The sequence below is a fragment of the Ranitomeya variabilis genome, chromosome 1, assembly GCF_051348905.1.
Source record: "Ranitomeya variabilis isolate aRanVar5 chromosome 1, aRanVar5.hap1, whole genome shotgun sequence".
NCBI classification, from domain to species: Eukaryota; Metazoa; Chordata; class Amphibia; order Anura; family Dendrobatidae; genus Ranitomeya; species Ranitomeya variabilis.
The window spans coordinates 32,646,438-32,754,599 of record NC_135232.1 but is presented as its reverse complement, the minus strand read 5'-3'; the positions used below and the strand labels follow the sequence as shown (position 1 = coordinate 32,754,599).

General features: G+C 45.1%; 1 protein-coding gene across 1 annotated transcript; it reads left to right on the top strand.

Moving 5' to 3' along the window:
• The first annotated feature begins 11,247 nt into the window (after positions 1-11,247).
• LOC143804137 (class I histocompatibility antigen, F10 alpha chain-like) lies at positions 11,248-105,851 on the top strand. The gene is made up of 8 exons (XM_077281923.1): positions 11,248-11,308; positions 21,657-21,917; positions 41,747-42,025; positions 58,895-59,164; positions 65,332-65,430; positions 78,894-78,923; positions 81,145-81,190; positions 104,672-105,851. Exons 1-7 carry the CDS (start codon positions 11,263-11,265, stop codon positions 81,186-81,188), a joined length of 1,029 nt encoding a protein of 342 aa, XP_077138038.1. The 5' UTR covers positions 11,248-11,262; the 3' UTR covers positions 81,189-81,190; positions 104,672-105,851.
• The last annotated feature ends 2,311 nt before the right edge of the window (positions 105,852-108,162 follow it).

The following is a 108,162-nucleotide window of genomic DNA, read 5'->3' as shown; positions in this document are numbered from 1 at the left end:
TGCAGTATATAACACAGCCCACGTAGTATCTAACACAGCCCACGTAGTATCTAACAGCCCACGTAGTATATAGCAATGTGGCCACCATATTCCTGTTTAAAAATTAATGAAAAAATAGTTATATACTCACCTTCCACGGCCCCCGGATCCAGGCCAGGCGTTGAGCGATGCTCCTCACGACACTCCGGTCCCAAGAATGCATTGCGGTCTCTTGAGATGATGACGTGCTGTCTCGCGAGACCGCTATGTCATCATCTCGCGAGACCGCAATGCATTCTTTGAACCGGAGCGTCGCGAGGAGCGGGAAAGGCGCCGGAAGGTGAGTATATAATGATTATTTTATTTTTTTTAAATTATTTTTAACATTAGATCTTTTTACTATTGATGTTGCATAGGCAGCATCAATAGTAAAAAGTTGGTCACACAGGGTTAATAGCAGCGTTAACGGACTGTGTTACACCATGGCATAACGCAGTGTAGCGCAGCAATTAATCCTGTGTGAGTGCTAACTGGAGGGGAGTATGGAGGGGGCACTGACAGAGAGTAGGAAGGGGCGAATTCACTGCCGGACTGTGCCCGTAGCTGATTTGCGGGATGCGGGATTTCCATGACAGACAAACAGACGGAAATGACCCTTAGACGATTATTTAGATATATATATATATACAGTACAGACCAAAAGCTTGGACACACCTTCTCATTTAAAGATTTGTCTGTATTTTCATGACTATGAAAATTGTACATTCACACTGAAGGCAGCAAAACTATGAATTAACACATGTGACTGCCGGTGACTACTTTTTGAAGCTCATCAAGAGAATGCCAAGAGTGTGCAAAGCAGTCATCAAAGCAAAAGGTGGCTACTTTGAAGAACCTAGAATATAAGACATAATTTCAGTTGATTCACACTTTTTTGTTAAGTACCGTATATACTTGAGTATAAGCCGACCCCACAATTTTGCCAGAAAATACTGGGAAAACTTAATGACTCGAGTATAAGCCTAGGGGGGGAAATGCAGCAGTTACCGGTATATGTCAAAAGAAAATAGATACCAATAAAAGTAAAATTAATTGAGACATCAGTAGGTTAAGTGTTTTTGAATATCCATATTGAATCAGGAGCCCTATATAATGCTCCATAAAGTTTATGATGGCCCCATAAGATGCTCCATATTAAAATATGCCCCATATAATCCTGCATAAAGGTTAATAATGGCCCCATAAGATGCTCCATAGACACATTTGCCCAATATAATGCTGCACAAACCTTGATTATGGCCCCATAAGATGCTCCATACAGACACTTGCCCCATATAATGCTCCACAAACGTTAATTATGGCCCCATAAGATGCTCCCTAAAAATATTTGCCCCATATAGTGCTGAACAAACGTTATGGCCCCGTAAGATACTCCATACAGACATTTGCCCTATATAGTGCTGCACAAACGTTGATTATGGCCCCATAATATGCTCCTTACAGACACTTGCCCCATATAGTGCTGCACAAACGTTATGGCCCCATACAGACACTTGCCCCATATAGTGCTGCACAAACGTTATGGCCCCATAAGATGCTCCATACAGACACTTGCCCCATTTGCTGTTGCTGCGATAAAAAAAAAAATCACATACTCACCTCTCCGTCGCTCAGGCCCCCGGCATTTTCAATATTCACCTGACTTCGTTCCGGCGCTGCTCCATCTTCAGCGTCTTCTGCACTGACGTTCAGGCAGAGGGCGCACATTAACCACGTCACCGCGCCCTCTGACCTGAGCGTCACTGCAGAAGACGCTGAAGACGGAGCGGCGCCCGGAACGAGGAGCAGGTGAATATCGCGCAGCGCTCCCCTCCCCGTTATACTCACCTGCTCCTGGCGCGGTCCCTACACATCTGTTCCCTGGCGCTGCAGCTTCTTCCTGTACTGAGCGGTCACCGTTACCGCTCATTACAGTAATGAATATGCAGCTCCACCCCTATGGGAGGTGGAGCCGCATATTTATTACTGTAATGAGCGGTACCATGTGACCGCTCTGTACAGGAAGAAGCTGGGGCGCCGGGAAGCAGGGACCTGCAGGGACCGCGCCAGGAGCAGGTGAGTATAATTAGACAGGGGGGCTCCCCAGGTGAGTATAATTAGGGGGAGTGGGGGGCTCCCCCTCCCCTGCCCACCTCTGGGTATGACTCGAGTATAAGCCGAGAGGGGGACTTTCAGCCGAAAAAAATGGGCTGAAAATCTCGGCTTATACTCGAGTATATACGGTATATAATTCCACATGTGTTAATTCATAGTTTTGATGCCTTCATTGTGAATGTACAATTTTCATAGTCAAGAAAATACAGAAAAATCTTTAAATGAGAAGGTGTGTCCAAACTTTTGGTCTGTACTGTATGTCAGTGAGACACATATATATATTTCATACAGAGCTAGATAGCAGAAAAGCCGGTAATTCAATTGCCGGCTTTTGCTATCTCCTTATCAAACCCGACAGGATATGAGACATAGTTACATACAGTAAACCATTTCATATCCCTTCTTTTTTTACATATTCCACACTACTAATGTTAGAAGTGTCTGTGTGCAAAATTTCAGGGCTCTAGGTGTTAAAATAAAGGGTTAAATTACGGAAAAAACTGGCGTGGGCTCCCGTGCAATTTTCTCCGCCAGAGTGGTAAAGCCAGTGACTGAGGGCAGATATTAATAGCCTAGAGAGGAACCATGGTTATTGGCCCTCCCCTGGCTAAAAACATCTGCCCCCAGCCACCCCAGAAAAGGCACATCTGTAAGATGTCTATTCTGGCACTTAGCCACTCTCTTCCCACTCCACTGTAGCGGTGGGATATGGGGTAATAAAGGGTTAATGTCACCTTGCTAATGTAAGGTGACATTAAGCCAGGTTAATAATGGAGAGATGTCAATAAGACACCTATCCATTATTAATCCAATAAGAGTAAAGGGTTAATAATACACACACACACATTATGAATAAAGTATTTTAATGAAATAAATACACACATGGTGTTTTAATATCTTTATTGTACGCTCAATCCACCTGAAGACCCTCGATCTGTAATAAAAATAAAATAAAAAGCAACAATATCCCATACCTGTCCGGCGTACCGTCATGTCCCAAGATGTAAATCCATCTGAAGCGGGTAAATAATTTTACAACCAGGAGCCTGCTAATGCAGCTGTTGCTCCTGCCTGTAAAAACTAGGGAATGAATGGAATGCAGGGGAACCTAGCATCGTACACTTGCGGTGCTGCGGCCCGGCTGGCATAAACTCATATGAACTCTAGCGTGGGAATTTTTCTGAATATTTTCTCACGCTAGAGTTCATATGAGTTTATGCCACCAGGTGGCGTAGCACCGCAAGTCTACGAAGCTATGTTCCCCTGCATTCCATTCATTCCCCAGTTTTTACAACCAGAAGGACAGCTGCATTAGCAGGCTCCTGGTTGTAAATTTATTTGTATCCTGTACATACATGTCTATCTTGTACATACGCGTGTATCCTGTACATACGTGTATCCTGTACATACGCGTGTATCCTGTACATACGCGTGTATCCTGTACATACGCGTGTATCCTGTACATACATGTGTATCCTGTACATACGCGTGTATCCTCTACATACGTGTGTATCCTCTACATACATGTGTATGCTGTATATACGTGTATCCTGTACATACATGTGTATCCTGTATATACGTGTGTATCCTGTACATACATTATGTATCCTGTACATACGCGTGTATCCTGTACATATGCGTGTATCCTGTACATACGCGTGCATCCTGTACATATGCGTGTATCCTCTACATACATGTGTATCCTGTACATACGCGTGTATCCTGTACATATGTGTATCCTGTACATATGTGTGTATCCTGTACATACATGTGTGTCCTGTACATACATGTGTATCCTGTAAATACATGTGTATCCTGTACATACGTGTATGTTACAGTCTGTTTAGAAAGGATCGTAAAAATCGGAGAGGAGGAGGGGTTTGTCTCTATGTAAAGTCTTGTCTAAAGTCCACTTTAAGGGAGGATATTAGCGAAGGTAATGAGGATGTCGAGTCCATATGGGTCGAAATTCATGGAGGGAAAAATGGTAACAAAATTCTCATTGGAGTCTGTTACAAACCCCCAAATATAACAGAAATCATGGAAAGTCTACTTCTAAAGCAGATAGATGAAGCTGCAACCCATAATGAGGTCCTGGTTATGAGGACTTTAACTACCCGGATATTAACTGGGAAACAGAAACCTGTGAAACCCATAAAGGCAACAGGTTTCTGCTAATAACCAAGAAAAATTATCTTTCACAATTGGTGCAGAATCCAACCAGAGGAGCAGCACTTTTAGACCTAATACTATCTAATAGACCTGACAGAATAACAAATCTGCAGGTGGTCGGGCATCTAGGAAATAGCGACCACAATATTGTACAGTTTCACCTGTCTTTCACTAGGGGGACTTGTCAGGGAGTCACAAAAACACTGAACTTTAGGAAGGCAAAGTTTGACCAGCTTAGAGATGCCCTTAATCTGGTAGACTGGGACAATATCCTCAGAAATAAGAATACAGATAATAAATGGAAAATGTTTAAGAACATCCTAAATAGGCACTGTAAGCGGTTTATACCTTGTGGGAATAAAAGGACTAGAAATAGGAAAAACCCAATGTGGCTAAACAAAGAAGTAAGACAGTCAATTAACAGTAAAAAGAAAGCATTTGCACTACTAAAGCAGGCTGGCACCATTGAAGCTCTAAAAAACTATAGGGAGAAAAATACTTTATCTAAAAAACTAATTAAAGCTGCCAAAAAGGAAACAGAGAAGCACATTGCTAAGGAGAGCAAAACTAATCCCAAACTGTTCTTCAACTATATCAATAGTAAAAGAATAAAAACTGAAAATGTAGGCCCCTTAAAAAATAGTGAGGAAAGAATGGTTGTAGATGACGAGGAAAAGGCTAACATATTAAACACCTTCTTCTCCACGGTATTCACGGTGGAAAATGAAATGCTAGGTGAAATCCCAAGAAACAATGAAAACCCTATATTAAGGGTCACCAATCTAACCCAAGAAGAGGTGCGAAACCGGCTAAATAAGATTAAAATAGATAAATCTCTGGGTCCGGATGGCATACACCCACGAGTACTAAGAGAACTAAGTAATGTAATAGATAAACCATTATTTCTTCTTTTTAGGGACTCTATAGCGACGGGGTCTGTTCCGCAGGACTGGCGCATAGCAAATGTGGTGCCTATATTCAAAAAGGGCTCTAAAAGTGAACCTGGAAATTATAGGCCAGTAAGTCTAACCTCTACTGTTGGTAAAATATTTGAAGGGTTTCTGAAGGATGTTATTCTGGATTATCTCAATGAGAATAACTGTTTAACTCCATATCAGCATGGGTTTATGAGAAATCGCTCATGTCAAACCAATCTAATCAGTTTTTATGAAGAGGTAAGCTATAGGCTAGACCACGGTGAGTCATTGGACGTGGTATATCTCGATTTTTCCAAAGCGTTTGATACCGTGCCGCACAAGAGGTTGGTACACAAAATGAGAATGCTTGGTCTGGGGGAAAATGTGTGTAAATGGGTTAGTAACTGGCTTAGTGATAGGAAGCAGAGGGTGGTTATAAATGGTATAGTCTCTAACTGGGTCGCTGTGACCAGTGGGGTACCGCAGGGGTCGGTATTGGGACCTGTTCTCTTCAACATATTCATTAATGATCTGGTAGAAGGTTTACACAGTAAAATATTGATATTTGCAGATGATACAAAACTATGTAAAGCAGTTAATACAAGAGAAGATAGTATTCTGCTACAGATGGATCTGGATAAGTTGGAAACTTGGGCTGAAAGGTGGCAGATGAGGTTTAACAATGATAAATGTAAGGTTATACACATGGGAAGAAGGAATCAATATCACCATTACACACTGAACGGGAAACCACTGGGTAAATCTGACAGGGAGAAGGACTTGGGGATCCTAGTTAATGATAAACTTACCTGGAGCAGCCAGTGCCAGGCAGCAGCTGCCAAGGCAAACAGGATCATGGGGTGCATTAAAAGAGGTCTGGATACACATGATGAGAGCATTATACTGCCTCTGTACAAATCCCTAGTTAGACCGCACATGGAGTACTGTGTCCAGTTTTGGGCACCGGTGCTCAGGAAGGATATAATGGAACTAGAGAGAGTACAAAGGAGGGCAACAAAGTTAATAAAGGGGATGGGAGAACTACAATACCCAGATAGATTAGCGAAATTAGGATTATTTAGTCTAGAAAAAAGACGACTGAGGGGCGATCTAATAACCATGTATAAGTATATAAGGGGACAATACAAATATCTCGCTGAGGATCTGTTTATACCAAGGAAGGTGACGGGCACAAGGGGGCATTCTTTGCGTCTGGAGGAGAGAAGGTTTTTCCACCAACATAGAAGAGGATTCTTTACTGTTAGGGCAGTGAGAATCTGGAATTGCTTGCCTGAGGAGGTGGTGATGGCGAACTCAGTCGAGGGGTTCAAGAGAGGCCTGGATGTCTTCCTGGAGCAGAACAATATTGTATCATACAATTAATAGGTTCTGTAGAAGGATGTAGATCTGGGGATTTATTATGATGGAATATAGGAATATAGGCTGAACTGGATGGACAAATGTCTTTTTTCGGCCTTACTAACTATGTTACTATGTTACTATCATCTACATACATGTGTATCCTGTACATACATGTGTATCTTGTACATACGTGTGTATCATTTACATACATGTGTTTCCTGTACATACGTGTGTATCCTGTATATACCTGTGTATCCTGTACATACATGTGTATCATCTACTGTACATACATGTGTACCCTGTACATATGTGTGTGTCATCTACATACATGTGTATCCTGTACATACAGTGCCTTGCGAAAGTATTCGGCCCCCTGGAACTTTTCAACCTTTTCCGACATATCATGCTTCAAACATAAAGATACCAAATGTAAATTTTTGGTGAAGAATCAACAAGAAGTGGAACACAATTGTGAAGTTGTATATAATTTTATATCTGCGCTAGATTCAGGCCATGTGCACACGTTCAGGATTTTTCGCGGTTTTTTCGTGTTTTTTCGCTATAAAAACGTGATAAAAACGCGAAAAAAACGTTAACCTATGCTTTTTTTGTGCAAATGTTGCGATTTTTTCCGCGAAAAAATCGCATCGCGGAAAAAAAAGCAACATGTTCATTAAAAATGCGGAATTGCGGGGATTCCGCACACCTAGGAGTCCATTGATCTGCTTACTTCCCGCACGGGGCTGTGCACACCATGCGGGAAGTAAGCAGATTATGTGCGGTTGGTACCCAGGGTGGAGGAGAGGAGACTCTCCTCCACGGACTGGGCACCATATAAGTGGTAAAAAAAAAAGAATTAAAATAAAAAATAGTCATATACTCACCTTCGATGTCTTCCCGCCTCTCAGGTGCATGCTGCCGCTTCGGTTCCTGTAGCTGGTGTGCGGTGAAGGACCTGCGATGACGTCACGGTCCTGTGATTGGTCGAGACCGGTCATGTGACCGCTCACGTGACCGCGACGTCATGGAAGGTCCTGCGCGCACACACCATCTATACGGAACGGACGCCGCTGAGGTCTGCAGGTGAGTATAAGCATTTTTTTAATTATTTTTAAACATTCTATCTTTTACTATAGATGCTGCATAAGCAGCATCTATAGTAAAAAGTTGGTCACACTTGTCAAACAGTATGTTTGACAAGTGTGACCAACCTGTCAGTCAGTTTTCCAAGCGATGCTACAGATCGCTTGGAAAACTTTAGCATTCTGCAAGCTAATTACGCTTGCAGAATGCTAAAAAAAAACGCGAAAAAAACGGAAAAAAAACGCAAAAAAAAAATATGCGGATTTCTTGCAGAAAATTTCCGGTTTTCTTCAGGAAATTTCTGCAAGAAATCCGGACGTGTGCACATACCCTCAATCCCTCTCTTGTTGTGTGGACAAGTAGCGAAAAACACTTACTTTATAGTCAGTAATGGTGATCTAATCGTGTAAAAGGATAATGGACAAGAGAGCGTGCTTAGCTTATTCAGTCCCCTGCTGCTGCAGTAAAAAATATATAAAAGAAATATAATAAATATATATATATGTATCTATTAAAAACATGAAAGTATCACGTGGGGATCATAAAACACCCGCTTCCGATGTGACTGAAGTGAATTTACCTGATGCGCCTAGGTGTATGATTCACTATCTTCTGACCTACTAATACGGATTTTTGGAATGGCAACATCAAATGATCAGAAGTGTTGCCTTGCAATGTAAGGACTGTAGGCGCTGCCCGGGCCGGCGGCAGAACACCCCGAAGTCGTTACCAGCGTGCAGTAAATAGACGTCTATTCCAAAACGCGTAGGAATTGGTCCACCACACTCTCCTTAGCCAGTCACGTGAGCAATCACGTGACCGTGACGTCACGCAAGGTCCTGTACCTACAGCGAACCAAGCGGCTACACAATGCAGCGTTCATTTACTCCACGCTATATATATTTTTTACTGCAGCTGCAGGGGACTGAATAGGCTAAGCACGCTCTCTTGTCCATTATCCTTTTACATGATTAGATCACCATTACTGACTATAAAGTACCGTATATACTCGAGTATAAGCCGACCCGAGTTTGAGCAGACCCCCTAATTTAACCACAAAAAACTGGAAAAACGTAATGACTCGAGTATAAGCCTAGGGTGGGAAATGCAGCAGCTACCGGTATATGTCAAAAGTAAAAATAGATACCAATAAAAGTAAAATTAATTGAGACATCAGTAGGTTAGGTGTTTTTGAATATCCATATTGAATCAGGAGCCCCATATAATGCTCCATAAAGTTTATGATGGCCCCATAAGATGCTCCATATTAAAATATGCCCCATATAATCCTGCATAAAGGTTAATAATGGCCCAATAAGATGCTCCATACAGACATTTGCCCAATATAATGCTGCACAAATGTTAATTATGGCCCCATAAGATGCTCCATACAGACACTTGCCCCATATAGCACTGCACAAACGTTGATTATGGCCCCATACAGACACTTGCCCCATATAGTGCTGCACAAACATTATGGCCCCATAAGATGCTCCATACAGACACTTGCCCCATTTGCTGTTGCTGCGATAAAAAAAAAAATCACATACTCACCTCTCCGTCGCTCAGGCCCCCGGCACTTTCATTATTCACCTGACTTCGTTCCGGCACTGCTCCGTCTTCAGCGTTTTCTGCACTGACGTTCAGGCAGAGGGCGCACACTAACCACGTCATCGCGCCCTCTGACCTGAGCGTCACTGCAGAAGACGCTGAAGACGGAGCGGCGCCCGGAACGAGGAGCAGGTGAATATCGCGCAGCGCTCCCCTCCCCGTTATACTCACCTGCTCCCGGCACGGTGCAGTCCCTGCTTCCCCGGTGCCGCAGCTTCTTTCTGTACTGAGCGGTCACCGTTACCGCTCATTACAGTAATGAATATGCGGCTCCACCGCTATGGGAGGTGGAGCCGTCATATTCATTACTGTAATGAGCAGTGCCATGTGACCGCTCAGTACAGGAAGAAACTGGGGCGCTGGGGAGCCAGGGACCTGCAGGGACCGCGCCAGGAGTAGGTGAGTATAATTAGACAGCCCCCGCTCCCCCTCCCCTGCGTATAACTCGAGTATAAGCCGAGAGGGGGACTTTCAGCCCAAAGAAATGGGCTGAAAATCTCGGCTTATAGTCGAGTATATGTGGTAAGTGTTTTTCGCTACTCGTCCACACAACAAGGGAGGGATTGAATCTAGCGCAGATATAAAATGATATACATTATTTATAGACAGCGATACAGAAGAGTGATACTGTGTCACTATCTGCTGCAAGAACCTCGGTGCTGCAAGCGCCACTGGTATTCAATTAACAATTATGAAGTTGAACGAAATTTATTGGTTATTTTAAATTTTTGTGGAAATTCAAAAACTGAAAAGTGGGGCGTGCAATATTATTCGGATACGATCGTATGCTGGAAGATAGTAAGGAAGGCATTCGGCCTTACCTTCCAGATCTCTAAACATATGCCACTATTTAGTCACCCGGAATTTTCCCAAGGAACAGAAATCAAAAGAGCGATAGGACAAGCAGGCGATAACATGAAGAAAGCAGGGGATATTATGCATACAGACAGGGCCGCCATCAGGGCATTACTTTCCTGACTGGCGTATGGGGCCCGGTGGCAGAGGGGGCCCGCATCGGGCCCCGTCTCTTCTGCTCATCGGGCCCGGGCCCCAGCGGCAGGCGGCTTCTATCCGTAACTGAACCTGCATCCGAGACGCAGGTTCAGTTACTCTATTGCAGCCTTGCGGGCCCGTGTGAGCCCGCACTGCAATGGTTAAAGCCACTAGCCAATCGGAGGCTGGCAGCTGACGTCAGTGCACATCGCCGGTGTATGACGTCATTCTCCAGCAAGTGCGCGTTGAAACGCCGGGAGGGATCTTCGCTTCGCCGCAGGAGCGCTGCCAGGTAAGAAGAAAGGTTTTTTTATTTTTTTAACTGAAAGCGGCAAGCCGCAATGTGGACCATGTGTCTCCATCCAGCCCGGCACAGAAGGGAGACAGGGGGCAGAATGGAGACAAGGGGGCAGAATGAGACAAGGGGGCAAAATGGAGACAAGGGGGCAGAATGGAGACAAGGGGGCAGAATGGAGACAAGGGGGCAGAATGGAGACAGATCGGGCAGGAATATGGGGCAGGATGGAGGCAGATGGGGCAGGATCATGGGACAGATGGGGCAGGATGGAGAGATGGTGTAGGATCATGGGGTAGGATGGATACGATGGAGACAGATGGGGCAGGATCATGGGACAGATGGGGAGATCATATGGGGCAGGATGGGACATCACATGGGGGCAGGATAGGACAACATATGGCTGGAGCCAGGAATGAGACACACAGGGGCAAGGAAGGGGAATATTGTTACCATAGGGGCTAATTAAGGGATATTATTACTGCAGTGATGTATTTATTTTATTTTTTGAGGATGCTGTTTTAAATGGGGGTGGGGCGGTCCTGTTACTGTGCAGACCAACACTGTCGTTTTTTTTCTTCATCTGTTGTAGTTTAGAAAAAATAAATAATGTGTTCTGCAAGCGGTGCTCTAGATAATTGTTATTTCCTGCAGAGACGAGCCCTGGCTGGATGAAGTGACAGCGGTCTGTGCTGGATGAAGATTAAAAGCGAAGATGAAGGACTTCACCTAGACGTCACTGGTGAGTCAGTGTGTTACACTAATGCTATACACTGTATACTATATACAGTGGTCCTGTGTACAATGTCACCAGTGATCACTGAATTACCTTTACATTATACACTATATACAGAGCACCAGTGTATAATGTCACTGGTGATCACTGTATTACCTGTACACAGACACTGCACACTAAGTACAGATCTCCTGTGAATACTGGCACTTATGGTGAGATTAGTATTGTGGGCTTTTTTATTACTGATCAGTATTGTAGTATTCAGTCACTATGTGGTGGTAATATGTTGTCCGGCCATGGTGAGGCGGTATTTGTTCCTTATATGTGCTATTATTTGGTCACTATGTGGTGGTAATATGTGGCGGTAGTAGGTGGTCTGGTCACGGTGTGGTGGTATTTGTCCCCTGTATGTGGTATTATTGGTGATCATATGGTGGTAATATGTGGTCTGGTCATGGTGTGGTGGTATTTGTCCCCTGTATGTGGTATTGGTCATTTTAAAAATTGAAAAATAAATAAAAATATACCTAAATTGTATTGGATACTTTAACAAATGTTTAATAGGTTAGAGTAGGGTAGGGCCCGACCTTGTCGTGGTGGCGGCTTTAAAAATCTTTGAGGCTGTGTGCACACGTAGCAGATTTTTTTGCGTTTTTTTCGCGGTTTTTCGCTATAAAAACGCTATAAAACCGCGAAAAAAACCGCTAACATTAAGCATCCTATGTGACAGAATGCAATCCGCATTTTTTGTGCACATGCTGCATTTTTTTCCTGAGCGGAATCGCATTCCAGAAAAAAACGCAGCATGTTCATTAAAATTGCGGAATCACGGCGATTCTGCACACATAGGAGTGCATTGATCCGCTTACTTCCCGCACGGGGCTGTGCACACCATGCGGGAAGTAAGCAGATCATGTGCGGTTGGTACCCAGGGTGGAGGAGAGGAGACTCTCCTCCACGGACTGGGCACCATATAAGTGGTAAAAAAAAAAAGAATTAAAATAAAAAATAGCGATATACTCACCCTCTGGCGGCCCGACCTTCTCAGCGTCTTCCGAGGTGTGTGTGAAGGACCTGTGATGACGTCCGGTCACATGACCGCGGTCACGTGACCGCTACGTCAATGGAAGGTCCTGAACACACAGCATTAGGAACGGACGCCGCTGAGGTCTGCAGGTGAGTATAACCTTTTTTTTATTTTTTTAATTATTTTTAACATTGTATCTTTTACTATAGATGCGGCATAGGCTGCATCTATAGTAAAAAGTTGGTCACACTTGTCAAACACTATGTTTGACAAGTGTGACCAACCTGTCAGTCAGTTTTCCAAGCGATGCTACAGATCGCTTGGAAAACTCTAGCATTCTGCAAGCTAATTACGCTTGCAAAACGCTAGTTTTCTGCGGGTATATGCATGCAAATTCTGCATGCGATATACCCGCGGCAGGAGGCGCAGAATTGCCGCGGAAATTTCCGCGGCAATTCTGCTACGTGTGAACTCAGCCTGACTGTGGACAGTTCAAGAGGTGGAGGCGGGGCGGAGTCTCAAGGGGGCCCTGAAAATTTTGCCAGTATGGGGCCCCAAAATTCCTAGTGGCAGCCCTGCATACAGACGTTAAACGATGGCTGAGCCCACAAGAAACCATGGACAAATTCCATATAAAAAGCAGACACTTCCTACAGGTCATGCAGGTCCATTCTTTCTGCTTTTCTAGACTTTGTAGGCTGTTTAATGAAGTGGAACTACATATTCTAGATAATAGAGTGGGTATGAACACTCCGAATGCGAGCATATCCTCCATATACAACACTGTAAGACAAATTCCTGAAGTTAAAGCAGAACAAGCTGTTTAAGACTTGGGAGAAATGGACCGGGGATAAGGATATCGCAGAGACAACTCTACAGGGGTGGGAACAGGTAAAATCCATTTTATGTGAAAGATGGAGGGAAACCTGTATTAAGCTGATGCATACAGCATTATATGGTTTCAATATCCCGTCCTCTCCTAGATTCCCCGACAGGATTACAGCGTGCCCTAAGTGCGGAACACCTTCAACGAATCTCTGGCACGGGGTGTGGGAATGCAGGGCAGTTACAGAGTACTGGAAACAGGGAGGGGAGCAGGTTCCATCGTGCTGGGGAATCCATCTCCCACAAAGGCCACAAACCCCCGGAGACACCACTCACAGGAGTTAAAGCAAAGATCCCTAAAAACATCCCCACATTCTTAGTTGTAGCCTTACGTGGTTTATTTGGCGAAAGGCTTAAACCAAACGCCCCATCGATGGTGATGATAATAGCCCAGATGAAACACTTACTGGGAATTGGATTACCGTATATACTCAAGTATAAGCCGACCCGAGTATAAGCCGACCCCCCTAATATTGCCACAAAAAACTGGGAAAACTTAATGACTCGAGTATAAGCCTAGGGTGGAAAATGCAGCAGCTACTGGTAAATTTCAAAAATAAAAATAGATACCAATAAAAGTAAAATTAATTGAGACATCAGTAGGTTGTGTTTTTGAATATCCATATTGAATCAGGAGCCCCATATAATGCTCCATAAAGTTCATGATGGGCCCCATAAGATGCTCCATATTAAAATATGACCCATATAATGCTGCACAAATGTTGATTATGACCCCATAAGATGCTCCATAGAGATATTTGCCCCATATAATGCTGCACATGGCCCCATAAGATGCTCCATACAGATATTTTCCCCATTTGCTGTTGCTGCGATTAAAAATATAAAAAATCACATACTCACCTCTCAGGCCCCCGGCACTTGCTATACTCACTTTTCCTGTTCCACCGCCGACCGCCGCTGTGTCTTCCACCTCCTCTGCAACGACTTTCAGGCAGAGGGCGGCGCGACACTAATCACGTCATCGCGCCCTCTGACCTGAGCGTCACTGCAGAGGATGCGGAAGACACAGCGGCGCCGATTGTGGAACGAGGGACAGGTGAATATCGCGCACTGCCCCCGTTATACTCCCCTGCTCCTGGTGCGGTCCCTGCACGTCTGTTCCCCGGCGTCGGCAGCTTCTTCCTGTAGTGAGCGGTCACATGGTACCGCTCATTACAGTAATGAATATGCGGCTCCACCCCTATGGGAGTGGAGTCCATATTCATTACTGTAATGAGCGGTACCATGTGACCGCTCACTACAGGAAGAAGCTGCTGGTGCCCGGATAACCAGGGATGTGCAGGGACCGTGCCAGGAGCAGGTGAATATTATTACACAGCTACGCTCCCCCTCCCCTGCCGACAGGGCCGGACTGGCCATCGGGCACTTCTGGCAAATGCCAGAAGGGCCGGTGCCAGTAGTGGGCCGCTCGATCCGCCTCCCCCCCGCCCCCGCATTCAACTATACCGGCGTATAGACGCCGGTACAGTTGAATTCAATGATGGAGGAGAGCGTCTACAGACGCTCCTCTCCCATCATTCCCCGCTCTGCCTCTGACACTGCGGGTGCGCGATGACGTCATATCATCGCGCACCTGCTGTGTCCCGGGCAGACTGCAGCTGCTGAGACAGGAGCAGGAACCAGGAAGCAACGCTGGGCACGAGGAGAGGTGAGGAGAGGTTTTTTTTTTTTCTGGACTGTGGGGCCATTCTCGGAGGAGGTGAGGGGAGGGGGTGGAGGAAGAGAAGAAATGTGGGCTGTGCTCTGTGCTGTATACTACTGTGCTATATATAGTTCTCTGTGGGCTGTGCTCTGTGCTGTATACTACTGTGCTATATATAGTTCTCTGTGGGCTGTGCTCTGTGCTGTATACTACTGTGCTATATATAGTACTCTGTGGGCTGTGCTCTGTGCTGTATACTACTGTGCTATATATAGTACTCTGTGGCTGTGCTCTGTGCTGTATACTACTGTGCTATATATAGTACTCTGTGGGCTGTGCTCTGTGCTGTATACTACTGTGCTATATATAGTACTCTGTGGGCTGTGCTCTGTGCTGTATACTACTGTGCTATATATAGTTCTCTGTGGGCTGTGCTCTGTGCTGTATACTACTGTGCTATATATAGTACTCTGTGGCTGTGCTCTGTGCTGTATACTACTGTGCTATATATAGTACTCTGTGGGCTGTGCTCTATACTACTGTGCTATATATAGTACTCTGTGGCTGTGCTCTGTGCTGTATACTACTGTGGGCTGTATATAGTTCTCTGTGGGCTGTGCTCTGTGCTGTATACCACTGTGGGCTGTATATAGTTCTCTGTGGGCTGTGCTCTGTGCTGTATACTACTGTGGGCTGTATATAGTTCTCTGTGGGCTGTGCTCTGTGCTGTATACTACTGTGGGCTGTATATAGTTCTCTGTGGGCTGTGCTCTGTGTTGTATACTACTGTGCTATATATAGTTCTCTGTGGGCTGTGCTCTGTGTTGTATACTACTGTGCTATATATAGTTCTCTGTGGGCTGTGCTCTGTGCTGTATACTACTGTGCTATATATAGTACTCTGTGGCTGTGCTCTGTGCTGTATACTACTGTGGGCTGTATATAGTTCTCTGTGGGCTGTGCTCTGTGCTGTATACTACTGTGGGCTGTATATAGTTATCTGTGGGCTGTGCTCTGTGTTGTATACTACTGTGGGCTGTATATAGTTCTCTGTGGGCTGTGCTGTATACTACTGTGCTATATATAGTTCTCTGTGGGCTGTGCTCTGTGCTGTATACTACTGTGCTATATATAGTACTCTGTGGCTGTGCTCTGTGCTGTATACTACTGTGCTATATATAGTACTCTGTGGCTGTGCTCTGTGCTGTATACTACTGTGGGCTGTATATAGTTCTCTGTGGGCTGTGCTCTGTGCTGTATACCACTGTGGGCTGTATATAGTTCTCTGTGGGCTGTGCTCTGTGCTGTATACTACTGTGGGCTGTATATAGTTCTCTGTGGGCTGTGCTCTGTGCTGTATACTACTGTGGGCTGTATATAGTTCTCTGTGGGCTGTGCTCTGTGCTGTATACCACTGTGGGCTGTATATAGTACTCTGTGGGCTGTGCTCTGTGCTGTATACTACTGTGCTATATATAGTACTCTGTGGCTGTGCTCTGTGCTGTATACTACTGTGGGCTGTATATAGTTCTCTGTGGGCTGTGCTCTGTGCTGTATACCACTGTGGGCTGTATATAGTTCTCTGTGGGCTGTGCTCTGTGCTGTATACTACTGTGGGCTGTATATAGTTCTCTGTGGGCTGTGCTCTGTGCTGTATACTACTGTGGGCTGTATATAGTACTCTGTGGGCTGTGCTCTGTGCTGTATACTACTGTGCTATATATAGTACTCTGTGGGCTGTGCTCTGTGCTGTATACCACTGTGGGCTGTATATAGTTCTCTGTGGGCTGTGCTCTGTGCTGTATACCACTATGGGCTGTATATAGTTCTCTGTGGGCTGTGCTCTGTGCTGTATACCACTGTGGGCTGTATATAGTTCTCTGTGGGCTGTGCTCTGTGCTGTATACTACTGTGGGCTGTATATAGTTCTCTGTGGGCTGTGCTCTGTGCTGTATACCACTGTGGGCTGTATATAGTTCTCTGTGGGCTGTGCTCTGTGCTGTATACTACTGTGGGCTGTATATAGTTCTCTGTGGGCTGTGCTCTGTGCTGTATACTACTGTGCTATATATAGTACTCTGTGGGCTGTGCTCTGTGCTGTATACCACTGTGGGCTGTATATAGTTCTCTGTGGGCTGTGCTCTGTGCTGTATACCACTGTGGGCTGTATATAGTTCTCTGTGGGCTGTGCTCTGTGCTGTATACCACTGTGGGCTGTATATAGTTCTCTGTGGGCTGTGCTGTATACTACTGTGGGCTGTATATAGTTCTCTGTGGGCTGTGCTCTGTGCTGTATACCACTGTGGGCTGTATATAGTTCTCTGTGGGCTGTGCTCTGTGCTGTATACCACTGTGGGCTGTATATAGTTCTCTGTGGGCTGTGCTATGTGCTGTATACCACTGTGGGCTGTATATAGTTCTCTGTGGGCTGTGCTCTGTGCTGTATACCACTGTGGGCTGTATATAGTTCTCTGTGGGCTGTGCTCTGTGCTGTATACCACTGTGGGCTGTATATAGTTCTCTGTGGGCTGTGCTCTGTGCTGTATACCACTGTGGGCTGTATATAGTTCTCTGTGGGCTGTGCTCTGTGCTGTATACTACTGTGGGCTGTATATAGTTCTCTGTGGGCTGTGCTCTGTGCTGTATACCACTGTGGGCTGTATATAGTTCTCTGTGGGCTGTGCTCTGTGCTGTATACCACTGTGGGCTGTATATAGTTCTCTGTGGGCTGTGCTCTGTGCTGTATACCACTGTGGGCTGTATATAGTTCTCTGTGGGCTGTGCTCTGTGCTGTATACCACTGTGGGCTGTATATAGTTCTCTGTGGGCTGTGCTCTGTGCTGTATACCACTGTGGGCTGTATATAGTTCTCTGTGGGCTGTGCTATGTGCTGTATACCACTGTGGGCTGTATATAGTTCTCTGTGGGCTGTGCTCTGTGCTGTATACCACTGTGGGCTGTATATAGTTCTCTGTGGGCTGTGCTCTGTGCTGTATACCACTGTGGGCTGTATATAGTTCTCTGTGGGCTGTGCTCTGTGCTGTATACTACTGTGGGCTGTATATAGTTCTCTGTGGGCTGTGCTCTGTGCTGTATACTACTGTGCTATATATAGTACTCTGGCTGTGCTCTGTGCTGTATACCACTGTGGGCTGTATATAGTTCTCTGTGGGCTGTGCTCTGTGCTGTATACTACTGTGGGCTGTATATAGTTCTCTGTGGGCTGTGCTCTGTGCTGTATACCACTGTGGGCTGTATATAGTTCTCTGTGGGCTGTGCTCTGTGCTGTATACTACTGTGGGCTGTATATAGTTCTCTGTGGGCTGTGCTCTGTGCTGTATACCACTGTGGACAGTATATAGTTCTCTGTGGGCTGTGCTCTGTGCTGTATACTACTGTGGGCTGTATATAGTTCTCTGTGGGCTGTGCTCTGTGCTGTATACTACTGTGCTATATATAGTACTCTGGCTGTGCTCTGTGCTGTATACTACTGTGGGCTGTATATAGTTCTCTGTGGGCTGTGCTCTGTGCTGTATACTACTGTGGGCTGTATATAGTTCTCTGTGGGCTGTGCTCTGTGCTGTATACTACTGTGGGCTGTATATAGTTCTCTGTGGGCTGTGCTCTGTGCTGTATACTACTGTGGGCTGTATATAGTTCTCTGTGGGCTGTGCTGTATACTACTGTGGGCTGTATATAGTTCTCTGTGGGCTGTGCTCTGTGCTGTATACCACTGTGGGCTGTATATAGTTCTCTGTGGGCTGTGCTCTGTGCTGTATACCACTGTGGGCTGTATATAGTTCTCTGTGGGCTGTGCTCTGTGCTGTATACCACTGTGGGCTGTATATAGTTCTCTGTGGGCTGTGCTCTGTGCTGTATACCACTGTGGGCTGTATATAGTTCTCTGTGGGCTGTGCTCTGTGCTGTATACTACTGTGGGCTGTATATAGTTCTCTGTGGGCTGTGCTCTGTGCTGTATACTACTGTGGGCTGTATATAGTTCTCTGGGCTGTGCTCTGTGCTGTATACTACTGTGGGCTGTATATAGTTCTCTGGGCTGTGCTCTGTGCTGTATACCACTGTGGGCTGTATATAGTTCTCTGTGGGCTGTGCTCTGTGCTGTATACTACTGTGGGCTGTATATAGTTCTCTGTGGGCTGTGTTCTGTGCTGTATACTACTGTGTGCTATGTGCTATATATAGTACACTGTGGGCTGTGCTGTATGTAGTACTCTCTGGGCTGTGCTGTATATAGTACTCTGTGGGCTGTGCTGTATATATTGCTCTGTGGGCTGTGCTGTATATAGTACTCTGTGGGCTGTGCTGTATATAGTACTCTGTGGGCTGTGCTGTATATAGTACTCTGTGGGCTGTGCTGTATATAGTACTCTGTGGGCTGTGCTGTATGTAGTACACTGTGGGCTGTGCTGTATGTAGTACTCTGTGGGCTGTGCTTTATATAGTACTCTGGGCTGTTCTGTATATAGTACTCTGGGCTGTGCTGTATATACTTCTCTGTGGGCTGTGCTGTATATACTTCTCTGTGGGCTGTGCTGTATATACTTCTCTGTGGGCTGTGCTGTATATAGTTCTCTGTGGGCTGTGCTGTATATAGTTCTCTGTGGGCTGTGCTGTATATAGTTCTCTGTGGGCTGTGCTGTATATAGTTCTCTGTGGGCTGTGCTGTATATATTACTCTGTGGGCTGTGCTGTATATATTACTCTGTGGGCTGTGCTGTATATATTACTTTGTGGGCTGTGCTGTATATATTACTTTGTGGGCTGTGCTGTATATATTACTTTGTGGGCTGTGCTGTATATATTACTTTTTGGGCTGTGCTGTATATATTACTCTGTGGGCTGTGCTGTATACTACTGTGTGGACTGTGCTGTATACTTCTACGTGGGCTGTGCTGTATACTACTGTGTGGTCTGTGCTGTATACTACTGTGTGGTCTGTGCTGAATACTGCTCTGTGGGCTGTGTTATCTACTACACGGGCTGTGCTATAGTATGCAGGCTGTGCTGTATACTATGCGGTTTGTGCTATATAATATGCGGGCTTTGCTATATACTATGGGGAGTATATTATATTCTATACTATGGGGGGCTGCATTATATTCTATGGGGGGCTACATTATATATTATGGGGAGGTGGGCTGTATTATATTCTATGGGGGTTACATACTCTGGGGTGGCTGCATTATACTCTGGGGTGGCTGCATTATACTCTGTGGTTGGTGTATTATACTCTGGGGTGGCTGCATTATACTATATGTGGGCTGCATGATACTGTATCGAGGACTATGGGGAATACGTTATACTATATGAAGAACTATGGGGTGCATTATACTATGGGAAGTGAATTGTACTACATGGATGACTGTGGCGGTGCATTATACTATATGGAGCACTATGAGGAGTGTATTATGCTATATGGAGGACTATGAGGAGTGTATTATACTATGTTGAGGACTGAGCAGTGTATTTTAATATATGGAGGACTATAGGGAGTGTATTATACTATATGGAGGACTATGGAGCACATTATAATATATGGAGGACTATGGGGTGTATTTTACTAAACAAGTAAAATGCTGCATATTCAGATTGTTTTTGCTGGAACAAAAAGCCTTGTTGTCAGCAGCACATTGCCAGTGTAAACTGTAGATGTGCTGCTGAAAACATGATACTGTATGGTGATCTGTTAGTGATCTATTAGTGATCGTTCTGTCCCATCATTATTCCTCAGCTGGTGGAAAGAGGCCGGGAAACAAGCGTTGAACAACTTCCGTATTGTCGATCAAACTCATTTAGCGGCCTGAACTCAGCGCACGTAAATACAACAGAAAGGCTTCTGTGTGATGTGGAATATGTTAGCTTTTGGGGCCCCATTTTAAACTTTGCCTAGGGCCCCACTTTGCCTAAAACCGGCCCTGCCTACAAGTGTACAAAGATATTATACAGTCACCATGTGACAAGTGGGCCTGTGTAACTTCAAATGCCAGGGCTGAATTTTAGTCCCAGTCCAGCCCTGCCTGCCGACCCCTGGGAATGACACGAGTATAAGCTGAGAGGGGCAATTTCAGCCTAAAAAAATGGGCTGAAATTCTCCGCTTATACTCGAGTTTATACGGTAATAGAGGCAGAAAGGAGTAAAGAAAAATCTGCAGGGAAAGTATTTCCGCTGTGGAAAACGTTTATTGGTTTCCACTATAGTCCCCATGAAATATCGAGAATGACTTGTCCCTTCCGCCACACAGAATTCTTCTGTCTGGAGGATCTGAGCGGGACGTTGGGGGTCTTGGGAACCATTCCAAGTGTACAATGTCTATTAAAGATACAACATATATTACTGTAGAACGACACTCTGGACAATGCAAAATACAGTAAAAGAGATTCTCTTCCTTCCCCTATTCCCCTTCTATGTGGTCAGTCTGTCCTTTCTTTCTCTTACTGTTTCCCCAAAATTTGTGTTACCAGGCACTGACGGAGATCGATCTATGTATCTATATACTATTGTAAAAAAGTTATGCGGATCTGTTGTTTAAGAAGTAAGATTTGTATATGTACTTTTGGTAATTTACAGTGTCATTGCTGATGCTATATCCTATCCTATGTTACGTTATCCTATCTGATGTTATGTTAAAAAAAAAATCAATAAAAATGATGTTTAATGAAAAAAAAATAAATTTGTTATTATCCTGTACATACGTTGTGTCTCCTCCTGTGACTGCAGTGTCCTGTGTGTGACATGTAACACTCTGTGTCTCTCTCAGACAGTCACTCTCTGCGGTATTATTACACGGGGGTCTCAGCTCCGGGGTCCGGGCTGCCGGAGTTCTCATCAGTTGGATATGTGGATGATCGGGAGATTATGAATTATAACTCAGAGAGCGGCAGATACCGACCCAAGGTCCAGTGGATGGAGAAAATGGAGGATGGATACTGGGAGAGGAATACACAGATCGCTAAAGGGAATGAGGCGACATTCAGACATAGTGTGAGGACAGCGATGGTGCGATTCAACCAGAGCGGAGGTGAGAAATATACTGTATACACAATATACACACTACACTGTATACACACTACACACACTACACTGTATACACAATATACACACTACACTGTATACACAATATACACACTACACTGTATACACTATATACACACTACACTGTATACACTATATACACACTACACTGTATACACTATATACACACTACACTGTATACACTATATACACACTACTGTATACACTATATATACACTACACTGTATACACAATATACACACTACACTGTATACACTATATACACACTACACTGTATACACTATATACACACTACACTGTATACACAATATACACACTACACTGTATACACTATATACACACTACACTGTATACACTATATACACACTACACTGTATACACAATATACACACTACACTGTATACACAATATACACACTACACTGTATACACTATATACACACTACACTGTATACACTATATACACACTACACTGTATACACTATATACACACTACACTGTATACACTATATACACACTACACTGTATACACTATATACACACTACTGTATACACTATATATACACTACACTGTATACACAATATACACACTACACTGTATACACTATATACACACTACACTGTATACACTATATACACACTACACTGTATACACAATATACACACTACACTGTATACACTATATACACACTACACTGTATACACTATATACACACTACACTGTATACACTATATACACACTACACTGTATACACAATATACACACTACACTGTATACACTATATACACACTACACTGTATACACTATATACACACTACACTGTATACACAATATACACACTACACTGTATACACTATATACACACTACACTGTATACACAATATACACACTACACTGTATACACTATATACACACTACACTGTATACACTATATACACACTACACTGTATACACTATATACACACTACACTGTATACACTATATACACACTACACTGTATACACTATATACACACTACACTGTATATGCCTTCCCACAGGACGCAGGAGCGCTATCCCCCATCCACTAAGGGTACTAAGCCTACATGTCCACCAGCAAGACGCAGATGCGCCGCTGTTACCCCTCTACAAGGCTTTATCCAGAACTGGCAAATCCATTAAACCACATACAACTTAACAGCAATTTAAAGCTGATACATTGGCACCTGCAAAAAAGGTTGTCTCCAGTGACATACCAACTTTCTATTTGAATCGCGTATGCAAACAGCAGCAAGACGCTGATACACCGCTGCTATTCCTCAGCAAGGTCATACTCAGAGAAAAATCAACTATCAGGCCATACTTGGTATCAAAAAGACTGTACCTGCCCCTTGACACTACAGGGATAACATCCTCATTACCATAAGAGCCACTCATAAATCCTGGATTAAGTGCGACTTTAGAGTAAGGGTACCGTCACACAGTGCCATTTTCATCGCTACGACGGCACGATTCGTGACGTTGCAGCGTCATATGATTATCGCTCCAGCGTCGTAGACTGCGGTCACACGTTGCAATACACGGCGCTGGAGCGATAATTTCATGACGTATTTGCGATGTAGAAGCCGTTGGTTACTGTGCGCACATCGTATACAACCTGTGTCACACGATGCAATCATGCCGCCACAGTGGGACACTAGACGACGAAAGAAAGTTTCAAACGATCTGCTACGACGTACGATTCTCAGCGGGGATCCGGATCGCAGTAGCGTGTCAGACACAACGATATCGTAAATGCATCGCTGGAACGTCACGAATCGTGCCGTCGTAGCGATGCAAATGGCACTGTGTGACGGTACCCTTAGACCCGGGAGGGTCGAAACGTCAATCACTCAGTCGCTTATACTGCCTACTATTTGATCTGTCACATTTGATTTTCTGTTTTTCACTTGAATAAATTAGCAAATTTCAAAAAATCCTTTTGTTTCTAAGATATTCCACACAGGGAGTGCGGTGGATTTCAATAATACACTATATACACACTACACTGTATACACTATATACACACTACACTGTATACACTATATACACACACTACACTGTATACACTATATACACACTACACTGTATACACTATATACACACTACACTGTATACACAATATACACACTACACTGTATACACAATATACACACTACACTGTATACACTATATACACACTACACTGTATACACACACTACACTGTATACACTATATACACACTACACTGTATACACTATATACACACTACACTGTATACACTATATACACACACTACACTGTATACACTATATACACACTACACTGTATACACTATATACACACTACACTGTATACACAATATACACACTACACTGTATACACAATATACACACTACACTGTATACACTATATACACACTACACTGTATACACTATATACACACTACACTGTATACACAATATACACACTACACTGTATACACAATATACACACTACACTGTATACACAATATACACACTACACTGTATACACAATATACACACTACACTGTATACACTATATACACACTACACTGTATACACTATATACACACTACACTGTATACACAATATACACACTACACTGTATACACTATATACACACTACACTGTATACACTATATACACACTACACTATATACACACACTACACTGTATACACACTACACTGTATACACACAATATACACACTACACTGTATACACTATATACACACTACACTGTATACACACTACACTGTATACACTATATACACACTACACTGTATACACAATATACACACTACACTGTATACACACTACACTGTATACACTATATACACACTACACTGTATACACTATATACACACTACACTGTATACACTATATACACACTACACTGTATACACACTACACTGTATACACTATATACACACTACACTGTATACAATATACAATACACTGTATACACTATATACACACTACACTGTATACACTATATACACACTACACTGTATACACACTACACTGTATACACTATACACTATATACACACACTACACTGTATACACACTACACTGTATACACAATATACACACTACACTGTATACACTAGGGGTGGATTAAGGGTAGCCAGGGCCCCGGGCAGTTCAGACACTGTGGCCCCCCCCCCCGGTCAAGTGACAGGGGTCATGTGATGGGGGTCATGTGACGGGGGTCATGTTATACCCGAACCAGATTATTCCAGAAAAATGGCCGGGCCCTACTCTACTGTAACCTATTAAATATTTGTTAAAATCTGCAATACAATTTAGGTATATTTTGACCAATAATATCACATACAAGGAACAAATACCACTGCACCATGTCAAGACCACAAATTACAACCACAGTGATCAAATAATATCACATACAAGGAACAAATACCACTGCACCATGTCAAGACCACAAATGACAACCACAGTGATCGAATAATATCACATACAAGGAACAAATACCACTGCACCATGTCAAGACCACAAATTACAACCACAGTGATCGAATAATATCACATACAAGGAACAAATACCACCGCACCATGTCAAGACCACATATTACCACCACTTGGTGACCAAATAGCACATTCAAGGGACAAATACCACAACACCATTTCCAGACCACATATTACCACCACATAGTGACTGAATACTACAATACTGATCAGTAATAATAATAAAAAAAACACAATACTATCACCATAAGTGCCAGTATTCACAGTAGATCTGTACTTAGTATGCAGTGTCTGTGTAGAGGTAATACAGTGATCACTGGTGACATTGTACACAGGAGCTCTGTATATAGTATACAGTGTATAGTGTCAGTGTATAGGTAACACTGACTCACCAGTGACGTCTCTAGGTGAAGTCCTTCATCTTTCATCCAGCACAGACCGCCATCATTTCTTCCAGCCAGGACTCGTTTCTGCAGGAAATAACACAGTTATCTCGAGCTCTGCTTGCAGAACACATTACTTAATTTTTCACAACTTCTACATTACACCACATGGAGAAAAAAAGGCGATATAGTGTCACTCTGCACAGGAACAGGACCGCCCCCCCCCCCCATTTAAAACAGTATACTCAAAAAATAAAATAAATACATCACTGCAGTAATAATATCTCTTAATTAGCCCCTATGGTAATAATATTCCCCACCCTGGCCCTGTGTGTCTCATTCCTGGCTCCAGCCATATGTTCTCCCATCCTGCACTCATGAGTATCCATTCTACCCCATATGATCTCCCCATCCTGCCCCATCTGTCTTCATCCTGCCCCATCTGTCTCCATCGTATCCATCCTGCCCCATGATCCAATCCTGCCCCATGTCTTTCATTCTGCCCCGTGTCTCCAATCATGCCCCGTGTCTACATTCTGCCCATGCCTCCAGTCCTGCCCCCAGTGTGTCCAGCAATCTGCCCCAGTGTGTCCAGCAATCTGCCCCAGTATGTCCAGCATATTGCCCCAGTGTCCAGCAATCTGCCCCAGTGTGTCCAGCAATCTGCCCCAGTGTGTTCAGCATATTGCCACCAGTGTGTCCAGCAATCTGCCCCAGTATGTCCAGCATTGCCCCAGTGTGTCCAGCATATTACCACCAGTGTGTCCAGCATATTACCACCAGTGTCCAGCAATCTGCCCCAGTAGGTCCAATTGTCCAGCACTGCCCAGTGTCCAGCATTGCCTCAGTGTCTCCAGCATTGCCCCAGTGTCTCCAGCATTGCCCCAGTGTCTCCAGCATTGCCCCAGTATATCCAACATTGCCCCCAGACAGTGTGTTCAACAATCTGCCCCAGTATGTCCAGCATATTGCCCCAGAGTATCCAGCATTGCCCCTAGTGTGTCCAGCAATCTGCCCCAGTGTCTCCAGCATTGCCCCAGTGTCTCCAGCAATCTGCCCCAGTGTCTCAAGCATTGCTCCAGTGTCTCCAGCATTGCCCCAGTGTCTCCAGCATTGCCCCAGTGTCTCCAGCATTGCCCCAGTGTCTCCAGCAATCTGCCCCAGTGTCTCCTCCAGCATTGCCCCCAGTGTCCAGCAATCTGCCCCAGTGTCTCCAGCATTGCCCCAGTGTCTCCAGCAATCTGCCCCAGTGTGTCCTCCAGCATTGCCCCAGTGTGTCCAGCAATCTGCCCCAGTGTCTCCAGCATTGCCCCAGTGTCTCCAGCAATCTGCCCCAGTGTGTCCTCCAGCATTGCCCCAGTGTGTCCAGCAATCTGCCCCAGTGTCTCCAGCATTGCCCCAGTGTCTCCAGCAATCTGCCCCAGTGTGTCCTCCAGCATTACCCCAGTGTGTCCAGCAATCTGCCCCAGTGTCTCCAGCATTGCCCCAGTGTCTCCAGCAATCTGCCCCAGTGTCTCCAGCAATCTGCCCCAGTGTCTCCAGCATTGCCCCAGTGTCTCCAGCATTGCCCCAGTGTGTCCACCGTTAGCTTATCAAAAAACAAAACAAAAAAAACGAAACAGAGTCTCCTCACCTGACCAGCGCTCCAGGCGGCGAGCTCCCTCCAGCAGCGCACACTCGCCGGCGACTGACAATGACGTTAGACGCCGGCGACGTGTGCGCTGCGGCCGACTTCAGCTGCCAGCCTCCAAATGGCTGGCGGCTGTTGTTAACTACTGACGTGCAGGCGCGCGCCCGCACGTCAATAGGAAACCGCCGCAGCGCCGGAAGGGGCCCGGTGAGCAGATGAGAAGGGGCCCGATGCGGGCCCCCTCTCTCTGCCCACCGGGTCCGGGGGCACATAAATGCCGGCGGGCATTCACAGTCACACTCGGGCGGATTATCAGAGGGTCAATCTGTGCGGTAGCCCAGGGCCCCCACACCACTGGGCCCTGGGCTACCTCCCATATTGACCCTCTGATAATCCGCCCCTGTAGACACACTACACTGTATACACTATATACACACTACACTGTATACACTATATACACACTACACTGTATACACTATATACACAGTACACTGTATACACTATATACACACTACACTGTATACACACTACACTGTATACACACTACACTGTATACACACTACACTGTATACACTATACACACTACACTGTATACACTATATACACACTACACTGTATACACAATATACTACACTGTATACACTATATACACACTACACTGTATACACAATATAGACACTACACAATATACACACTACACTATAGACACTAAATACACACTACACTGTATACACAATATACACACTACACTGTATACACAATATAGACACTACACTGTACACACACTACACTGTATACACTATACACACACTACACTGTATACACAATATACACACTACACTGTATACAATATACACACTACACTATATACACAATATACACACTACACTGTATACACAATATACACAATACACTATATACACAATATATACACTACACTGTATACACTATATACACACTACACTGTATACACAATATACACACTAAACTGTATACACTATATACACACTACACTGTATACACACTACACTGTATACACAATATACACACTACTCTGTATACACAATATACACACTATATACTGTGTATATTGTGTATTCAGTGTACTGTGTATATAGTGTATACAGTGTAGTGTGTATATTTTGTATACAGTGAAGTGTATACACTATAAACACACTACACTGTATACACTATATACACACTACACTGTATAGACTGTGGAGACCTGGGTGTCGTAACCAGTGCCTTCCCCCCTCCCATCAATCCCGTAATGAAACACACTCAGTCCTAGGTGGGTTGAACAGGTCGGTCACAGTTTATTAATTAAATAAGCAGAGAAAGGCAATTACATATCGTAACGGGCGCTCGCGCCGAGCTCCTGTCCGTGATCGACAGGGAATTGGCCCAACGAGGGGTTACGACCTTTGCCCTCCTCCCCTTCTTCCGCCACGGAGGATCCCGTGTATTACCTACGCGGGACTCCGACCCCACCCCTCAATGTTAGGGCCTGTTCAACCCCATCCTGTAAACCCAACAAAATTATTGAGGCCACTGTCCGTCAGGTGAACTCCGTCCGGTCTTAATTGTGGCGTTATCCCCTTGTAGGTATTGGTGACGAATTGTGATACCGCCTCTTCCTCTCACATATTTTCCAATCCGAGCATTGAATTTCCCCCTTGTTCGCTCTATGGCTTTTTTATCTCTTGCACCGCGCCATGCGGCCCGTGGTGTTATCTCCGACCACACCAGTATTGTGTTCCTGAATAGACAGCTGAACCGTTCCATATTCGTTGTCACCCATTTGTACAATTCGGCCACCTTTTGTTTTCCAAGGTCATTGCCACCCACGTGTAACCCCATTATCACTGGGTGTTCCGCCATCCTTGCTATGCCAACCATCTCCTTGAACACCTGCTTCCACTGGAGGCCTCCGATACCCCCCCAGTTAACCTTTATGCCCAGGAGGTAAAGATTTGTTCCTCCTGGCCGCAGTTTGTCCCTCTTTTCGGCCCCGTATACGTAGGAATCTCCTACAACCCAAACTTCAACCCCTGTAAGAGACAACACATGTTAATTAAGCAGGTCGGGTCTTATGTATCTGGCGAAGCATGCGGCCTTCCAGCGCCCCATTCTCTGCACTTCGGCCTGTGACACTCCTGCCTTAGCTGCCTCTGTGGCCGTCCCTATCCAGAAGGAATGTGTTCCATACTCCTTTGGATCCAGTGTGTGTTTTTTTTTTTTTTTTTTTTATATAAAGCCTAGCTTGAACCTTGCCTGGAATTGGAACTTGGTCAGGGGGGGACCCGTCTGTATGAGTGAAGAAAAATCTACCAGCGTGTCTTATTACAGCGTATCTTTTAACAATTTTTTAGCAGGCAAGCTGGGCCCTCTGTAGAGTTAACCAGGACCCATGTGCCCCTACCAGAGGGATCGCATTTGGATTTTCTAACCCTGATGCGCAGGGCGTCACTGCATATTACTATGTCCTCATTAATTAGACCTCCTTCCGACGCGGTTTTCGACCACGGTAGCAATTCGCTGATTCACAGTGCTCCGAAAAAACGGTCGCAAAAGCTGCCGATATGAGGGCCGCCTCATAGTGCGATGAGCAGACTGACAGGAGACTGACGGGGATATCGCCAGCAGGTCCTGCAATAGTCTCAGTGAGATGGGGCGGTGACTGTCTTGGCTTGGCTGAAGCCTTTTCCAACCTTTTATGGCTTGTCTTATGCAGAAGGACTTAGATACGTCTGCCCATCCCAATAATTGAAAGAAAAATGCTAGTCCCGCTAATTTCGGTTGTGCCGAGGTGCCCGACGCCCCGCCTTCCCTCATCCGTAACATCAGTCGTCACCGCGCTTCGTGCTCCGTCGCTTTCGTCGACTGGCCTACCCTGACTTAGTGAGCACCCCTCCTCCCAAGCCTTACCATACATCAGCCAGGTAGCTGGCGAAAAGGAGGCCCGGATTAAGGGCATCAATGATTGGCCACTGTGTCCCACAGGGACAGTGGACACCGAATACCCCGGGGTTGCGCGTCGGGCTGCTGGATTCTGAAAGCCTGCCAAATGGAAAATAACAGTGGGTTAATGATATTATCGTCAACTTCCGCCACCACGGTGGCTCTACACCAGATATTGTTTTCAAGGCAAATTAGCGCTAGCCGGCGCAAGAGAGCGAGTATGGTCAGGGATGAAGAAGACATGTGATTCAAACTCTTCACTTTTTTCGCATTTTTTGTTTGGAAACGAATGTTCATGTTTCTCAACTGATCGGCCCATAACTCCAATGCCGTTACAACCGCAAACAATTCCCATAGGGCTGGGTCTTACCCCCACTTTGTTGTCGTCCATTGCTCCGGCCAATCAGATTTGCACCATTGGTTGTTATAAATTGCTGCAAAACCCTCTTTTTTTTTTTTTTTTTTGTTCCACCCTATTGCGATTGCAGGAACGTCTGCCATACTAGCAGAACGGCTTTTAGCTAATGAGTGAGCCTAATTCTAAGGCCGGGTTTCGAAGCACCTTTTGTTGCCAAAGAAAGTCTGCGCGAGAATGCTCTGCCAACTGGCATTACGCGGCAGGCGAACGTCAGTAGGCCCAATAATGCCTGCATTTGCTGGAGGGTTACCTTGTTTACTTCCCGAAAGCCTTTCAACATTTGCTGGGTTTTTGTATTTTATCCTCTGGTAAGCCGAAAACCATTGAAGTGGTATCCATTTCGATGCCCAAAAAGGGGAACGCATTACATGGTCCCACCATTTTCTCCAGTGACAATGGCACGCCGAATTTGTGTGAGATAGATTTGAATTTTTCTCGTAAATCGGAGCAGAGATTAGAATTTCTGGGGCCGACGAACAGGAAATCGTCAAGGTAGTGAATTAGGGATTTACTGCCCGTCTCGTACCGAACTACCCAATCTAGGAAGGTGCTGAATAGCTCGAAATAGTGACATGAGATGGAACATCCCATCGGGAGGCACATGTCGAATTAGTACTGTTGGTCCCCTTTGCAGCCCAGGAAACATTCGGGGTGCACGGGTAGTAAATGGAATCCTGATTCAATGTTGGATTTGGCTAGCAGGGCGCCGGGTCCGGCTGCCCGGACTAATTCTACCGCCTTATCGAAAGACGCGTATGAGACGGAAGCTTTTTCTGGGGAAATTGCGTCGTTAACCGAATCGCCCTTTGGGTGAGATAAATGATGGATTAGGCGGTATTTACCGGGTTCCTTTTTTGGTATATTGCCTAGCGATGATATTTTAATGTTTTTGAAGGGGAGCGACTTAAAGGGGCTTGCTATTCTACCCAGTTCTACCTCATTTTCAATTTTTTTTTTTTTTTTGTCTAAGAATTTGGAGGAAATTTGCAAGCCGATTTTAGGTTATCGGATAGGGTTGGCGTTCTTGTTAGCCTCAAGGGAATAAAAAACCGTCGGAGAATCCTGCTTGCAGCTGCTGAGCCGCTTCCTTATTGGGGTAGAGCTTTAGCCAGGGGGGGGGGGGCTAACCATACGTCTGTTGCCTTAACTCCCCAGCCTAGATCGGGCTGTAGGGCCAGACGCCTGCGGAACTCCTCGTCATACCGCAGCCAGGCTGAACTGCCGTGCGACTTGTACAAACTAAATATCATGTCCTGATATATAAACAATTCGGAGCAGCATTCCGGATGTTTCTGGCCCATAATTAAGCCCCCGACTATTAAATACTGAGAAGGCCAGGAGCCAATTATTCATGGTTAATGCAATTTTTGATCTCCCCCTATCGAAATTCCTATAGTTGGTTTATCCACCGTTTGTTGGTCTGCTGATATCAGCGACCATATGTCAATATAATCGATGTTCCAGATCTTCTTCTAGTTTCCTGATCTATATGAGCGCCTAGCGGGCTGGTCCCGCAGAAGAAGGCGTTAGCGGACTGTGGTGATGTGTTGTTCACCACTTTTCCGCTCCTCTTTGATAGTTGTAAGATTAACTCCTTTACCGCTGAAGTTAGCTCCATTTCCTTTAAATTAACCCCGTAGCTTAACATTTCGTCGCTACCCTTGGAACACTCACCGCTGTGTGACTCTGGACGAGTGTACTCCGATCCTGGAGGAACCCCCGCAGATGTTGATGGGGTAATGTCGCAGGACGGGGAAACTCTGGCTCCCGCTACAGCGAGGGACTGGCCGATGTGCTGGCCGATGCTCTGAGTATCGTGCGTTGGAGCCCGATTCCAACCACGTAGTGGCGGATTACTGGCTCTGTTTTCGGCGATTGTGTGCTTGTTGTTGAGGCTGGAAGCCGCGGGGGATTGTTCTCCCCGGCTGAAAGCCCTAGAGGGTGCCCTTGATTTTGACGTTTTGTCGCGTGCCCACTAACTTCTATCCGTGCTCTGCAATAAATCGGACCCCTCGGATGTTGCTGATGCCAGCTATCCTGAGGCCCGCTATCTGAGGCGGCTCCTATGGGAGCTGAGTCTGCGTCGGTGACGGGAGGGACATTTAGAGGGGTAGCGTGAATGCCAATGGTATTTATTCTAGGAGGATTGGGAGGATGTTTGGCGTCTACGCCTTCGTCCGCAGTTGATCAGCGGAGCTAAGGGGGGGTTTCCAACGTTATCACTAGAGGGAATATTGGCGCTAAACGGTCCCGTAGTGCTACTTAGAAGAGGGGGGGGGGGGGTTAGGAGGTAGCTGTATTCAGGATGGATTTTGGTGGGGCAGCGGGTAACGGTTAATTTTTATTAGTAATTTGGGAAGGGGGGGGGGTGGCTGTGTCCGTGTTTGGTGCTTGTTTACTGATATTTTGCATTGATTCCCTGTGTGCAGCTGTTGAGCGCCATGCTCGGTCCTATTGGACCGAACAATGCGCTCATCAGCTGCCCTGTGACCTCTACGGCCTGACCCCTGATACCCCCGTGCAGGCATCAGTGCTGCGTCTGCCGGGGGGTAGGCTGGAGGTCAGGCCTGGTAAGAAATCCGCGCGCTGATCGGTCTGGTTTGACCGATCGGCGCGCTCTGGGAGCCGTGCAGCGTTATCGCCAGCCTCCAGGTTACCCCCTGCGGGCGACATATATGTTCCCACAGGGAAGGCAACCGTGGACTGGCCAGCGCTGTTTCCAGCTGATGCGGTGACCGGAAGTGGGTGGGCGGAGCTTTCTCCGAGCTCCGGGCCGAGCCCGAGGAGGGAGCAGGGAGATGCCGGCAGCGGCGAGGCCGCCCCCCCTCGACCTGGAGCCGCTCCGGAGCGCGGGGAAGCAGGCAGACCGCCCGCCTCCCCGCACAGCTGGGAGATCCGCCGGAGCGGCCAGGGGAGGGAGCAATGTCTCGCGCAGCCTGGCGGCGCCAGCCTGCACGCCGCTGGTCACCGGCGCAGGAGACACCGCCCGCCGCGGGCCGACGACGGGGACACAGCTGGCATTTTTGGTGGGAGCGGCGCCCGGCCCTTCCCCACCGCCTCTGGGAGACTGCCTTGATGTCCTGCGGCTGCGAAACCCTCTGCTCTCTGCGTGACAGAGAGAGGGACCCGCGCAGGGGTCTCAGACTCAGGCTCCCCGGGACGCAGCACAGGACGCCCCTCAGCCCGCAGCAGGGGTTGAGCAGGCCACAAGTGGGAGCGGGCGTAAGGGAGGCCGCGGCCGGACCCGCTACGGGAATTGAGGGCAGGGGGTCGGGAGAGGGCGCAGGAAGCTGAGCCCTGATATCGGTAAAAAGCCTGAAGCCAGTTCTCACCTTCCTGTGCCCTCTCCTCTGTAAGGCCTCGAACAGGGGATCCGACATCACTATTGCAGGGGCAGACAAAAGCTTCCAGGTGTCCGCCGGGAGGAAAAGAGGATGTTCCCGGCCGGACACCTGGATTTAACCCCTGTAGGAGTGGCCGTAGGACCCCTCCCCCCTAGTGGCCACTGGCCGGCTGGGGGTCTTCCAATTAGTGCCTCACTAAGGGGGAGTGATGCCAGGGGGGTTATCTAGGAGCTCCCCCCCTCCCCTCTAGTGACCACCAGCCGGCCGGGGGTCTTCCAATTAGTGCATCACCAAGGGGGGAGTGATGCTAGGGGGGAACTGGCACTGACATCATTTAATGCTGCTCTCTATGTGTGCTCCCCAGTCAGAGACGCGCACCTTATACAGTACCGCGTCTGCCACACACTACACTGTATACACTATAAACACACTACACTGTATACCCAACATACACATTACACTGTATACACAGTATACACACTACACTGTATACACTATATACACACTACACTGTATACACTATATACACACTATACTGTATACACTATATACACACTACACTGTATACACTATACACTATATACACACACTACACTGTATACACACTACACTGTATACACTATATACACACTACACTGTATACACTATATACACAGTACACTGTATACACTACACTGTATACACACTACACTGTATACACTATATACACTGCACTGTATACACAATATACACACTGTACTGTATACACTATATACACACACTACACTGTATACAATATATACACACTGTACTGTATACACTGTATACACACTACACTGTATACACAATATACGCACTACACTGTATACACAATATACACACTACACTGTACACACAATATACACACTACACTGTATACACTATATACACACTACACTGTATACACTATATACACACTACACTGTATACAATATATACACACTACACTGTATACACAATATACACACTACACTGTATACACTATATACACACTACACTGTACACACAATATACACACTACACTGTACACACAATATACACAATATACACACTACACTGTATACACTATATATACACACTACACTGTATACACTATATATACACACTACACAGTATACACTATATATACACACTACACTGTATACACAATATATACACTACACTGTATACACAATATACACACTACACTGTATACACTATATACACACTACACTGTATACACTATATACACACTACACTGTATACAATATATACACACTACACTGTATACACAATATACACACTACACTGTATACACTATATACACACTACACTGTACACACAATATACACACTACACTGTATACACAATATACACAATATACACACTACACTGTATACACTATATATACACACTACACTGTATACACTATATATACACACTACACAGTATACACTATATATACACACTACACTGTATACACAATATATACACTACACTGTATACACAATATACACACTACACTGTATACACAATATACACACTACACTGTATACACTATATACACACTACACTGTATACACTATATACACACTACACTGTATACACTATATACACACTACACTGTATACACAATATACACTACACTGTATACATACGTATGTATCCTGTACATATCTGTGTATCCTGGACGAGGCCATAATATGTGTTTCTGTTTTGACATAAAAGTTGAGTTTTTATTGGCAATACATTTTTCTGTTATTGTTTTGTGCCTTTTTCTCCACTTTTCTCCACGGTTCCCACTGTGGGGCCTCATTATTTTACTCTCCGGTCGCTGGTGTAAGAGGTGGTAATGCTGATGTGTCCCCTGACACCTGTCCTGCACACCTTGCTGATGGGAGGACCTCACAGGCCACCGTAGCTGTCACACCCAGAGGTTGTTACTTGGCAACCATCGCTTCCCCACAATTAGGGGTGTCGGGCTGCCGAGTGGATGAAAGTAGCAGCCCCCTCCCTCTATTAACCATTTAGATGCTGTTGCTATTGACAGCAGAATCTATGGTGGATAAATGGCCATGACTGGTGCCAGCACCGATCGCGTTTGTTTCTGCAGGGTGTCTGCCGTATTATACATCTAGATCCGGGACATTTCACACAAAAAAAAAATCTTTTTTTTTTTTTTTTAATTATAGACAGTTTTTCATTTTTAATCTGAATTTTTTATTCTTGTTCTTTTAGCTAAACTTAGTCCAAATAAATGTAAAATATCCCCCTATAATTCCCTCCCGGGGGCTTCCTGACGTCTCTGTTTCCTCGGCTTCAGCAGTAACGAGTTATCACAGGAGATCGCGGCCGCCGTCATCGGCTGATATAACACAATGTTGTTAGGAAGAATTGGAAGCAACACAAAAGTCACAACATAAAGTCAGCGGGAATCATAGTGAGAAAGCGGTCACAGAGATCAGTCCTCACCGTACAGCAGCCAAGAGGTAACGCAGCCGGATGTCAGCAGAGTCCACTGTATCCGGGGACACAGAACCGCAATGTCTCCGGATACACAGAGGTCTCATCAGCCGGACCCCCACATTACAGAACCGCAATGTCTCCGGATACACAGAGGTCTCATCAGCCGGACCCCCACATTACAGAACCGCAATGTCTCCGGATACACAGAGGTCTCATCAGCCGGACCCCCACATTACAGAACCGCAATGTCTCCGGTTACACAGAGGTCTCATCAGCCGGACCCCCACATTACAGAACCGCAATGTCTCCGGATACACAGAGGTCTCATCAGCCGGACCCCCACATTACAGAACCGCAATGTCTCCGGTTACACAGAGGTCTCATCAGCCGGACCCCCACATTACAGAACCGCAATGTCTCCGGTTACACAGAGGTCTCATCAGCCGGACCCCACATTACAGAACCGCAATGTCTCCGGGGACACAGAGGTCTCATCAGCCGGACCCCACATTACAGAACCGCAATGTCTCCGGTTACACAGAGGTCTCATCAGCCGGACCCCCACATTACAGAACCACAATGTCTCCGGTTACACAGAGGTCTCATCAGCCGGACCCCCACATTACAGAACCGCAATGTATCCGGGTACACAAAGGTCTCATCAGCCGGACCCCCACATTACAGAACCGCAATGTCTCCGGGTACACAGAGGTCTCATCAGCCGGACCCCACATTACAGAACCACAATGTCTCCGGGTACACAGAGGTCTCATCAGCCGGACCCCCACATTACATAACCGCAATGTCTCCGGTTGCACAGGGGTCTCATCAGCTGGACCCCATATTACAGAACCGCAATGTCTCCGGGTACACAGAAGTCTCATCAGCTGGACCCCCACATTACAGAACCGCAGTGTCTCCGGGTACACAGGTCTCATCAGCCGGACCCCCACATTACAGAACCGCAATGTCTCCGGGTACACAGAGGTCTCATCAGCCGGACCCCACATTACAGAACCGCAATGTCTCCGGTTACACAGAGGTCTCATCAGCCGGACCCCATATTACAGAACTGCAATGTCTCCGGGTACACAGAGGTCTCATCAGCCGGACCCCCATATTACAGAACCGCAATGGCTCCGGTTACACAGAGGTCTCATCAGCCGGACCCCCACATTACAGAACCGCAATGTCTCCGGGTACACAGAGGTCTCATCAGCCGGACCCCACATTACAGAACCGCAATGTCTCCGGTTACACAGAGGTCTCATCAGCCGGACCCCACATTACAGAACCGCAATGTCTCCGGACACACAGAGGTCTCATCAGCTGGACCCCACGTTTCAGAACTGCAATGTCTCCGGGTACACAGAGGTCTCATCAGCCGGACCCCCACATTACAGAACCGCAATGTCTCTGGGTACACAGAGGTCTCATCAGCCGGACCCCCACATTACAGAACCACAATGTCTCCGGACACACAGAGGTCTCATCAGCCGGACCCCACATTACAGAACCGCAATGTCTCTGGGTACACAGAGGTCTCATCAGCCGGACCCCCACATTACAGAACCGCAATGTCTCCGGGTACACAGAGGTCTCATCAGCCGGACCCCACATTACAGAACCGCAATGTCTCCGGGTACACAGAGGTCTCATCAGCCGGACCCCACATTACAGAACCGCAATGTCTCCGGGTACACAGAGGTCTCATCAGCCGGACCCCACATTACAGAACCGCAATGTCTCTGGGTACACAGAGGTCTCATCAGCCGGACCCCCACATTTTTGTGTTGCTGCTGAATATCTGGATTATTGTTTTGCTGACGTCCAATTCATTATTATTATTGAGCGATGACAGAACAGAGGGTCTCTAAAGGTCGGATACAGGGTCCGATGGGCCGAAAACCCAACACCAAAATCTGCTGACCGAGCCGTTCTCTTATTGCCTTGTAGGTTGTGTTCACATTGATGTTTGTGGAGCAGAAAACGCTGCAGAAACCACTGGAAAAATTGTTCAGAAGAAAGAACATAATTATGTAACAACAACTCGCTGTTCACATTGTGCAATAATCTGTTCAGTCTTTTCAGCTTCTTTTAAATGCACAAGACGGCAAAGAAGATTGTAGATTCTCCAGGAAACGCTCAATACTTACTGTAGACGCTAATGGGAAGGAGGAGGTGACTTTTTTGAACTTTTTTTAAAGCATTTTTGTCACAAATAACGAAAGTTTTCTTTTCTTTATGGAGATCAAAAAACACTCCGGAAACAAGACAAAAACAGAAGTAAAAGACGCTTTAGGTTCACAAAACTCCAGGGAACAAAATCATTTTCTGAGACGTCTTCTGCTTAAAGAGTCAATTTTTAAATGGCGTAAAAAGACATAGTGTGAACAGAACCGTAACCTGGTCAGACCGAGGGGGGAGAGAAGGGGCCAAGAATTCTCTTTATCACAGTTTATGGCCACAGAGTGAAGGTGAAAAGCCAGAGGGGGCTGAGAACAGAAGGGGCCGGTGTGAAGGGGTTAACCTGACCTCCTCTGCTGCACAGGAGAAATAACAGCGGAAAAGCAAACAGAGCAGGAAGGGGTTAACCCTCTTACAGGGAAAGGTGAGAAGCTGATCACACTGTATTACTCAGGGGAGGAGAATCAGGAAGGAGAAGAGGAGGTCGGGGAATGGAGGAGGCACAGGAAGAAGAGGAGGTCGGGGAATGGGGGAGGCACAGGCAGGAGAAGAGGAGGTCGGGGAATGGAGGAGGCACAGGCAGGAAAAGAGGAGGTCGGGGAATGGAGGTGGCACAGGAAGGAGAGGAGGAGGTCGGGGAATGGAGGAGGCACAGGCAGGAGAGGAGGAGGTCGGGGAATGGAGGAGGCACAGGCAGGAGAAGAGGAGGTCGGGGAATGGAGGAGGCACAGGCAGGAAAAGAGGAGGTCGGGGAATGGAGGTGGCACAGGAAGGAGAGGAGGAGGTCGGGGAATGGAGGAGGCACAGGCAGGAGAAGAGGAGGTCGGGGAATGGAGGAGGCACAGGCAGGAAAAGAGGAGGTCGGGGAATGGAGGTGGCACAGGAAGGAGAGGAGGAGGTCGGGGAATGGAGGGGGCACAGGCAGGAGAAGAGGAGGTCGGGGAATGGAGGAGGCACTGGAAGGAAAAGAGGTAGGAGAATGGAGGAGGCACAGGTAGGAGAAGAGGAGGTCGGGGAATGGAGGAGGCACAGGTAGGAGAAGAGGAGGTCGGGGAATGGAGGAGGCACAGAAAGGAGAAGAGGAGGTCGGGGAATGGAGGAGGCACAGGTAGGAGAAGAGGAGGTCGGGGAATGGAGGAGGCACAGAAAGGAGAAGAGGAGGTCGGGGAATGGAGGAGGCACAGGCAGGAGAAGAGGAGGTCGGGAATGGAGGAGGCACAGGCAGGAGAAGAGGAGGTCGGGAATGGAGGAGGCACAGGCAGGAGAAGAGGAGGTCGGGAATGGAGGAGGCTCAAGAAGGAGAGGAGGTCGGGGAATGGAGGAGGCACAGGAAGGAGAGGAGGAGGTCGGGAATGGAGGAGGCTCAAGAAGGAGAGGAGGTCGGGGAATGGAGGAGGCACAGGAAGGAGAGGAGGTCGTGGAATGGAGGAGGCACAGGAAGGAGAGGAGGTTGTGGAATGGAGGAGGCACAGGAAGGAGAGGAGGAGGTCGGGAATGGAGGAGGCTCAAGAAGGAGAGGAGGTTGTGGAATGGAGGAGGCACAGGAAGGAGAAGAGGAGGTCGGGGAAGGGAGGAGGCTCAGGCAGGAGAAGAGGAGGTCGGGGAAGGGAGGAGGCTCAGGCAGGAGAAGAGGAGGTCGGGGAAGGGAGGAGGCTCAGGAAGGAGAAGAGGAGGTCGGGAAATGGAGGAGGCTCAGGAAGGAGAAGAGAAGGTCGGGGAAGGGAGGAGGAACTGGGGGAGAAGCTGCACACAGAGGACATTAGTGGGGGCTTCCTGCTGAGCCCGTGTCCCCAGGATTACTCAGTTCTTTGCTGACAGATGGGAGATGTCGCAGGGAGACGCAGCAGTTAGCTGTGATCCGGCTGCTCGGGGGTTAATCAGTGTGTGGGGAGGAGCGTGCACAGCAGATGACTGACAGCCGCACAGCGCGTACATACAGTACATCTCTGCCTCCTCCAGGACCTGCGCTGTCTGCCCCCTGGTCACCTGCAGCATCTCCGTACCTGTCACCCTCCACCTGCAGCCTCCACTGATGACAGACAGCTCTACTGTCCAATCACGTCACTCAAAATGCTATTATCATTATCGGGAGATGAGAATCACTTGCGCCCGAAAATGGCGAATGTCTCCTAGTAATCTCCGCTCTCTATACATCTGCCGCTGGGGGCGCTGTATCCTCCGGGCTGTAGAAGGCGTCAACGCGCGTCGGGGCGACAGGGGAACGCCGGACCACCCGATACCATTGAATACATTGTGGTCACCCACCGAGGTGCTGCAGCGGTGAGATATTTTAATGTTTTGATTTCTATACCTGCCTATTTAAGTAATATAGTACGGACTATCCTGTAATGAAATACGGCCAGAAAGTGGACATTGGGCCGATTGGGCTATATGTGACCTTATAATGGTCTACAATGTTCCTATTCATACGGGCCGTTCTATTCTTTTTGTCTGAGGGTATATTATCATTCTGTCTGTTGATGTATATATATATTTGGGAGGGTATTTTCTGGTCCCCTGGGTATTTCTTTGTCTTGTATGTGCTATGAATCATGGTTTTATTAATGTGACTAAATAAATTATGTTCTTTATTTGGTCTCTTATGGATCTCTTCTTTGGAGTCAGGGGTTAATTCCACTGAATCTCCAATTTGTTGTCTCTATGCTTGGAAGTGCCATATAAAAATTTCGGACACAATTGTTGAATTAGATAAAAGAACCAGTAATGGCGCACAGGTCACTGAGGGGTTACAGGATCTCATGTAGTGACGTCAGACTGTGGTCGGTGCACGATGTCTCCGCTGCTCTACATTATCTGTGGCCGATTACACACAGCGGATATCGGGGATTATGGGAAACACCGGGAACATTCATCACTGGATCGTCAGGCTGATATTTCTTCTTTGCTCCTGTGTTGTCTGCAGGTCTCCATATTGTGCAGTCTATGTCCGGCTGTGAGCTGAGAGATGACGGCGGGATCACTGGGTACGATCAGTACGGATATGATGGGAGAGAGTTCCTGGCCCTGGACACACAGACGTGGACATATGTCCCCACCATGGCGCAGGCGCAGATCACCGCACAGAGATGGAACAGTCCTGAGGTACAAGTGGGGGAGAGACAGAAGAATTATCTGGAGATTGAATGTATCGAGTTTCTGAAGAAATATGTGGAGAACGGGAGAGAAGATCTGGAGAGGAGAGGTGAGCGCTCATCATCATCATCACCGCCCCGCTGTCCGCGTCCTGTCACCTCTGTGTGATTATGGTCATTGCTGTACTTGTAGTCCCCGCTGTCCTCACACTGAACCCCCCATATAGGTAATAAGCCCCTGTCGGCTCCTGATGGTTATTCTGTGAATCCATCTTTTCTTACAGCTCCATATTGTCCTGTTCCTCGGTTCTCCCTTCTAGACATGTCTGACAGCTCGGGGTCACTAGTCCGGGGCGTCCTACACAGACTGACACCGTGCGATCAGTGCGGAGCGGCCACATTGTGCAGGACACAGCCGGTGTCCAGTCATTTATACATTTCCAGGAGGAATAACAGAGGAACCACAGAATGCAGAAACCTAAGAAAAGATGCTCCAGAATTGTCCTAATATAGACGAGTGCGGAGAGGAGACGGCTTCTCTTTAACCCCTTACTGACATTTGACATACCGGTACATTCAGTGTCTTCTCCCTGCCTCTGGTGCAGGATCAGGAGCTGAGCCACCACGTTCCGGCAGATGATGGCTGCTCTATTCATCCATCATCTGCCGCTAAATGCTGGGGGTGAAGCCGAGCTCCAACCATGGCTAGTGTTGAGCATTCCGATACCGCAAGTATCGGGTATCGGCCGATACTTGCGGGTATCGGAATTCCGATACCGAGATCCGATACTTTTGTGGTATCGGGTATCGGTATCGAAACAACATTAATGTGTAAAATAAAGAATTAAAATAAAAAATAGGGATATACTCACCTCTCCGATGCAGCCTGGACCTCACCGAGGGAACCGGGAGCCTTCTTTGCTTAAAATGCGCGCGTTTCCTGCCTTCCGTGACGTCACGGCTTGTGATTGGTTGTGTGCCGCCCATGTGGCCGCGACGCGACCAATCACAGCAAGCCGTGACGTAATTTTCAGGTCCTGAATGCCTAATTCTAGGCATTCAGGATTTGAAAATTACGTCACGGCTTGTGATTGGTTGCGTGCCGCCCATGTGACCGCGACGCGACCAATCACAGCAAGCCGTGACGTAATTTTCAGGTCCTGAATGCCTAGAATCATGAATTAGGCATTCAGGACCTGAAAATTACGTCACGGCTTGCTGTGATTGGTCGCGTCGCGGTCACATGGGCGGCACGCAACCAATCACAAGCCATGACTTAATTTTAAAATGCGCGCGTTTCCTGCCTCCCGTGACGTCACGGCTTGTGATTGGTTGCGTCGCCCATGTGACCGCGACGCGACCAATCACAAGCCGTAACGTAATTTTCAAATCCTGAATGCCTAGAATTAGGCATTCAGGACCTGAAAATTACGTCACGGCTTGCTGTGATTGGTCGCGTCGCGGCCACATGGGCGGCACACAACCAATCACAAGCCGTGACGTCACGGAAGGCAGGAAACGCGCGCATTTTAAGCAAAGAAGGCTCCCGGTTCCCTCGGTAAGGTCCAGGCTGCGTCGGAGAGGTGAGTATAGCAATATTTTTTTATTTTAATTATTTCTTTTACACATTAGTATGGATCCCAGGGCCTGAAGGAGAGTTTCCTCTCCTTCAGACCCTGGGAACCATCAGAGATACCGTCCGATACTTGAGTCCCATTGACTTGTATTGGTATCGGGTATCGGTATCGGATTAGATCCAATACTTTGCCGGTATCGGCCGATACTTTCCGATACCGATACTTTCAAGTATCGGACGGTATCGCTCAACACTAACCATGGCTGTTAATCTGTCAAATGCCGCTGTCAATCGCTGAGAGCAGCATTTACAGCAAACGTTTATTCTAAGCGCCCATCAGCTTCCCGCAGCACGATCGTGGGGAGCTAATGAGCTGTCATGGCAGTCGGGGGTCTGCTGAACACCCCTGCGCCTGTCATGACAGAGCAGAAGACCCTCCTGTAGCTTCACAGGGGACCCTGATTTGTGCTATATACCCTAATACTGCAGGATCTAGTACAAGGGATCAGTGACTGCAGGTTCTGGATCCCTAAAAGGACAATAAAATGCAAGAAAAAAATTGTGAATATAAACCTTCTTCCCTTATTTATATTCAGTAAACACCGTAATGAGAAAAAAATATTAAAAACACCAATATTGCAGCATTACAGGATAAAGTAAGAAGTGATGAATATGTCACATCAACCCCAAGATGGCATTAATAAAAAAAACACCAACTCAGTGCACAAAGTCCCGTCCCTCACAGCCCCATCACCTGAGCAGTGAACGTTACAGGTTTCGGGAAATAACGACAAAAGCAACATTTTTGTTCTTTAACCCCTTTACCCCCGAGGGTGGTTTGCACGTTAATGACTGGGCCAATTTTTACAATTCTGACCACTGTCCCTTTATGAGGTTATAACTCTGGAACGCTTCAACGGATCCCACTGATTCTGACATTGTTTTCTCGTGACATATTGTACTTCATGATAGTGATAACATTTCCTTGATATTACCTGCGTTTATTTGTGAAAAAAATTGAAATTTGGCAAAAATTTTGAAAATTTCGCTATTTTCCAACTTTGAATTTTTATGCCCTTAAATCACAGAGATGTGTCACACAAAATACTTAATAAGTAACATTTCCCACATGTCTACTTTACATCAGCACAATTTTGGAACCGACATTTTTTTTGTTAGGGAGTTATAAGGGTTAAAAGTTGACCAGCAATTTCTCATTTTTACAACACCATTTTTTTTTAGGGACCACATCTCATTTGAAGTCATTTTGAGGGGTCTATATGATAGAAAATACCCAAGTGTGACACCATTCTAAAAACTGCACCCCTCAAGGTGCTCAAAACTGCATTCAAGAAGTTTATTAACCCTTCAGGTGTTTCACAGGAATTTTTGGAATGTTTAAAAAAAAAATGAACATTTAACTTTTTTTCACACAAAATTTACTTCAGCTCCAATTTGTTTTATTTTACCAAGGGTAGCAGGAGAAAATGGACCCCAAAAGTTGTTGTACAATTTGTGCTGAGTACGCCGATACCCCATATGTGGGGGTAAACCACTGTTTGGGCGCATGGCAGAGCTCGGAAGGGAAGGAGCGCCATTTGACTTTTCAATGCAAAATTGACTGGAATTGAGATGGGACGCCATGTTGCGTTTGGAGAGCCCTTGATGTGCCTAAACATTGAAACCCCCCACAAGTGACACCATTTTGGAAAGTAGACCCCCTAAGGAACTTATCTAGGTGCGTGGTGAGCACTTTGACCCATTAAGTGATTCACAGAAGTTTATAATGCAGAGCCGTAAAAATAAAAAATCATATTTTTTCACAAAAATGATCTTTTCGCCCCCAATTTTTTATTTTCCCAAGGGTAAGAATAGAAATTGGACCCCAAAAGTTGTTGTACAACTTGTCCTGAGTACGCTGATACCCCATATTTGGGGGTAAACCACTGTTTGGGCGCAAGGGAGAGCTCGGAAGGAAAGGAGCGCCGTTTGACTTTTCAATGCAAAATTGACAGGAATTGAGATGGGACGCCATGTTGCGTTTGGAGAGCCACTGATGTGCCTAAACATTGAAACCCCCCACAAGTGACTCCATTTTGGAAAGTAGACCCCCTAACGAACTTATCTAGATGTGTGGTGAGCACTTTGACCCACCAAGTGCTTCACAGAAGTTTATAATGTAGAGCCGTAAAAATAAAAAATAAAAATTTTCCCACAAAAATTATTTTTTAGCCCCCAGTTTTGTATTTTGTCAAGGGTAACAGGAAAAATTGGACCCCAAAAGTTGTTGTCCAATTTGTCCTGAGTACACTGATACCCCAAATGTGGGGGGAACCACCATTTGGGCGCATGGGAGAGCTCGGAAGGGAAGAAGCGCCATTTGGAATGCAGACTTAGATGGAATGGTCTGCAGGCGTCACATTGCGTTTGTAGAGCCCCTAATGTACCTAAACAGTAGAAACCCCCCACAAGTGACCCCATATTGGAAACTAGACCCCCCAAGGAACTCGTCTAGATGTGTTGTGAGAACTCTGAACCCCCAAGTGTTTCACTACAGTTTATAACGCAAAATAAAAAATAAAAAATTTCCACAAAAATTATTTTTTAGCTCCCAGTTTTGTATTTTTCCAAGGGTAACAGGAGAAATTGGACCCTAAAAGTGGTTGTCCAATGTGTCCTGAATACGCAGATACCCCATATGTTGGGGTAAACCCCTGTTTGGGCACACGGGGGAGCTCGGAAGGGAAGGAGCACTGTTTTACTTTTTCAACGCAGAATTGGCTGGAATTGAGATCGGACGCCATGTCGCGTTTGGAGAGCCCTGATGTGCCGAAACAGTGGAAACCCCCCAATTATAACTGAAACCCTAATCCAAACACATACCTAACCCTAATCCCAACGGTAACCCTAACCACAACCCTAACCCTGACACACCCCTAACCCTAATCCCAACCCTATTCCCAACCGTAAATATAATCCTAACCCTAGCCCCAACCCTAACCCTAACCCTAGCCCTAACCCTAATGGGAAAATGGAAATAAATGCTTTTTTTCATTTTTAAAGGGCCACTGTCACCCCCTCCAGCCGTTATATAAACTAAAAGAGCCACCTTGTGCAGCAGTAATGCTGCAGTCTAACAAGGTGGCTCTTTTAGTTTTTGATTCAGTTATTCCCTCAATAAAGCGTTTTATAATTTGTACAAAATAACCTGTCCTTAGACCTGGAGGCGGTCCGAAGCTTCCTCGTGAATCTCCCAACGGCCGTCACTCTTCTCTTCTGGGGATGTGGTCGCCGCCCCCTGCGCGCTGTTTCTTCTTAAATCCGGCGCCTGTGCTGTGCGTGCCTGCCTGTGACAGGCGCAGTCTTCATTGTCCGTCATAGGTCAGATGCAGGGTGCCTGACTGCGCCTGTGCGGGCAGTGTGGCCACCCTGTTGCTGAATCCCCGCCCCGCACTGTGTTATTCATTATGCACAGTGCGGGGCTGGGGTTCCTGGGCATGCGCACTGCGCTGTTCAGACGCTCCCCCGGTCCCCCGCCTTCCAGCGTTGCCGTAATATACAGGTTTCCTTGCCAGCGTTTGGAATGAAGCAGCCGCAAATAACAGCGCTGGAAGGCGGGGGAGCTGGGGGAGCGTCTGAGCTGGGGGAGCGTCTGAACAGCGCAGTGCGCATGCCCAGGAACCCCAGCCCTGCACTGTGCATAATGAATAACACAGTGCGGGGCGGGGATTCAGCAACAGGGTGGCCGCACTGCCCGCACAGGCGCAGTCAGGCACCCTGCATCTGACCTATGACGGAAGACTGCGCCTGTCACAGGCAGGCACGCACAGCGCAGGCGCCGGATTTAAGAAGAAACAGCGCGAAGGGGGTGGCGACCACATCCCCAGAAGAGAAGAGTGACGGCCGTTGGGAGATTCACAGAGGAGGCTTTGGACCGCCTCCAGGTCTACAGACAGGTAGTTAGGGCAAATTTTAAAACGCTTTATTGAGGGAATAACGGAATCAAAAACTAAAAGAGCCACCTTGTTAGACTGCAGCATTACTGCTGCACAAGGTGGCTCTTTTAGTTTATAATGGCTGGAGGGGGTGACAGTGGCCCTTTAAATTTTTCCCTAACTAAGGGGGTGATGAAGGGGGGTTTGATTTACTTTTTTAGCGGGTTTTTATGATTGGCAGCCGTCACACACTAAAAGACTCTTTTTATTGCAAAAAATATTTTTTGCGTTACCACATTTTGAGACCTATAATTTTTCCATATTTTGGTCCACAGAGTCATGTGAGGTCTTGTTTTTTGCGGGACGAGTTGATGTTTTTATTGGTAACATTTTCGGGCATGGGAGATTTTTTGATCGCTTTTTATTCCGATTTTTGTGAGGTTGAATGACCAAAAACCAGCTATTCATGAATTTCTTTTTTTGGGGGGGGGGGGGGCGTTTATACCGCTCTGCGTTTGGTAAAATGGATGAAGCAGTTGCAGTTTTATTCTTTGGGTCAGTACGATTACAGCGATACCTCATTTATATATCATTTTTTTATGTTTTTATATCATTTTTTTATATTTTGGCGCTTTTATACGATAAAAACTATTTTATAGAAAAAATAATTATTTTTGCATCGCTTTATTCTGAGGACTATACCTTTTTTATTTTTTCGCTGATGATGCTGTATGGCGGCTCGTTTTTGCGGGACAAGATGACATTTTCAGCGGTACCATTGTTATTTATATCCGTCTTTTTGATCGCATGTTATTCCACTTTTTGTTCGGCGGTATGATAATAAAGCGTTGTTTTTTGCCTTGTGTGTTTTTTTTTTATTTTTACGGTGTTCACTGAAGGGGTTAACTAGTGGGACAGTTTTATAGGTCGGGTCGTTACGGACGCGGCGATACTAAATATGTGTACTTTTATTGTTTTGTTTTTTTTATTTAGATAAAGGAGTGTATTTATTGGAACAATATTTTTTTATTATTATTATTTATTTAGGAATTTTTTATTTTTTTTTCCACACATGTAATTTTTTTTTTTTTTACTTTTATACTTTGCCCCAGTGGGGGACATCACTGTAAAGTGACAGATCGCTGATCTGACACTTTGCTGTGCACGATGTCAGATCAGCGATCTGACATGCACAGCAAGGAGGCTTCCCGGCGCCTGCTCTGAGCAGGCGCTGTGAAGCCACCTCCCTGCAGGACCCAGATGCAGCCCCGCGGCCATTTTGGATCCGGGGACTGCAGGGAGGAGACGCTCGGTACAAGGTGAGCACATCGCCTTGTATCGAGGGTCTCGGAAGCACGCAGGGAGCCCCCTCCCTGCGCGATGCTTCCTATACCGCCGGAACACTGCGATCATTTTTGATCGCAGTGTGCCGGGGGTTAATGTGCCGGGGGCGGTCCGTGACCGCTCCTGGCACATAGTGCCGGATGTCAGCTGCGATAGTCAGCTGACACCCGGCTGCGGTCGGCGGCGCTCCCCCCGTGAGCGCGGCCGATCGCTCTGGACGTACTATTCCGCCCTTGGGAAGTAGGGCCCACCCCACATGGACGGAATAGTACGTCCAATGACAGAAAGGGGTTAAAGTATTTCCAAAATCTTTAATAAATCTCTGCATGTTTAGTATCACTGTAATCGCACTGACCTGGAGAATCGTGCTGCTGGATCATTTTTACCCTGTAATGAATGCTATAAAAAACAAACAAAAAGCTATTCTAGAATTTTCTAATTTTTTTTCCTCACAATTTTTCTTCACTTACCATTTTTTCCTGTTTCCTAAATTTCATGGTGAAATGGACGGTGTCATTCAAAAGTGCAACTTGTCCTGCAGAAAGCAAGGTCTCATGCGGCTTTATAGACGGAAAAAAAAAGTTATGGCTCCTATAAGAAGGGAAGACAGAAACAAAAATGTAAAATCGCCATGTCAGGAAGGGGTTAATATCAATGACGTATCATTGTACTGACACGAGATTGGCAACTAAATAAATATAAATAGAAACCAGCACAAATTGAAAAACCCAAACACAAAAATATGGAATATAAAAAGTAATTCAATCTTTATTATGGAAAGTATAAAAACTTTGGGATGAAACAGAGATTCAAAAGGGAAAATTACAACAAAGACAAGAGTGGTCATCACCCTATTATACTGGAACTTAAATAAATAAATACACTAATGCATAAATTAATCCTATACCATCTGATGTGAACAGCACTGGCATACAGCATTACATAACTCATCTTGTGAACATGATCAGATTAAGGACTAGTACTGTGGCTCCATCTAGTGGTTATGTGCAAAAATGCAGAACTTAAGGTAGATATAATAAGAACTGCTGTCCCAAGTAGTGATGAGGGAGTGTACTCGTTGCTCGGGTTTTCCGGAGCACGCTCGGGTGACCTCCGAGTATTTATGACTGCTCGGAGATTTAGTTTTCATCCCCACTAGTGTTGAGCAATACTTTCCGATATCGGGAAATATTGGATCGGACTGATACCCAAAAAATATCGGATATCGCCGATTCCGATACCGGAAACCAATGCGAGTCAATGGGACACAAATATCGGATTGAAAATAAACCCTTTCTTTCCTTGCACATCCAGTTCGGGAGGGGGGAAGAGTGTGGGCGGTGCATGGGCGGAGACTGTGCGTGTCTGTGTGTGAGGGCGGGGTCTGTACCGGCCTCTCGGGGGTCTGTACGGGCCTGCCAGGGGTCTGTGCGGGTGTGTACAGGCATCGTCCGATGGGACTACAAGTCCCATCGAGCTATGCCTACTACAATGACAGTGATTGACACATTAGCCAATGATGGGACAGTAGTAGTCCCATCATCCGGCTAATGTGTTGAATGTAAAAAAAAACACATACATACTACATACATACAACATACATACTACATACATACTATATACTACATACATACAACATACAGTACAGACCAAAAGTTTGGGTACACCTCATTTAAAGATTTTTCTGTACTTTCAGGACTATGAAAATTGTACATTCGCACTGAAGGCATCAAAACTATGAATTATCACATGTGGAATTATATACTTAACAAAAAAGTGTGAAACAACGGAAAATATGTCTTATATTCTAGGTTCTTTAAAGTAGCCACCTTTTGCATTGATGACTGCTTTGCACACTCTTGGCATTCTATTGATGAGCTTCAAGAGGTAGTCACCGGGAATGGTCTTCCAACAATCTTGAAGGAGTTCCCAGAGATGCTTAGCACTTGTTGGCCCTTTTGCCTTCACTCTGCGGTCCAGCTCACCCCAAACCATCTCGATTGGGTCCAGGTCTGGTGACTGTGGAGGCCAGGTCATCTGGCGTAGCACCCCATCACTCTCCTTCTTGGTCAAATAGCCCTCACACAGCCTGGAGGTGTGTTTGAGGTCATTGCCCTGTTGAAAAATAAATGAAGGTCCAACTAAACGCAAACCGGATGGAATAGCATGCCGCTGCAAGATGCTGTGGTAGCCATGCTGGTTCAGTATACCTTCAATTTTGAATAAATCCCCAACAGTGTCACCAGCAAAGCACCCCCACACCATCACACCTCCTCCTCCATGCTTCACGGTGGGAACCAGGCATGTAGAGTCCATCCCTTCACCTTTTCTGCGTCGCACAAAGACACGGTGGTTGGAACCAAAGATCTCAAATTTGGACTCATCAGACCAAAGCACAGATTTCCACTGGTCTAATGTCCATTCCTTGTGTTCTTTAGCCCAAACAAGTCTCCTCTGCTTGTTGCCTGTCCTTAGCAGTGGTTTCCTAGCAGCTATTTTACCATGAAGGCCTGCTGCACAAAGTCTCCTCTTAACAGTTGTTGTAGAGATGTGTCTGCTGCTAGAACTCTGTGTGGCATTGACCTGGTCTCTAATCTGAGCTGCTGTTAACCTGCGATTTCTGAGGCTGGTGACTCGGATAAACTTATCCTCAGAAGCAGAGGTGACTCTTGGTCTTCCTTTCCTGGGGCGCTCCTCATGTGAGCCAGTTTCTTTGTAGCACTTGATGGTTTTTGCAACTGCACTTGGGGACACTTTTAAAGTTTTCCCAATTTTTCGGATTGACTGACCTTCATTTCTTAAAGTAATGAAGGCCACTCATTTTTCTTTACTTAGCTGCTTTTTTCTTGCCATAATATAAATTCTAAGGGTATGTGTCCACGTTCACGATTGCATCAGGATTTGGTCAGGATTTTTCATCAGTATTTGTAAGCCAAAACCAGGAGTGGAACAATTAGAGGAAAAGTATAATAGAAACATATGCTCCACTTTTGCATTTATCACCCACTCCTGGTTTTGGCTTACAAATACTGATGAAAAATCCTGACCAAATCCTGATGCAATCCTGAACACACACCCTAACAGTCTATTCAGTAGGACTATCAGCTGTGTATCCACCAGACTTCTGCACAACACAACTGATGGTCCCAACCCCATTTATAAGGCAAGAAATCCCACTTATTAAACCTGACAGGGCACACCTGTGAAGTGAAAACCATTCCCGGTGACTACCTCTTGAAGCTCATCAAGAGAATACCAAGAGTGTGCAAAAGCAGTCATCAAAGCAAAAGGTGGTTACTTTGAAGAACCTAGAATATAAGACATATTTTCAGTTGTTCACACTTTTTTGTTAAGTATATAATTCCACATGTGTTAATTCATAGTTTTGAAGCCTTCCGTGTGAATTTACAATTTTCATAGTCATGAAAATACAGAAAAATCTTTAAATGAGAAGGTGTGTCCAAACTTTTGGTCTGTACTGTACATACATACAACATACCACATACATACTACATACATACAGCATACATACAACATACTACATACATACATACATACAACATACTACATACATACCACATACATACTACATACATACAACATACATACATACTACATACATACCACATACATACTACATACATACATACATACATACATACATACTACATACATACATACTACATAAATACATACATACAACATACATACAACATACCACATACATACAACATACCACATACATACAACATACCACATACATACATACATACATACAACATACTACATACATACTACATACAATACATTCATACATTAGATACAGTACATATAACATAGAGTACATACTCACCATCACTTGTCATTTTGATCCCTGAAGCCAGTGTCATCTGTAAAAAATATTAAAATAACAAACAAACAATATACTCCCTGATCCGCAGAAATCCACGAGTGTCCCATGACGATCTCCCGTGGAGAACAGCAGCGTCAGCTGATGCGACCGCTCTCTAGGGACCCCAGGAATACAATGATGGGAGGAAGGTATCCTTCCGCACTGTATTCCTCCGCCACTGTAAAAAAAATAGTCCCTAGTCTCACTTTTGGCACTGCTGTGTGAGAAAGTTCCCACACAGCAATTGCCATAAAGTGAGTCCAGTGAACTACAGTAACCTCTCAGTGATGCACTGCAGGAGCCATTGTCTCCTGTCAGTGTGTCACTGAAGGTCCTATAGAGCAGTGACGTCATCCGATGTCACTGTTCTATAGGGGAGATCGTCGTGGGACACTCGTTATTAATTGGACTACTGCGGACAGGTAGTATAAGGTTTATTATTTTACGTTTTTTGCAGGTGCTGAAGTATGGTAAGTATGGTTAAATTAAGAATAATAAAATACTTTTTTCTGGCTGTGTCTTTATTTTGTTTTTAACTCTCACTACTCTAGGATTAATAATCGATAGGCGTCTTATTGACGCCTCTCCATTATTAACCCGGCTTAATGTCACCTTACAATAGCAAGGTGACATTAACCCCTTATTACCCCATATCCTACCGCTACACGGGAGTGGGAAGAGAGGGGCTAAGTGCCGGAATTGGCACATCTGACAGATGCACCATTTCTGATGCGGCTGCGGACTGGTATTTGTAGCTGGGGGGGCCAGTATCCATGGCCCCTCTCTAGGCTATGAATATCAGCCCGCAGCTGTCTGCGTAGCCTTTCTGGCTATAAAATATAGGAGGACCCCACGTCATTTTTTTGGGGGGGTCTCCCTGTTTTAATAGCCAGTAAAGGCTACGCAGACAGCTGCGGGCTGATATTTATAGCCTGGGAGGGGCCATAGGTATTATCCCCTTCTGAGGCTACAAATATTGGCCCCTGGCCGTCGGCTTTCCCCTTCTGGCGCAGAAAACTGCGCGGGAGCCCACTCCATTTTTTTTCCCGTTTTTTTTCTTTATGTTCATTAATCAACAGCGGCCTATCTATGGATATATCTATGTATAGATTTATCTATAGATACATAGATGTTTCTATGCATATATCTATCTGGCTAATTTCACACATCACGATTTTGCCGTCAGGCACAACCTGGCGAGTTTTGAAAAAAAACAATCCTTTTTTTTCTGCTGGATCCGTTTTTTCTCAGAGTTGTATTAGCGGCGGATTGCGCCTGATGGCCACATGTTTCATCCGTTTTTTGCCGGATCCGTCAAAAAACGGATGAAACATGTGGCCATCAGGCACAATCCGGTGCTAATACAACTCTATGAGATAAAAACGGATCCAGCAGAAAAAAAAACTGATCTTTTTTTTCAAAACTCGCCGGGTTGTGCCTGACGGCAAAAACCTGATGTGTGAAATTAGCCAGATAGATATATAGATAGAAACATCTATGTATCTATAGATATATCTATAGATAGATATATCCATAGATAGGCCGATGTTGATTAATGAACTCAAAGAAAAAAACGGGAAAAAAATTGCGTGGGCTCCAACGCAATTTTCTGCACCAGAGGGGGAAAGCCGACGGCCGAGGGCCAATATTAGTAGCCTGGGATGGGGTTAATACCCATGGCCCCTCCCAGGCTATGAATATCAGCCCGCATGGGGTCCCCCTATATTTCATAGACAGAAAGGCTACGCAGACAGCTGCGGGCTGATATTCATAGCCTAGAGAGGGGCCATAGATATTGCCCCCCCCCCCCCCCCCCCGCTACAAATACCAGCCCGCAGCCGCCCCAGAAATGGCGCATCTGTAAGCCGTGCCAATTCCGGCACTTAGCCCCTCTCTTCCCACTCCCGTGTAGCGGTGGGATATGGGGTAATAAGGGGTTAATGTCACCTTGCTATTGTAAGGTGACAGTAAGCCGGGTTAATAATGGAGAGGCGTCAATAAGACGCCTATCCATTATTAATCCTAGAGTAGTGAAAGAGTTAAAAACAAAATAAAGACACAGCCAGAAAAAACTTTTATTATTCTTAATTTAACCATCCTTACCATACTTCAGCACCTGCAAAAAACGTAAAATAATAAACCATCTACTCCCTGTCCGCCGCAGTCCAATTAATAACGAGTGTCCCACGACCATCTCCCCTATAGAACAGTGACATCGGGTGATGTCACTGCTCTATAGGACCTCCAGTGACAGCTATATTTTATAGCCAGAAAGGCTACGCAGACAGCTGCGGGCTGATATTCATAGAGGCCCATACAGACCCTCGGCAGTCCCACACAGACCCCTGACGGTCACGCACAGACCCCCGGCAGGCCTGCATAGACCCCCGAGAGGCCCGCACAGACCCTGCCCGCACACACAGACACGCAGTCTCCGCCCACGCACCGCCCACACTCCATTATAGTGCATCATGACATCATTTCAGTAGCCAATCACAGCCATGCCATTAGTTAACATGGCTAACATGCCTAACAGGATGTGCCCACACTTATTAGGATCCTCATTGGCTGATTAGAATAAAACTGGCTCATTGCATTATGGGAACTTCCAATTCCGGTATTCGATATTGTAAAAGTATCGGAACTCAGTATCGGAACTCCGATACAGCAAATATCAGCCGATACCCAATATTGCAGTATCGGAATGCTCAACACCAATCCCCACAGCTGAATGATTTACAGCTATTAGCCAGACTGAGTACATGTGGAGGTTGCCTGGTTACTAGGGAACCCCCACATGTAATCAAGCAGGCTAATAATAATCTTTATTTTTATATAGCGCTAACATTCCGCAGCGCTTTACACACATTATCATCGCTGTCCCCGATGGGGCTCACAATCTAAATTCCCTATCAGTATGTCTTTAGAATGTGGGAGGAAACCGGAGAACCCGGAGGAAACCCACACAAACACGGAGAAAACATACAAACCTCCTGTAAATCATTCAGCTGCAGCGATGAAAACTAAATCTCCGAGCAGTCATAAATACTCGGAGGTCACCCGACCGTGCTTGGGAAAACCCGAGCAACGAGTACACTCGCTCATCACTAGTCACAAGAATAAATATATATAGGAATAACATTAGTGTGACACATTTACTGATTTATGGAAAAATACTGTATGCATAATATTAAATTAATAAGTATAAATTATGGCTCAAGGCCTGAAGAAATTAGAGAAAGTCAGCAAGTGTAGCACACCAGTTAAAGAGAGATATGGGGGCACAGAGCAAGTAATCAAAAAATCACAGTCGTATTTCAATGAGAAGGTAATCAGGCAAGAAGAAGTGTGTGCTAGTGCTATGTCATAACAAGCAAAAGTGAGAACATCCTGCAAAACACGTATATAGATTGTGATTACATATTTACCACTGTCCCTCTTACGCACATGTCACTTCCTCAGAGAGGGTATGAACAAGTGTTCCAAAGGCGTTTTATATAGGTTTCTAATAAACCACAAGACATGGATTGATTGAGAACATATGGCGAATGGGAGTTACATTCAGTTTCAGAGGGGATTATCCAGGCATTGGCTGCGAGCAAGCAACCCGACCGCCCTGCACGATACTTTATTGGTATCTCCTGAGCAGGGGAGGAAGCAAAAGACAATACTGACATTACAGCAGGGGATCACAGTGGATTCATTTTGTGAGGTAAAATATTTCACTGACTGTTTTTAAAAAATATTTTACCTCACAAAATGTATCCTCTGCGATCTCCTGCTGTAATGTCAGTATTGTCTTTTGCTTCCTCCCCTGCCCAGGAGATGTGGTATGTTGTGTACACGGTCAGACACAGACAATTTTTAAAATTAATTTTTGTTCGTCGGAAAACCTCTTTAAAAAGCAAATATCATCGTCAACATGGCTCCTCCTAAAAAGTACGCCAATGACAATGAAAGGAAACAGCAAAGGCGCAACATCGAAGACAACAAAGGGCAAATGAGACTCTTGAAGAGCAACAGCATCGCTGGGCCAAAAACAATGCATATAAGCGGAGGCGTCAAGCACATGAGTCCCCTGATGCAAAAGTCATTAGATTATCACAGGATGCCATTAGGCAACAACAGCGCCGCATGCCTGCCCCACCGTGACATTACCGCCCTCCCGATGCGATAGCATCCGGCCCCCATCTAGTTTGTAATAACTCCCTCTTTTACATGCCCCCCTTACCCAGTATTGAGTGTAAAGAATATAGGACACGCCCCCGATGCGTGATTGGTTCCCCAGCTCCACAAGAAAGGGAGTGTGCCAATAGAATATGTCGGTGGGAGTATACACCCTACGTGGGTAAGTGCTTAGCGCCGCTCCCCGGTAGCGTGACATGTGCGGCGTCCAGGAAGCAGCGTCACACGCCATCCTGTGTAACTCCGCCCCCAGACATCCTATAATGAAAGGGGAGTGTCCGGAACATCGCTGGACAGACACGTCGCCATGGACACCAAACGGGACAACACACCGCGAGCGTTCAGCACATAAGATGAAACAGGAAGCTCAGGATGGACATATCGCTGCTGATCTAAAGCACATTCACTATCCACATATTGCTTATCTGGTAAAATGGCCACCTTAATTTGTGCAGGCAATTATTAGACAAACACAACACACGTGAATGTGACATATAAACCACACAAGCGAGAAAAATCAAAAGTGCAAGTGCCTCTAAAAGTGCCAACGTGTTAAATATTGAAAATAATATAAATTTAAAAAAAAATTAAATTGAAAATAATAATTTCATCAGAAAATACATCTGGATGTTTTACAAGTGTTATATAGAAATTAAATCATTCAAAGTATATAAATATATATGTATATAAGTGTGTGTATGCATACAAAATATGGAAGTGTATATATGCATACAAAAAGAAGGTGATAATGTACACATTTTTATTGAATATAATCTACAATTGATTCAATATGATGGTGTCGAATGTGGGGAATGGAAATAAAAAAAGGGATAAAAAGAAACGTCCCCATATCTCTCTTTAACTGGTGTGCTGCACTTGCTGACTTTCTCTAATTTCTTCAGGCCCTTGAGCCATAATTTATACTTATTAATTTAATATTATGCATACTTTTCCATAAATCAGTAAATGTGGCACACTAATGTTATCCTACATATATTTATTCTTGGGACAGCAGTTCTTATATCTACCTCAAGTTCTGCATTTTTGCACATAACCACTAGATGGAGCCACAGCACTTGTCCTTAATCTGTTCATGTTCCCAAGATGACTTATGTAATGCTGTATGCGAGTGCTGTTCACATCAGATGGTATAGGATTAATTTATGCATTAGTGTATTTATTTATGTTTCAGTATAATAGGGTGATTACTACTCTTGTCTTTGTTGGGATTTCCCCTTTTGAATCTGGTTTTTAGCCTAATGTTTTTATACTTTGCATAATAAAGATTTAATTATTTTTTATATTACGTATTTTTGTGTTTGGGTATTTCAATTTGTGGTGGTTTTCTAGAAATTCCCATTTGACCCCACTTTTGTGGAGTCCATAACTATAAGTAGCTGGTCCGTTAATGACGATTGTCATACATGTAAGGAGACATTACGGAGATCACAGGCAGATTTCGGGTGCTCTTGCATTGTTCTGGCAGCCGTGCGTTGGCCCCGTTGGGGCTTGTGTTGGCGTATTCACTGACGGGCCATATCCTGTAATGGTGTCCACATAGCAAACGTGCGCTCTGCCGTGCAACATTTTCAGGAGTGTACGTCTACTGGAGGGGGACACAAAGATGTATGTCTGGGTGTCCATCTCCCGTAAGTGCGTAATTTTCATCATTTTCAGGCATGTGCTCTATACGTGTGATCTGGTAGCGGCTGCTCAGGTGCGGCTCCAATCGTAATACGAGTAGCAGTAAAGCTCCGCACTCAGTAGGATTCTGTGCAAGAATTGTGGATTTATTATCAGTCAAGGACAGTCCGTGATAAACAGCTTACATTGACGTTTCGGCCAATCATAGACCTGGTATGTGTAGTGAATGTATACCAATCATAATTGTACAGTGGACTGTGAGCCGTGTGGTTATAAGCGGTCAGTGCTGCAGTGTGGTGACAGGGTCACTATCAGAAATGTATGAGAGTAGAGACCCCCAGACAGGAGACAGATCAGATCCGTGGTGCACAGACCCCATTTATACCTTCTTCTTCCCTCTCAGTTCGGCCCCAGGTGAAGGTGTCCGGTCAGGAGAAAGGTGACACCGTGAAGCTTCACTGCCAGGTGTACGGATTTCACCCCCGAGCTGTGGATGTGAAGTGGATGAAGAACAAGGACGAGGTTCACTCATATGAGACCACACACGTCCTCCCCAATCCTGACGGCACCTACCAGATCAGGGTCAGCGCGGAAGTGACCCCCAAAGATGGCGACAGATACTCCTGTTATGTGGATCACCGCAGTCTGGAGGAGCCGCTGTACATCGTGTGGGGTGAGTAGTGTCCATACTGGGCGGATGATGGGGTAATACTGGAATATGTCATGACTGGAGATCACTATTGTGACATGTAATTGTATAGTCAACAACATCTAATTAATGTGAAACACCTGAACCGTTCTGTACGTGACTAATAGTAACTGCAGAATAATCTGTGCTGTGTGTACAGGAGGAATAACACGGTATCTGGCCATTATATCACTTGTATCTGAGGAATAACACGATATCTGGCCATGGCCTCATAGAACCCATTCATACAATAAAAACACAAAACGCTTTAATTGTGGATAAAAATGGCCGTGTAGTTTATTTAGGGTTACATAAATTAATTAATCACCAATAAATAAACTCCATAAATTATAAAACCAAAGTACCAAACTTTTCCAATAAACCAATCCACCCAGACATGGGTGATTTTCCCACAAGGCCATGACTCAGCGAGACATGGCCCCCCCCAAACCACACAGCCATTTTTCAATGATAGTTTGTAAGTCCAAATTAAAAATATCAAGGCCAATATCAGATAAATGAACCAAATCAGGCCTATAAAGGCCCAGTAAAAAACCCTCCAAATCCAAATGCCGGAATGAAAACCCTGAAATTAAAAGAAAAAATTTTTCCATGGATTTATTGACCCTTCTCCGGATTTTATCTAAAAAAGAAAATTAATTGTTGTGCCACAAAAGTCTGGGAATAATCTTGAAAAAACGAAGTTTGAATCAGGCAGAATTTGCTTAAGATAAATAATATCGGATCGAATGGCCGATAATAAGTCAAGAGTCCTGATTTTTCCAAGATCATTCCCAGCTACATGAAATATAATTAAATCAGGGGAAGGAAATTTAATTAGCCATTTCTTCACTTCAGCAACCAGGCAATGCCATTTCAAGCCGCGAACTCCATGCCACCAGACCTGAATATCAGAAGGATTAAAGGATAAATATTTAGTATAAGATCGTTGGCTGGCCCTCTTCCTGGCCCAGAAGATAAAAGAGTGTCCGACTATCCAAATGACTAGCGGACCTGAAAGAAAAACAATAATTAATAGTCATAAAGATCATGTCGTACATATAATTTGAACCTTTTGGAGTTCCATCTTCCCAATTCCTTTATCCCTGAATCAGAAAGCCCGGCCCTAGAGGCCTCCGTAGCTGCTCCGATTCTAAACGAATGAGATGTGATTTTAAGGTGTTTTTTACCCAAAAAGCTTAAACATTTCTTTAGGACAAAATTAAATTGAAAGACCGTAACCGGAGAAAAATCACTATGAATGAATAATGGGCCCTGTCCCATAGGTCTGACCTTAATCCAATTTGCCATGTTATCAACAGGGCAAATGATTGAGACATGGATTGCTTTAATGTTCAACCTAGATCCCCTGCCTAATTGATCTGTCTTTAATTTTATTATAAATAAAATTAAAAAACGACTCATGAATCTGGACATCCAAAATCATGAGTCCCGAAGGCTCCGATTTCTTAACAGAAACCACCTCACCAACGCGAAGTGCTCCAAAAAAGGACAGAGAAAAAATAGAGCTAAATAATAAGGCTTCCTCAAAACTTACATAAATGTGGATGAGACAGGAGCACAATTCTTTCAATAAAGACAGGGAAATAGGTGGTCTCGAGTCAGGTATAAAATTGGTTTTCCTAAAGCCTTTTAAAAACTGCTTACTGGGAAAAGATTAGTTAAAGCAATACTGCCAGAAAGTTTAAAGGAAAAATGAAACTCCTGCTAGGCATTTCGCTATTGCCGAGTAAGACAAACCGTTTTCTACTATCGATTCAGCAAACTTTAGTGCTGCTACCGGATTAGAAACTGTTGGGTCAAAATAATGTAGGTTGCAAAAATTGTTCCATTTCAGCCATGCAGCCGAATAGTCAGCCCATGATCTATTAGATAACGATTTTTTGATAAAATACTGTATCAGAGTGCAACCATGTCCCAAATTGAAAGGGGTAAGAGGGTCCTTCCGAATCCACGTTGGGAACCTGCAGGAAAAAATTCGACCACTGACGATTTTGTAAAGAGTCAGTTATGAAAAGAAATTTGCTCTTTCCCAACTTTGCTTTCAGGCATTGTAAGACCAATTGTCTCAAAATTCTGTCAGCAAAAGTATTTTTAGAAGATAACGTGTTGATAGAAAAAAAAAATAAAAAATAAAAAAAATAAAACTACTGCCTGGTTAGTGGAAAGGAGTAAAATCCTGGAATTCTGCATTAGTGATCCCCAAATAAATATTCCTGCAAAAATAGAAAATAAAAGTTCCAACACATTACGTTTGAAGATAGTTTCTTAGACACCCAACTTATTGGCCACTGGATGGACATCCAATGAGAGTCAAATAAAATACTGAAGCCACACTGGCTATCCGCTGTGAAAAGAAAGGGAAAAGAATCGCCAGAGACAAAAGATCTGCCATTATGCTCTGACAAAAAGGAGAGCCAAATTCTAGCATCTTCCTTTAGGTCAGAATGGATACTAACATGCGAATGAGGTGAAGATACACCTTTAGTGGCATCCTATAAACTTCTGCCAAAAGCCCGACCTATAGGAATGACGCGAACAGCAAAATTCAATAGACCTAACAATGATTGAATTTCCTTAAGAGTGACCTTGCTCTTGGCTAAAAAATTTGATAACGCAATGCGCAGTTTAAAAATTTTCTCATCAGGAAGTCAGATTCCATTTTTTGATAATCAAGAGTGATTCCCAGAAACTCGAGGGATCTAGGCAGACTAACTGTTTTTTTTGTTTTGTTTTTTTTTTTTTTTTTTAAGCAATAGGAACACCAAAGTGCTCACACATTTGGATAAATTTATTGAGGGTATCTTCGCATATTGAGGAACCATAAGGACCGATAAACAAAAAATCGTCTAAATAATGGAGGATACCTGCATCCTTACAATTAGTTTGTAAAACCCAATGAAGAAATTAAGAAAAACTTTCAAAATACGAACATGACAAAGAAAAGCCCATTGGCAGGCACTTATCAAAAAAAAAAAAAAAAAAAAAAAAAAAAAAAAGCAGTCATCAAAATAAAAATCTAAAGAATTAAATCCACACGGGTGAACAGGAAGAAGTCTAAAAGCAGACTTAATATCTGACTTGGACATTAAAGCATTAAAACCAAATTTCTTGAGGATAAGTGGTGAATTAGCCGGAAAGAGCCCTCATCTATTTTTTTTTTTTTTTTGGCATAATACCCAATGGTGATATATGGAAATTAACAAACAGCGGGGTTAAAAAAGGGCCTGAAACTCTGCTTAATTGAATTTCATTAATAATTTTATCCCTAGCTACCTCAGGGTGAGCCTTTAAAGAGGGTAAATTAGGAACAACAAAACAACCCGCCCCTTTAAATTGTGGGATAAATAATCATTCAGAAAAACGATTAAAAAGCAGCTCACTGGTCTCCTGGTTGGGATATTTGCTTAGCCATACTGACATGTTTGCCAGAATCACTGGCATCTGTGCTTTTTGAATTAGGCTCCTTACGTGAGGACTGTTGAGCTGCTTGTTACTTAAAACATTTAGACATAGGGTGTGAGTTACCACAGAACGAGCACTCATGGCGGAATCTACAGTTGTTGTTCCACTTACAAAAGGAATCGTTGAAAGCGAAACAAACACCGCATTTACTTGAACTAGAAGGGGTGAACGGATAATTTGTGCCTGAAAGCTTCATCATAATTCCAGCTTCCAGGATTATGTCCAAGTGCTGAAATATCTTGCTGCAGAAATGGGGAGATTTTTCACCCAAAACTGCAGCAAAAACAGAAAAAGCTTGCACCCAGTTATTGAAAGATTTAAAGATGGATAAAATGATTATTCCAAATAAGCTCTTTAACAGAAGGGCTTAAATGGAATCCTAAGGGAGACAGCTCACATGTCAGAGCTTCTTTAAAAGAGTTAACAGGGGCGGTGTTAGCTGATGAAATGTCAGAGATTGCAGCACTGTGTACAGCTGATGTGACAGCTGATGTGACAGCAAGGGGGGGGGGAATAGCTTCTTTTAAAGTTTCAGCTAACACTTTCTTTATGATGTCTTTTTAATGTGAGTGTGGGACAGACAAAGAAACATTGAAAGTCTCACCCCTTGATGAATGCTGGTCGTTTCTCTGCTCCATACAGCAGCTGGAGCTCGAGCCCTCCATGTTGGGCAAGCTCATATGGGAAGCTGCTGTAAGCGGCGTTTCTTCATCCTCTTCTGAGTGTGATGACAGGGGATCCTCCCGAACCGGTGGTCTGGACCGCAGCAGCAGAAGCCACCGCTGTTGTAGAATCCAATGACACCGCAGCGCTTTTACGGCTGCTGTGTGTTGAAGACATCCCGGCCGCCTCAGATGAGGCGGTCGGCGCTCTGTCATGACGCTCGTGGTGGAAGTCTCGCGCTGGGCTGCGAGAATTCTGAGGAGGGCGGCGCCGCAACTTCCTTCTTCCTTCTTGGACACTGCGGCTGGAAGCAGGCGGCGACGCCGAAGGAGAGTATGGGGTCCTTTGCCTCCTGCGCCTCCCTGAAGCGGTGGGTGTCGGCAGGACCAGAGAGGCTTGACACGGCGACCGAAGGGTATCTTCTGGAGGATGAGGGACAGCATCGGCAGGCGCTAAGATAGGTTTCATAGCCAGGCACTGCCTCAGCCAGTCCGCTCCATCCTTGCCGTCGGCTCTAGTCAGGAGCTGTTGCAGGAGATTCTCCATCCTGGGGTATGTGTCTTCTTTATCTTCTTCCGCTGACAGAATGACCAGATACCACAAAACAGGTGTGTATATATTCAAAAAAAGAGCGGCAAAGCTGCTTACAGCCAATAGAAAACCGTTACAATAGCTGCCAAACATACCAGAAAAAACTGGATAAAACCAGTTTCACACTTTCAGAGATGACTGACCTGACCTTTATTTGACCTTTCTTCTGACAGAAAGTCATATTAAATGACAGGGTCCATGAGGCCATGAGACCCCCGCTATATTTCTTTCAGGTTTACGCGGGGGGGCTAACATTATATCACTTGTATCTGAGGAATAACACGATATCTGGTCATTATATCACTTGTATCTGAGGAATAACACGATATCTGGCCATTATATCACTTGTATCTGAGGAATAACACGATATCTGGTCATTATATCACTTGTATCTGAGGAATAACACAATATCTGGTCATTATATCACTTGTACCTGAGGAATAACACGACATCTGGTCATTATATCACTTGTACCTGAGGAATAACACGATATCTGGCCATTATATCACTTGTATCTGAGGAATAACACGATATCTGGCCATTATATCACTTGTATCTGAGGAATAACACGATATCTGGCCATTATATCATAATGGGTCAGGGAGTGAGTGTAAGGGAAAGAATGACACAGGGCGCTGAGGCTGAGCCGTCGGGTTGGTGGCACTGACCATTAATACATGAAATGAAACTGTAATCACTGGTGACAATACAGGAGGAGCTCAGAGGACACTGAAGTATTAGGATGGCACCCAACATCAGTGACAGGCGGTGCAGAACCGCGGCCAGGGGAATATGTGACACCCGTCCTCTCAGTACAGGGACAGCACAGGACTTACAAGGTTTCTTTTTCCTGCACTTCCCTCTTGTCTTTCTTGAAATTCAAGTTTTTTCTGTTTCTGCTGCCTGAATGATAAGGAACAAGTCAGTGTAGTATGGAGGGGCAGTATATTGTACAGTCAGTCATGGCAGTGTCATTGCATGTGAGATGTGTATATATACAAGTGGTCACCAGACATGAAATCTTTTGCAGATTTCATTTTCAAAAGGGTTAAATACCGTATGTGGCAGAAATCACCGACAGACCGGTGACATATCCGCCATGTTGTGGATGTGAAAATCTGCAGTGGAAAATTCCACTACATGTGACTGAGGTTTTGTGACACTAAGTCTAGTTTAGCGCTGGGACGTTGTTGCAGATTTTGGTGCAGAATCAGTAGTGAAAATCTTCTACAAATCTGCAACCTCTGATCATGTCCTAAGGGGGCGCTGCATTAAGAGATGGAAATGTAGAGGGTGCACATGTCTGTAACACTACACGTCATCACTACAGCGGAGGAGACTAATGTGAGGCTGATACATGACGCTCTCAGTGTAATCCACAGATCAGATTTACATTTCTGTTTTCCATCTAGAACCAGAGAAGTCCAGTGTCTGGTTCTGGGTCATCGCTGTGGTGGGAGCTCTGGTGGTCGTCGCTGTTCTCGGCATTGGTGGATTTATCTTCTATAGAAGTAAGTGTCAGTAATCCCGCACTTATCATGAGATATTCCGCTAAATAAACAGTAAAAGATGTGATGAATGCATTTGGCAAATTTTTCTTTCACACCCGTCAGTAAAGTGTACCTGTCATATCAGATGACTGTCCAGAATAAACTGTCCTAGAATCATAGAAAGTTAGATTTGTAGTTGGACCTCCAGGGTCATCGTGTCCAAGCCCTGGTCAATGTAGCATTCACTAAACCATCTCAGACAGATGTCTGTCCAGCCTCTGTTTGAAAACTTCCATTGAAGGAGAACTCACCTCCTCTCGTGGCAGCCTGTTCCACTCATTGATCACCCTCACTGTCCTGCGAGGACATGAAGAAAAACACTTATCCCTGGCCTTTATATCACCTGTATCCTATAATTTTCTCCAGTTTTATCCTCTGCAGGCTGTCTCTGAATTTCAGTTGTCTCTGAGCTAGTTGTCGGAGAATAGCTGCTCTGATGTCTCCCATATACAGTCGCTGCCAAAAGTCTTGAAACTGACACAAATTTTGGTTTTCACAAAGATTGCTGCTTCCTTTTATAGGGACATTAACTTTAGATTATTATGAAGAGTGATCATGTGAAATACAAAAAATTGCAAAGTCATTCATTACCATGGAGACACGTACAGTCATCATTGCTTCGCACCAAAAGTGCTTTACAGGCAAGGACATTGCTACTTGTAAGATTGCCCATAAATCAACCATTATTCTTCATCAAGAACTTCAAAGGGAAAGGTTCAATTGCTGTGAAGAAGGTGTCAGGGCGCCCAGTAAAGGCCAGCAAGTACCAAGATCTTCTCCTAAAAAGGATTCAGATGAGACAGAAGTGGGTAAACCTTTTTCTGCCAAGGGCCATTGGGAAATTTACAACGTCATTCGCAGCCATACAAAAGTATCAACTTTAAAATCATCCTGCTATCGCCCTATAGAATTGTCTATTAGACGGATAGGGGGAAGATTGGGAAGGGAGTTGGGTGGAAATTGAACCCGGTATGGCTGGAATATATCAATATGCATACTATAAAGGAAGAATTGGAGGAGTATTGGCAGATTAATGAAGGGAGTGCAGATAGTCGGGTGGTGTGGGACGCTATGAAAGCGGTCCTAAGGGGTGTCTTGTTTCGAGAGATTTCCAGGTGTAGGTCGAAATCTAAGCTAGAAGATAGAGAAATAATAGAAACCTTGGAGAAGTTGGAACGGGATATAGTACTAGACCCGTCAGCAGAAAATCACAGTAGGTTAAGGGGTGCCCAGGAAGAGGTTAATAAGGTGTATTTGAGGAAAGCGGAGAGGAGGAGGCCCTTCCAAAAAACGCAATTTTATGATGAAGGTGAAAAAGTGGGGGATCTGTTGTCAGTGGTGGTGGCGGCGCAGAGGGAATCGTCTTATGTATATAAATTGAAGACTGATGAGGTCAGGGATGTGGGAGACACAGTATTTTGGGGGAATTAGGCGATTCTATAATCAGTTGTATTCTTCGGGATTGGGGGACTCATTGGGAGACAGAGGGTTTTCTTCAGGAAGCAGGGCTCCCGAGTATTAAAGACAGTGATAGGGGGAGACTGGAGATGCCCATAACAAAAGAGATTGAAATGGCTATTAGATCTATGGCTAATAATTGGGCCCCGGGGGCAGATGGTATCCCGAGTGAAATTTACAAACAATTAATTGAGATGGTAACACACCCAGATTGCAAAAGGTTTTTGAAGAGGCTCTTCAGGAGGGTGAATTACCGGCATCCATGAGGGAGGTGGTAGTGGTGGCCATTCCGAAAGAGGGAAGAGATCCGGGGTTGGCGGAATCTTATAGGCCCATCTCCTTGCTGACTGTAGATGTAAAGATTTTGGCTAACATTTTGGCTAGCCATTTGGCGAGTGTGGTTCAGGATCTTGTTCATCCTGACCAGTCTGGATTTATGCCAAATAAGTCTACGGCAATTAATTTGCGTAGACTTTTTCTGAATTTGCAGCTGCCGTCGGACAATAGGGGCAGTAGGGTTGTGGTATCATTGGACATGCGTAAAGCGTTTGATAGTGTTGAGTGGCAGTATCTTTGGAGGGTGTTGGAACGCTTTGGTTTTGGGCCGACCTTTGTTTAATGGATACAGTTGCTATATACTTCCCCAACCGCTAGGGTCAGAGTTAACGGGCAAATGTCTGAGTTTTGCGCTTCATAGGGGGACTAGGCAGGGGTGTCCACTGTCTCCGCTGCTTTTTGCTTTGGCAGTGGAGTCTTTAGCGCAGACAATTAGGAGGGCGGCTTCGGTTAAAGGGTTCAGATATGGCTTGGTAAAAGAAAAAGTATCCATGTATGCAGATGATGTGTTGCTGTTTTTTGGAGGATTCCGGAGAGTCTTTGTTGAGAGCAATGGATATCATTAAAACATTTGGGTCTATATCGGGATTAAAAATTAACTGGGAAAAATCCACTGTCGTGGCTGTAGATGATTGTGTTGTTGATTTGCCAGTATCGGGGGAGGGTAGTAGGCTGGCAGTGGTGCAAGAGTTTAAATACCTGGGCATTCAGGTGTCTCTCCCGATTTTGAGCTATGCAGATCTGAATCTGATTCCACTGCTGAGTAAAGTAGGGGCATGGTGTAAACTGTATCTTTCAGTAGTGGGAAGAATTAATTTGACTAAGATGATATTGATGCCCCAACTGTTGTAAGTCTTGCTCAATGCCCCTACCTGGTTCCCTAGGTGGTGGTTTCGTACTATTGACTCTATATTTAGGGATCTTGTGTGGGGGAAAAAGCAGCCGAGGATCAGACTTGAGATATTGCAGAGGCCCAAGGATGGAGGGGGACTGGCGCTTCCGAACCCTTGGATTTATTACTTAGCTGCTCAGGCCCAAAAGATGAGGGGGTGGAGGGATGTGTCTGGGGCTGGTTCAATACAAAGGGTCTTGGTCCAGGTGATGGAGAGGGTTCCCTTGGTTCACGGGTTGGAGGCAAGAAGTTTCAGGAAGATGGGTTTGGTGTATCCTACTTTGGCGCTGATACATAAAGTCTGGGAGGCAATTAAAAAGATTAGGGGTTTGGAGCACTTGAGAAATTTTTCCCCGATATGGCAAAATGAGATTCTACCGGAATTTGTTAAAATGGGAGAATTTAAAAATTGGATGAGACTGGGAATACAGTACATGGTTCAGGTGCAGGACGTGAAGGGACTGGTGCCCTTTGGAAAGTTGCAGGAGGATTATGGACTACTGGAGGTCTACAGATTTTCAATATGGGCAGTTTCGGCATGCTTATGTTACACAGAGCAAGACGATGAATATGGAGATTCACAAGGATATATTGATTGATTATGTCTGCGCACAGGGGGGAACAAAAGGGGTAGTGTTGGGCATTTATAAGGATCTAATGCATACTTTTATAAATAATTATCCTATTAGAGCACAGGGGAAATGGGAGGAGGAGTTGGGAAGGATAGAGGAAGATAAATGGGAAGTGATTATGGAATATATACCCCAATTATCACTGAGTGAACCGGGCAGACTCTCGCAGATATATGTACTCCATAGAGTATATAGGACTCCTGAACGGCTCTATAGAGCAGGTCTTAGACAGACTTCTGAGTGTCCTCGGTGCCGGGTGGAGGGGCTGGAATTCTCCATATGTTATGGCAGTGTCCAAGTCTGAACCCATATTGGACAGCGGTGCTTAATGCCATTGGGCGAGTGTATGGTTGTAGGATTGAGAGGAATCCTGTGGTGTGTATTCTGGGATATGTGGAGGAGGTCCAGGTACATAACAAATATAAGGTGGCAATAGCTAGATTACTATATATTACACGGAAACTAATCGTCAGATACTGGATAAATGAAGAATCTGCCGACTTGGAGGGAATTTTTCAGACAGTCTGACTCTATTGTGAATATGGAAAAAAACATTTATGTTAAGAGAAAAGGCATAAGATCATTTGAGACACTGTGGACACCTTGGGTGGAGAGAAAATGACCCTGAACTTAGGTTATATCATGCATTATTCGCTGCTCTTGTATGTAATGGGGGGAGGGGGAGGGGAAAGGAATTTCTGAAACTAATGACCATTGTTAATGTTGCTCTCATTGCGATTTTTGTTTTATTGCTTTGTACCTTGCATTTGGTTAAATAAAAATGTATCTGATTTAAAAAAAAAAAATCATCCTTCTATATTTGGTCAAACATTTAATTAACACACCCCTAACGTGATGATGCTGTTTCTCTTTGGGAGGCTGTGATGTTAGGTGGCATTGATGATGAGGATCCTCACAACTTCCAGGTTTCCGTCAATCTGTAGCGCAGTCAACTCTTTGTGATGATAAGTTTTGTTAAGAACTCGCAGCAGTAAGCTGTTACCAACACAGTTGCATATTTCACTGCATGTCTCTTTAAAGTCATCACTGCTCATGTAACGGTCATAGAACTCAAGCCCTGAGAGGTCTGCAGTATACGTCACATAGGAGACATTGAGACTCCTGTATATAAATCATATAGGAGACATTGAGACTGCTGCATGTGCATAACATCGGAAAAACACTGGGGATTGATAAATATGCATCACATAGGAGTCACTGCGACTGCTGTATACATTACATAAGAGTCACTGCGACTGCTGTATACATTACATAAGAGTCACTGCAACTGCTGCATTCATCATATAAAGTAGCAGGATAAGCGCGCAGATCACACAAACTCCACCCACAAAGAACCTCTTGGCACTGGAACTGAACATAGTCAGGACGTAATTCAGCAGTGCGTGCACCGCGGCATTCAGTAGTGAATGATGCGTGCACAGTCTAGGGAAGAATTTAAAGGCAGTGTGCCAGACAAACTGGACTGGCTGCCCAAGCACTGCAGCTCCCGGTATTCTGACCAAGGGCTGGAACAAATTGCATCATGAGCCGTAAATGGCCTGCAGTTCATAGTTTCCCCACCCCTGACCAAGGGGATCGGTTCAACAGCAGTGTAGAGCTTGCTTTGAAATAGCATCAGACAGGTGTTAGTGCAGTTGCACGCACAATGGGACAAACGCTTTCAGAGGCTTACAGTTTAAAGAAGGGCATCAAAGAAGCCACTTCTCTCCAAGTAAAATGTCAATGACGAACTGATATTCTGCTGGAAATACATGGATTTAACTTGGACATTTGGAAAATGATTATCTGGAGAAGAAAAGGTGAGCGCTACCATGAGTCCGATGTCTGCCAACAGTACAGCATCTTGTGAGCATTCATGTGTGGGGGCTTTTCATCCATGGAGGGGGATCACTCACAATTTGCCTAGGATCACTGACTTGAATAAAGAATGGGATCTAAACCTCCTTCAAGAACAACTACTGCCCACCCCCAGGAGCAATGTGATGATGAGCAATACTTTCCCAGAATGGTGGATACCACGTCACAAAACAAAAGTGATTACTAAGTGGCTCTGAACAAAACATTAAAATTTTGGATCCATGGCTGGAAACTCCCTAGATCTCAATTCAATTGAGAACATTTGGCCAATCCTCAGAAAAGTGGTAGGACAAAAAGCATCATCCGTTAGGATTTGGCCCACAAGCTGATATATCCAGGTTCCAGCAAAGGGCAGAAGTCTTGATATTTCCAGTGTTGGCCCTTATTTTTCGAGTCTTTACATAACCTTGATGTACAGTACTCAATAAATGTATAATTGGGCGATGTTCACACTATGCATTTTTTCAGTTTTTTTTAATGCCAATATTCAACTGCCTGGTCTTTGTCCGGCTCTGTTCAATCTCCTGCCTAGATAACTCACCACTTCCCCTCTCTGACCACAACATTCTCTCCTTCACGCTCACACTTCCTTGCCCACCCCAGCACACTCCTACCTACCACACATTCAGAAATCTACATGCTATTAACCCTCATACACTTTCAGACACCCTATACTCATCACTGTCCCCGATCTCCTCTTTATCCTGTCCTGATCTGGCTGTACATCACTACAGTGACACTCTTAGAAGCACCCTGGACCAAGGAGCTCCCTCACCTTCAGAAACTCCAAACACAGAGTAAAACAGCCCTGCTCATTCTTCTCGACCTTTCTGCAGCTTTCGACACTGTTGACCACCCTCTCCTACTCTCTAGGCTCCAGTTACTAAGCATTAAGGACACTGCTCTCTCCTGGTTCTCCTCCTACCTTTCTGAACGCTCCTTCAGTGTTCTGTTCTCTGGCTCCACTTCATCTCCTCTTCCTCCCACTGTCGGGGTACCCCAGGGCTCAGTCCTTGGCCCCCTTCTCTTCTCCCTCTACATGGCCCCAATTGGACAGACCATCAGCAGATTTGGCTTTCGGTAACATCTTTATGCTGATGATACACAACTATACACATCATCCCCTGATCTTACTCCCGCTGTACTACAGAACGCCAGTGACTGTCTGTCCGCAGTCTCCAACATCGTGTCCGCTCTCTATCTGAAACTCAACCTCTCCAAAACTGAACTTCTTCTGCTCCCGCCATCTAGTTGGAGCGCCCCCACTGCCGCAGGGCCGAGGGGTACCCGGTACCGGGCCTCTGGGTCTCTGCTCTGGGGTTGTCACGGTGGCTAGACCCGGTCCGTGACCCTGCTGAGGGGCGTCCAATGAAAGGTGTGGATGATGGAGAGTGATGATGGTGTGGTGCAGGTCGCGGTGAATAACGAGGACACCAGGTTGCAGTCTCTTTACCTCTTTACTGAAGGCTTCAGGATCCTCAGTCCGGAATACGGTTAACCGGGCTGCTTGAGTCCAGCCGGTCCGATGGCACCTCCAGAGTTCCCTTTGCAGGTGGAAATCTGTGCCTACCTTCTAGCGCTTGTGTGTTGTGGTCCTTCCCTGCTGTGCTTACGGGATAGTCCTCACAACTGTTGTGTCTGTTTCTGAAGTTCCCTCACAACTCGATTATGATGTTCTGCTTCATCCCCCAGATGATATGGCTAGGACGCACCCGTATGACGGGTAGGCTCGGAGGTCTTCCGGGACCCTAGAGTCGCCCCTCTCCAAATGTTGCCCCCTGTGTCTGCTTAGGTGATTTTGGGTGAGACAGCCCGCCTAGAACTGACTGTCCTGCCATAGGTTTGAAGTAAGGCCTGGAGCTCAATACCTCAGCGTTTCCGGCCACCGGCTGCGTGTCTCAGTAGGATGTTGCCTCGTCTTACAGCACGACTCCTACTGGTGATTCTCCTTGTTGCGTTGATCTCGTTTCTCACTCAGCACAATAAACCTCGCTTCTTGTCCTTTCTTGGGGCACCGCCGCAATGAAGTGCAGGCGCGGTCCCGTAATGTTCTTTCTGTTCGCTAGGCCTCTGTCAGGATCCCACCCCTGACAGGGACCCCCCTGAATCTTCCCCTGCAACACCCTCTGCCACAGGATGTTGCCTGGTTCCAACCCAGTCAGCTTCTATCTAACTTCCTATCCAACCCCCAGTTTTACCAGATTGTGAGGAGTGGCCTAATACATAGCACCCTTAGCTCCCCCTGGAGGCCCGACTGTGAAGTGTATTGGTGTCTGTGATACTTGGTCAGGTGAACTCCTTCAGTGCCATCAGACGTACCATAGCCCCCCTTAGCGGCGGAGCATCAGTACTGCAACGACCAGGACTCTGGGGCGCTGCATACTAACTTCCCTAAATCTGACATTTCCCTCTCCGTGGGTGGCACCATAATAACACCCCGGCAGCAGGCACGCTGTCTGGGTGTTATGTTTGACTCCGATCTCTCCTTCACATCCCACATACAATCTCTTGCCCGCTCTTGCCGCTTACACCTAAAGAACATCTCTTGAATCCGCCCTTTTCTCACCATGGAAACAAAAACCCTCACGGGTGCTCTGATCCACTCCTGCCTGGACTACTGCAATTCTTTATTAATTGGACTCCCCCTTACTCAACTTTCCCCTCTTCAGTCTATCCTTAATGCAGCAGTCAGGGTCGTCCATCTAGCTAATCGGTATTCAGACGTGTCCGCTCTTCGCCAGTCGTTACACTGGCTGCCCATTCATTATAGAATCCAATTCAAAGTACTTGTTCTCACCCACAAAGCTCTCCACAGTGCGGCACCCCCTTACATCTCCTCCCTCATTTCTGTCTATCGGCCTAGCCGACCGCTGCGCTCTGCAAACAGCTTTTGACTAATCTCTGCACTAATCCGTACCTCCCACTACTGACTCCAAGACTTCTCCCGTGCTGCGCCAATCCTCTGGAATGCTCTACCCCAAGACATTAGGACCATCCACAATTTGCATAGTTTTAGGCGCTCGCTCAAAACACATTTGTTCAGAGCGGCCTATCACTTTCACTAATCAAAGTCATTTTATGTTTGTGTGCATATGTAGCCCATTCATTACTTCCATCTATCCCCCATCCCCTGAAGATGGCTGGACCATCATTGTAAATACATCACTGTAAATACAGACCTGTACTTTGTATCTCCCCCACCTCATTGTAGATTGTAAGCTCTCACGAGCAGGGTCGTCTTATTGAGCTTTAATTATTGTATTGTTAACGTTGTTACCTGTTGTGTTTGAAACTGTTAAACTGTAAAGCGCTGCGGAATATGTTGGCGCTATATAAATAAAGATTATTATTATTATTATTATTATTATTATTATTATTAATAACTGCGTTCTACAGTACCAGCAAAGTCAGATTTCAGAAATCTTATGCACACAGCTTGGTTTTTTTTGTCTTCAGTATTTTGCAACTTTGCTTGGTTTTTGCAGAACAGAGCATGTCACTTCTGTCAGCGTTTTTCACCCATTGAAAATAATGCTGAAAAAACACTGAAAAAAATGCAGGTATAGGTTTTTGCTGCATTTTTGTGCCAAAACCCGATGAAGTAGAATATGATTTTTTCTTTGCACTATACTTTATCAGCATTCGCAAGAGTCAAATGTAGCATGGCAAAAACGCAACAAAGATCTAGCAAAACCTACTTTTTGGGTCAAGTGTCTTGCTGCCAGGAAAGAAGGTTTTCCTGCAGAAAAAAGCTGAAAAACCACCTAGTGTGAACATAGCCTTTTATTTCAAAACTTGATGCATGGACCTCAAGCCTGTAAGAGGGGCCACACCAGGGAATTTTTTTACCACTCTGCTACAAGTGAAGAAGCCCTTCTTAGCACGCCAAGCAACCATCAAAGACGGTTATAGCAATGAAATTAGTGTCCGGCAGAACATCAAGCAGAGATTGAAGCTATAGAGAGTAACTATATGCTAGCACAAGCAGTGGCCATCATGAGGAGCGTGGAGGCAAAGAGGAACCAGACCCAGACCTATTAGAAAGTAAAGTGGATTGGGCTCTAAGGGTACCGTCACACAGTGCCATTTTCATCGCTACGACGGCACGATTCGTGACGTTGCAGCGTCGTATAAGTATCGCTCCAGCGTCGTATACTGCGGTCACACGTTGCAATACACGGCGCTGGAGCGATAATTTCATGACGTATTTGCGATGTAGAAGCCATTGGTTACTGTGCGCACATCGTATACAACCTGTGTCACACGATGCAATCATGCCGCCACAGCGGGACACTAGACGACGAAAGAAAGTTTCAAACGATCTGCTACGACGTACGATTCTCAGCGGGGATCCGGATCGCAGTAGCGTGTCAAACACAGCGATATCGTAAATGCATCGCTGGAACATCACGAATCGTGCCGTTGTAGCGATCAAAATTGCACTGTGTGACGGTACCCTAAGGCAGTTGCCAAAAAAACAAAGCATCTGACCTTGATGTTATCTCTGCAGAGCTGCTCAATCCAGTCCTAGGAGCCGCACTGACAGCACTATGTCAGAATATCTGGAAGATCTGTACAAGGCAGAAGGACTGGAAAAAATCAGCTTTTATCCCACTGCTGAAGAAAAGCGATGTCAGGGATTGTGCCAACTATAGAACAATTGCCCCGATTCCCCATCCCTGCAATTTGCTTCTAAGGGTCAATCAGAAGCGCTTGAGGAACATCCTTGATAGAGAACTTCCTGATGCCCAGGCTGAATTCTGTAAGGATAAAGGGACATGATTACATTGCAAACCTGAGATGGATCATATAAAAGAAGAGGGAACTCCAGAAGAAGCTCTACCTGTACCTCACTGATTATACCAAGGCTTTTCACTGTGTTGAGCATGATAAGCTTTGGAAAGCACTGAGTGAGGTAGGAGCACCGGCGCACTTGTTTAGGTTAATCATGTCACTCTACGAAGATGAAGCAGCCACAGCGCGAACCAGGAATAGAAATACAGAATGGTTCAAGATCAAAAAGCGCACAAGACAAGGATGCGTACTCTCCCTTTTTTTAACTTCTATGTGGAAGTAATTATAAGGAACCTGGACTTTGCTGATGGCTTTTCTGCATATTTTAACCCCAACACTCGAATCATCTATCTGATATATGCAGATGATATATCGTATATACTCGAGTATAAGCCGAGACCCCTAATTTTGACACAAAAAAATGGGAAAACTTATTGACTCGAGTATAAACCTAGGGTGGAAAAAATAGATACCAATAAAAGTAAAATTGAGACATCAGTGGGTTAAGTGTTTTTGAATATCCATACTGAATCAGGAGCCCCATATAATGACCATACAGTTCATGATGGGTCCCAAAAAATGCTTCATACAAAATACGCCCCATATAATGCTCCATACAGTTCATGAGCCCCATAAGATGCTCCATATTAAAATATATTCCCCATATAATGCTGCATAAAAGGCTAATGATGGCCCCATAAGATGCCCCATATCCCCATATAATACTGCACAAAGGTTGATGGCCCCATAAGATGCTCCATAGCATATTATGCCCCATATGCTGCTGCGATACAAAAAAAATGACATACTCACCTCTCGTCGCTCAGGCCCCCGGCACTTGCGATATTCAGCTGTCCCCATTCCACCGCCGGGTTCCGCTGTGTCTTCCAGCTCTCTGCAGTGACTGTTCAGGCAGAGGGCGCTAAGCTCATCATCGCGCCCTCTAACCTGAACGTCAGAGCCAGAGGATGCGGAAGACGGAGCCCGGTGGTGGAACGGGGACAGGTGAATATCGCAATGCTCACCCTCCGCCGTCATACTCACCCTCCTGGCGCAGTCATCGCTTCTCTGTTGCGATGGTCTCTGGCACCAGCAGCTTGTTCCTGTGTTCACTGGTCACATGGTACCGCTCATTAAAGTAATAAATACAGTTATATGAAAAAGTTTGGGCACCCCTATTAATCTTAAGCTTAATGTTTTATAAAAATAGTTTTTTTTTGCAACAGCTATTTCAGTTTCATATATCTAATAACTGTTGGACACAGTAATGTTTCTGCCTTGAAATGAGGTTTATTGTACTAACAGAAAATGTGTAATCTGCATTCAAACAAAATTTGACAGGTGCATAAGTATGGGCACCCTTATCATTTTCTTGTTTTAAATACGCCTACCTACTTTTTACTGACTTACTAAAGCACTTTTTTTGGTTTTGTAACCTCATTGAGCTTTGAACTTCATAGCCAGGTGTATGCAATCATGAGAAAAGCTACTTAAAGTGGCCACTTGCAAGTTGTTCTCCTGTTTGAATCTCCTCTGAAGAGTGGCATCATGGGCTCCTCAAAACAACTGTCAAATGATCTGAAAACAAAGATTATTCAACATAGTTGTTCAGGGGAAGGATACAAAAAGCTGTCTCAGAGATTTAACCTGTCAATTTCCACTGTGAGGAACATAGTAAGGAAATGGAAGAACACAGGTACAGTTCTTGTTAAGGCCAGAAGTGGCAGGCCAAGAAAAACATCAGAAAGGCAGAGAAGAAGAATGGTGAGATCAGTCAAGGACAATCCTCAGACCACCTCCAGAGAGCTGCAGCATCAACTTGCTGCAGATGGTGTCACTGTGCATCGGTCAACTATACAACGCACTTTGCACAAGGAGAAGCTGTATGGGAGAGTGATGCGAAAGAAGCCGTTTCTGCAAGCACGCCACAAACAGAGTGGGCTGAGCTATGCAAAAGCACATTTGGAGAAGCCAATTTCTTTTTGGAAGAAGGTCCTGTGGACTGATGAAACCAAGATTGAGTTGCTTGGTCATACAAAAAGGCGTCATGCATGGCGGCAAAAAAACACAGCATTCCAAGAAAAACACTTGCTACCCACAGTAAAATTTGGTGGAGGTTCCATCATGCTTTGGGGCTGTGTGGCCAATGCCGGCACCGGGAATCTTGTTAAAGTTGAGGGACGCATGGATTCCTCTCAGTATCAGCAGATTCTTGACAATAATGTTCATGAATCAGTGACAAAGTTGAAGTTACGCAGGGGATGGATCTTTCAGCAAGACAATGATGCAAAACACCGCTCCAAATCTACTCAGGCATTCATGCAGAGGAACAATTACACTGTTCTGGAATGGCCATCCCAGTCCCCAGACCTGAATATCATTGAACATCTGTGGGATCATTTGAAGAGGGCTGTCCATGCTCGGCGACCATCAAACTTAACTGAACTGGAATTGTTTTGTAAAGAGGAATGGTCAAAAATACCTTCATCCAGGATCCAGGAACTCATTAAAAGCTACAGGAAGCGACTAGAGGCTGTTATTTTTGCAAAAGGAGGATCTACTAAATATTAATGTCACTTTTCTGGTGAGGTGCCCATACTTATGCACCTGTCAAATTTAGTTTGAATGCAGATTGTACATTTTCTGTTAGTACAATAAACCTCATTTCAAGGCAGAAACATTACTGTGTCCAAAAGTTATTAGATATATGAAACTGAAATAGCTGTTGCAAAAAAAACTATTTTTATAAAACATTAAGCTTAAGATTAATAGGGGTGCCCAAACTTTTTCATATAACTGTAAATCCTATTGAACATTTGTGGAAGGAGCCGAGATCTGGTGTTTGGAGAAGACGGCTTCATACCTGAGATACCAGGAGCAGTCTGTTCACGAGAAGCAGTCAAAATCCCTGTAGACGTTGGCAGAAATCGTTTACTGTGATTGCCTCAAAAGCTTGTGTAACAAAATATTAAGTCAAAGGAATCATCATTTTTGTCCAGGCCATTTTCATTAGGTTTTTGTTGTTGTTTTTTACATTTTAGACTGAGCCACAATTTAAAAGCAAAAAAGCAAAGTCTGATTCTCATTAGTTGATGTTCAGTAAATTAAACTTGAAAATTACTATTGTCAGTTTCATGTTATTTCAGTGACCATTGTGGGATTTTCTTACTTTAGCAGAAGGCACCAATAATGTTGTCCATGTCTGTATTATACATTCATGATTCTTTCTGATTTGCTGTTATATCTTAGGGGTGGGGAATCCTCACTTTTCTCCTTGGTCTGTGGGTGCCCTTCCATATTTTATTTGTAGGGGATCCTGACTGTATATCGTCTCCCCTCATCTCTCCCCCATTACATTAGATTATTATATGTCACCAATGATAATGGCGTCTTCAGGTTTCTCTTCCTAATTCCATCTTCTCTGCTTATTTCAGGAATAAACCCCGGATACAGGACGACTGGCAGTGAGTATTCTGCACATGTGGCTCTGATGGGAGGTTTTGGCAGATTTGCTGTAAGGTCACGGCCAGCATTAAGGAAACACATGGATGTCTTGTGTCCCCAGAGGGAGCGCTGATCTTACAGAGCGACTCTCCATTCTGGATCATAGAGGACAGAGACCCAAGTGGACGACCCCGTCTGTTCCATACACCATAATTACACCCGAGTGGTGCAGGATCAAAAACACATGGCTGCTTTATTTCAAACACAGCACCGGCCCCGTCCACAGGTTGTATGTGATGGATCGGAGCTCAGCCCCATTTACTACAATGGAGCTGCAATACCAGACACGACCTGTGGACAGGGGCGGCGCTGAGTTGGGAGGAAAGCAGACGAATCTTACTAATCCTGTACATCCCCCTTTTAGGTTTACAGTAAAAAGAGTCTGCCCCCCAAAACTCACATTACACCTTTTATACATTCATATGGGGGACTTCGCCTCCTTAAAATACTTGTAGATTAGATTTTACTTCTTCCATTTTATGTAAAAACAGTTTTAGTTATGTAAATGGGGGGTCCTCCGTGTACCCATGGAATGGCCAAGGGCTCAGTGCACCATTCCGCCCCTGTAATTACAATCCTCCACCATCTCCACTCATATTGGTTAATATCTCTCGCTTAGGAGCGCTGCCTGACCTGAAGTCCCAGCTCTGCACACACTGACAGTGCAGGGGCCAAGAGCTCACACAGTGTCAGTGTGTCCGGGTGCATTCTGATCGCTGTCCTGTCTGCAGCGGCTGCTCACAGGATCACACGGTAGTGGACGGACAAAGCTGACAGGAGAGGAGAGCGCTCTCACACTGTACCTGCCCACACTCACTCCGCTCCTGCAGTGTCAGTGTGCACACCTCATCTACCTCTCCTGTCAGCATCGGCCTCCTGCTACTGTGTGATCCTGTGTGCAGCGAGCGGCTGCTACATACAGTAGAGGGATCAGAATGCAGTTACACACTGACACTGTGCCTTCGACCCCTGCAGTGTCAGTGCGTGCAGGCCTGAGGATTGTAATAGAGAGGGTGGTACGGTGCCCTGAGCTCTCGGCCACAGCAATGGGGCACTGAGGACCCTTCATTTAAATATCTAATAAAACTGTTTTATATAAAATGAAAGAAGTAAAATCTATAGCACAGGTCTTATTTTAAAGGGGGTAAATCCCCTATATGAATGTATCACTGGGTCAATTAGAATTTTGTGGATGACAGACACTCTTTAAAGGGAAACAAAATTAGCAAGTAGTGGACAGCACATCAGACACGTAGAAGCAAGTCCTAATTCCACTGGACCCCATGGAAAGTGTACATACCAAAAAAGCAATGAAGGACAGCATCCAATCCAGGCGAAATGTACAAAAACGATTCCTTTATTTGCCAAATGCAAAAGACAAGGGTCTTTTTCAAGCATCTCTTTAAAGGGAAACTGTCACCAAATGTTTGCTATGCCATCAGAGAGCAGCGCAATGTAGGGGCAGAGACCCTGACTCCCACTTAATGGGCTGCTTGTTGACATTTTGATAAAATTAGTGTTTCATTCGTTGTAGATCTAGCAGTTCTCTGAATGCTGAGCCCTTTATAACTCCGCCCACACCACTGATTGACAACTTTCTGCCTATGCACAGGGTACACAAAAATTGGCCAATCAATACAGAGCTCTTTACTTGTCTTATAGTGATATACTCCTGCTGATAAAAGAGTGATTTTATAAAAACGACAGCAAGCAGCGCAGTAAGTGACACAGCGCGGGAATCAGGGTCTCTGTCTTATGCTGCTATCAAATTAGGTGGCAAAACCTGGTGGCAGATTTCTATTAAAGTGGATGAGGAGATAAAGTGCTGGGATTACACTCGCTCAGGCACAGAAGATGCAGCGCGAGCTTTTTGTGGATGGCACGGACACACACATCTTCTGTCCCAGCGCCATCACAATGTCTTACATGTACGTCCTCCTGCAGCAAGTTACACCCAAGAGGACAGACACGGGCGTCATTTTGTGTGTTAATTATTCTCTGAAAAGAAATACCAGACGTATTTTCTGAAGATTATTGAAAACTGCTGCACATGAGTGAATAAAAAAAAAAAAACAGTAAAGAGAAGGTTTCCCAGTGTTTCTCCACCTACTTCTCATATTTCATCTGTGACATCTTATAAAACTCTGGGATTTTCCTCTAAATCATTTCCTATTTTCACAGCTTCGGACACATCCTCCGACCCCAATAATACGGCCAACGCCTAATGGTGAGTGGTGATGTCTTCTGTAAATGCTGCCGCCGTGCAATGAAGGGAGAAATAGGAGAAACTTACCGGGGTAAAGAGGAAAGTGGGGAAGAGGGAAGGGATTGTAAAGGGATTGTAAGGAAGAAAGGTGAGTTTTGTCTTTTTTTTCCCATATACCGTATACACAGCTCAAAAAAATAAAGGGAACACTTAAATAACAGAATATAACTCCAAGTAAATCAAACTTCTGTGAAATCAAACTGTCCACTTAGGAAGCAACACTGTTTGACAATCTATTTCACATGCTGTTGTGCAAATGGAATAGACAACAGATAGAAAATATTGGCAATTATCAAGACACCCTCAATAAAGGAGTGGTTCTGCAGGTGGGGACCACAGACCACATCTCAGTACCAATGCTTTCTGGCTGATGTTTTGGTCACTTTTGCATGTTGGTTGTGCTTTCACACTCGTGGTAGCATGAGACGGACTCTACTACCCACACAAGTGGCTCAGGTAGTGCAGCTCATCCAGGATGGCACATCAATGCGAGCTGTGGCAAGAAGGTTTACTGTGTCTGTCAGCGTAGTGTCCAGAGGCTGGAGGCGCTACCAGGAGACAGGCCAGTACACCAGGAGACGTGGAGTGGGCCGTAGGAGGGCAACAACCTAGTAGCAGGACCGCTTCCTCAGCCTTTGTGCAAGGAGGAAAAGGAGGAGCACTGCCAGTACCCTGCAAAATGACCTCCAGCAGGCCACAAATGTGCATGTGTCTCCACAAACGGTTAGAAACCGACTCCATGAGGATGGTCTGAGTGCCCGACGTCCACAGATGAGGGTTGTGCTCACAGCCCAACACCTGCAGGACGCTTGGCATTTGCCACAGAACACCAGGATTGGCAAATTCACCACTGGCGCCCTGTGCTCTTCAAAGATGAAAGCAGGTTCACAGTGAGCACATGTGACAGACGTGACAGAGTCTGGAGATGCCGTGGAGAGCGATCTGCTGCCTGCAACATCCTTCAGCATGACCAATTTGGCAGTGGGTCAGTAATGGTGTGGGGTGGCATTTCTTTGGAGGGCCGCAGAGCCCTCGATGTACTCGCCAGAGGTAGCCTTACTGCCATTAGGTACCGAGATGAGAACCTCAACCTTGTGAGACCATATGCTGGTGCGGTTGGCCCTGGGTTCCTCCTAATGCAGGACAATGCCAGACCTCATGTGGCTGGAGTGTGTCAGCGGTTCCTGCAAGATGAAGGTATCACCGTTCACACCGTGATGCCAACACTATGTCATGGATCCCAGCAGTATGTCAGAGATCCCGGGAGGATATCTTTATTGTCCCCACTACTCACACCAATTTGTCACGAACCGGGGTTGTTTGATTGCCCCTGGTTCGTTCTGAAGGGGATTTATCTATATCCCACTTCCCAGACCCGGTACCTGGAGCTCTCTGGCGCCCCCCTTACCCACAGGTCAGATTAGGTATTGCGCCTAGTGTAATTAGTCGCCAAAAAGGCTGCCTGCTATGTACAGAGTATTGGGCTTACTGCAGCGAGGGCGATTAACTATTCCCACTCAGGCGGGAACAATAATTATCAACGCCGCCGGTCGCTGCAGAGATGCCCGATTGCACAGGACAAGGTATGCCGCCACCAGCTCCGATTTCACCAAAGGTTAACGGGTCCGGAGCCAACCCAAATCAGTAGTGTAATTCACCTCAGAGGACACAGTTCGTATACAGCAGAAGACACAAGCTAGTAAAATGATATATTTTACTCCGTAAAAGATAGGCAGTATTTACAAAAATATTTAATTAAAAGATATTATAAAGGAGACGATCATATGTACATTGCAACTACAAATAAAATAAGGATTAAAATAGGAGATTGCACTCACACTTTGCTTAAGTCATTGCAGGCTAACCATGCTGGTTGAGGATCCAGACATCACAATGCATGACAAAGGGTCTTTGTGCATTAAGGTCCCAGGAAAGAATGAAGGCTGGGCTAAGTGTAGTAACTTATACTTCTGGGCTTGTGACATCACTAAAAGGGCTGAGTAATGATATGCACTGCTCTTGGTTATTTATGTTCTTAGAGTCTGGAGACAAAGGCATTCCAAGCCCATGGGGAGGAGGGAATGAGTGGCCCTACAGGGTTGGTTGTCTGCAGTTTTAAAGCCACACCCTGGTTGGCGTGGCCAGGACGCTGAGGAGAGTGGACGTGCAGCGCTGAGTTCTCCCGGCCGTTCTCCATCTCACCGAGCTACTGCCTTACTGTACGGCAGTTCCCATCCTTGGTGGGGATGGAGGATACACCGGGAGTCACTGGGGAGGAGCGGAGACTCCGTCTGCTCCGGAGAGCGGCACAGCTGCAGAGTTGCGGCGGCGGAGGTGCTGGGCGTGCTGAGCTGCTGCAAAATCCCTCCCGCCTGAAGATATTACCTTGCCCTGCGGGGGTCCTCCGGTGAGCGGAGAGCGGGTCGAGGGACGGTCGGGAGTCGCGCTTGGGCTCGGTTCCTCCCCCCTGAAGACTCTGGACTGCTGGTGGCGGGAGAGGAGCAAGGAGACGGCGGCCATCTTGAAATTCCTCCTGACACGTGGATCAGCTGTGAGGCTGAAGTGCTGGGGACTTGCAATCCTGAGGTAACTGGGATTAACTGGGCTGACCCGGCTGCTGCAGCATAAACACTGAACTTGTGGATTGAAAGGGGTGACTTTCTCCCTCCCTTTCCCCCCTCTCTGAACGTTGTGGAAGTCTAATGCAAATCAAGGGGTTAATCCCTATGAACCTGCAGATTGTAGCGCACTGCTGCCACCTAGTGCCCCTTCTGTGAAGTGTGCTATTTGCAAATAAATACGCAGCAAATTGCATAGAGCAGGGGTGTCAAACTGCATTCCTCGAGGGCCGCAAACAGGTCATGTTTTCAGGATTTCCTTGTATTGCACAAGGTGCAGGAATCATTATCTGTGCAGGTGGTTAAATTATCACCTGTGCAATACAAGGAAATCCTGAAAACATGACCTGTTTGCGGCCCTCGAGGAATGCAGTTTGACACCCCTGGCATAGAGAACTGACTGTAATCCTTGAACTAGTGGTATCCGAACCGCTACCAATATTTAGTGGATGCATACTGAATAACCAGTTGCAAGACTTATCTTTATACTACATACATATTTTAGGAAGACACCATGAGTCCGGCGTAACAGCAGTCTGCAGCAGAAAAGCTGAAGACCTATGCCAGGGGAAGTAACTCTGCATCTGAGCATAAATCTTTAAATAAATCAACTCAGGACGAAGAACCAGATGATATGGCTCCAGAACCCACTCTGAAACAGGTTTCCGCACAGTTGCTAGTTGCTATTCAGGACAGTACAGCTTCTCTAACGGGTAAAATTGAAGCGGTCAAGGCTGACCTGGGTCTACTCCGTAATGATATGTCAAATTTGGGCGAGAAAGTTCGTAATGCAGAGGAGAGGATCTCGCGTCTGGAGGACCACACAGCACCTTTACCTGAGCGTATCAGAGTGATAGAACAAAAACTGGAGCTGTGCGTCCAAAAAAATGACGACCTGGAGAACGGACTGAGGAGAAACAATATCCGTATAATTGGACTGCCCGAAAGGGCGGAGGGGAGTAGCCCTAGTGATTCTGTGGAAAGATGGATCCGCAAGCTTTTTCCGGATGCCACCTTTTCTGATGCTTTTGCAGTGGAGAGGGCACATCGTGTACCTGGAAAACCAAATCCTCCGGGGGCTCCTCCTAGACCCCTGCTGGCCAGATTTCTAAACTGGAAAGACAGAGACTATATCCTGCAATTGGCGCGTACGGCCCAGGTTGTTAAACATGAAGATGTTACTGTGATGTTGTGTCCAGATTTTTCAGCGGATTTACAGAAAAGAAGAGATTCGTTTACTTCAACTAAGAGACATCTGAAGAATTCCAATGTGATTTATTCAATGGCGTATCCTGCCAGGCTCAGAGTGGTAGATGGTGAGAGGGCGGTTTTTTTTCAGAACCAGACGGAGGCAGAGGAATGGATCTCCAGGAGAGAAAGACGTCAAAATTAGTAAAAATAATTACTGTTACAGTTATAAAAGACTGTTTTTCTCCTTTTCCATGTGTTTTTCCATTTTGATGCTTCTTATAATGAATATTGACTTGAGCCTGATCAATATTTGTGTTCATACCCGGGCTCGGTCATGGTAAAGTTCACCCTGTTTTAAAACAAAATTTTGATGGTCCTTATAATGAATCTTGACTTGAGCCTAACAAGCTGGTGCTTTTGATTCATGTCAGTATTTGTGTTCACACTTGGATTTGGTCATGGTAATGGACACTGGCTACGTTTCTTTTACTACTGTTTATTCTTCTGTTCAATTATTACTGGTTAAATTGATGTTTTCAAATTGCCCCCCTTCTGAATAATTTTCTGTGAGAATTGTGGCAATATCCTGAATATATAACCATCTAGGCTCCTGTTCCTGGGAAGTTAATAAATATCGGTAATGGGGAGTGGCGAGGCGCCATTCGTCCTCTTCTGAAAGCCCGGTTACCTTATGGGTTTAGTTAAAACTAGGTGATTGGACCAATGACCCTGTGAATATTCTACCAGGGATGGGAAGGGGAGATGGAGGAAGGGAAGTGGGGGGCCTAGTTGTGAGGTGGTAAAATTGCTTTAAGGTATGCACTATATCTGATAATCTTGGTGGTTTGGATTGATTGGGAAAAGTATGAAACTTTCGTTTATGCCTGTGCTTCAGTTTAGAGAAGTTTATAGGCATCTCTTGTTATATCTTTATGATCGTTACTCGTCAATGTTTTTTATTCTTTAGAAAATTTTGTTCATAACCAAAACTGCTCTTATATTCTACCATCAGGAAATAATTTGTATGTCTTGGATTTGATGATTCTCAAAGTGGAAGTTATTTTTGAAAAAAAAAATCTTTACAAGTCCCACATGGCGTCACTTAAGCTCCTCTCTTGGAACATCAGGGGATTAGGGACCGCAAGGAAAAGGAATATGGTATTCTCTCAAATACTTAAAACACAGGCGCAGATAATATGTCTTTAGGAAACTCACCTAACACCAGACACTATATCCAGAATGAATAAACCCTGGATACAATGGCAGACACACTACACACACATCCTATTCTAGGGGGGTGGTCATTATGGTACATAATGCGATGGTCGGTTCAACTGGTTAAAAGGGACCCAGAGGGTAGATTTATTTTTATTTATACATTTATAGGTACGATGCCTTATGTATTGCTCAATGTCTATAATCCACCACCAGCAAAGATGGAGATACTTCATCAAGCTGCGATCTTTGTATCGCAATATCCTGATGCTAAAATGATATGCATGGGTGATTTCAATATGGTACTTAACATCTATTGGGATAGAATGAGTGCTGAAAACTTGAGGCCTAGTAATCGAGACACTACTATACTTGAAGCTTTTATAAAAGAAATGAGCTGGATTGATTTGTGGAGACAGCAACATCCCCTTAAGAAGGAATTCTCCTGTTATACGCCAGCTGTTCATTGTCTGTCCAGAATTGACCATGCATTTGGAAACAGTGCTGCATTGTCTGACCTGCGCGAAATTGAGTACCGTATTTTGCGGACTATAAGACGCACTGGACCATAAGGCGCAAACCAAATATGGGGTGAAAATTGCAGAAAAAAAGATTTTTTACAAGATGGGGGTCCGTCTTATTGTCCGAATTTACAGTATCTTACCTGAGGGCTGGCGGTGGCAGAGCAGGGTCACAAGAGGCATGGTGTCGGCAGAGGTGGGGTGATGCGGTACGGCGTGCACCTGAGCAGGGTCCCTTCCTGCTTAGGTGGGTGATGCCACGGCCTGGTGTCCATGGGAGGGTTGCAGCAGTGGTTACCGGCACAGGTGCTGGGATGAGGAGGAGCAGTGAGAGGTATGGCGTGAGAGGGGTCCCTTTCCCCGGTGAGGTGATGCAGCAGCCCGGTAATGCAGCAGAGCCGGGTGAATCCTGTTGTTACCGGTGGTGGCGGCCATCTTCCTGAGGCCGCGTGTGCGCAGATGGAGCGCTCTGCTGCCCGGGGCTTCAGGAAAATGGCCGCGGGATGCCGCGCGTGCGCAGATGGGGATCACGACGGTCATTTTCCTGAAGCCGAGTTCGCATCTCGGCTTCAGGAAAATGGCCGCCGCGATCCCCATCTGCGCACGCGCGGCATCCCGCGGCCATTTTCCTGAAGCCCCGGGCAGCAGAGCGCTCCATGTGCGCACGCGCGGCCTCAGGAAGATGGCCACCACCACCGGTAACAGGATTCACCCGGCTCTGCTGCATCACCTCACCGGAGAAAGGGACCCCGCTCACTGCGCCTCCTCATCCCCGCACCTCTGCCACCACACCTCTGCCGCCGCACCTCTGCCGCCGCAGTAAGCCTGCATTGCGACTATTAGACGCACCCCCCATTTTCCCCCTTTTTTTGGGGGCAAAAAGTGCGTCTTGTAGTCCGAAAAATACGGTACCTTCCTAGGGCAGTGTCGGACCATGCTCCATTGAGGATATGCCTTCACTTAGGTGGCCCCAATAGACCTAAGAGATTCCGCATACACCCATTTTGGCTGTCCCTTATAGGAGAGTAAGATAGAATAGTTGACCAATTAGAGGTAATCAGCGCAGATTGTACTGATTTTCCTGATAAACTGATAGTATGGGACACTCAAAGCTTATTTGAGGGGATGTGTCAGATCTACAATTTCATATATTAAAAGAGTCCTGTATTAGGGGGCAGAGATTGGCTGAGGAATGAAAATTGTTGGAAGCTGAATATATCAATAACCCCTCTGATACTTCACTGGATGGATGGCGGTAAGGGAAGGGAATACTTGACGCATTTAAAGGAGAAGGCGCAGAGAAAACTCTTTTTCTCTAAACAGACATATTTTGAATTGGGAAATCAGTCGAGTACATTTTTGGCATATATGGTCCAACAAAATCAAATGTCCCCATCCATTCTTGCCATCAATGCGGTGGATGGAACTCCGATGCTTAAATCTGACCAAATTGCAAACAGATTTGAAGAATATTTTAGAGAATTGTTTAGTTCCCAACTAAATCATACTATGGAGGAAATTGACAAATATTTGGATCGTATAGAGTTCCCTAAACTTTCCCATGAAGACCGGACCTCTTTAGATAGAGATATCACGTTGGAGGAGATTCGGAAAGCAGCCATGTCTCTCTGTAACGGGATAACCCCGGGCCCTGATGGCATACCCCTAGAACTATATAAAAGATATCTTGATCAGATAGGGCCAGTACTGATGCAGACCCTTTCTGGGTGCTTGCAGTTCAATTCACTCCCCCAATCCTTTTATGATGCCACCATAGTGGTAATACCAAAGCCAGATAAACCTGCTGAGGAATGTACCTCTTACCGCCCCATATCTCTTCTTAATACAGATTATACAATTCTGACTAAACTGATAGCCAATAGACTTAAAACAGTAATATTAACCATAATACATGAAGATCAATCTGGTTTCATGCCGGGGAGATCCACGTCCTCAAATATTAGAAGAGTGCAGGTTCTAACTCAGATAGGACACAAATATGAGAAGCCTTGGGCGATAGCCTCTCTTGATACTGCGAAGGCTTTTGATTCAATGGAGTGGATGTTTCTGCAATGTTTTCTTCTGAAATTTGGGTTCTCAGACAAATTTTGTAAGTGGATTAAATTACTTTATTATAAGCCCAGAGCTAATATTCTTGTTAATGGCTTGCTGTCAGATTATTTTGACTTGGGTAGGGGAACCAGACAGGGCTGCCCACTGTCCCCAATGTTATTTGCTCTTGCAATTGAGCCGGTTGCGCTTGCAATTAGACAGGACCCTCTGGTGGAAGGAATTAAGAATAATTCTAGAGTGGATAAGGTGGGACTGTATGCTGACGATCTGGTACTCTTTTTGGAGAGAGTGGAACAGTCTCTTCCAAGGGCAGTTGATCATATTAATTGTTTTGGGGAACTATCTGGCCTTAAAATTAATTGGAGTAAGTCTGTGATTATGCCATTAACCCCTTCACCCCCAAGCAGGGCCGGACTGGGACTAAAATTCAGCCCTGGCATTTGAAGTCACACAGGCCCACTTGTCACATGGTGACTGTATAATATCTTTGTACACTTGTAGGCTACAAGAAGTGAGTGGAGTGTAACACGACTATATAACATATAATTACAGCTGTATCCAGCATTACAGCTCAGTCCCCATAGAATGTAATACAGCCAGCCCCCATAGACTATAATACAGCACAGCCCCATAGAATGTAATGCTGCACAGCCCCCATAGAATGTAATGCAGCACAGCCCCCATAGAATGTAATGCTGCACAGCCCCCATAGAATGTAATGCTGCACAGCCCCCATAGAATGTAATGCAGCACAGCCCCCATAGAATGTAATGCTGCACAGCCCCCATAGAATGTAATGCAGCACAGCCCCCATAGAATGTAATGCAGCACAGCCACCATACAATATAATGCAGCAAAGCCCCATAGAATGTAATGCAGCACAGCCCCCATACAATATAATGCAGCACAGCCCCATAGAATGTAATGCAGCACAGCCCCACAGAATGTAATAATAATAATAATAATCTTTATTTTTTTTATATAGCGCTAACATATTACGCAGCGCTTTACAGTTTGTAATGCAGCACAGCCCCCATACAATATAATGCAGCACAGGCCCATAGAATGGAATGCAGCACAGCCCCATAGAATATAATGCAGCACAGCCCCATAGAATATAATGCAGCACAGGCCCATAGAATATAATGCAGCAGAGGCCCATAGAATGGAATGCAGCCAGCCCCATAGAATATAATGCAGCACAGGCCCATAGAATGGAATGCAGCACAGCCCCATATAATATAATGCAGCACAGCCCCATAGAATATAATGCAGCACAGCCCCATAGAACATAATGCAGCACAGGCCCATAGAATATAATGCAGCACAGGCCCATAGAATATAATGCAGCACAGGCCCATAGAATGGAATGCAGCACAGGCCCATAGAATGGAATGCAGCACAGGCCCATAGAATACAATGCAGCACAGGCCCATAGAATATAATGCAGCACAGGCCCATAGAATGGAATGCAGCACAGCGCCATAGAATATAATGCAGCACAGGCCCATAGAATATAATGCAGCACAGGCCCATAGAATGTAATGCAGCACAGCCCCCATAGAATGTAATGCTGCACAGCCCCCATAGAATGTAATGCAGCACAGCCCCCATAGAATGTAATGCAGCACAGCCCCCATAGAATGTAATGCAGCACAGCCCCCATAGAATGTAATGCAGCACAGCCCCCATAGAATGTAATGCAGCCAGCCACCATACAATATAATGCAGCAAAGCCCCATAGAATGTAATACAGCACAGCCCCCATACAATATAATGCAGCACAGCCCCATAGAATGTAATGCAGCACAGCCCCATAGAATGTAATAATAATAATAATAATAATCTTTATTTTTTTTATATAGCGCTAACATATTACGCAGCGCTTTACAGTTTGTAATGCAGCACAGCCCCCATACAATATAATGCAGCACAGGCCCATAGAATGGAATGCAGCACAGCCCCATAGAATATAATGCAGCACAGCCCCATAGAATATAATGCAGCACAGGCCCATAGAATATAATGCAGCAGAGGCCCATAGAATGGAATGCAGCCAGCCCCATAGAATATAATGCAGCACAGCCCCATAGAATATAATGCAGCACAGCCCCATAGAATATAATGCAGCACAGCCCCATAGAACATAATGCAGCACAGGCCCATAGAATATAATGCAGCACAGGTCCATAGAATGGAATACAGCACAGGCCCATAGAATGGAATGCAGCACAGGCCCATAGAATACAATGCAGCACAGGCCCATAGAATATAATGCAGCACAGGCCCATAGAATGGAATGCAGCACAGCGCCATAGAACATAATGCAGCACAGGCCCATAGAATATAATGCAGCACAGCCCCATAGAATATAATGCAGCACAGCCCCATAGAACATAATGCAGCACAGGCCCATAGAATATAATGCAGCACAGGTCCATAGAATGGAATACAGCACAGGCCCATAGAATGGAATGCAGCACAGGCCCATAGAATACAATGTAGCACAGGCCCATAGAATATAATGCAGCACAGGCCCATAGAATGGAATGCAGCACAGCGCCATAGAACATAATGCAGCACAGGCCCATAGAATATAATGCAGCACAGGCCCATAGAATGGAATGCAGCACAGGCCCATAGAATGGAATGCAGCACAGGCCCATAGAATACAATGCAGCACAGGCCCATAGAATATAATACAGCACAGGCCCATAGAATGGAATGCAGCACAGCCCCATAGAATATAATGCAGCACAGGCCCATAGAATATAATGCAGCACAGGCCCATAGAATGGAATGCAGCACAGCCCCATAGAATATAATGCAGCAGAGGCCCATAGAATGGAATGCAGCACAGCCCCATAGAATATAATGCAGCACAGGCCCATAGAATATAATGCAGCACAGGCCCATAGAATGGAATGCAGCACAGGCCCATAGAATGGAATTCAGCACAGCCCCATAGAATATAATGCAGCACAGGCCCATAGAATGGAATGCAGCACAGGCCCATAGAATGGAATTCAGCACAGCCCCATAGAATATAATGCAGCACAGGCCCATAGAATGGAATGCAGAACAGCCCCATAGAATATAATGCAGCAGAGGCCCATAGAATGGAATGCAGCCAGCCCCATAGAATATAATGCAGCACAGGCCCATAGAATGGAATGCAGCCAGCCCCATAGAATATAATGCAGCACAGGCCCATAGAATGGAATGCAGCACAGCCCCATAGAATATAATGCAGCAGAGGCCCATAGAATGGAATGCAGCCAGCCCCATAGAATACAATGCAGCACAGGCCCATAGAATGGAATGCAGCACAGCCCCATAGAATATAATGCAGCAGAGGCCCATAGAATGGAATGCAGCACAGCCCCATAGAATATAATGCAGCACAGGCCCATAGAATATAATGCAGCACAGGCCCATAGAATGGAATGCAGCACAGGCCCATAGAATGGAATGCAGCACAGCCCCATAGAATATAATGCAGCACAGCCCCATAGAATATAATGCAGCACAGGCCCATAGAATGGAATGCAGAACAGCCCCATAGAATATAATGCAGCAGAGGCCCATAGAATGGAATGCAGCACAGCCCCATAGAATATAATGCAGCAGAGGCCCATAGAATGGAATGCAGCCAGCCCCATAGAATATAATGCAGCACAGGCCCATAGAATGGAATGCAGCACAGCCCCATAGAATATAATGCAGCAGAGGCCCATAGAATGGAATGCAGCCAGCCCCATAGAATATAATGCAGCAGAGGCCCATAGAATGGAATGCAGCCAGCCCCATAGAATATAATGCAGCACAGGCCCATAGAATGGAATGCAGCACAGCCCCATAGAATATAATGCAGCAGAGGCCCATAGAATGGAATGCAGCCAGCCCCATAGAATACAATGCAGCACAGGCCCATAGAATGGAATGCAGCACAGCCCCATAGAATATAATGCAGCAGAGGCCCATAGAATGGAATGCAGCCAGCCCCATAGAATATAATGCAGCAGAGGCCCATAGAATGGAATGCAGCACAGGCCCATAGAATATAATGCAGCAGAGGCCCATAGAATGGAATGCAGCACAGCCCCCCCCCCCCAATAGCTCCACAATCCAGTCATCACTCATTGATAAAAAAAAACAAAACACTCTATTCACCTTTCCTCCTGCCCCGCGCTGCTCTGGCTCTGGTCTCAGCAGTCGCAGTCTGCCCGCCCGGTCACACAGCAGGTGCGCGATGATATGACGTCGTCGCGCACCCGCAGTGTCAGCGGCAGGCAGAGCGGGGAATGATGGGAGAGGAAGCGTCAGCAGACGCTCTCTCCTCCATCATTGCATTCAACTGTACCGGCATCTATGACGCCGGTATAGTTGAATGCGGGGCCGGGAGTGCGCCGACAGCGGGGAGAGTGTGCCGACAGCGGCACACTCGAGCGGCCCACTACTGCCACCGGCCCTTCTGGCATTTGCCAGAACTGCCCGATGGCCAGTCCGGCCCTGCCCCCAAGGGTGGTTTGCACGTTAATGACCGGGCCAATTTTTACAATTCTGACCACTGTCCCTTTATGAGGCTATAACTCTGGAACGCTTTGATGGATCTTGGCGATTCTGACATTGTTTTCTCGTGACATATTGTACTTCATGTTAGTGGTAAAATTTATTCGATATAACTTGCGTTTATTTGTGAAAAAAATGGAAATTTGGCGTAAATTTTGAAAATTTTGCAATTTTCCAACTTTGAATTTTTATGCCCTTAAATCACAGACATATGTCACGCAAAATACTTAATAAGTAACATTTCCCACATGTCTACTTTACATCAGTACAATTTTGGAACCAAAATTTTTTTTTGTGACGGAGTTATAAGGGTTAAAATTTGACCAGCAATTTCTCATTTTTACAACACCATTTTTTTTTTAGGGACCACATCTCATTTGAAGTCATTTTGAGGGGTCTATATGATAGAAAATACTCAAGTGTGACACCATTCTAAAAACTGCACCCCTCAAGGTGCTCAAAACCACATTCAAGAAGTTTATTAACCCTTCAGGTGTTTCACAGGAATTTTTGGAATGTTTAAATAAAAATGAACATTTAACTTTTTTTCACACAAAATTTATTTCAGCTCCAATTTGTTTTATTTTACCAAGGGTAACAGGAGAAAATGGACCGCCAAAGTTGTTGTACAATTTGTCCTGAGTACGCTGATACCCCATATGTGGGGGTAAACCACTGTTTGGGCGTATGGCAGAGCTCGGAAGGAAAGGAGCGCCATTTGACTTTTCAATGCAAAATTGACTGGAATTGAGATGGGACGCCATGTTGCGTTTGGAGAGCCCCTGATGTGCCTAAACACTGAAACCCCCTACAAGTGACACCATTTTGGAAAGTAGACCCCCTAAGGAACTTATCTTGATGTGTGGTGAGCACTTTGACCCACCAAGTGCTTCACAGAAGTTTATAATGCAGAGCCGTAAAAATAAAAAATCATATTTTTTCACAAAAATGATCTTTTCGCCCCCAATTTTTTATTTTCCCAAGGGTAAGAGAAGAAATTGGACCCCACAAAATGTTGTGCAATTTGTCCTGAGTACGCTGATACCCCATATGTGGGTGTAAACCATTGTTTGGGCGCATGGCAGAGCTTGGAAGGGAAGGAGCGCCATTTGACTTTTCAATGCAAAATTGACTGGAATTGAGATGGGACGCCATGTTGCGTTTGGAGAGCCCCTGATGTGCCTAAACATTGAAACTCCCTACAAGTGACACCATTTTGGAAAGTAGACCCCCTAAGGATCTTATCTAGATGTGTTTTGAGAGCTTTGAACCCCCAAGTGTTTCACTACAGATTATAACACAGAGCCGTGAAAATAATTTTTTTTTTTTTCTCAAAAATGATTTTTTAGCCCCCAGCTTTGTATTTTTACAAGGGTAACAGAATAAATTGGACCCCAAAATTTGTTTTCCAATTTGTCCTGAGTACGCTGATACCCCATATGTGGGGGGGAACCACTGTTTGGGCGCATGACAGAGCTCGGAAGGGAAGGAGCGCCATTTGGAATGCAGACTTAAATGGATTGGTCAGCAGCCGTCACGTTGCATTTGCAGAGCCCCTGATGTACCCAAACAGTACAAACCCCCCACAAGTGACCCCATATTGGAAACTAGACCTCCCAAGGAACTTATCTAGATGTGTTGTGAGAACTTTGAACCCCCAAGTGTTTCACTACAGTTTATAACGCAGAGCCGTGAAAATAAAACATCTTTTTTTTCCCACAAAAATGATTTTTAGCCCCCCAAATTTTTATTTTCCTAAGGATAACAAGAGAACTTGGACCCCAGAAGTTGTTGTTCAATTTGTCCCGAGTACGCTGATAACACATATGTTGGGGTAAACCCCTTTTTGGGCGCACGGGAGAGCTCGGAAGGGAAGGAGCACTGTTTTACTTTTTCAACGCAGAATTGGCTGGAATTGAGATTGGACGCCATGTCGCGCTTGGAGAGCCCCTGATGTGCCTGGACAGTGGAAACTCCCCAATTCTACCTGAAACCCTAACCCAAACACACCCCTAACCCTAATCCCAACGGTAACCCTAACCACACCCCTATCCCTGACACACCCATAATTCTAATCCCAACCCTAATCCAAACGTAAATGTAAGCCAAACCCTAACCCTAACTTTAGCCCCAACCCTAACTTTAGCCCCAACCCTAACTTTAGCCCCAACCCTAGCCCTAACCCTAAACGTGACTGAAATACGTGGCACTGAAATACGTGGCACTGAAATACGTGGCACTGAAATACGTGATACGTGGCACTGAAATACGTGGCACTGAAATACGTGGCACTGAAATACGTGGCACTGAAATATGTGATACGTGGCACTAAAATAAGTGGCACTTAAATACGTGGCACTTAAATACGTGGCACTTAAATATGTGATACGTGGCACTTAAATACGTGGCACTGAAACACGTGGCACTGAAACACGTGGCACTGAAATATGTGATACGTGGCACTGAAATACGTGGCACTGAAATACGTGGCACTGAAATACGTGGCACTGAAATACGTGGTACTAAAATATGTGGCACTGAAATACGTGATACGTGGCACTGAAATACGTGATACGTGGCACTGAAATACGTGGCACTGAAACACGTGGCACTGAAATACGTGATACGTGGCACTGAAATACGTGGCACTGAAATACGTGGCACTGAAATACGTGGCACTGAAATACGTGGCACTGAAATACGTGGCACTGAAATACGTGGCACTATGACTGTCAGAAAATGTTCATTAAACGGTTAGGGGTGAGGTTAGGGGTAGAGTTAGGGTTAGGGTTTGGATCCCTTTATCACCTTGATGGTGGTGGGTGGCTTTTCAGTGTGTTTTCTGTTTTTTTTTTTCCAATAAAAATGCATGCGTTTTTAACGCAAACAAACGCATGTGCTTAAAAACGCAAGAAAATACTGCAGGTTGAATTTCTGAAAATGAACGCATGCAGAAAAAAACCGCATGCGTTTGAAAACACGACCAAACGCGTACAAAAAAACCGCATGCGTTTTCAATGTTAAATATAGGGAAAAAACGCATGCGTTTTTTTGTGCAAAAAACGCTGCAGACAAAAACGCAAGTGTGAAACCAGCGACGCTTTTTATGGCAAAAAAGTTTTTGCGTCTCCACATTTTGAGACCTATAATTTTTCCACATTTTGCTCCACAGAGTCATGTGAGGTCTTGTTTTTTGCGGGACGAGTTGACGTTTTTATTGGTAACATTTTCGGACACGTGACCGTTTTTGATCGCTTTTTATTCCGATTTTTGTGAGGCAGAATGACCAAAAACCTGCTATTCATGAATTTCTTTTGGGAGAGGCGTTTATACCGTTCCGCGTTTGGTAAAATTGATAAAGCAGTTTTATTCGACGGGTCAGTACGATTACAGCGATACCTCATTTATATCATTTTTTTATGTTTTGGCGCTTTTATACGATAAAAACTATTTTATAGAAAAAATAATTATTTTGGTATCGCTTTATTCTCAGGACTATAACTTTTTTATTTTTTTGCTGATGATGCTGTATGGCGGCTTGTTTTTTGCGGGACAAGATGACGTTTTCAGCGGTACCATGGATATTTATATCAGTCTTTTTGATCGCGTGTTATTCCACTTTTTGTTCGGCGGTATGGTAATAAAGCGTTTTTTGCCTCGTTTTTTTTTTTTTTCTTACGGTGTTTACTGAAGGGGTTAACTAGTGGGGCAGTTTTATAGGTTGGGTCGTTACGGACGCGGCGATACTAACTATGTGTACTTTTATTGTTTTGTTTTTTTTATTTAGATAAAGAAATGTATTTATGGGAATAATATATATTTTTTTTTAATTATTTATTTAGGAATTTTTTTTTACTTTTTTACTTTGTCCCAGGGGGGGACATCACAGATCATTGATCTGGCAGTGTGCACAGCACTCTGCCAGATCGACGATCTGCTGTGCAGGACTGCAGGCTTACCAGCGTCTGCTCTGAGCAGGCATTCAGTAAGCCACCTCCCTCCCTGCAGGACCCGGATGCCGCGGCCATCTTGGATCCGGGACCTGCAGCCAGGAAGGAGGTAGGAGACCCTCGCAGCAACGCGATCACATCGCGTTGCTCCGGGGCTCTCAGGGAAGCCCGCAGGGAGCCCCCTCCCTGCGCGATGCTTCCCTATACCGCCGGTACACTGCGATCATGTTTGATCGCGGTGTGCCGGGGGTTAATGTGCCGGGGGCGGTCCATGACCGCTCCTGGCACATAGTGCCGGATGTCAGCTGCGATAGGCAGCTGACACCCGGCCGCGATCGGCCGCGCTCCCCCCGTGAGCGCGGCCGATCGCGTATGACGTACTATCCCGTTGGTGGTCATACGGGCCCACCCCACCTCGACGGGATAGTACGTCTGATGTCAGGAAGGGGTTAATAGATAACATAACTGTACCCGTGTTATGTGGTTTAAAGGTGGTACAAAAATTTAAATATTTGGGTATCGTGATTAATCAAAATCCAATTAGAGATCTTAGGGATAATATATACCCTCTGGAAGATCTGATGAAAATTAAGTTTGGGGTATGGTCCCGACTTCCCTTATCTGTTGCAGGAAGAGTTGCATTAATTCAAATGATAATTCTTCCTAAATGCTTATATATGCTGGAACACATCATTAAAGATCCCTAAAAGTTTCTTCAGGAAACTACATAGCATGATGGCAGCGTTTATATGGGGATCGTCAAGACCTAAATTAAGTATGGGATCCCTACAGAAGCCTAAAGACCAAGGTGGATATGCGGTCCCTGACTTATACTTGTATTATCTGGCTGGCCAGCTGCGCTACTTAAAATCTACTTAAAATGTTGGGTAACTCAGGGTGAACTTAATGCAGAAGCCCATCTCGTACATTTCTTGGGAGGGAGTACCCCGTGGGCAATGTTGGAGGGTTCATACAGACCACCCCAGGGGTTGTTGTTTGCGCATAACCTAACAATACAGGTTTGGAGAGAAAGTAAACGCATTTTGAAATTCACTGATCAAATTGGGGATCTTCAAATATGGGATAATCCCGAATTTCCACACCTTTTGGATTTACATGATCCGGTGTTCTGGAAACAAAATGGAATGACATCACTTGCTCAATTTTTTTGGAAATTAAACTTTATTATCGTTTGAACAAATTCATGTCAGGTTTGGAATTCCCCACAGAGATTTTTATAGATATTTGCAATTAAGACACGCTATAATGTATCAGTTCCCATATCATAGAATGAGGAATACTATCAGTGGGTATTTAGATATTCTATCGAACCAGGGACCCACAGGAGTAATATCTTCCCTCTACACCTTTTTGTTAAACGCTAAAATCGCATCTACTCAGCTTGCTGTGGAGAGTAGGTGGAGACACCTGATTCCATCTATTGCTGATGATCAATGGAGCGATATCCTGGAGGCACATAGGATGGTATCACCTGCTGCAAATAATAAATTAATACAGTTGTATATCCTTCACCAATCCTATCTGACCCCAAGTATACTACATAAATTTGGTAGAGGAACGTTCGATGAATGCCACAGATGTGGGGAACCCGGGGCCGATTGTTGGCACCTTATTTAGAACTGTAGGAATATACGGAGATTTTGGAGTGAGGTTGTAGATACACTGGAGCGGATAATGGGGATACCAATCGAATGTAGACCAGAATTGTGCATTCTAGGGGCCGTGGATGAGGACATACTATACAAAAACAGAGGATGTCCCCAAAAGTTTCAGAAAATTTGGGAAAGGTGGTGTGACTCGCCATTGACGCACCTGGCTCCTGGAGCTATGGCCTCTTCAATCTCGCGATATTGTCCCCCCTGATGTGTACATCTATTCTAGATTGGGAATGTGATGATCTATGTGGGATAACTAACTAACAAATGTCTATCATGATCTGATTTGATACGAGTTTTTCTTAAACATCCATTGAAGACTCGTTGATTGGATAGTGCAGTGCTTGGTAAAATATATCATACTGAATGTTACGTTTTGTTTGTTTGTATACTTTATTATTGAAGGTATTCTGTCATATTTACGTCAATTTAATTTTGAGATGTGGATTGTTTTGATACTATGCTATGATATCATATGTTTATCTTGTTTTGTGGAATCCTTCAATAAAACGAGTTTTAAAAGCCACACCCTGCTCACACACTAGTCTCCAGTTACACAGTGTCTCTGCCCTAAGCTTTGTCTTTGGATGGTCGAATGGGGAGGGGGAGAAAGGGGGTCACAGCTGCACTTGTGCCTGTGACATGGTACTCTCTAGAACTAAACTCACAATATGACATTTTGGGCATTATCGTGACAGAAAGCATTGAAGCTATGGACTGGCCTGACCGTTCCCCAGACCTGAATCTGATTGAAGACATCTGGGACATCATGTCTCGCACGATCCACCAATGTCACGTTGCACCACAGACTGTCCAGGTCTGGGAGGAGATCCCTCAGGAGACCCTCCGCCGCCTCATCAGCAGCATGCCCAGGCATTGTAGGGAGGTCATACAGGCACGTGGAGGCCACACACATTACTGAGCATCATTTCCATTTCTTGAGGCATTTCTACTGAAGTTGGATCAGCCTGTAACTTCATTTTCCACTTTGATTTTGAGCATCATTCCAACTCCAGACCTTCGTGGGACATTAGTTGTGATTTACGTTGATAATTTTTAGGTTTTATTGTTTTCAACACATTCCATTATGTAATGAATAAAGATTTACAACTGGAATATTTCATTCAGTGATATCTAGGATGTGGGATTTTAGTGTTCCCTTTATTTTTTTGAGCATTGTATATTGATCATTTATAATGCGGTCATCATTTACAAAAGGAGAATATAAATGCTGTATATTCCGGTGCAGGGACGGTGCAGACTGGGGGAGCAGACAGATTCCTTTACAGCTGGTCATACACTAAAAATGGAGAAAGTAAAGAAAAAGAATAAAAATTTGCAAAAACAATCAGTACAGGAGAAGGGTCTCTACTACAGCCTGGGAGACACGCCGGCATTAATAATCTTCAGTCCTCCCTTCGCCACTGGGATTAAAGAGAAACTATCACCGGGTTTTTCTGTCTTATCTGAGAGCAGCATAAAGTAGGGTCAGAGACCCTGATTCCAGAGCTGGGTCACTTGCTGTAGTTTGATAACACGCTGTTTTACCTGCTGCAGCTGTACTAGTCCTCTCAGTGATGAGCTCCTGCTCTGTAGTCCTATATATTCAGAAGCTAATTCATACAGCACTGATTGTCACTGTTCTATGGGCCATAAGCTGTCAGTCAGTGTTGAGTTGAAAAACGATAAAGGTTACACCATGATTTACCAAGAATGATTACTCTAGAACAGTATTTCCAAAACTCCACTCCTCACGGACACCAACAGGTCATGTTTTCAGAATTTCCATAGTGCTGCACAAGTGAGAGAACTCCTGATACTTCCATCACCTGTGCAATAATAAAGAAATCCTGAAAACATGACCTGTTTAGGTCCGTGAGGACTGGAGTGTGGGAAACACTGATATAGAAGATTGAAACTGCATTACTGCCATAGAAAATGGGGGAAAAAAGCGCTGCATCATGTATATATGAAATATTTATGTGCAAAATTGCTATGAAAAATACAGTAAAAAAAGAAGGTACCTAGCGCATAGATTGACGTAGGGTGACAGTAGTGTCACAATGTTGCGGGTTTCAACACTTCATCAAGCTTAAACCAGTAAGAACTAGATACAAAATTTAGTCTGATATTTCTCAGCAGTGTGAGGGATGTGATCTCACTTTCAGACACTGTAACGTGGTCTGGGTCATTATACAGGGGTCTCATAATAGTGAAGAAAGGGTCCATTGTGGAGAGTTCTGGAGAATTAGGAGAACGGGAGAAGGCCCGAGCCTGATGGACACCTTGCAGCATGGAGATAATGAGGTTTATTTAATGAGGTTTAAAAGACGGTGGATAAGGAATGATACGGTCTGTAAGGGTACTGTCACACTCTGCAACTTTCCAACGATCACGACCAGTGATACGACCTGGCCGTGATCGTTGGAAAGTCGTCGTGTGGTCGCTGGGGAGCTGTCACACAGACCGCTCTCCAGCGACCAACGATGCCGAAGGCCCCGGGTAACCAGGGTAAACATCGGGTTACTAAGCGCAGGGCCGCGCTTAGTAACCCGATGTTTACCCTGGTTACCATCGTAAAAGTAAAAAAAAAAACAAACAGTACATACTCACATTCCGGTGTCCTTCAGGTCCCTTGCCGTCTGCTTCCCCGACTGACTGAGTGCCGGCCGTAAAGTGAAAGCAGATCACAGCAGTGACGTCACCGCTGTGATCTGCTCTTACTTTCCGGCCGGGAGTCAGTCAGAGCGGGAAGCAGACGGCAAGGGACCTGACGGACACCGGAATGTGAGTATGTATGGTTTGTTTTTTTTTACTTTTACGATGGTAACCAGGGTAAACATCGGGTTACTAACAGCGGCCCTGCGCTTAGTAACCCGATGTTTACCCTGGTTACAAGCGAACGCATCGCTGGATCGCTGTCACACACACCGATCCAACGATGACAGCGGGAGATCCAGCGACGAAAGAAAGTTCCAAACGATCTGCTACGACGTACGATTCTCAGCAGGGTCCCTGATCGCTGCTGCGTGTCAGACACAGCGATATCGTATGGATATCGCTGGAACGTCACAGATCGTACCGTCGTAGCGACAAAAGTGCCACTGTGTGACAGTACCCTAACTCTACTGTCAAGTACGGACGTCCTTGCTGTCTCTAAAGATGCTGTCTGAAAGATTAATCTTTGCTGTTGGGTGACATGGAGGCTGCTGTAAAAGCCCATGTGTTGTATCTACAAAGCAGTTGTTGACTGGTGCAGTGAGCCAAGGGGAAAATGGTCATCAGCCCTTGGGTCAGTATGAGAGGGAAAATGACAGACTCACAGGTCAGAGATGTGGTCAGGAAAATACCTTCCTTCGCCCCTGTGCTTGACTCTCTGTCCATGCTGTTAATACTGGACCTACTGAAGAGATGGCTGTCCCATCTTTGCTGGGCAGTACGCTCGCCGCTCAGCTCGTGCTGCATATAGTTTCCCCATAACTCTGTATGTAACCCCTTTCTCATGTACAGCACCATGGAATTAATGGTGCTATATAAAATAATAATAATAATAATAATAATAATAATTGTGAGCGGTTTCCTTTTCTACCGGACCGCGCATTCACCTTACAGCCAAACTTCCCTAGTCCTCCTCTCACCCGGCTTATGAATCCTCAGATACCTTCACCACAGAAGAGGCGACAAAAGAGAAGAAATCAGAGGAACAGACGTTCTTCCTCATACCGCCACATGGCCGTTTATAGGGTTGGATTGTTTAATTTAACCCTTTGTATACCCTGTCCTAGCAAATAATCTCCTATGTACAGTGCTGCTTCATAGTTTGGGAACCCTTCATAATTTTCCATTTTTCTGCATAAATGTGACATAGGTCCTAAAAGTAGATGCATAGAACAAAACCAAGCAAATGAGTCAAAAATATTAGGCTTTTAATTTTTTAAATGAGGAAAAATGAACCAATATCACGTGTCTGAGTGTCAAAAGTATGTGAACCTTTAGAATTAGCAAGGTGAAATTAGTCTGATGCTTTCAATCAATGGAATGTCAATCAGCTGTAAGTGGATGTCCTGTTTCAGCAATCTATCCAAGTCTGATCATCACATCATGTTTGTAGTAGTGTATCATGGCACAAACAAAGGAGAAACTTCAGAAGAATAGTTGTTGTTGCTCATCAGGTTGGAAACGGGTACAAAACATCTCTAATTAGTTTGGAATTCAACAAGCCACAGTCAGACATATTGTACAGATGAAAGAAAATCACCCTCCCCGGGAGTGTTTGATCAAAAATGATCACTCTAATAGCAAGGCGTATAATAGTCCACAAGGTGACAAAGGAACACAAGGTAAACTCTAAGCAACTAAAGGCTTCTCTCACATTAGTCAATGTTCATGAATCCACCATCAGAAGGACACTGAACAACAATGGTGTGTGTTGTGCATGGCAGGACTGCAAGTCATTTCTCCTCAAAATGAACATTGCTGTCGACCTATAGTTTGCTAACGATCACCTGGACAAGCAAGAAGGCTAAAAGGAACAATGTTTTGTGGATGGACGAAACAAAATGAGAGCTTTTTGGTTTAAATGAGACGCATTGGTTTGGAGAAAGAAATACCCTGCATTAGAGCATAAAAACCTCATACAATCTGTGAAACACAGTGGTGTCATGGTTTGGTCCAGTTTTGGTGCATCTAGGCCAGGATGGCGGCCATCACTGATGAGACTATAGCATTCAGAGGAAAATGTCACAACATCTGTCCATGAGCTGAATATCAAGGGAACGTCTATCATCCTCCAAGACAATGAACCAAAGCACATAAGTCGTTCTACAGAAGAACGGTTAAAGAAGAATAAAGTTTGTGTGAACAAGTCACAGTCCTGACCTTAGTCCTATAGTGGAAGGAGCTGCAGTGAACAGTTATGGGAGAAAACCCAAAGGTGAAGCTGTTTTGTAGAGAGAAATTAGCCACAGTTCCTACAAGCCGATATGCAGGACGAACCAACAATTACTGGACACATTTAGATGCAGTTATTGCGGCACATGGCGACACTCCAGATATTGAGAGCAAAGGTTCACATAATTTTGATCATTTTCCTCAATAATAAAATTGCAAATTCTAATATTTTTGACTCATTTGTTTGGATTCTCTTCATCTACTGATAAAATCTGATGTAGTTTTAGGCAAAATTTATACAGAAATATGGAAAATTCTGAAGTGTTCACAAACATTCCAGCAAGACTGTATGTGCTGCTGGCAGGATGTCCAAGAGAGCACATTTACCTCTGTATTAGGAGCTCAGCTACGCTCTCGCAGTTATCTGTCGGGGCTTGTGGACGATTCCCAGTGACATCCAGATTATGGCTATAACATCACTCAGGATCAGCGGCAGATAAGTGATAAATCTACAGTCACATAATTATCTCTATATATAACTGTACAGTCGTCACTCAGAGGCGTCGTGTCCTTACACAATATGTCGCCTCTCACTTTCTGGCGTAGTAAAGCTCATGTAGTGACATATACATATATTATTGGTACTTTCCCGTTATAGGTGATGGAGCATTTAGGACATTAATAGACCGGTGTGATGATCTCTAATGGGAGCGGTTTGTACTTTTTGTCATTACAGAACCGGACGAGAGACGTCTTCTGCCTCCATCCTTGTGGACTGAAGAATCTCCCCATTTATCTGTCATTGCTTCATTTCATTGTGTGTGATTGTACAGGAACCGGCCGTATACAATAATCTCATTATTATTTAGTCTAATCCCGGAATAAAATGACCGCTTAGAAAAAAACAATTACAAAGCAGAATTGTGAGGCTCCGGCTGGGTCCTGGTAATGGTGGTCACATTTTCTCGGAGATTACAGGAAGCTTTTGGGTGAAGTCTTTACATATTTGTGTATCTTACACAGTTATTCTCATTAATGGCGCATTATACTGGGGACAGGATGCTTGTATATAACATTATGTCGCTTTATTTCATGCTTTTTACATTCGCTATAACATTTTCTGGAAGGATTTAGGTTTCATTTTCTAGTAGCTTCAGTTTTGTTCTGATTTGGGTGATATTTTTCTATTTGTTCGATTTGATATCAGGACAGGAAACATCGGAGAACAGAGCAAATGTTGTATTATACCGGAGGCACACTGATCCAAAACATGGTGACACCGGTACTGTTATTCCGGTACTGATTTCATACGGACGTGTAAAGGGGCCTTAGATGGCACTGCAGAGCGCTCACCGTTATCGGCTCCGCACTGCAGAGCGCTCACCGTTATCGGCTCCGCACTGATCACTCATCAGGGTAATAACGCCGTCTGCATCATCTGATCCCAGCGGGAAGAGGATCGGGGTTGAGTTATTATAAGGAGAATGTATAGGGATGAGTTTAATACAAACAGAAAAACTGACCAGCACATCCCCAACTAGTGTGAACAGGTGCCGGCTAACACAACAATTAAGAAACTGCAAGCTGCACTCTGGATTGTTTAGATGTAAATCTAGAAAACTGGAACTGCATTACGGCCATAGAAAATAGGTAAGTGCTATATTCCGTATATATGGCATTTTGGGAAATATATACATAATATAGCACTTACCTATTTTCTATGGAAGTAATGCAGTTCCAATTGTCTAGATTTACCATTCTAAACCAGAGTGCAGCTTTGTATTGTCTTATTAGGGATGAGTATAGTGGTATGAATGTATATCACTGGTGCAACAATAATAATGACATCTGTATTGTAGTGATTCGATCAGGGGCAGACATAGAAATCATGGGACCCCATAGCAGAAGTTTGAATGCCCAACCCACCAACACACACACACACAGGTGCTCTTAAGGGTATGTGCGCACGTTGCAGATTTGCTGTTGTAAAAATCCACACGGATTTGATGCTTTTTTTGATGCGGAAATTCATGCGGATTTTCGATGCGGATTTGTATGCGTTTTGTAAGCAAAATAAAGATATATTATTTAACAAAAAAAAAGTGATGCAATTTCCTTGTCCAACCTCTTCTTTTACATCAGGGGTGGGGAACCTTTTTTCTGCCAAGGGCCTTTTGGAATTTTATAATAACGCTTGGGGGCTGTATAAAATTAATAACTTAAACATTAGCCAACTATACACCCGACCTGAGGTACACAGCACATGGGGGGCACACAGGACATGAGGTACAAAGCACATGGGTGTATGTACGTGTACAGCACATGTATGATTTATGTATGTGTGATGTGGTGTATGTATGTGTGATGAATATGTGTGATGTGTGCATATTTGCCCAGCATTGTGTATTTACGCTCCTGTGTTCTCGCTCCCCCTGGTATAATCGGTGCCTGCAGTTGTGCCCTGTACAGCAGAGCTGTGCTTGTCTCCTGACCCCTTAGGGTATGTTTCCACAGTCAGTTAACGCTGCGTGTTTGACGCTGCGCAGAGCTGCAGCGTCAAACACGCAGCGTCCAGATGTTCCAGCATAGTGGAGGGGATTTTATGAAATCCCGTCTCCACTATGCGTGGAAACACGCATCCGGCTTCCCTGCAACTCCGGACATGCTGCGCGTCTTTTCAGATCGCAGCATGTCCGTATACCTTGCGGGGACGCAGCGTCCCCGCAAGGTATATCACAGGGCCCTATGCGAGACTGCGATGATCCCGGATGTGTAGAGTTAACACATCCGGGATCATCGCGTCCCAGAAAGGGGGCGGGGCTTAGCGCCGAGCGGCTTCGCCGCTCCGGCGATATCGCCGGCCATCCTGACCGTGGAAACATACCCTTATACTGCATGTAGGACTGCAAGTAGCCCTCCTGCTATCTGCATGCTGTGATTATCCTGCGCTCACACACTGCAGCCACACAGGAAGATGGGACACGCTCGGCTCTGCTACTTCTCTGTGTGTACATGGGTGGTCTCCAGTCTCCACATGGCTGGGCGCTCAGCAGTGACAGGTACACCCCCTGTGGATGGAATAGAGGCAGCGGCTCCAGTTGGGGGTGGTTCCTGTGCATGGACTCCGGTGTCTCCCTGGTGCAGGCTCACTGACAATGTAGAAGGAGACACATCACCAGCATTACCTCCACACAATCTGCTGCCTAAACTTCTGCACCTCTCCATTATAATCCCCCTGTGTCTGTGACCCCACTAACCACCCGGATTACAAGTTGCCCCTCATCTGCCTGGAGCTGCTCTGCAGGATTCTCCCGACTGGGCAGTGATGGAAAGAGCACGTGGGATACAAAATGGCGCGCACCTCTGAAGAAATAAAGGGCCCGCGGCCAAATTACAGGCAAAGTGGCTGCGGGCCGCACCAGATGCTATCGCGGGTCGTATACGGCCAAAGGGCTGGATGTTACATTCTCCATTGAAGACCATAATAGCATTACATACCATGTTCAAATATAATGCTTACACACACAAAACAAATATAAGTGAATATTATATATATACATATATATGTAATACCCAGCCCGAGGTTTAATAATGAACAGGTGTCAGCCAGATACCCTCATTAATAAAATGGTAAATAGTTAAACAAAAGACACGCACACACAAAATCTGTATGAAACGCAATATCAGTTTAATTTTCAAAAACTTATTAAAAAAAAATTGTGTGCGCTCCTGCAGGTGTTTGCTTAGCCTTTACTGGCTAGTTTGCAGGGGAACTCCAGAAAAAAATTGGTATGGGGTCCCCCTTTAAAAACGAACCAGCAAAGGCTAGGCAGACTGCTGCAGGCTGATATTAATAGCCTGGGAAGGGGCCATATATTGGCAACCCCCAGGCTAAAAACATCAGCTCTCAGCCACCCCAGAAATGGCGCATCTTATAGATGCACCAATTCGGGCACTTAGCCTCGCTTTTCCCACTTGCCCTGTAGCAGTGGCAAGTGGGGTTCATATTTGTGGGGTTGATGTCACCTTTGTATTGTCCGGTGACATCAAGCCCACGGCTTAGTAATGGAGAGGCATCTATAAGACACCTATCCATTACTAACCCTATAGTTATAATGTAAATAAAGACACGGTGAGAATAAAGTCCTTTATTAGAAATAATCACACAGGCTCCTTTATTGATCTTAATTTACCGGCAGCACGGTGGCTCAGTGGTTAGCACAGCAG

Bases quoted from the DNA above. Each gene is read 5' to 3' on its own strand.
- LOC143804137 (XM_077281923.1), top strand. From the start codon at position 11,263: ATGAAGATTAAAAGCGAAGATGAAGGACTTCACCTAGACGTCACTG. The intron at 21,918-41,746 runs GTGAGAAATATA...TGTTGTCTGCAG, and splicing joins GCGATTCAACCAGAGCGGAG to GTCTCCATATTGTGCAGTCT. The intron at 65,431-78,893 runs GTAAGTGTCAGT...TGCTTATTTCAG, and splicing joins TGGATTTATCTTCTATAGAA to GAATAAACCCCGGATACAGG.